Raw genomic sequence first — 144179 nt, 5'->3', positions numbered from 1 at the left:
GATTAACCACATCAACATCCTTCATCGACCTGCCCAAGGCACAAACGTGGTTCATCTAAAACTGTGACACTAAGAGAACCATCTACTGCTTTGTGTTACTTACATGGACCAGTTAGACTAGCCCATGACGATTTTATTTTTTGTCTGATATTTTGAAGACCCAAATGACTGTAAATAGGCCATAATCCTTCTGTTTATAGATTTCCAAACAGAATTCTTTAAAGGTAGTGTACCTGATATGCTGCTGCTCACAGTAGGTCAGAGGCTGGTTTATAAGGGCCGGAGCATTGTACCATCTCACACACACTGTATTACTGTGCCGATAAAGGGAAACTGTGATAACTCAATGTGACGATTTCAGACTGCAAGGTGTAATTGCTGTGCTTTCCGAGCTCAATTAGAAGGTAACGGGTTTCAGGCAGATCCTTAGGTCAATTAGAGCTTCTGCTTTTCCCTGTATCATATTCACTGGAGGAGCTGAACTAAAAGTAGGGGCAGTCGTCAAGCCAACACTCAGGGCAAGTTTGCCCGTAATGGTTTATCTCTTCTCTCACATTTTAGTTTTTCACTCTTTTACTTCCTATTTCTCTGGGAGATGTTTTCAACTGAATTGAGCATCACTGATTAGTCAAAGAACTGAATCGCCAGCAGAACTTTGAAGGACAATGAAAACCTCAAACAGAACCAGAGCATCACTTGGGAAACCAGAAAAATCAAATCCAGTTATGGACGAAAATTTTATATCGACCAGGCAACAAGCAGGAAAGCTTAAAATGTGTAAAATAGCAGGCGGCAGTCATTGAGTTATAAGAAACCCTCTTGTAGGAGTTTGTGAAATAGAAGAGGAAACTAAATAAATAAGTACGTGATGCCCTTGTTTAGTCTAAAGGGTGCAACATCTTTGAGAAATGTGATCAGTTATTCAAACCACATTTGAATCAATCCTTTTAAAAGAGTGATTGCAGTAAGATTGCCTACTTTGTGGGAAGAGACTAGTGAAGAAGTCCAGAGACTGAACAGCAAAGATCCCAGCACAGCGACACACAACACACTGATGTTCTCAGTCATTGCTCTGCACAAAGTAAATGGCGTTGTCTCTTGTGAAACCACAGGGCAGGCGAGCTCCCTCTTCCCTTTCAGCTCAGTGTTCAGACATCATTGGTGTTGAGCGCGTTTGAGCTGAGATAGAAAATTGGTTCAAAATATGAAACAGAGGGTAGCTCAAAATGGGAACTATCATGCTCAAAATCATTTCGGTATGGGTAGCAATGGTATCAGTCTTGTGATCTTTTATTGTAAATGTTACTGGAGGATTTCAAGTGGCAGAGCTCATGGTAAATCAGAGAATCTGCTGTGTTATAATGAAAGGGGTGTTATACCATGAAGTGCCTGGGGTTGAAATTCTGGGGTTCCAGCTCTGCTACCGAATATGGACAGACCGGAACTCCCTGCCGCCTCCAGCCATGAACGCTGACCCCGCCCCAAATCCCGGGGATGGGTTCATTAGCACGTTCAGGCGATTCCATCACACCTGTAAGGTTAATCTTGTTAGATCCGTGTATCTTGATGTTGTGTCCTTCAATAATTAGACAAGAGACTGCAGGGAACAATCAACAGGTGTTGACTGAATGAGGGTTACTCTAAAACTAACTGTACAGATCCCTACTCAGGGTTTATATACAGGTGTGGTCACTGCCGGTACTACAGTATACAGGAGCTGTAAAAAGTAGTTCTCCCCTTAAAGGTACATACACTACAATTCCTCCCCTTTTAGATTATCAGTACCATAACATTCATTTAACAATTAAATATCAACTAATTACAATTAACACTTTTAACATGCAACATTAACTGAAAATAGTCTATTTATAAATTCAGTCTTTGGGGAGGCTTCCTGATCCTTTCTGGATAGCGCCTTCCCTGAGTGTCTTGCTCTTGGTGCGGAGGCGATTCTGGCCCCCTGTCGTCGGTTGGTTCATCAGCTTCCGATGCTACTGTTTCTGGGGTAGATGCTACCTGTATGTTCGGTTCATCACCAGGTATGCGAGACATGGGGTTGACTCGTTCCTGTGACTCTAGGATCTGGTCAACATGGCATCTCACAATGTTCTCCCCAACATCCACTGTGTACATTAATGGCCCCTGCCATGTGCATATCGTTCCTAGTTGCCATTTCTCTGTTCGGTAGTCGCGGGCCAAGACTGGTTGCCCTACATTGAAGCTCCTTGTCGGCTTCTCATTGATGTGCTGGAATTGCTTATTCTCAACATCTCTTCGTACATTTGGTCTGAGCAAATCCAGACGAGATCTCAACCTTCGGTTAAAGAACATCATGGCCGGGGTCTGGTTGGTGACTGCATGTGTCGCATTTCTGTAGGCTAACAGGAAATTGTCCACCTTATGCTGCAGTGGAATGTCGTCATCGCACATGGCCCTTACTGCTTTTTTAAAGGTTTGTACGAACCTCTCAGCCAATCCATTTGTGGCTGGATGATACGGGGCGGATGTGTAATGCCTTACCCCATTCCTTTTCATAAATCTTCGAAACTCTTTGGACACAAACTGTGGTCCGTTATCAGAGCAAATCTGCTCTGGCAAGCCGTTCCTGGCAAATATGGTCTGCAGGACTGCAATAGTTTTCTCCGTGGTGGTGGAGGACATTTTGATCACCTCAGGCCATTTTGAGTGCACATCCACGGCTATTAAAAACATTGAGTCCATGAATGGACCAGCAAAATCAATATGCACCCGTTGCCATGGAGATGAGGGCCACTCCCATGGGTGTAGAGGGGCATGTGGTGGTGCATTTTGGACCTTCTGGCATCCTGAGCAGCTCTTTGTCAGGTCCTCGATTTGCTGATCGATCCCCGACCACCACACATAAGCCCTGGCAAGGCTTTACATTTTCACCCCTCCCAGATGGCCTTCGTGAAGCTCATTTAGCACTCTCTCCCTTAGCTTGGGTGGAATTACCACTTGGGATCCACACATCAAGGTCCCCTGGCATACTGACAGCTGTTCTCTTCTGGATGAGAATGCTGGCAACAGTGAGTCGCCATGTGTTGGCCATCCCTTCACCGTCAAGTCATATACCCGAGACAGTGTCGGGTCATTTCGGGTCTCCTTCTCTATATCAGCGTTAGTTACTGGCAAGCGTTCAATTATAGTCGAATGAAATATTTCGACAGGGTCCACTGCTGGTGCTTCCTCCGCAGTAGGCAGTGGCAGGCATTATAGCCCATCAGCGTTTCCATGCTGTTTCGTGCCCTTATACTCGATTTCATATTGGTTCACCCCTAGAAAAAGGGACCATCTTTGTAGCCGTTGCGCAGTCATCACCGGAACGCCCTTCTTTGGATTAAAGATGGCGACAAGTGGTTGGTGGTCAGTCAGCAAGGTGAACTTCTGCCCGTGCAGATAGTGATTGAACTTTTTCACTCCCCACACTAGGCTGAGGGCCTCCCTGTCAATCTGGGCGTAGTTACGCTCACTGAGGTTAGTGACCGAGACGCAAAGGCTACCGGCCTCTCCGAGCCATCCGGAAATTTGTGCGACAGCACCGCTCCAATGCCGTAGGTTGATGCATCACACGCCAACCGAATTGGTAGTGCTGGGTTGAAATGAGCCAACACCTCTTTTGATGTGATCAATGCTTTGCTCTTCTGGAAAGCTCGTTTACATTCGTCACTCCACTTCCATGGTACCCCCATTTGCAGTAGGGTGTTCAGTGGGTGTAGGACTGTCGACAAATTCAGCAAGAACTTATGGTAGTAGTTCACCAGCCCGAGGAACGACCTCAGTTGTGACACAGTTTCCGGTGCTGGAGCCTTGACTACTGCCTCAATCTTTTCTGGGGACTTATGTAACCCCTCTTCATCAATAACGTGGCGACAATACGAGATCTGCTTCTGGAAAAACTCGCATTTGTGGCGATTAGCTCGGAGCATATATTCCTTCAATCTAGTGAGCACCTGCTCCAGGTTGGCGAGGTGATCACTGTCATTTTCGCCCGTGAACAGGATGTCGTCCAAATAACACTGGGTCCCTGGAATCCCTTGCAGGACTTGATCCATTGCCCTTTGCCAAATAGCCGGAGCTGATGCTACCCCGAACACCAGCCGGTTGTATTGGTAGAGACATTTATGAGTGTTGATCGTGAGGTACTGTTTCGAGGCTTCTTCTCCCTCCACTTGCAGGTACGCCTGGGCCAGATCAATCTTAGTGAAGCGTCTCCCTCCAGATAGCGAGGCGAAAATATCTTCAATCCGCAGAAGCGGATATTGTACCGTGTGAAGGACTGGGTTCACTGTCACCTTAAAATCCCCACAGATGCGAACCTTCTTTTGTTCCCCAGGCGTATTACTCAACGACCTCCTCATTACAGGAATGATGGGTGTAGCCCACTCGCTCCAGTCCACTTTGGACAGTACTCCTGAATGTTCCAAACCTTCCAGCTCTGCTTCAACGGCTGGGTGGATCGCATAAGGCACCGGTCTGGCCTTAAAAAACTTTGGGCTTGCATTTTCCTCTCCTTTGATCGTCGCTGTTATGCCTTTTAGTGTTCCGAGTCCCTCCTGGAACACTTCTTGTGCGTCAGTTACCATTTTTGACAGTCGTCCAGGTGTGACGTCGTCATCCTTTTCGGCATTTACAGGCAGTGCTTGTATGGAATTCCAATCTAGCTGTATCTTCCGGATCCATTCACGTCCTAGTAGTGGTGGTCCTCCATCTGGCAATACATATAGGTCCATTTTTGGTGTTTCCTTGCCGTTATATATAACGTTCACCCTTATTTTTCCTTTGGGGTAGAAATTTTGCCCCATGTACGTCTTCACGACAATCTCTGTATCTCTCAAGGGTATATGTGAGAATAGCCGCTTGTAGTCCCTTCGGTTTATGACTGTTAGGGCTGATCCTGTGTCCAATTCCATTTTCACTTGGACTCCGGCTATCTTGAGCGTGACCCAGATAGTTTGGTGATCCTCCGTTTTGATCACATTATGTAGTTTCAGACAACCCAGCTCCTTGCTTCCGGAGTCTGTATCACTTTTCTGTTCGTCTGAACTACTCTCCGTCACCTTATGTACCTTCTTGTACTTCTCCTGTGGAGATTTCTTGCTGCTGGTTTTCTTTCCCGACCTGCAGACTCTTGCTATGTGTCCTACTTTCCCACACTGTCTGCACACTTTGTCCTTGAACCAGCAATCCTTATGGTTGTGTGTTGTTCTGCCGCAGTGAAAGCACTTCACTGTTCCGTATGACATTTCATTTGTGCCATATCCATGCGGTCTCCGTTGTATCTCTGCAGCGCCCCGTGCTGCTGCTTCGTGTGATACTGCCATGCTGAAAGCCTTGTCCAGCGTAAGATCCTTTTCTGATAGAAGCCGTTTCTGGGTTCCTTCACTTTGAAGCCCACACACAAACTTGTCCCTTAAAGTATCTGCTAGTCCCATTCCAAACTGGCAGTGTTTCGATAGCTTGCGCAGTTCCATTAAAAACTCAGCATTACTTTCATCTTTATGCTGCTTCCTTTTGTGAATCTTAAATCTTTCTGCTATCAGCAGCGGTGTGGGGTTTAAGTGGTCCTGTAGGATCGACACTATGTTTTCAAAATCCTTTTCCACTGGCTTCTCTGGGGTTACTAGGTTTCGCAGTAAGCCATACGTTTTTGCACCCATTGAATTCAACAATACCAGCGCTTTCCTGTCATCTGACACTTCATTCGCCTTGCAGTACACTTCTATGCGTTCGACATATGTCGTCCAATCTTCGACTTCATTATCGAACGCTGTGACTCTGCCACTCTTCGGCATCCCTGGGTGTGGTTAGACTGGCTCAAAATGGCATCTCCCACGCTCTCCCTTCTTCTCTGCTGCGGCTCAAAATGGCAGCTCCCGCGCTTTCCTTTCTTCCCCGCTGACGCTGCTCGGCCCTTGAACACCGGCTGCGCTCTGCGCGTTTTCCTGCGCGCCTCTCTCTCTCGTTGATGCTGCTCGGCCCTTGAACACCGGCTGCGCTCTGCTCTCTCTCGTTGATGCCACTCGGTCCTGAACACCGGCTGCGCCCTGTGCGCTCTACCCTCTCTCTTCTCGCGTTGACGCCGCTCGGTCCTGAACACCGGCTGCGCCCTGTGCGCTCTACCCTCTCTCTTTTCCCGTCGACGCTGCTCGGCCTTTTCCTGTGCCATCGGTCGGCTCTAGCCGCCGCTGTCCGGGAAGGGTCTGCGCAGTACCTGTTGCCAGCCCATTTCGCTGGACCACCGTGACTGGAGAACCAAGCCCGGCTCTCGACAGCATCCCCTGCGATGCTGAAATCTCTTCTGGAAGACTGGGGAGTTTCCCGTGGTCGACGCCCGTGCTTCTGGACTCGGCCTTCTTCTTTCACTGTTCTCCAGGAGCAAATCCCTGGGAGGTGATGCAGAGTTGCAGGTAGGTTTGAATCTTCTCGCCGCCAATGTTAGATCCGTGTATCTTGATGTTGTGTCCTTCAATAATTAGACAAGAAAACTGCAGGTAACAATCAACAGGTGTTTACTGAATGAGGGTTACTCTAAAACTAACTGTACAGATCCCTACTCAGGGTTTATATGCAGGTGTGGTCACTGCCAGTACTACAGTATACAGGAGCTGTAAAAAGTAGTTCTCCCCTTAAAGGTACATACACTACAAATCTGTCGTTACCCCTCAAACCACTCCAGGAGATAAAGATCAGGAGACGACCGCTCCATATAACAGAATATGAGAGAGGGCAAACCAGGAACAATATAACAAAGATTCAGAATTACTTAAATCTTTTAGGCGCAGATCGATAAGACACTGAGTAGAACCATTTCTGCACTACCGTGTACAGCTTTGGTCACCCAATTACAGGAAGGATATTATTGCCTTTGGAAGATTACAGAGAAGAGCAACAAAGATAATTCTGGAGATCAGGATTTTAATTTATCAGGAGAAGTTAAGGAAGCCACACCTGGAGGTTGTCAGGTTTTGATGCTGAGTCAGTTTTTACCAGCCGGTTAGAATAACGCGTACACAGACATGATGATTCAGACCTGAATTTTGGGAAAAAACTCTTATCAGAAGTCGCAAACATTCTCACAGCATTGATGGGAAAGCTTGATTTTACATAAACCCCAGCCTTGAGTGGACCAGAACTTTGAATCTCCCTCATTCCCCTTTGTGACCTGTCTTGTCTTTCTATATTATGCATGTTGTTATGTTTAATGCTTCTCTGAGCTTTTCTCTCTTGTTCCTCCTCAGGTACAAATTTGCCATCTGACTCATTCTACCTCTTACTCACATCCTCAATGTGTTGAAGTCAAGACGTAAATACATTGTAACTGACAAAAAGCTGACCAACAGCTTCAAAAGAAAGTTGTCACCTCATCAGAAAGAGCGACAACTCCAGAAACACCCTGAATGGGAGTTTGCAATGTGTGAACACTTGTAATTTATGCTGAGGGAGATAAAGCAGAAGTTTCTGAAAGTTTTAGGAGAGTTACAACTTTAGAAGGCACAAGGTTTGATTTTTCTGAACCTTTTTTGCTGCATTTTAAAACTATTTAGATATAAGCGTAAAAATGGGCATTGATTTTTTTTTACATTTAAAAATGGAGAAATCTGAGGATCATCTTAGGAACATAGGAACATAGGAACAGGAGTCGGTCATTCCTGTTCCGCCATTCAGTGAGATCACGGCTGATCTGTGACCTAACTCCATATGCCTGCCTTTTCCCCCTATCCCTTAATATCTTTGGTTAACAAAAAGCTATCAATCTCCGATTTAAAATGAACAATTCTTCTAGCATCAATTGGCATTTGCGGAAGAGAGTTCCAAACTTCTACCACCCTTTGTGTGTAGAAGTGTTTCCTAATTTCACTCCTGAAAGGTCTGGCTCCAATTTTTAGCCTTGCCTAAATCTAGAATTGTAGGAGGCGATTTTCCCCACCCCAAGGGGGCGGGTTTGGAGGCGGGACAGTTAGGAAAATTGCAAAAAGTGAGGGCGGGTTCGGAACCCGCCTCCAACCCGCCTCCGCACAATTATGCCAGAGGCGGGTTTCATGGGTATGATTCGGTCCCGCCTCCATTAGCCAGGAGAGGTAGTTAACACCTTTAAATAGTGGTCAAGGGCCTCTATAATCCTATTTTGCCAGGCCTTGGTTATTTTACCACATTTTCAGTGTGTTGCACGGCCCTCCTAAACCACGCCAGCTAATCCTGGCGGGTTGACTAGTGGGTGGCCTCCTCACAGCTGCAGCTCCACCATTAAAATTGAGCTTTCAACAGGGATCAGTTGCAGTTGGCAGAAGTTTTGTTCCACAGGTCTTTCAGCACTTTTAGCAGGCCTACCGGAGTGGGAGGTGCTGCAGCTTCTATCTCTCAACTGTGGGACCTCCTTGGAAAACCCTCTCCCCGCTTCGACTGAGCGCTTCCCCAACAGAGGTATCTGTCAGCAGCATGGGAAACATTTATTTCCTTTCATCATGACCCTCAGATTCGGATCAGGAGCAGCCATGGCAGCAGCAGAACTAGGCAGCTCAGCAGCAACAGCAGCAGGAGTGCCAACCTCCTGCTCCCCCACCTGATGGTGCACAGGACAGAAGGCGCCAGCGCATGGAAGCACGTCGCCGCAGGAGATAACCCCCTCTCAGGGTTTACAGACAGAGGATGAGTTCCATCAACATGAGTGAGCAGCAGTGCCAAAGGAGGCTGAGAGTCTCACGAGAGGTTGTTGGAGAGATCTGCGCACTGCTGCAACCAAACCTGGCGCCCAGAGGAGCGGGTGGACATCCCTTACCGATGGCTGTCAAAGTCACCACCGCACTCAACTTTTTTGCCTCAGGCTCCTTCCAGGGATCATCAGCAACCATCAGCGGCATCTCCCAGTTGGTTGCCCACAGTTGCATCACGCAGGTTACCAATGCCCTTTTCGCAAAGGTGCACAATTACATCCACTTCTCAAGGCATCAAGCAAGTGTAATCGTGTATTCGGTTGGCTTTGCAAATATGGCAGGCTTGCCAATGGTTCAGGGCGTCATAGACTGCACACATGTGGCCCTTAAGGCACCCCATCACAACCCAGCTATCTTTGTCAACCGCAAGGGCTTCCACTCCCTCAACATACAGCTGGTGTGTAACCACAAGGAGGAGATTTTGCATGTTTGTGCCAAGTTCTGTGGTAGTTGCCATGACTTGTTCATCCTGCGGAACTCTAGTGTGCCTCCGCTCTTTAATTAGCCAAACCAACTTAACAGATTGCTCCTTGGTGACGAGGGCTACCCCCTGAAGAAGTGGCTAATGACACCAATCAGGAGGCCAGCGAACAAGGCTGAGGAGCGCTACAACGCCAGCCACATTTTGACAAGGTCCATCATCGAACAAATCATTGACTTGCTGAAGATGCGATTCTGATGCCTTGACAGATCAGGTGGAGCCCTGCAGTACTCAGCAGCCAGGGTCTCTAGAATGGTCGTGGTCTGCTGTGCGCTGCACAACATCGCACAGCGTTGTGGCTTGCAGCTTCCTGATGAGCAAGTGGCTCAGTACATAGCCTCCTCAGATGAGGATGAGGAGGAGGAGGAGGAGGAGCAGGAGGAGGAGAGCCGAGCAGCAGCGCATCTACCAGCAGCAGCGGCTGCATGCGAGCACATTGCTGGCCATAATGCAAGGGATGCACTAATCCTGGCCAGATTTGCATAAGCTGCCCATTGTGGCACATGTGCTTGGCTCCTTCTTAACACACGCTAGACAATGGACATGATGCTCTGGCTTCCTTTCACGCTGATCACCAACTTGATCATGCAAGTGTCGCCGAGCCCGCAATGTGGAGCTGCCTAAGCTGAAATAACAGATGCCAACACGCCAACAGTTTGCTATCACCTCATTATAATAAATTCACACAGGGATGGCATATCATCAATAAACAGAAACAATCACCCAAGTGCCTACCCGTGTGACTAATTGTGTTTATTTTTCTCTTATGCATGCTCCTACGTGATGCTTCCCCTGTGGCTTCAGCAGCAATGGAGGCCCCTTGCTCACATTCATGCTGCTCCTACTTCGACACCATTGGCGGGCGTCCTCTGGGTTTCCGAGCCTGTGAGGGCTCGCCAAATATCTGCTCATCCTGCGGCAGTGTAGGGGCTGAGATGCCCATCTCTGTTGGGTGTGGACTCTGGTGGGGCTCTGACCGAGGGCTATGCAGTGCCATGGAAGTGTGAGCGCTTGGCAAGGAGCCTCCACTTCCTTGTTCTCTGCCACCAACTTCCTTCTCATGGGTCAGGTCCACCTCAGCGCTTGCAAGTGGCTTGACAGCACCTTGCTGTACATCAGGGGGGCCATGGGGACCCGTATCTGCACTGGCAGCCCTACTCAAAAGGGCTTCCATGAAGCTCTGGTTTCTCTGCTCAATAGCTGCCCAGCGCTCATCCAGAGATATCAGTCTATTCTGAACATTCACCATGTTTTCCAGACTCTGGCGACTTAGGTCCTCCATGACCGTAGCCATCCTCTCCTCTACCGTAGTCACTCTTTCCAGCGAGGTAGCCATCGTTACCATGGAGGTAGCCATCCTTTCCATGGAGGTTGCCATCCTATCCATGGTGGTGTGTTCATGCGTCATTGCCTCTACAAAGGCACTGCTCATGTTAGACATGGACTCCTCCATCCTCTCCACACTCGCAGTGACCATGGAGACAAAACCTGCCAGAGACTCCTGAACCTGCTCCTGGAGTTCCAGCACTGCTCCCCTTCTGGATGGACCCGGAGGAACAGAGTCCACATGCAGCAGAGCAGAGCTAGGAGAGCCCTGTGACCTCCGACAAGGAGTCCACCGCTGTCCCTGTCTCGACCACCTGCTGATGCTCACCTGTGAGCTATGATACACACGGTGACAACATTACTCTATCTCCTGAAGGTCCCACCGAGGTGTGCATACCTGCGCTGGTGCTGGGTACGCTTACATCTGCTGACATTGTGTCCTCAGAGGTTGCAGGTTCCTCTGAGGCAGCTTGCGGCTCAGCATCTTCCTCGTCGATAGTGCGGGCGGTGGGGGGGGGCGGGGGCTGCGGGTGGGGAGGGGCGGTCTGTGGATGGAACTGTGGGGGAGTAAAGGCATGGTTTAGACATTTCACGGTAGTGTGGCATGCACTTGCAATAGTGCAGATGATCAAGTGGCTTTCTATTAATGTACAGCCATTTCAGTCACTCAAGCAGTGTAAATGAGAGAGATGCAAAACTATTCTGTCACCAGCTTGGCCTGCATCGCCCATTGCCCGTCTGTCCATCCATCACTTCCACCTCCACCTCTGCACCAGCGATGTCCAAGTCTGTCTCTTCAGCCTGGCTGAGGAGGGCGAGGGGAGATGGCCCACCTCCTGTCTTTGTCTGTTATGTTCATTAATAACTAGTCGTTTTTATTAAGAACAGCTAGCTTTTGCTAGACACTTTATTGAGCACATGTGGACTAGGTACAGTATCTGTAGAGGCCTCCATCTTGACTGCTGCCTTGTGGGTAGCCTAGTGCATCGTGGGTAGCCCACTCTTATATACATACAGCACCACCTAGAGTACCATTCCAGACTGACAGGTTACTGATCATTACATCCCACTTTCTTTGAGGTTAAACAAAATCAGTATCAATCAATATCAATCAATAACAACATAAACATCTTCAAAAGTCAATACATTTTCAATCTAGTTTTCTTTGTACTCAAAGATTAAGTCTATCAGGCTTTTTTACTTCACGTGTGGATCTTCTCAGCACAGGTAAGTCTGATGTGTTTTCATGAGAGCCTGTATGTGCATTTGTGTTAGATTGTTCTGGTGGTGAGTGACAAGATTCAGTTGCGGCATTGTCATCGATTTGCTCTTCGATAGTCTCTTGTGTTTTTAGGAGGGAACGGCGGTTCGTCCTGAGAATCTGTCCTTCCTCAGTTCTAACAGTGTATGACCTTGGTCCTACTTCCTCAAGAACTGTAGCTTTCCTGTTCAATGCATCTGGATCCTCAATCCTGACAACATCATCCCTTGTCAATGGTTTCAGAGTTTTGCATGACTTGTCATAGTATGATTTCTGTTTCAGCTTTAACAGTTGAAGCCTCTGTCTCAGTTCCTTACTCTGCTTTTCTTGTGCACGGCAGGGTAGCGTGGTACGCAACTTGCGACCCATTAGGTGTTCAGCAGGTGAAGAACCATAGTCTAAAGGTGAGGCTCGGTAGCTCAGCAGGGCAAGGTAAGGATCAGACTTGCTTTCTGTCGCTTTCTTCAGTAGCTGCTTGAGAACTTGAACACCTTTCTTTGCCTTACCATTTGACTGAGCATACAAAGGACTGGAGGTGATGTGTTGAAAGTCATAATGTGCTGCAAACTGTTGCCACTCCTTACAGTTGAAGCACGGACCATTGTCGCTAACGGCAACCCTGGGAATTCCATGTCTGGCGAAGATGGATTTCACATGCATTATGACACTGCTTGCTGTGGTGCTTGAGAGCAGCGCCATCTCAGGATAGTTAGAATAGTAGTCAATCACTATTAGATAGTCTTTACCATTTAAATGAAAACGGTCCATACCAACCTTTTGCCATGGTGCTGTTGGTATGTCAGCTACTATCATTGGTTCCTTTGCTTGTTTGTTTTGGTGTTTCTGACATGTCTCACATTTGCCTATCATGTTCTCAATGTCCTTATTTATGCCAGGCCAATAAACAGTGTCTCTTGCTCTCCTTTTGCATTTTTCAATTCCAAGGTGTCCCTCATGAATCCTTTTGAGCATGTCTTGACGTAGAGCCTGTGGAATGACTATTCTGTTCTGTTTTAGTAATAGTCCACTTGTGACACTCAATTCTGACCTTATGTGAAAATATTTTGGACAGGAACCTTTTGGCCAACTATGATGAATGTTCTCTATTACTGTTTGTAATACTGTATCTTTTACTGTTTCTTCTGCTATTTGCTTTGATTTTGTGTCTGACACGGGCAGCGCAGCAGTGACCATAATCACATGTACATCCACGTCTTCTTCAGTAGAGTTCACAATCCTCATTGTGGGTGCTCGGGATAGTGCATCTTCTAACACTATGTATTTGCCTGGTGTGTAGATCAGTTCAAAGTCATATCTTTGCAGCATCATCATGAGTCGTTGAATCCTTGGAGACATCTCATTCAGGTTCTTTTTTACGATGGCAACCAGTGGGCTCAACTGTGAAGATGGGAAGCCCATATATGTAGCCATGAAACTTTTCTAGCCCAACTACCAAGCCTAGACATTCCCTTTCAATCTGGGCGTATCGACACTCAGTATCAGTCATAGACCTGGAGGCATAGGCAACAGGCTTCCAATCTTCACCCTCTGCTTGTAGCAAGACCGCACCTAGGCCATTTTTTGATGCATCCGTTGACACTTTGATTCTTTTTGTTGGGTCAAAGAAGGTGAGTACAGGTGTGGTTGTCAGCACTGTTTTGAGGTTTATCCACTCTTGTTCATTTCTTTCTGTCCATGCGAACTCATTTGTTTTACGTAGCAGGTTTCGCAGACAGGCTGTCTTGGCTGACAAGTTAGGAATGAACTTTCCAATGAAGTTTATCATCCCCATGATGCGTAGCACTCCTTTTTTGTCAGTGGGTCGGGGCATTTTGAGTATGGCATTTACTTTTTCCATATCTGGCTCTATTCCTATACCAGATAGATTATCTCCTAGGAAAGTAACTTCCTGGATGCAAAACTGACACTTGGCTTTGTTGAGCTTCAGTCCATTCCGGCGTATGCTCTGTAGCACTTTAGTCACTCTCTCATTGTGTTCTTTCAGTGTGGAGCCCCAGATGATGATGTCATCAACATAGACCCGAACTCCTTCCAGACCTTCAATTATGTGTTCCATCGCTCTATGAAAGATTTCAGATGCAGATATTATCCCGAAAGGCATTCTGAGGAAACAATACCTGCCAAATGGTGTGTTGAAGGTACAGTATTTGGTGCTCTCTTCATCCAGTTTTAGTTGCCAAAATCCTTGTGAGGCATCGAGCTTTGTAAAGTATCTGGCACCTGACATTTCACTGGTGATTTCTTCTCTCTTTGGAATCTGGTAGTGTTCACGTTTTATGTTTGCATTTAAGTCCTTTGGATCCATGCATATTCTTAGATCATTGTTCTTTTTCTTTACACATACCATGGAGTGAACCCAGTCTGTTGGCTCTTTGACTTTCCTGATGACTCCTAGTGTGGTCATTCTGTCCAGTTCATTCTTGAGCCGGTCACGCAGGGGTGCTGGAACTCTTCGTGGATCATGTACCACTGGCTGAGCATCCTCCTTTAGCTGGATCTTGTAAGTGAATGGTAGAACTCCAAATCCTTTGAACACATCCTGGAAATTATTCACTACAGAATCCACCGAGTCATCTGGTCTGCTTATGGCACAGTTTATACGGTAGACTCTCTTGACCAGTTCTAAGTCCTCACAAGCTGTGTCACCCAGTAGTGATTCAAGTCCTTCAGCCACAACAGAAAAAATGAGATGATGCACTTTGTCTTTGACTGTCACTTTAAGTCTGCATACACCTAAGCTATCTATTTTCTGTCCATTATAGTCCTTCAGTAGTACTGACTTTTTCTGTATTTTGTGCTTTTCTTTCATATTGTTAATGTCACTCATACTGATTAAATTTGCTTTTGCCCCAGTGTCTAGTTTCAATGTAACTAATGCTCCATTTACCTGCAGTGGGATCATCAATTTCTCCTCTTTTACTGCATTAACTTTATGTTTAGCATTGTTAATTCCTGAGGGCTGCACATTTTCTGTATCCTTTTTGATATTGTCACGTGACACCATTCCTACAAAACATGTCTCACTTAAATCAGTGTCCTCAATTACATTAACTCGTTGCCCTTTCATTGTTTTTACTTTTGAAAAGCATTGTTTGACAAAGTGATTCTTTCCATGACATTTTGTGCACATTTTTCCAAACGCTGGACATTGTTTTAACTGGTGTTTGTAACCACAGCGTTTACAATTAAAAATTCCTTCCTCCGATTGCTTTTCACTTCTGTTCTGCCCATGTTTTTTCCCCTTGTAGGACACAACACTGACAGCAGCACTTACTGCAATCGCATCATCATTGATTTCACTGAAAGTCTTGGCATGCTTTTGAGCTAGCTCGCTAGCTTGGCATATTTTCAATGTTAGTTCGGTTTCTCTCAACAGATGTTCCCTGACTTTTTTATCATGAATACCAAACACAATCTGGTCACGAATCATGGATGCTTTCAGCTCAGAGAAATTACATGTCTGTGCTTTCAGTTTCAGATCAGTCAAAAAGCTATCAAAAGTCTCATTTTGCTGCCGTGTCCGAGAATGGAAGATATACCTCTCATAGGCTTCATTCTTTTTGGGAGGACAATGTGTATCAAACTTCTTTAGCACATCGTCTAATTTTTCTCTGTTCTCCTCTGGATTAAACACAAATGTATTAAATACCTCTATCGCCTGTGGGCCTGCAACCGTGAGCAGCAACGCTATTTTCCTTGCGTCTGTCTTCGTACCGTACCCGATGGCAGCAATGTAGAGTTCGAATTGTTGTTTAAAAGTCTGCCAATTGTAGTCGACATTTCCTGTGAGTTTCAAACGCTCTGGTGGCTTCAAATTCTCCATGTCGCATTGCACAATATTCAGCAGATCTTACCAATCCTGGTACCATGTTATGTTCATTAATAACTAGTCATTTTTATTAAGAACAGCTAGCTTTTGCTAAACACTTTATTGAGCACGTGGACTAGGTACAGTATCTGTAGAGGCCCCCATCTTCACTGCTGCCTTGTGGGTAGCCTAGTGCATTGTGGGTAGCCCACTCTTATATACATACACCACCACCTAGTGTACCATTCCAGAATGGCAGGTTACTGATCATTACATTTGTCCTTTCCCTTCTATTGTGGGCTCTCTTTTCCTGCAGTGAGGGAGATAAGTGGAGTTGAACTGAGAATGATAGAGTGAGTGTAGATAGTCCAGAACATAGAGGCTTAGAAGGAGACAAAGCTGGAGTGAGGTTCCATGTCCAAGGGCCCTTCCTGTGCGTTGTTAGTTATTGTCATTGCACAACATTGAAAGGGAGTGTGAGGGCAGCATAGTCGAATAGTGAAGTGATTGGGTTCATAGGGTGAGAGAGATAGTGAAGGGTGCAAGGATTGTAAGGGTAAAGTGGGATGTGTAGGAGGAGGTTGACAATACAGAGTGCTGGTGATGAGAGGAGAAGGGGAGCAGAAGGAGGGTCAAGCTGATGGTATATTCACTTTGCCTGATCATTGAGCCTTTTACGGCACTGCAGCCATGTCCTGCTGCACACAGATCTGGAGGTTATATCCCTTGGCAGCTGGACCCACACAGCCTTGGTTTCTTTGGGAGTCCTCTTCCTCCCAGAAGAGCACCTCCCTGCTAGCTCTCGCCCCCTCAACCAGGATACACAGCGCCTCATCCGAGAACCTCGGGGCGGCCCTTGCCTTGGAGCTGGCCATTCTTCAATGAGATAAAAGTTTGGAGGTGGTGCAGCATCGACCAAAATCCAGTGGAATGAGCCAAGGCAGCAAACAGCCCTTAAATGAAGCTGGATAAGTGACGTCAGCAGAGGTGAGTTTCAATCCCAAAAGACTAATTGGCCCAGGGGATCCCACACCTCTGAAATCAACTGGCCAATTAGGGGCCAATCGCAAATTTTTTTCACCTGACAGTGAAGGTGAGTTTGGAACCCGCCCAAACCGAAACATAGAAGATAGGAGCAGGAGTAGGCCATTCGGCGCATCGAGCCCACTCCGCCATTTAATGAGATCATGGCTGATCATCCAAATTCAGCACCCTGTCCCTGCCTTCTCCCCATATCCCTTGATCCCTTTAGCCTCAAGAAATATATCCAACTCCTTCTTGAATATATTTAATGAATTGACCTCAGTTGCCTTGTGTGGTAGAGAATTCCACAGGTTCACCACCCTCTGGGTGTAGAAATTCCTCCTCATCTCAGTCCTAACTGGCTTACCCCTTATCCTTTAGACTGTGACCGCTGGTTCTGTAGATCAGTGGGGCGATGAACGGCCAAGGCTAGTATATCATTCATCCTATTTAAGGAAGCATTCATAGTGTGCAAGCCATTGGTGAAGGTTTGCATGTACTTGTGTGATTGCCGCATTTGGTGCTCCATAGAGTTAGGCACTCATGGACATCATCCAAAGGCTCGCAACATCATGTCACTCATGCTTGAGACAGGCTCCTCCAATCTCCCTGCAATGGTGCACAGTGCGACTGGAATGCCTGCCAGTACATTGCACATTTTTTGTTGCGGCTGAAGAAGTATCCTGATGGTCGATGGCCCCCGAGGTGCAGCGTCTGTGTCCAGCTGAGCAGAGCTTGGAGCGTCCTGCAGCCTCTGACGTGGACTCTCCACTGCTTTCCGTGACACCACCATCTGCTCTTGCTCACTTGTGATATTTGAGTCACGAGGTGAAAACCCAGCTGTCTGTCTTACTGGTCCCACTGAAGTGTGAGTATGTGAGCTGGTGCATGGTCTACATGAATCCTGTGACGGTGTACCCTCAGAGTGTGTGACCTCCTCTGAGGAGTCGTCATTGTCATCGGTGACCTGGACCACCTCCTGCAGGAAGCGTGAAGGCCCTGTAGGAGATGAAAGACATGAAGGAGTCCTGTCAAATAAGAATATGTGAAGTAATCATCTGTACAGGATCATATTTCACTGGCTGCAGACATCAAGTCAACATGAGTGCCTCTTGTATGCCATGTGTCTGTCTGATCATTAATCCTGTCAGCAGGTAGCTGGGAGGCCCCCATCTCCCCATTTCCGCCGGCCAAGCCGCCCAGACTCCACTTTTGTCCAGCGCCTCCTCCTCTTCAGCTGTTAGTGTTGAGATGGCTGGAGGGCAACGTTCCTGCTAAGCTGTGTGGCCATGTGACTGTGCAGCGGTCTGGATGACCCACACAGGATGCTCACCGGCTTTTCAATGGAAAAATCTGAGCATGTGCAGAAGTTTGAATGGACCGCGCAGCAGGTTAAAGGGACCGTGCACCAAGAAAAAAATTAGAGGGAACATTGCTGGAGGGCCCCCTCTGGGTCTCTCCCTCTCCCTGGTATTCTGTGCTCTCTTCTGCAAGGAGGGAAAGAAGAGACCTACGAGTGAGAGTAATGGCATGTGTTGAATGGAAGGATGGGGAGCATTTGCTGACGGTAACTATGAGGAAGAGGCATCACGTTGCATAAGGATGAGGGTGAGTGTAAGTCGTGGAAGGAGAGATGGGGCTGTGAGGAAGTGCATAGCCAGACAGGGACGGGTTATCTCCAAGGTACGTTAGTGTGAGGAGTGATGTGCTGGAGTAGGCTTGAGAAGGCAGATTAAGGGGATTAGGGTGATACGCACATCAGGATGTAGGTGAATGTCCCATTGCTCTTACCGTTTCTGCTCTGCTTAGGTAATTAAATCACTTCCTGCATTGTATCCAGAAGCATGGCTCCTGCTGCTGACCTCTTGTGTCACCTCCAACCACGCATTCTTGGTGTCCCCAACTGGCTTCTTCCTCCTGTTGCTAGGGAACAGTATATCCCTCCGGGTCTTCACAGCCCCCAGCAGCACATCCAGGGTTGCGCCGCTGAAGTGTGGCGCAGCCTTTGACCTTCTATCTTCCATGGAAACACTTCTTTCTCTCTCCTTCCCACCTCCAAATGCTTCAACTTGCATGTTCGGAGTGTCACTTTAAATAGTGGAGTTGAAATCGCATCATGCAAGCTGTCATCACGCCCACTGATGCTAATTGGTCGGGAAACAATGAAATCATATTTTCATGCAGTGGCTGTGTTAAAAAGTCACCGATGGACACGCTTCACATACTTTCGTGTCTCCCACGCGTTCTCGGGCCGCCCACTGCCAGCATGTCTGAACATTAAAATTCAGGCCATTATGTCAACTCCAGTATAACATGAGGAAATGGCACAGTGACCCGAAAAATCAATGCTGTCAATCATTTTCACCCATGTCTATGAGCCTGACACCAATAGGCAATTTTCCTAGTATTTAAGTATCTGTGTTGATCAGGTTATGCCATTTGCTTCTTCTCAAAAAAATATGTAGTGTTACCAAATATATGCATAACACAGAGCATGCGTGAAGCTGGTTTGTGATTTGGAATGTTTAATGGGGGTGCACTGAAAAATGGCAGCATGAGATGGAACTCACGATGGGGTAACCAAGGGAGAAAAGAAAGGAAAGACTTACATTTATATAGCACCTTTCACAACCTCAGGATGTCCCAAAGCGCTTGATAGCCAACAAAGTACTTTTGAAGTGCAGTCACTGTTGTAATGTAGGAAACGTGGCCACCAATTTGTGCACAGCAAGCTCCTACAAACAGCTATGTGATAATGACCAGATAGTGAATTTCATTAAGGAATAAATATTGTCCAGGATACTGGGGATAACTCCCCTGCTATTCTTAGAAATAGTACCACGGAATCTTTTACATCCATCTGAGAGCCTTGGTTTCAAGTCTCATCTGAATGATGGCATCTCCGACAGTGCAGCACTCCCTCAGTATTGCACTGGAGCGTCAGCCTAGATTTTTGTGCTCAAGTCTCTTGGAGTAGAACTTGAATCTTCAACCTAATGACTTGGAGGTGAGAGTGCTACTAAATGAGCCATGGCTGACAAGTCTGACACAAGGATAACAAGAGCAGTAGGTGCATCACTGGGTGAATTCATTAAATCCTGGTGGCTATTAAGAGATGAATTTACCCACATTGACCCAGTCGGAGATGGAAAAACTCAAGCTTGTACCAGTCGGCGCAGACTCCATGGATTTTTAGATTATGAACATATACCCTTATTAAAACCTGGATAGGCTGTTTGGGGGGGGAAGCTGTGGAAAAACACTCAAGCTGGAGGTGGCTGATGTAATCAGGTTGCATTCGTTTGGTAACGGACTGTCCTTGGGAACAATGGGCCGAGGGCCCACTCCCAAGTTGTGAATAACAAGGCTGGCGACTCATTGTTTCTGAAGAAGATGAGCTCGTTAAGTTAAATCGGCTGGGAGATCGAAACGAGATCTAAACCATCCAAACCTGGGAGGAGGCCTGGAAACTATTTTCCTGAGGCCATGTGTCCATTAAAACCACAGACAGCGGTCTGTGTAATGGGGGGTATATCAGAGAGCCATTTTGGATAGCTCTCTCTCTCTCTCTCTCCTGCCCTCCCCACAACGGAACGTCAAGAGGAGCTGAGCCTTGCTCTTCCAACCAAGATGGACTTCGACTCAGACTGGGACTCACATGCCGCAAAGCCGGTACGGAACCAGGTAGCCGAGACGTACGGGAGGAAGCTGCAAGCAAGATCAAGGGCAATCTAGGTGAGCATTGCCAAGCCTGCACACCCACAAGATCACTTAGCTGTGTGAGGGGGTGCCTGTATGTTCTTACCAAACCAGAGGGGTTTTAGCATTGGAAGGGTCCTGTGATAGTTTAGTTCACAGGAGTGTGTTTTTAGGCCGTGGTAAGTCAGCACGGCAGGGACTTGTTGGACAAGTCAGGGTTTTACTGTTTTAAACTGTACTGTTGTGTTCACACCGCTCGTACTGTATGCGAGTGGAGTGTTTTTGTCAACTTTAATAAAAACTGTACGGGTGAGCCTGAAAATGCTGTCCGTGTTTCAATCTGTCCTCAGTAATCCCTATTGTCCAGAACTTGTAGTAAGGGGGTTTGCATGCTCGCTACGGGCGGGGCGAAACCACTTACAATAATTGGCGATTGCAGCAGGGTCTATAGGAAATTGGCCACCGCAGAAACCGGTTACAGAATTGGCGACCGGGGCAGGACGATAGGTTGTGGATTAGATATGGACAGTTTGGAGGGCATGAGATCCAGAATGGAGGACAGGATTTCCTCCTACGTGTTTACAAAGGTTAACGTATCCCAGCAATGGGTGCTGGAGTTGTTGCGCTCTGAGAGTCCCCAGGAGAGGGCCGCAGAGTGGACAGGGAGCAAGGAGCACAGGAAGTCCGAAGAGAAGGCGATTTGGCTCCTGTGCTTCCAAAAGCAAATTCAACTGCTCCGGGAGCAGGTTGAAAAGCTGAAAATTGAGCTGAAGGAGTCTGAAGACAAGTCAGATGCAAGGAGGAGTTGCGCGAGGAAAGACAAGGAAGACGCGCACAGGAAGAGACCTCCAGTAATATGAGGGAATACCTGCGGTGCCAGGTTACGGAGGCCAGGTTAAATGAGCAGGCCTTACGGGAGGAGAACGCAAGATTAACAAGGAGAGCTGATGGTTTGGAGTGTCAGCTAAGGGACATTAAAATAGCTCATAAAGTAGCTATAAGTAAGGGCTATGAAGACTCTGATCATGGTCCCTGCGAAGAAAGGATTAAAAAATTGACCTAAGCCTTGTCTGGGGCCAGAGGCATGGTCTGTTTAATGGCACCAGGGGAAACCCGGGTGGAGTGGGATGAGGAGGGTCAGGAAGCAGAGGATAAGGTTCAGGACAGGGAACTCCCACCTGCGCCGGAAACACCACCGAGACCAATGTATCCTCTGCGGCAGCAAAAGTACGGTCCACCCACACCAAATGGTGACCAAGGCCCGCTGCAGAGCGATTACATGGTCCCATTCACCACCACGCAGTTGCAAGCCATGGTAGCAGAGTTGTCCAAACTAAAACAGGACGGAGACCCCTCAGTTCACTTTATGAAGGTCGAGCAGGTAGGGGGGATCAACAGGTGTAGCAAGGACAAGACCCACTATTCTGCCCTTGCAGCGCGTTCCTATGCAGAGCTAGACAGGTAGCTAACAACTTGATATCTTCCCATAAAAATCACAAGGCTTGACATTTCTTGTAAACTTTACTGAAAGATTCTTATTGTGAAACTGAAATACAATACAGAAATGGAAGCACACATTTGGACACAAGCACATAACTGATATGCATACACAAATTTAGGTAAGCCTGAGCAACACAGTACATTTGGCATGTAACTTACCAAAACACGTGGAAACACAGCTTACTGTGAATATACATTTAGCAAACTGAAAGGCATTCTCTTACATTCACTTTAAATTAGCCCTGTACATAGTGCATCAAAATACAGCTACAAATTAACCAGCTAGACACAGAGAGCGAGCACTTCATGGCTAGCTGTGCAGGTTTGCTTACAGAGAAAGGTTACAAACTAAACATTTTCTGCAAAATATAGTGTACACTAATCATCTATAACATTCTCAAGTACTTACAGACAAATAGTGTCCAAGGCCGGAGCGTAACAAGAAAATAACTGCAAGACCATGTGTTGTGTCCGTGTATAATAAGACACAGACTGCAGGAGAATGGTATAACAGGTGTTTACTCAACGTGGCTCACACGGGAACTGATCCGTACAGATTACTACTCAGTGCTATATACAGGTGTGGTCACTGCTGGTACTGCAGTATACATGAGCTGTAAAAGATAGTTCCCCCCTTAAAGGTAAAAACATTACAATTCCTCCCCTTTTAGATTAACAGTACCATAACACTCATTCAACAATTAAATATCAAACTAATTACAATTAACACATTTAACATGCAACATTAGCTGAAAATAGTCTATTTATATATTCAGTCTTTGGGGAGGCTTCCTGATCCTTTCTGGATAGCGCCTTTCCCGAGTGTCTTGCTCTTGGTGCGGAGGCGATTCTGGCCCCCTGTCGTCGGTTGGTTCATCAGCTTCCGATACTACTGTTTCTGGGGTAGATGCGACCTGTACGTCGGGTTCATCACCAGGTACGTATGGGCGAGGCATGGGGTTGACTTGTTCCTGTGACTCTAGGATCTGGTCAGCATGGCGTCTCACGATGCTCTCCCCAACGTCCACTGTGTACATTAGTGGGCCCTGCCGTGTGCATATTGTTCCTGGCTGCCATTTTTCTGTTCGGTAGTCGCGGGCCAAGACTGGTTGCCCTACATTGAAGCTCCTTGTTGGCTTCTCATGGATGTGCTGGAATTGCTTACTCTCAACATCTCTTCATACGTTTGGTCTGAGCAAATCCAGGCGAGATCTTAACCTTCGGTTAAAGAACATCATGGCTGGGGCTTGGTTGGTGACTGCATGTGCCGCATTCCAGTAGCGAACAGGAAATTGTCCACCTTGTGCTGCAGCGGAATGTTGTCATTGTACATAGCCTTTATTGCCTTCTTAACGGTTTGTACGAACCTCTCAGCCAATCCATTTGTGGCTGGATGATACGGGGCAGATGTGTAATGTCTTACCCCATTCTTTTTCAAGAACATCCAGAACTCTTTGGACACAAACTGTGGTCCGTTGTCAGAGCAAATCTGTTCTGGCAAGCCATTCCTGGCAAAAATGGTTCGTAGGACTGCAATAGTTTTCTCCGTGGTGGTGGAGAACATTTTGATGACCTCAGGCCATTTCGAGTGCACATCCACGGCTATTAAAAACATTGAGTCCATGAATGGACCAGCAAAATCAATATGCACCCGTTGCCATGGAGATGAGGGCCACTCCCATGGGTGTAAAGGGGCATGTGGTGGTGCATTTTGGACTTTCTGGCATCCTGAGCAACTCTTGGTCAGGTCCTCGATTTGTTTATCGATTCCCGGCCACCACACATAAGCCCTGGCTAGGCTTTTCATTTTTACCCCTCCCAGATGACCCTCATGAAGCTCATTGAGCACTCTATACCTTAACTTGGGTGGAATTACCATTCGGGATCCACACATCAAGGTCCCCCGGCACACTGACAGCTGTTCTCTCCTTGTCGAGAATGCTGGCAACAGTGAGTCGCCATGTGCTGGCCATCCCTTCACCGCCAAATCATATACCCGAGACAGTGTCGGGTCATTTCGGGTTTCCTTTTCGATACAAGCGTTAGTTACCGGTAGGTATTCAACGATAGTCGAATGGAGTATTTCGACAGGATCCACTGCTGGTGCTTCCTCCGCAGTAGGCAGTGGCAGGCGTGATAGCCCATCAGCATTTCCATGCAGTTTCGTGCCTCTATATTCAATCTCACAGAGGTGCGCCCTTCGAAAAAGTGACCATCTTTGTAGTCGTTGTGCAGTCATCACCGGAACGACCTTCTTCGGATTAAAAATGGAGACAAGAGGCTGGTGATCAGTCAGCAAGGTGAATTTCTGCCCGTGCAGATAGTGATTGAACTTTTTCACTCCCCACACTAGGCTGAGGGCCTCCCTGTCAATCTGGGCATAGTTACGCTCAGCTGAGGTTAGTGATCGTGACGCAAAGGCTATTGGCCTCTCTGAGCCGTCCGAGAATTTTAGCGACAGCACCGCTCCAATGCCGTAAGGTGACGCATCACATGCCAACCGAATTGGTAATGCTGGGTTTTAATGGGCCAATACCTCTTTCAATGTGATTAGTGTTTTGCTCTTCTGGAAAGCTCGTCTACATTCGTCACTCCACTTCCATGGCACCCCAGTTTGCAGTAGGGTGTTCAGTGGGTGTAGTATTGTAGACAAATTTGGCAAGAACTTATGGTAGTAGTTTACCAGCCCGAGGAACGACCTCAGTTGTGACACATTTTCCGGTGCTGGAGCATTGACTACTGCCTCAATCTTCTCTGGGGACTTATGTAACCCCTCTTTATCGATAACGTGGCCACAATACGAGATCTGTTTTCTAAAAAACTCGCATTTGGGGCGGTTAGCTCGGAGCCCATATTCCTGCAATCTAGTGAGCACCTGCTCCAGGTTGGCAAGGTGATCACTGTCATTTTTGCCCGTGACCAGGATGTCGTCCAAATAATACTGGGTCCCTGGGATCCCTTGCAGGACTTGTTCCATTGCCCTCTGCCAAATAGCCGGAGCTGATGCTACCCTGAATACCAGCCAGATGTATTGGTAGAGACCTTTATGGGTGTTGATTGTGAGGTATTTTTTGATGCTTCTTCTACCTCCATTTGCAGATACGCCTGGGCCAGATCAATCTTAGTGAAGCGTTTCCCTCCAGATAGTGAGGCGAAAATATCTTCAATCTGCGGAAGTGGATATTGTACGGTGTGAAGGACTGGGTTCACTGTTACTTTAAAGTCCCCACAGGTGTGAACCTTCCTTGGTTCCCCAGGCGTGCTGCTCAACGGCTTTTTCATCACAGGGACGATGGGTGTAGCCCACTCGCTCCAGTCTACCTTGGACAGTAAACCTGAACGTTCCAGACTCTCCAGCTCTGCTTCGACGGCTGGGCGGATCACATAAGGTACCGGTCTGGCCTTAAAAATTTTTGGGCTTGCGTTTTCTTCAATTTTAATCGTCACTGTCATGCCTTTTAGTGTTCCGAGTCCTTGCTGGAACACTTCTTTCGCGTCAGTTAGGATCTTTGACAGCCGCCCAGGTGTGACATCATCATCCTTTTTGTCAGCCACAGTCAGTGCCTGTATGGAATGCCAATCCAGTTGTATTTTCCGGATCCATTCACGTCCCAGTAATGGTGGTCCTCCATCTTGTAATACATACAGGTCTAGTTTTGGTGTTTCCTTACCGTTATATATAACGGTTACCCTTATTTTTCCTTTGGGGTAGACGTTTTGCCCCGTGTACGTCTTCAAAATAATTTTTGTGTCTCTCAAGGGTATGTGTGAGAATAGCCACTCGTAGTCCCGTCGGTTTATGACTGTTAGGGCTGATCCTGTGTCCAATTCCATCTTTTCCTGGACTCCTGCTATCTTGAGAGTGACCCAAATGGTTCGGTGATCCTCCGTTGTGATCACATTATGTAGTTTCAGACAACTCAGTTCCCTGCTTTCGGAGTTGTTATCACTCTTTTGTTTGTCTGAACTATTCTCCGCCATCTTATGTACCTTCTTGTACTTTTCTTTCGTAGGTTTCTTATTGCTGGTTTTCTTTCCCGACCTACAGACTCGTGCTATGTGTCCTATTTTTCCACCCTATCTGCACACTTTGTCTTTGAACCAGCAATCATTCTGGTCGTGTGTTGTTCTGCTGCAGCGATAGCACTTCTCTGTTCTATATGACATTTCGTTTGTGCCATATTCTTGCGGTCTCTGTTGTATCTCTGCAGCGCCCCGTGCTGCTGCTTCATATGATACCACAATGCTGAAAGCCTTTTCCAGCGTAAGGTCCTTTTCAGATAAAAGCCGTTTCTGGGTTGCTTCACTTTGAAGCCCACACACAAACTTGTCCCTTAAGGTATCTGCCAGTCCCGCTCCAAACTGGCAGTGTTTTGATAGTTTGCGCAGTTCTGTTAAATAATCAGCATTGCTTTCATCCTTATGCTGGTTCCGTTTGTGAAACTTGAATCTTTCTGCTATCAGCAGCGGTGTGGGGTTTAAATGTTCCTGTAGTATCGTTACTATGTCTTGAAAACTCTTTTCCATTGGCTTTGTTGGGGTTACTAGATTTCATAATAAACCATACGTCTTTGCACCCATTAAATTTAACAATACCGACGCTTTCTTGTCATCTGACACCTCATTTGCCTTGCAGTATACCTCTATTCGTTCGACATATGAAGTCCAATCTTCGACTTCATTGTCAAATGCGGTGATACTGCCACTCTTCGGCATTTTGGGTGTTGTTTATAATGGCGTCTCCCAATGGCTTAAAATGGCGTCTCCCGCGCTTTCCATCCTCCCCCACTGCTGCCAACGCCGGCGGTTCTCGTGGCAATGGCGGCGTCCTGTAGGTTTCGCGTGCTTCTCCTGCGCTGCTGCCAACGCCGCTCTCGGCGGTCCTCGTTGCAATGGTGGCGCCTCGCCGGTTTCTGCGCGTCTCTCTCTCCCTCTCTTCGACGCTGCTCGGCCCCTGAGCACCGGCTGCGCCCTGTGCGCTCTGCCCTCTCTCTCTCTCTCCCGTCGATGCTGCTCGGCCCTTTGCTGTGCTGCTCGGTCGGGCTCTAGCCCGCCGCTGTCCAGGAAGGGTCTGCGCAGTACCTGTTGCCAGCCCGTTTCGCTGGACCACCTCGACTGGAAAGCCAAGCCTGGCTCTCGACAGCCTCCCCCGCAATTCTCGAGTCTCTGCTGGATGACTGGGCGGTTGCCCGTGGTCGACGCCCGAGTCTCTGGCCTTGACCTCCAATCCACTGATCTCCAGGAACGAATCCCCGGGAGGTGATGCAGAGTTGCAGGCAGGTTCGAACTTGCCTTGTCGCCAATGTTGTGTCTGTGTATAATAAGACACAGACTGCAGGAGAACGGTATAAGAGGTATTTACTCAATGTGGCTCACACGGGAACTGATCTGTACAGATTACTACTCAGTGTTATATACAGGTGTGGTCACTGCCGGTACTGCAGCATACATGAGCTGTAAAAGATAGTTCCCCCCTTAAAGGTATATACATTACACCATGTGTTGAGCTGCAGGTCTTGTGCTATACAGTAGTTTACTTTACTGCACTTTACTGCACTTTACTGCGCTTTACTGCGCTTTACTGCACTTGCTAGGTACCAAATATCCACTAGGTGGCGGCACACAATGGAAATCGACCCAAATTACTCAAACCGTTGAATTAATTTGAAAACTAACATAAATTCCTGAAGGAAGGCAGCACACCCACAGACTGATGCTGCTCTCCCTTGACGGAAAACTGTATCAGAGCCTGTCCGCAGCCAAAAAAGTGGGACGAGGCACCACAGAGGGGTTGAAAGAGCCGCGGGGCATACCCAGGGTAGTCTGTCTCACAAGTGGAATGGTCTCTACAGTTGGCCGGCGAGGCACCAGCTGCATTTGTGGACAGGCTATGGCCGGTGTACGCAAAGCCAACTGGAGGTGCGCCAGACCGCGTGCAACTGATAGGGGTCCCCAGAAATCACTGGCTCAGGACCCTGGGAGCAAACAGCCTGCCACAGATTAAAGCCAAGGCAGAAGCATGGTTTGACTCTGAGGACCTCGCAAACACAGAGGCAGGCGTGCTCCGGAAATTGGGCCTAGCCTTTAAGGCCGACTCCGGGGAGGAGTTCAAACACAAGGGGAGGGTACATGAGATGAAGGCCAGTAAGGGGGCTAGGAAGGAATGGAGTCAGGAAGGGGGAAACACCGACGAGTCTAAGACTTGTTTCAAGTGTGGGAAGACAGGACACTGGAGGAGGGATTGTCCTGCCCAAAAGGGGAGGGTCAGGCCGAGGTGGTCCTCCTATGTGAAAACCACAGATCACCAAGGCAAAGGAGGCGACCAATGAACCGTTTGATGTTCTGGTGGCTGCCCTTCGCACGGTGTTGGGGAAGGACAAAGGAAGGCTAGACGCTGCCATGAGCAGCATAACGCCGAGCGCACCCGCATGTCCCCCTTCACCCTGATCAGAACGCGCCCAGCCTGGGTACCTGTGTCCACTCACTTATGATCAGTGGGACAGGCCCTGTGTTAAGATGGGGGTGGAGATGGTGCAGGGGAGGTATTTGGTGGACACCGGAGCTTCCAGCACGGTGGTCCATTCGAAGGACACGACCACTTCACCCTGGTCTTACAAGGTCCCATTTAGCCGAATGGGATTCACAGGGAACGAACAGGCAGGGGCAATATCCAAACCCCTGAGAATAGAGCTAGGGTCCCTCCGCACCACGTGGAAGTGCGTGCTAATGAAATGGGAGCAACCAGGGTGGGGAGTCCTCGGGGCTGATTTCATGTTAGCCAACCGGGTCATTGTGGACCTGAGGAATCACTGCCTGTGGGGGGCAGTGGTCTCGGACAGGACAGAGGAGGTGATAGTGATCCCCAGAGATAAGGGAGGAGGGGTTAGTGTATGCACCATGAAACCCAAAGGGAGTTACGACCTGGAACAGTTGGTTAGTAACGCCCCAGCCCAGTACCAGGCGAATGTACGGGACAACCTCACCACATTCGCCACCCATAAACACGATTGTGGCAGGGTGACCGGGGTAGAGGTCCGGGTGCAAGGGGGCCCATGTCATGGCCACAAAAGCAGTGTAGTTTCCCCCGGGAGGCAGAAGCCGACTTGGAGACTAAACTGGGATCCCTGGTAAAACAGGGGGTGTTGAGACTAATAGCCACCCACGTGAACTCACCACTCTGGCTGGTGAAGAAACCCGGCCAGTCGTGGAGAGCCACCGTGGACTACCGGGTCCTCAATAAGAACATCCCAGCTTGTGCGCCCGCAGTCGCAGCTGTCGCCGATCTGATAGGGAGCATTCCAGCAACCGCAACCACATTCACGGTGCTGGATATCTCCAACGGGTTTTGGTCAATTCCCCTCAGGTGGGAAGGGAGTTGCAGGAGGCGGGGTTCAAGGTCAACCCCAAGAAAGCCCAGATCAGCCAGGAGGAAGTCAAATTCCTCGGGCTGACCGTAAGGGCTTGTGAAAGTGCCATAGATGAGGCTAGGAGGGAGGCAGTGCAGGAGCTACCAGCCCCCAAGAATGTGGGTAAGGTCTTTTCTGGGACTCACAGGGTACTGCCAGGACTTCATAGAGGGTTACGCAGCCACAGCAGCCCTTCTGCTTTGGTTCCTCCGCAAGGGAGTCGAGTGGGAGTGGGAACAGAACTGCCAGGAAGCGTTCACTCGCCTCAAAGGGGATTTGCAGAAGGCATCTGCATTGGAAGCCATTAACGGTGGGAAAGAATTCTTCTTAGAGGTAGCAGCCAGCAGGGATAACTTGAGTGCGCTGTTGCTCCAGGAGTGACATGGCAAGCTACAGCCCATGGTATACTCATCTAGGGTTCTCAACGAGGTAGAACGGGGATATTCCAACTGCGAGAGGCACCTCCTAGCCACACATTGGACCGTAATACACTCCCAGCTTTTTACGGGTTCATCCCCAATAGTTCTCTTGACCCACCACACACCCACTCAGATGCTGTTGGACAGGAGAACCAAAGATGGGACAGTGAGCAGTGCCCGCATTGCTCGCTGGACATTACTGCAGGGGTTGACTGAGCCAAAGCTAGCAGCCAACATGATTTACCTAGGGACGGCTCACACGTGTACGGTAGAAGGGGTGTGGGATGTAGATGAAGGATTCTGGGCCGGGATACACCCGATGGGCCGGGACATCTATAGACGGGTCCAGTTCGGTCGTGAAGGGGGAGTGTCTCACCGAGTGCGGAACCTATGATCCTACAGCTAAAATAGCGAAGGCCATTAAACTCCCAAACACCCTGAGCGCTCAGCGTGCCGAACTGGCAGCAGTGGCCTACGTGGTCACCCACCGCGAAGAATTCACCACCCGCTACACCGTTTGCTCAGACTCTATGTGCACGTGCAACTCATGCATGGAATACTTGGCAATCTGGGCCAGGCGCGGATTCAAGTCCGCAGATGGGAAGCCCCTTGCAACAGCACCGCTGCTAGGTAAAATTTTGGAGGCCACAGGCACCCGGGGAGATCACTATATTCACAAAGTTAAAGCCCATTCAAAGACAGAGCCCAAGTGGGAGGGCAACCAAAAGGCAGATGAGCTGGCCAAACAGGGGACCAGGGAAGGAGTATTCTGGGGTCCGTACAAAGCAGGTCCGGTAGCAGCAATCTGGGACAAGGGAGGCACACAGCGGGTAGTTTTGGCCCTGGACTTAAAGCAGGTCCAAGCCCAGGATCCCGTCCTTAAGGCTGTCCTGGTAAAGAGAGTGAATGGGGAGTCCATAGAAGGTCCATTCGGGGCAGCGGACATTAGTATCAAAGAGGGGATGCTTTTCAAAGGGGATCGGTGGGTAGTCCCAGCGCAGCACCGAGAGGAGTTCCTCCAGTTGGCCCATGGGGGCCCGGGAGCGGGACATCCAGGGCCGGAAACTACCTGGCAAAGGGTAGAGGAGGCAGGGTGGTGGCCCCAGATCAGGGAGGATGTCTGAGTTTTCTGTGCGCACTGTTTGGTGTGTGCAGCCAATAACCCCGATCTGCAGCATAGGAAAACTCCCATAGGACACACCAGGAGGGTAGAGGGGCTGTGCCGGTCCCTGCAGGTCGATTTCATTGGACCACTGCCCACCACTAAAGCAGGCAACAATTACTGTTTAGTCCTGGTGGACATATTTTCCAAGTGGGTGGAAGCCTTCCCCTGCTGAGCAGCCACAGCACTAGCAACAGCTAGAATCCTGATGAGGGGAGTGTTCTCCCAGTGGGGGCTGCCACAGGTCGTGGAGTCCGACCAAGGGAGCCATTTCACGGGGCAGGTGATGCAGGCCACCTTAAAACTCTTGGGAATACAAGGGAAGTGGCATATGGCTCACAGCCCCCAGTCACTGGGGATTGTGGAGCGCATGAACCGGACACCGAAAGAAAGACTGAGGAAGGAGATAAGCCCGATCCTGCAGAGATGGGACGAAGTCTTGCCTCTAGTCTTAATGGGTGTCCGGGCCAGCCCCTCCAGAAGCACAGGGTACACCCCACACGAGCTTATGACTGGGAGGATTATACACACCCCAACCCATGTGTTGGCGCCGGTCCTCATCGAAGCATAGGTCAGGGATGTAAACCTGGACAGGTTTGCCCAGAATCTGTACGAGACATTGAAATGGATTCACTGGCAGGCAGCCAGTAACCTGGGGAGCCAGCACCAGAAAAATTGGCTGCTGTTAGCACCCCAGAGAATCCATGAGTGGGAGACCAGGTAACGGTCCGTAATTACACCTGAGTAGGGGCGTTCGAGCCGCTGTACATGGGGCCTTATAATATCATGGATAAAGTGAGCACCATGGTATATGCAGAAAAACTCCTGAAACGCATTAAATGTTTTCATGGAAACCAGCGCAAGTTGTTTAACCCCGAGGGGGGGAAACAAAGGCCAAGAAGCACCAGGGCACAGTCATGAGCCTGGTGGACGCAGGTCTTTGTCCCATGGTGTGGGACGATGATGACCCGGAGGATGGGGCGGTAAGGAGGAGCAGTCGGGCCCCACGGCCTAGGGTGCCGTGGACGCCTCCCTACTCGCCGACCGCAAGCCGCAAGAGGCCCCGACGGGAGAGGTCTTAAATGCAGCATTAACACTGTAAATACTTTGTAAATAACCAAAGCCAGATCCGTGGCGGAAAACCCTCTCACAGAACGGAACTGTTTTGCTTTTGTTTTGGCAGGGAACCAAAGGAGATCGGAGGAACAAGGGGATATGGCCAACAAATTTATTGTACTTCACTTCACTTCTACTCCTAATGATGATCGGGACTGGCAGCATGGAAAGAGGAGACACCGAGGTGTCCTTCCTCTACGGCTGCACAGGAGGGAACGTGCCTACCGTGACACAGTGGGGTAGTACAGGGGACACGGATGGAATGGCCACTTACTTCCACGAGGGAAGGTGACCAGGGTGGCTGGGATCGAACTCGACTCAGTACTCCGGCAGCGAGGGTTTCACGTATGGAGAAGTTTCCATACCGTGTCCCAAACTGCAGGTCACAGCCACACGGGTTAGGGTGACTGAGGGGAAACGCGTCTGTCTAAGATGTGAGGGACACATTCCCTTGGGACAGTGCTGGTGGTTAAGGAAGTTGGGCCAGGCCAGGGGTAACAGATCCACGGACTGGGAGAAACTGGGGAGGATACGTACTGACAGATTACGGGGGTGGGGAGGGGAGTAAAACTGTGCTGGAACAAATGGTGGAAAGAGGAACAGGGAATTTTCGTGTGTATGTGGGGGTCGGAATGGGTCTGCCCGGTGGGTGTGTCGATCGCCTTCTTGTGGCAATGGCAAGAATCCGGGGCCGGGATCGGATGGGATCAGAGTGGGGACTCCTGCATCATCCCAGACCCACCCAACACAGTAAATTCCACGGAACTGGTAGCACATGAGAGGAAGCCCCTGCCCACAGACCCACCGGTACAGGAAACACAGATTAGTTGCCCCACCGCTACACCGGGACCGAGGAATGGGTTAGTGTTAGTCCCGACCGGCAAGATCTTGTACCAAGACGTTCACTACGAAATCACATTGGTCATTCTAAATTTAACCCGGGTACAGCTGCCCCGGTGGTGTCCGGTAGAAAAGGAAAAATTATATGAGGCCCGGTTGAAGGAAATGTTCCGACAATTTTATGAATTAAGTTACGGGGTCGTGAATCGGGAAAGTCTGTACGATTTAACTGTAAACCATCGCGTTGGTTCGGGGAGATAGAGACGGGGGTTACTTAATGATGCAGCTACAGCCTTCAGCATGGGCACGTCTATTATCAACATTATGGACGATGCACAGTTGCAGATGCAGGTCAACACCTTAAGGGACCAGCTGAGAAAGATACTGGGGGAGGGTAACGAGGTCAAGGGGACGGAGTTACGGGAAGATCAGGCTATGACTATACATTTAAAGGAAATCATGGCCGAGCTGGAGGCACACGCTCAGATGATCAATAGTCTGATCAGGGAGGATCAGAATGCCTCGGCGCAGGCAGCGAAAAGCGATGCATGTGTGTTGCACGGTGCGTGGCTGCTGAACGAAGGGTGCAGTAATTTGGAGGACCTACAGTGAGGTCGCAACCCTTCGTGAGTCAGCAACCGGCACCTCACTGCGCTCAGCCCGTACGGAAAGTTAATGAGCCCGTGCCAACTCCGACTGGCCTCAGAGGCATACCCGGTCCCAGTTGACTGTGGCCCGTCCAACCGCACTGTAATGGGGATTGTACTCCGGATGCCGGTAATGGGCAGGTCACCACGGACAGCGCCGGTATACCGAGTAGAGAATACTGGCATCCTAAGGGACGGCGTGCACATGTGACATCATGGGGCCTCACCGTTTGTTGTAAACTGGGAGCACGCCATGACCGGCACTGACCTCAATGGATGCCAGAGCAGGGGCGCGCACGTGGTGTTGTGTCCCCAGCATTTGAATGCGTTTAATCGGCCGGTGTGCGGGTTTGAATCAGAGGGTGCGGAGCCCATTAATTGCACCATGGAGGTGATGGCCCAAAGGCACGTTCCACCCCAGGTAGCATATGCGGGCAGAGGGACATACTGCGTCACGACAAGCGTGGACCAGTACCGGGTACACAACGACACTTGGTGCCCGGTCACCAATAAGACTTTCTGCTTCAAACCCCACACAGAAGTTCAGGTGGCTCAAGAGCGCATCATTCCCATTTCAGAGCCCACCATGGTACACCTCACAGTGAATGATACAATACCAGATCTGCAACAATACCTAACACGGTGCGGGTAGGAAGTTCCTCCTCTGCCCGAAAACCTCACAAAACTAATAAAGGAAGTTGAACTCTCCCAAAAGCATTTCTATACCCTCGAGTAACGGAACAGGGAAACCGGGGATGAGATAAAAGAACTGCTTTCTCCGCCATGGTGGGACATCGGTCTGAATATCAAGATTCCCCCATGGATTCGTGTGATTTCTCGTGATTGTAGTAGTTCAATGTGTGTTAGTGTTTTACCTTCTCCGATTTTCACGCAGAAAGCGAAGTAAAACACTTCAAAACCGGTTGAAGTGGCGCTCCGTAATTTCCAATATGCCGCCACTGAGCTTTGAGGCTTTAGCAACGAGTAGACGCGTGTCGAAATAAAACGTTCCAAACCATAACTTTGTCTTTTAACTGTTTACTGTAACACCTTACAAACAGAATTACAAAGCAAAACACGCTTAAACGCACACGGTCAAAAACTGTATTGCTCCAGCCATCAAAGCTTCTACCTTTCCTAGCCTCGTGGTGCTTGAACTGTAAAAATGGCTGGATATCATGTGACAAGCTTAAGGACTGTACCATTGTAGCAAGAATAAAGGGGGTCTCTCAGCCTATACTATTGTAACAAGAAAAGAGGGGGTTTCTCAATACAATAAGTCAGTCAGATAAATTAACTGTATTATACTAGAATATGCATCAATAATAAACAAATGTACATGCATACTGTACCATAATATTTAACCAATATTTTAAAGTATTTTCTTTCTTCTTTACACTTTCTTAAACTTTCATGACTCTTACATTCCGGCCCCTAATTGACTAGGCACATGAAGCATAGCAATTACTCAAACATTCTTAAGAGTCATAAACTAATGAGTTCAACATATTTACAATATAAATGTCCCCTTCTTTTTTGTTCAGGAACCTTTCACGCTGCTTCTTGTAGCAGGCAGAGCTTTGTGATCGGTCGTGTAACCGTCTGCAAACAATGCATTCAGAGAGTATTTTTCTTATTACAGAATTAGCTCCTGGAATCCAGTATCTTTGTCTTAGCTTCGCAAGCACGTGGTTCCTCCCACTGTGTCCAATACTCTGGTGTATATGCTGAAGAATGAGAGTAGCAACCCGGAGGTCCTTAGAAAGGATAGCAGGATGCTTGGCCTCCTCTGGCATAGCAGATTTGTTTAGTCGCCCTTCCACCCTCAGTACTCCATCTTGGAGTGTAGGGTCCAGCTTGCAGATATGACTACCTTTCTTGATTGGAGTATTTCGCTGTAAAGCTTTGATTTCTTCTGGATATCTTTGTCTTTGACTGAAGCAAACTATCTCCATCTCAGCCTTGGCCAAATCCTCCACGGTCAGTGAATTCTTACCCAATGTGGTCTTGTGCTGATGCATATACTGCTGTAGAAGCATTCTCTGCTTATCAGGGTTACTTTCAGACTGACTGATAGTGGCTCGATACCTTTTTCTCTTACCGCTCAGGTGTAGCAGCAACTCTTTCAACCTTAGAAACCATGCAACTGCTTTCCCAACTGGTGCCATCCTGAGAAATGGTTAACAAGCTTGTTCACTGTGGCAAAGTTCTCTTTCGTAGTTATGAGATTTGCTGTGACTGATCTCTTGACTTCGATGTCGTCTTCAGCAATCTGACTTGGCATATCTGGTCTTTCTGGCCATGATCTCTCTGTTTCCAGCAGATAACTTGGGCCTTGTATCCAAGTTTCACTCCTCATGAAGTTTTCAGCCTTCAATCCCCGTGAGGCTTGATCTGCTGGGTTTAATGAGGTGTTTACATACCTCCATTGAGATGGTTGTGTAGCTTCTCTAATGGATGAGATTCTGTTTGCTATGAAGGTCTTGAAGCGTATCTTCTCATTCTCTATATACTTCAGCACCACCGTGCTATCCGCCCAGAAGACAGATTCTTCTAGTGGGAACTGTAACTCTTTCCGCATCACCTTGTCAACTTTAACTGCAACAACCGCTGCCGTCAACTCCAGTCTTGGGGTGGTGACCTGCTTCAGCGGAGCCACCCTGGATTTCCCCATGAGGAAGGAACAATGTTTCTGGCCCTTTTGATTTGTCAGCAAGAGGTAATTAGCCGTGCCATAGCCGTCCTCACTGGCGTCCGAGAAATGATGTAGTTGAGCCGTCTTTGTAACTCCAAAACTTACAGGCTTTATGCATCTGCTGACATTGAAGCTAGAAAGTTGTTGCAAATCTGTCAACCATCTGAGCCATCTCTGAGCTTGACCTTCTGGGATATCTTCATCCCAGCCTCTCTTGTCTCTACACAGCTCTCATAGGATCAGCTTCACCGGCAGAATGCGTGGTGCCAGGAATCCAAGAGGGTCGTAGATGGAACTGACCACGGAGAGAATCCCTCGTCTTGTGGGTGGTCTTTCGTTCACCATTATTCTGAAGTTGAATGTGTCTGACTCAATGCACCATTATACACCAAGAGCTCTCTCGATAGGAAGGACATCGTGGCTCAGGTCCAGATCTTTGACTTCAGTGGCTCTTTCCTTTTCTGGGATAGAAGCTAGAACTGCTCTGCTGTTGCTTATCCACTTAGTCAGATGGAATCCTCCATTCAAACACAGAGTTCTAAGGTCTCTTGACAGTGCAATGGCATCGTCTTCTGTTGACACGGACTTCAGACAGTCATCGACGTAAAAGTTTCTGAAGATTGTCTCCACAGCCTCTGATGGTGCCTTGCCTTTGCCATCTTCTGCAGTTTTTCTGAGAGCGTAGCTTGTACAGCTGGGAGATGATGTGGCTCTGAACAAGTGTACAGCCATTCTACATTCCACCATAGCTTGACTAACGTCGCCGTCTGGCCACCAAAGGAAACACAGAAGATCAGCATCTTCATCAGGGACTCTGACTTGGTAGAACATTGATTCTATATCTGCCATCATGGCAACGAGCTCTTGTCTAAACCTCGTCAAGACGCCAATGAGGATATTAATAAGATCAGGACCTTGAAGCAGCTGGTCATTCAGTGAAGTTCCTCTGAACGAGACGGTGCAGTCAAACACTACACGGATCTTTTTCTTCTTTGGGTGATACACACTGTGATGAGGAATGTACCAGACCCTTCCATCTTATCTGTTCAACTGTTCCTCAGGCACTTTTACAGCATAGCCTTTCGCTATGATGTTTCTCATGAAGCCTTTGAAGTCTTCGTGAAAGTCGGGGTCCTTGTTCAGCTTTCTCTTTATACTGATGGCGCGCTGCTCTGCTAGGCAGCGATTGTTCGGCATCTTCGCGGTCTGTCTTCTCAGTGGCAAACCAATGTGATAGTGGCCATCAATGAATTGTGCAGACCTTGTCATCAAATCCATGAACTGATGGTCTTCTTGTGACATCTCTGTCTTTTCCTCACAGCTGCGTTCTGAGAAGTCTGCGTTGAACTGTTGTATCAACAGCCCTTCAATGCTTGCGATAGAGATACAATTAACTGTGACATTTTGTCATTGCTCCTTGTTCGACTTGTTGCCATCATCTCTCCTTACCGGTCCATTGACTACCCATCCAAGGGCTGTCCTGACGGCGTAGGGTCCGTCATCCTTGCTGTTTATCACCTGCCATGGCTCCATAGTTTTGTAGGCATTGGTTCCAATTAATAGGCCAATTTCTGCTTCAATGTATGGGAGACGCACCTTTTCCAGGTAAGGCCATCTCTCCACATCCTTCTGCAGGGCAATGTTCCCTATTTTAACAGGAATCTCCCTCTGTGTGAAAACATTAGGCAGGTCTATGAAGTCCTTCTCTTCAAGTCCACACACTTCTAAGTCTGACAGGATATAACTTTGCATTGACTTCTCATGACCCATGGTGCGTAATAGGATTTCTGTTCTTCTGCCTCTAACGTTCAGCTGTCGCATGAGTGATTCTGTGCAGAACGTTGCTGAACTACCTGGATCCATGAAGGAGTAAGTCTCCACAAACTTCTCGCTCCTCTTAGACTTGATCGTTACAGGTACGATGGCAAGAATACAATCACTGTCACCAGCCCCAGTGAATCCACAAGTCTCTGGTTCTAGCGACACCAGAGCACTTGAAACAACCTTCTCGTCAGTATTGTTTTCTTCACTCTTCTTAGAGACTTGTTCTTCTTTCTGGATATGCAGCAGACTGGGATGTTTCCGAGTGCACTCTCTGCATGTTGTTCTTTGCTTACAGTTTCTACTCAGGTGCCCCTGAGAGAGACATCCAAAACATAGGCCATTGTACTTCAGAAATTCAATTCTGTCTTTATGTGGCTTGCTTTGATGTCACTGCAGAAATCCAATGTATGATTCTTCTGGCAGAATAAACATGGCTTCTGAAAGGCATTAGCAGGCGTCGCTGTGCTGCTCCTTTTGGGAGATGAGTTCTGAGACTTTTCTTCCCCAGCCTGAGTGACAATAGTTGCAAAGCTGCTTCCCTTGGTGTAGTGTATGTACCTTTAAGAGGAACTATGTTTTTGAAGCCCTTGTATACTGTAGTACCAGTAGTGACCACTCGGGTATATAAGCCTGTGTAGCGTCTTGTGTTGTTAGTTCACCTCCAGACTTTGTTCAGTAAACACTTGTTAAATCAACTCCTGCATTCCATGTCTCCATTAACACACGGATCTAACAGTGGCGACGAGTTAGAAACGAACTTACCTGCAATTCGGCAGCACCTCAAGGGGATCGATTCCTCAGACGTAGGTCGAAGCCAGAAGCAAGAAAAAAAAAATAACTCGAAGAAAGTCGAAAACGAGGGCCAGGCTTGGTCTCCAGTCTGTGGTTTCCCCAGCTAAATGGGCTGGTGGCAGGTAGTGCACTGATCCTTCCTGGGCTGCGGCGGGCTAGAGCTCGATCGGGTGGCTCTGCAATGGGGCCGGGCAGCGAGTCGGGAAGCAGAAGCAAAGAGAGAGAGAGGGTGGAGCACTCAGGGCACGGCCGGTGCTGCAAAGCAGGTCGGCGTTCGGACTGAGCAGAGGGAGGGGAAAGTCCCAGAGGGTCCGCTCCATGACGGGAACAGTTCTCCAAGTAACGGAGAAACTATTGAAGCGATATATTAAAAAAATAGAAATACCACGAAAAGCTGCAGGTCGCAACGGGAACCGCAGAGAACAGCGTTGGCAGCAGCAGCGGGAAAGCGCGGGAGGCGCCATCTTAACTCGGCGGGGAAGAAAGAAAAGCGCGGGAAGCGCCATTTTAGATTTTCAAGATGCCGAAGACTGGCAATATTACTGGTTTCGATAGTAATATAGAAGATTGGACCACGTATGTGGGAAGAGTGGAGGTATATTGCAAGGCGAATGAAGTAGCGGATGATAAAAAGGCATCAGTACTTCTAAATCTGATGGGCGTAAGGACATGCGGGCTGTTATGAAATTTGATCACTCCAGCCAAACTGATGGACAAGAATTTTAAGGAGATTGTTGATACCTTACAGGAGCACTTAAACCCAACACCGCTGCTGATAGCGGAACGATTCAAATTCTTCAGGAGGAATCAGCACAAGAACGAAAGTAACGCTGATTACCTCACCGAATTACGAAAGCTGTCAAAGCACTGCCAATTCGGGGCAGGACTGGCAGATTCTCTACGAGACAAATTCGTCTGCGGTCTCCTAAGTGAAGGAACACAGAAAAGATTACTTTCTGAGAAAGATTTGACACTGGACAGGGCTTTCAATGTGGCTGTATCATACGATGCAGCAGCAAGAGGAGCTGCAGAGATACAGCAAAAGCCACAGGACTTCGGCACCCATGGAATGACACGGGGTTTCGAGAGATGTTATCGCTGCGGCAGATCCACCCATGACCAGAAGGACTGCTGGTTCAAGGACAAAACATGCAGGCAATGCGGAAAGATGGGACACATTGCACGTGTATGCAGATCTGGAAAGAAATCCGCTGACAGTAAAAAGGTCAATAAGGAAAAGTACAGAAAGGTACAAATGATGACGGACAGTAGCTCCGAAGACCAGAAGAGTGATAGCGACTCCGGAAACAAGAGACTAAGCTGTCTCAAATTACATAATGTAATTGCCAAAGAAGATTACCAGACCATTTGGGTTACCCTCACGATAGCGGGGTCCCCAGTCAAAATGGAGCTAGATGCAGGATCAGCTCTGACCGTCATGAGTCGACGGGATTCACAGAAATCCCACAGTGCAGATAGAGGCAATTTCGGCCCATTGAGCCTGCACCGACACATATCCCACCTGATCCCCATAACCCCTACACCAACACATATCCCACCCTATCCCCGTAACCCCACGTATTTAATCCCCCTAACACTAAGGGTCAATTTATCATAGCCAATCAACCTAACCCGCACATCTTTGGACTGTGGGAGGAAACCGGAGCAAACCCATGCAAACACGGGGAGAATGTGCAAACTCCACACAGACAGTCACCCGAGGCCGGATTCGAACCCGGGTCCCTGTCGCTGTGAGGCAACAGTGCTAACCACTATGCCACCATGCGGCTATTTCCGCATATACCTTTGAAAGACACATCCATTGCCTTGAAGACATATACGGGGCAGAAAGTATACCCCAGAGGGAAAATAAGGGTGCCTGTTGTATACAGCGGCAAGGAAATACAGAAGTTGTATTTACACGCGCTGCAAGATGGTGGTCCACCGTTGTTGGGACGTGAATGGATCAGAAAGATACGTTTAGACTGGCACTCCATTCAGGCACTGACGGTGACCAGTAAGAAAAAAAACGATGATGATGTCATACCTGGACGATTAAAAGAAATCTTGGCTAACGCCAAAGAAGTGTTTCAACAGGAACTAGGAACCCTGAAAGGCGCCACCGCCTCAATAAAAGTGGAAGATGCGGCAATTCCCAAGTTTTTTAAGGCAAGGCCGGTGCCATACGCAATTCGTCCAGCCGTCGAGGCAGAGCTGGAGAATTTGAAAAAAGCAGGCGTGTTATCCAAGGTAGATTGGAGCGAGTGGGCAACACCCATCGTCCCGGTCATGAAGAAAATGTTGAATAATGATAAATCTGAAGAACAGAGAAAAGTTCGCATCTGTGGGGACTTCAAGGTGACTGTAAACCCGGTTCTTCACACGGTACAGTATCCTCTTCCGAGGATAGAAGATATTTTTGCCTCACTATCCGGAGGGAAACGTTTCACCAAAATTGACTTAGCACAGGCATATCTGCAGATGGAGGTTGAGGAGGCCTCTAAAAAGTATCTCACGATAGACACACACAAAGGCCTGTACCAGTACAATCGACTGGTTTTTGGAGTGGCATCAGCTCCGGCTATCTGGCAAAGAGCTATGGAGCAAGTCCTGCAAGGGATTCCGGGGACTCAATGCTACCTAGACGACATCCTTTTAACAGGAGAAAACGACAACGAGCACCTTGTCAACTTGGAGCAGGTGCTCACGAGGCTGAGAGAACGGGGCCTACGAGCAAATCGCCCCAAATGCGAATTTTTCCAGAAACAAATATCATATTGTGGCCATGTCATTAACGAAGAAGGGTTGCATAAGTCACCTGAAAAAATTGAAACGGTCGTAAAGCCCCAGCACCTGAAAATGTCTCACAATTAAGGTTGTTCCTGGGATTAGTAAATTACTATCATAAATTTTTACCAAACTTGTCGACGATTCTGCACCCGCTTAACGCACTGCTACAAACGGGAGTAGTTTGGAAATGGAGCGAAGACTGTAAACGTGCCTTCCATAAATGCAAAGGCTTGATCACGTCCAGGGAAAGGTTGGCTCATTACAACCCATCACTGCCAATCAGACTGGCGTGCGATGCATCCCCTTACGGCGTGGGAGCGGTATTATCGCATAGATTCCCTGATGGCTTAGAGCGGCCGATAGCTTTTGTGTCACGCTCATTAAACTCAGCTGAGCGTAACTATGCCCAGATCGACAGGGAGGCACTCAGCCTGGTGTGGGGGGTGAAGAAATTCAACCATTACCTACACGGACAAAAGTTTACCTTGTTGACTGACCATCAACCCCTCGTCTCCATATTCAACCCTAAAAAGGGCGTTCCCATTATGACAGCGCAAAGGCTACAGAGGTGGTCCCTTTTCCTAGGGGCACACCAATATGACATAGAGTACAAAGGAACAAAACAGCATGGGAATGCTGACGGGTTATCGCCCCTACCGTTGCCAACGGTGGAAGAGGCGCCTACAGTGGACCCAGTGGAGATATTCCACTCGACCATAGTGGAATGTCTACCGGTGACAAATTCTACCATTGAAAAGGAAACGCGAAATGATCCGACTCTCTCACGAGTTTACGATTTAACGGTGAAGGGATGGCCAGCACATGGCGAACCACTGTTGCCAGCATTCTCGCAAAGAAGAGAACTGCTGTCAGTGTGCCGAGGAACCTTGATGTGTGGATCCAGAGTGGTGATTCCACCCAAACTCAAGGATAAAGTGCTAAAGGAGCTTCACGAGGGGCATCTGGGTGGAGTGAAAATGAAGAACTTAGCCAGAGCATTTGTGTGGTGGCCAGGTATCGATGGAGACATCGAAGAAATGACCAAGAGCTGTCTAGGATGCCAGAAGGTCCAAAACGCCCCACCACAAGCCCCTCTACATCCATGGGAGTGGCCCTCATCTCCATGGCAAAGGGTACATATCGACTTTGCTGGTCCATTTATGGACTCAATGTTCTTAATCGCGGTGGATGCACACTCCAAGTGGCCGGAGGTAATAAAGATGTCCTCCACCACCACGGATAAAACCATCACAGTATTAAGGACCATATTCGCCAGGAATGGGCTGCCTGAACAGATCTGTTCTGATAATGGACCGCAATTTGTATCCGAAGAATTCAGGAAGTTCTTAAAAAACAATGGGGTTAAGCACTACACGTCCGCCCCATACCATCCCGCCACCAATGGATTGGCTGAAAGGTTTGTCCAGACCTTCAAGAAGGCCATAAAGGCCATGGGTAATGAAGACATAAATCTACAACATAAGGTAGATAACTTCTTGTTTGCGTACAGGAATGCAACACATGTGGTTACAAACCAAACCCCCGCCATGATGTTTTTCAATAGAAGACTAAGATGCCGGCTGGATTTGGTCAAGCCAAACGTCAGAAGGGACGTAGAGAACCGGTAATTTCAAAGCATGAATGAAAGGCCAACTAGAACCTTCCAGATAGGTCAACCAGTTTTGGCCCGGGACTACCGTACCGAGAAATGGCAGCCTGGAACTATTTGCACATGACTAGGACCGCTGATGTATACCGTGGACATTGGAGAAAGCATAATAAGGCGCCATGCTGACCAGATCATAGAGTCATCCGAAAAAGGACAACCTACACCACAACTCTATACGCCTAGTGATGAAGCAGAGATACCTATAGTATCTACCACCGATCCGGTGATACTGGAACCAGGTGAACCTGACACTCGCATTGAAGCCGAATCGACCTTGCCAAAAGAACCTACTACACCACCGAGGCGTTATCCGGACCGAGTCAGGAAGCCTCCAGAGAGACTGAATTTGTAATTGATTAACTTCAGCAAATGTGTATATTATTGTTCTTGTAAAAATGTTATTTAATGATTACTTAAAATGTTATGTACTATTTATCTAAAAGGGGAGGAATTGAAGTGTATGTACCTTTAAGAGGAACTATGTTTTTGAAGCCCTTGTATACTGTAGTACCAGTAGTGACCACTCGGGTATATAAGCCTATGTAGCGTCTTGTGTTGTTAGTTCACCTCCAGACTTTGTTCAGTAAACATTTGTTAAATCAACTCCTGCATTCCGTGTCTCCATTAACACATCGATCTAACACTTGGAATCACCTTTCCTGAGAGTCTTTGATTCAGCAGGCTTGGCTTTCACTCTTCCATCAGTAGTTGGGCTGACATCCTGGATATTTCCAAACAATGGGTCCATAGCAATTTTAGCCTGTTTGTCTATGAAATTCACTAAGTCTGCAAACCTGGCTCTACTTTTCCGTCTCTCCATTATCTCAAAGGCTGTTCCTCTCCATCATTCTCTCATCCTGTAAGGAAGCTTAGTGATGATGATTCTCATGGTCGTAGGATTGTCCATCTCTTCCATGAATTCAACATCCTCCATGGTGTTGCGACATCCTATGAGAAAAAGAACATATGTGTTCAGTGCCTCCCCATCCTCCGATCTGATCTGTAGCCACTTGATAGCCTTTTCAATATATGCAGTGGCTATCTTCAGCTCGTTACCATAGTGTTCCTGCAGCAACTTCCTGGCTTCTATGTATCCCCGATCCGGTCTCATGTGTTCACAGTTTCTGACCAGGTCTTGTGGTTTACCACTGGTGTACTGTCCCAGGTAGTACAACTTATCACTGCTGCTCTCTGTTTTGGAGTCAATGGCTTGTTCGAAGGATCTGATGAAGGGCTTATACTTGAGTGGGTCGCCTTGGAACACTGGTATGTCTCTTTGAGGGAGCCGAAACAGATTCTACTGTTTTACAAGCATCTCTGTAATTTCGTTCTGACGTTGCATCACTCAGTATAGGCTTCTCCCTGTGTCTTCAGGCCTCTGGTGGTCATCAGCAGGGTCTAGTCTAGACTGTCTGATGTCTGGGGTAGCATCACATGCTCCTGTTAGTGGAGAGGCCTCTCTTCCATGCTGTAATGCCAGGAGATGGCCTTCAGACTCTCTTTTAACTCTTGAAGGTGCCCTGGATCCAACTCTGTGTGACAACATTGACTGGCAGTATTCCTTCAGGCCACCCTGTGAGCCTTCATAATCTTCAAACACACTCAACTTGGCATTTGAGACTGCAATAGCTGTTTTTAGCTCCAGCTGTTCTTTCTTTGCCTTCAGTTGGGCCTGCAGCTGGGCCTGTTGGGCCTGCAGTTGGGCCTCTTCCCATTCAAGAGCTCACTTCTCCACTAAAGATGCTGCGTGCGCCATCAACGCTGCCCGTTCAATCTCCTCTCATGCGTCGCGACGAGCATGTGGTAGAAGCGACTGACCTGTGTCCAGAAACAGAGCTACCTTCTTTTCGATTTTTGCTCAGTCTGGCTGAAGTCTCTGAAATGCTATCATCTGGTCCGATTTCATCGTCATCTTTATCTTTCTCTGCTGTATCAGCATCTTGACGAATCTTTAACATCCACTGTTCTGTGGCCTTGACATAGTCCTTAATGTCAGATGATTTAAGATCAAACCAGTTGTGCTGATCAGCGTTTCCTTCTTCTTCAGACAAAAGTGCTAATACATCTTCATTGAGTACATTAAATTCTTCATGCAACTTGGAGAAATCACAATGCATTATGTCTTCAACTTTCTTAATATTAGCATTATCTTCCATGAGACAATCAATTATCTTCATTTTTACAGTTATCTGAGCTAATTTAGCCCTCCTTGCACTTATGCTTCTATGTAACTTCTCTTCCATTGCCTTTGGGGTGAGCTTCACTTCCCTCTTTTGGCCAACAATCCTTCTGGCTGGGGGAAGCTCCTCACGGCTCCATAAGGCCTCGGCCATTTTACCCGCAGCTCTTATTTAGCTTCTCAATAGAATGAACAAAGCAAGTAACAGTCACTGTACCTTCGCTTTCTTATATTGTCGTCTGGCTCCGTGACCATTCATGTATATACATTCACCGACAATTCCGTCCTTTCCTTCTTAGGGAGCTGATTTTTGACTAATGAAGTGGCGCTCCGTAATTTCCAATATGCCGCCACTGAGTTTTGAGGCTTTAGCAATGAGTAGACGCGTGTCGAAATAAAACGTTCCAAACCATAACTTTGTCTTTTAACTGTTTACTGTAACACCTTACAAACAGAATTACAAAGCAAAACACGCTTAAATGCACACGGTCAAAAACTGTATTGCTCCAGCCATCAAAGCTTCTACCTTTCCTAGCCTCGTGGTGCTTGAACTGTAAAAATGGCTGGATATCATGTGACAAGCTTAAGGACTGTACTATTGTAGCAAGAATAAAGGGGGTCTCTCAGCCTATACTATTGTAACAAGAAAAGAGGGGGTTTCTCAATACAATAAGTCAGTCAGATAAATTAGCTGTATTATACTAGAATATGCATCAATAATAAACAAATGTACATGCATACTGTACCATAATATTTAACCAATATTTTAAAGTATTTTCTTTCTTCTTTACACTTTCTTAAACTTTCATGATTCTTACACCGGTGGCAAGCTTTGATTAAAGAATAGCCTGGAGTTGACTGTCTGTTTGTATATATACCTATAATAACTGTGATGTGATTTGTTGTATAAAGTGTGAGTTACAGGACCCTGGGGTAAAATTTGATGTACGGTTTGGTTGGGATATACAGTGCGCCTCCCGCAGCGGAAGACAACAGAACTTCTGATGATATTTCTGTTTGGGAAAAGTTGAAATATCAAAGGGGGGCCTATAGCAGTCAGCGCAGACTCCATGGATTTTTAGATTATGAACATATACTCTTATTAAAATCTGGACAGGCTGTTTAGGGGGGGAAGCTGTGGAAAACCACTCAAGCTGGAGGTGGCTGATGTAATTAGGTTGCATTCATTTGGTAACGGACTGTCCTTGGGAACAATGGCCCGAGGGCCCACTCCCAAGTTATGAATAACAAGGCTGGCGACTCATTGTTTCTGAAGAAGATGAGCTCGTTAAGTTAAATCGGCTGGGAGATCGAGACGAGATTTAAACCATCGAAACCTGGGAGGAGGCCTGGAAACCATTTCCCTCAGGTCATGTGTCCATTAAAACCACAGACAGCGGTCTGTGTATTGGGGGGTATATCAGAGAGCCGTTTTGGATAGCTCTCTCTCTCTCGCTCTCTCCTGCCCTCCCCACAATGGAAAGTCAAGAGGAGCTGAGCCTTGCTCTTCCAACCGAGACGGACTTAGACTCAGAGTGGGACTCGCATGCCGCAAAGCCGGTACGGAACCAGGTAGCCGAGACGTACGGGAGGAAGCTGCAAGCAAGATCAAGGGCAATCTAGGTGAGCATTGCCAAGCCTGCACACCCACAAGATCACTTAGCTGTGTGAGGGGGTGCCTGTATGTTCCTACCAAACCAGAGGGGGTTTAGCGTTGGAAGGGTCCTGTGATAGTTTAGTTCACGGGAAGGTGTTTTTAGGCCGTGGTAAGTCAGCACGGCAGGGGCTTGTTGGACAAGTCTGGGTTGTACTGTTTAAACTGTACTGTTGTGTTCACGCCGCTCATACTGTATGCAAGTGGAGTGGTTTTTGTTAACCTTAATAAACACTGTGCAGGTGAGCCCGAAAATGCTGTCCGTGTTCCAATCTGTCCTCAGTAATCCTTATTGTCCAGAACTTGTAATAAGGGGGTTTGCGTGCTCGCTGCGGGCGGGGCAAAACCACTTACAATAATTGGCGATTGCGGCAGGGCCTATAGGAAATTGGCCACCGCAGAAACCGGTTACAAGCTTAAGCGACACATTGCATAGTTGAATCATTATTGTTGGTTATTACAGTTCTGAGATATTAATTGAGTGGGAAACAAAATTACGTGTAATGTCCAATTTATTTTTCATAATGTAGCTGCTTTTTTTTACATAGCATCAGCAGAAGCTGTGAAAGGATTGTTGGAACTATATTAAGAGAACCATTTCTATTGCAAGTTATCATTCATCTGTTATGTTCATGATTGAACAGCGTGATGCAATGATTGTGTTAAATCAGAGCAGATACACAAATGTTATATTCCACATATCGAATTCCAAGCTCTTCCTCTCTGTCCTGTGCAGATCATTTATATTTTGCTTGTGCTATTTGTGCATAGATGACAGATGAATCATCTTCCTTTGAAGGAGCCAGGTACTGCAAGAGAGAAATTAACCATTTATAATAGTGTGATCTATTATTGCATCTCTTTACATCAGATAACAACTTTACAAATTTGTTGCAGATATTAATATTGTAGGTTGTGTGATTTCACCAAAATGAATTGATATACTTACAGTATCTGAAGATTGCTTATTGCACTGTGTACCATGTCTGGACCCTGTGATGATTGCAAACATCACAATTAAAGGATAACATTGACGGATCGGACTGAGAAAAACCTGACAATTGTTATACAAATGTCCGCAATTTACTGCATTTCACTGGTACAGCCAATGGATCAGCAAGACATTGATTGACAGTGAACCCAGTTGGACTCTGTATGACTCAGATCCACACTAAGCCCTGCATTTACACAGTGAGCCACAGCGATGATCATAAATGAACGAAGCTCCTTAAAAAACTCGGCAGAGTTTGAGAGTTTCATTGCTGCTGCAGCGTTAGAAAGCAAAGAAATTACAGCACAGCAAGAGGCCAATTGGCCCATTGTAGCTCGGCTGGTGCTCGCTGGTCAACGGCAGCCCCCTGTTCTAATCCCATTTCCCTGCCTTTTCCCACAAATCTTTTATATTCCCCATTTCCAATTTATGCTAGATTAGATGTTGGGCTTGATAGTCCTGATAGCCCGGGGGCTGCACAGGTGGAGCAGACTCAAAGCGGGTTCTGCCTGTCCAGACTGTAGTGTATGTAACCTGTACCACCTTAAGAGGATACCTTAAGGTGATGAACTACTTTTTGATGGCTCCTGTACATTGTAGTACCGGTGGTGATATAAACCCTGCGGAGCAAAGTGTATCTCAGTTCAGCCCTGACCCTCAATCACTAAAGACCTGTTTACTTTACTTCTGTAGTCTGTGTCCTGTTATTCAGTATAACTGCAATTGAAAACACAGACTCAACAGTGGCGACGAGTCTGATCTTACCTTGCGGCAGTTTTGCATCAAAGGAAGCCTCGTCCTCAGAAACGGGCGTCGAAAAAGGGCATCCGCCCTCAACATCCTGCATCACACGGCAGGCCATCGGAAACCCGGGTTGGTTTGCTGGCCACGAAGTCAAGCATCAGTGAGCAGCCCTTCTACGACAGCGGCGGGTAAGCCCGATCGAGCGGCACGGGGGGGAAGTCGGCCGAGTTGTCAGTGGGAGAAGGGGAGGGAAAACGACGAAAAGGGCAGAGAACATGACCGCAGCTGGTGTCAGGGGCCGGACTGCAATCGGGCAGAGACGCGCAGCAGCCAGAAAAGCGTTTATGGCCACAAGGACCGCGGGAGCGGCGGGGGAACAAGAGCAGCAACACAGGGGAAAATAAAGGACCGCTGGGAGGCATGGACAGCAACAGCGCGGGAATCGCCATTTTGAGTCGGCGGGGGAAGAAGACAAGCGCGGGAAAACCGCCAAGCACGGGAAAAGCCGCCATCTTGAAAAAAAAAATAATATCCAAAGGGGAAGGAGAAACTCAGCAAGGATGCCAAAAATGGGTAACATCACTGCTTTTGATAACGATGTGGAAGATTGGGCCACTTATGTGGAACGCATCAAAGTTTACTGTACAACGAATGAGGTACCGGATGATAAAAAAGCACTAACCCTATTAAACTCAATGGGTGCAAAGACGTACGGGTTATTAAGGAACCTTGTAACACCAGACAAACCGGTAGGGAAGAGTTTCGCGGATATTGTTACTATCCTGCAGGAGCATTTAAACCCCACGCCGCTGCTGATAGTGGAACGATTTAAATTCTACAAAAGGATTCAACTTAAAGAAGAAAGCAACGCTGAATTCCTAACAGAACTGCGCAAGTTATCAAAGTACTGCCAGTTCGGAACAGGACTAGCAGACGCACTGAGAGATAAGTTTGTGTGTGGGCTCCTAAGGGAAGGAACCCAAAAGCGACTGCTAGAGGAAAATGACCTTATGCTGGACAAAGCTTTCAGCATTGCAGCATCCCACGAGGCAGCAGCACAGGGCGCTGCAGAGATACAGCAAAGGCCATTGGAATTCAGCACCAATGAAATGGCATTGGGCACAGTAAAATGCTATCGTTGTGGAAGGACAACGCATGACCAGAACCAGTGCTGGTTCAAAGATAAAGAATGCAGGCAATGTGGCAAACTTGGTCACATAGCGAGAGTATGCCGGTCCGGAAAGAAGACCAGCAGCAAAAAGTCACCGCAGGAGAAGTACCAAAAAGTACACAAGGTGACAGAGAACAGTTCGGATGAACAGAAGACGGATTCAGACTCCAGCAGTAAGCAACTGGGTTGTCTGAAAATACATAATGTGGGTAACACAGCAGACCACCAAACTATCTGGGTCATGCTTCGGATAGCAGGAGTCCAAGTGAAGATGGAATTGGACACTGGGTCGGCATTAACGGTCATGAATAAGCAAGATTACAAAAGGTTATTCTCGCACATTCCCCTGAGGGATATGGAGATTATATTGAAAACATACATGGGGCAAATAGTATACCCCAAAGGAAAGATAAAAGTAAACGTGGTCTACAATGGTAAAGAAAGTCAGAAAATTGACTTGTATGTGTTACCTGATGGAGGTCCGCCACTACTGGGACAGGAATGGATCCGAAGAATAAATGTGGACTGGCATTCCATACAAGCACTGACTGTAGATGCCTGTAAGGAGGACATCGTCAAACCTAAACGACTGTCCAAAATCTTAGACGATGCTAAGGAGGTGTTCCAACAGGGACTTGGAACACTGAAAGGAATTACGGCAACCACCAAGGTTGAAGAACATGCAAACCCAAAATTTTTCAAAGCCAGACTAGTGCCTTATGCGATACGACCTGCTGTGGAAGCAGAGCTGGAAGGGCTAGAACATTCAGGGGTACTGTCCAAGGTGGACTGGAGTGAATGGGCTACATCCATTGTTCCTGTCATGAAGCGTTCATTGAGCAACAAGCCGGGGGAACCTGGGAAGGTTCGCATCTGTGGCGATTTCAAGATCACTGTTAATCCGGTTCTTCACACGGTGCAATATCCACTTCCGTGGGTTGAAGATATCTTCGCTTCGCTGTCTGGCGGGAAACACTTCACTAAGATAGACCTGGCGCAGGCGTACCTACAGATGGAAGTTGATGAAGCGTCACGTCAGTATCTCACGATCAACACGCATAAGGGCTTATATCAGAATAATAGACTGGTTTTTGGAGTGGCATCGGCTCCAGCGATTTGGCAAAGGGCCATGGAGCAGGTATTGCAGGGAATTCCAGGCACACAATGCTACCTGGATGACATCCTGATTACAGGAGATAACGATAAGGATCACCTCACGAATTTGGAGCAGGTGCTCATCAGATTGAAAGAATATGGGCTCAGAGTTAATCACCAGAAATGTGAGTTCTTTCAAAAGCGAATCTCGTACTGCGGCCACGTCATTGACCGGGAGGGGCTCCATAAGTCACCTGACAAGATCGAAGCTGTTGTAAAAGCTCCTGCACCGGAAAATGTTTCCCAGTTGAGGTCGTTCCTCGGGTTGGTTAACTATTACCTCAAGTTTCTTCCAAATTTAACCACGTGTTACACCCGCTAAACACTCTTTTGCAAATGGGAATACCATGGAAGTGGAGCGATGATTGTAAGCGGGCTTTTCAAAAGAGCAAGGCACTGATCACCTCTAAGGAAGTGTTGACTCACTTTAACCCAACGCTGCCTATTCGCTTAGCTTGTGATGCTTCTCCATATGGTATCGGGGCAGTGCTCTCACATAAGTTTCCAGATGGCTCGGAAAGGCCAGTCACTTTCGCATCCAGACCATTGACCTCCGCTGAGAGCAACTATGCTCAGATAGATAGGGAGGCTCTCAGCCTCGTGTGGGGAGTTAAGAAATTTAACCATTACCTGCAAGGCCAAAAGTTTACGCTGCTGACAGATCACCAGCCGTTGGTTTCCATTTTCAACCCTAAGAAGGGTGTTCCGGTAATGACGGCGCAGAGGCTTCAGAGATGGTCCCTTTTCCTAGGGGCACATCAATATGATATTGAATTCAAAGGTACAAAGCAACATGGTAATGCTGATGGGCTGTCGCGCCTGCCACTACCTACAGCGGAAGAGGCACCGGCAGTTGACCCTGTCGAGATATTTCACTCGACCATCATCGAATGCTTACCAGTCACCAATGCGGGTATTGAGAGAGAGACCCGAAATGACCCGACACTGTCTCGGGTCTACGACTTGACAGTGAAGGGATGGCCAGCACATGGCGAACCACTGTTACCAGCATTCTCAGCCAGACGAGAACAGCTGTCCGTATGTCAAGGAACATTGATGTATGGAACAAGGGTGATTATTCCTCCGAAATTAAGAGAGAGAGTTCTGAAAGAATTGCACGAAGGTCATCTGGGGGGAGTCAAGATGAAAAGCCTTGCTAGCGCTTATGTGTGGTGGCCAGGTATCGACAAACAAATAGAGGATCTGACTAAAAGCTGCTCAGGGTGCCAAAAAGTTCAAAATGCACCTCCAATTGCACCGCTGCATCTGTGGGAATGGCCTTCAGCCCCATGGCAACATGTGCATATCGACTTTGCAGGTCCATTCATGGATTCCATGTTTTTGATAGCAGTAGACGCACATTCTAAATGGCCAGAAGTGATTAAGATGTCGACCACTACCTCTGAGAAGATGATCGCAGTTCTAAGAACCATATTTGCAAGGAATGGGTTGCCGGAGCAAATATGTTCAGACAACGGACCACAGTTCGTGTCAGAGGAATTCCAGAAATTCATGAAAAAGAATGGGGTGAAACACTATACATCTGCCCCATATCATCCGGCTACAAATGGGTTGGCCGAGAGATTTGTACAAATGTTCAAAAAGGCGATAAAGGCCATGAGTGAAGACCATATTCCACTACAACACAAGGTGGACAATTTCCTGATGGCGTATCGAAACGCCACGCATGCAGTGACAAATCAAAGCCCTGCCATAATGTTCTATAACAGAAGGTTGCGGTCCCGGTTGGATTTGTTAAAACCCAATGTGCGAAGGAAAGTCGAAAACAAGCAATTCCAGCATGTAAATAACAAGGCCACTCGTAGTTTTGAAATAGGACAACCAGTGTTGGCCAGGGACTATAGGGATGATAAATGGCAACCTGGAACAATTCATGCACGACAAGGACCCTTGATGTACATGGTAGACGTTGGAGAGAACGTAATACGACGTCATGCTGACCAACTTGTGGAATCGAGAACAAGGGTCGACCCCATGTCTACGGCAGAGACACCAGTTGAAGAATTTATTGAGCCGGTAGCATCTACCTCAGACTCGAACATACAGGATGATGTTCAATCCATAGGAGATCAAGTGGATGAGTCACCCCAGCAACGAGAACCAGAGACCCCTGAAAGGCGTTATCCAGCCCGGATCAGGAGGCCTCCTCAGAGACTGAATCTTTGAACAGTTTTGTGTGTAAATTGTATATATGTTATCCATGTAATGTTTAAATTGGGGTGTACACTGTTAAGCTAAAAGGGGAGGAATTGTAGTGTATGTAACCTGTACCACCTTAAGAGGATACCTTAAGGTGATGGACTACTTTTTGATGGCTCCTGTACATTGTAGTACCGGTGGTGACCACACTGGTATATAAACCCTGCGGAGCTAAGTGTATCTCAGTTCAGCCCTGACCCTCAATCACTAAAGACCTGTTTACTTTACTTCTGTAGTCTGTGTCCTGTTATTCAGTATAACTGCAATTGAAAACACAGACTCAACACAGACCTCAGAGTGCCTTAATAAGAACACAAGAACATAAGAAATAGGAGCAGGAGGAGGTCATTGGGCCCTTTGAGCCTGCTCCACTTCTTCTTGAAGCAATTTTATACTTCAGAGAGCAGTAAGTGTTAACTACATAGTGTGGATTAGAGACCCATTTAATCTACAAGGCAGGTCCCTTTCCCTGAAGGACATTATTAAACCCAATTATCTAGAGTTCCCTGGTGCTAGCCTACAAATGATAAGATTTATTGGATTCAGTTTATTGGATTCACTTTCACAACATGGTAGGTTTGGAACTCCTGACTTTCCGGTTTTTAGTCCAGTACCGTAGACACCACAATACTGTGTCTTACTGTTGAGGTACGTTAATATTTGTTATTTCTAGTTCTACAGTCTCAGAGCAGTTCCTACTAGGAACAGGCCTGCCGCACAATACTTTCTCTAAACCAAATTTTTTTGCAATTTCACTCAGAGAGGGCACAAGATGTATTTGTGTGGCAAATGGTAAAATGGCCCAATGGTGCCCTTCTGAGGTTGGCGACGGGACACTTTGACGGGGCAGAGTATGAGGAGATTTACCCAAGGAGTGCCTGATGCTGACATGAGGTGCCTAAATGTAATGAGTTTTATTACTCAGCACTAACATTCCTCACCTTGATGAACACAAAAATGAAAAAATAAATAATAAAAATGTAAGTTTTCACTACCTGGTGCTTTTTTCTGAAAAGTGATAGATCCATAATGAATATCTTCTCTTTCTGTGTCTGCAGAGAATAAGATGGAAATAAAGTATTTGCATCTATATATATAATAATAATAATAATAATAATCAACTTTATTGTCATTGTTAGTGCACAAGTGCAGTACAACGAAATGTAGGCTTGCGGCTCCCGAGAGTGTACATTTATATTAAGGCATTTAAACATTCAACATACATTTGGCTTGTAATACATTAACCTAAACATAACCATAATAAAGTGCATTGGCAGATGTGCAGGCTTTAGAGTTTATTTGTGGAGTTCAGTAGGATGACAGCCCTGGGAAAGAAGCTGTTCCTAAATCTGGTCGTACGGGTGTGAATGCATCTGTAGCGTCTCCCAGATGGCAGGAGGGCGAACAGACTGTGGCTGGGGTGGGTAGGGTCTTTGATGATGGACCGTGACCTCCGTAAACAGCGTTTCTGGTGTATGTGCTCTATGGTCGGTAGCCGGGTGCCGGTAATGCGTTGGGCAGTTTTGACTACCCGCTGCAGGGCTTTCCGGTCATAGTAGCTACAGCTACCATACCATACTGTGATACAGTTCGTCAGGATGCTCTCTATTGTGCAGCGGTAAAAGTTAGAGAGGATCAGGGGTGACAGATTACATCCCTTCAGCCTCCTTAGGAAATATAGGCGCTGCTGGGCCTTCTTCACCAGAGAGGAGGTATTGAGGGACCAGGAGAGGTCCTCCGTGATGTGGACTCCAAGGAACTTAAAGCTATATATATGTATCTATCTCTATCTATCTCTATCTATAGAGAGAGACTGAACATATCCCAAAGCAAGTAATGAATTACTTTTCAAGTGGAATATTGTTGTCAGGTAAACAAACACTATTCAAGGTCCCAAAGCAGGAAATGAGGAAACAACCAGTTAATCTCTGGTGGGCTGTTGGTTGAGGGAAGAATTTTTGTCAGGACAACTTCCTGCTCTCCTTCAAATAATACGATGGAATCTTTAACATTCACCGAAACAGTTTGCAACTGAACGTCAACACTTGCAAAACTGCAGTCCTCCCCCTGAAGTGTCGGTCTAGAGTACATGTTCAAAGTCTGTAATGGGGCTTGAACCCAGAACTTTCTGTCTCTGAAGTGACGGTGCTGCCAAGTTGTCTCATAAATTGGAGCATCAACACCGTAGATCTATTGGTGCAGATTTACTAAACAATGTAAATTAAAAACATAGCTCGCTGATCATAATATCTTTTCCAAATTTAATCTCTTTATTCTCTTTTCTCCCACCTCTCCTGACTCTCACTGGGTTCTGGTTCCACAAGTAATGACAGTCCTCCAGTAAATAACTCAAATATTGATTCTTCATCTGTGAGTCTGGATATGAAGTGTTGAGAAGCTATATGATCATGTGGAGTCTCAAAGCCAAGCGTGATCCTGACATCCGCACTTGTTGCTACTTGTTTACTTTGTTTTAGTTATTCATATTATTTCTAAACAGCCATTCCTATTGCAAACTTGTAATCGACACAATTACTAAAATAACTGAATAAATAGGCTGCTGTATTTTGCTTGAAGTCTTTTATCGTGCACCAACGTCACAAAGATCTATTTTACTAACGATTGTTAAAATACCTCAGAATTTATCATTGCCTCTCTGAAGAGCTTCCGAGCCAAAGTATTAAACCAGAACCAACATTTTAACTCAATGAATTCTGACAGTTTCTATGTTAACAATACCTCCACTGATAGAGCCACATAAAATTATTCATCTACTTACCGTCTTCTTTTGCCCTTCTACTGACAGTTGCATATTCAACAAATCTACTTGTCTCAGGCACCGGCGTCTCTTTATCGCCTGGGAAAAAATATTTTTTCTTATTAATACATTAACATGGCCTGATTTTCAAAAAGCTGTATCATGTATTTATACAAAAACTGCTCCATTGCTAATGAGATATATTTGAAAGAGCAGGAAAGTGGGATCAGTCCTTCAGAGGAAACATTAATGGCTAAAAAAGATATTCATGGCGTACTGAATCTTTGGCACTAGTTGTCTCGAGTGGTTTTAGAAACACTAGAATATTTGTGACGTGTGTTGGAGGCATCTAATGGTTGTAGGGTGGTATCTGAGGAAATGTATGAGCTCTCTTTTAGAGGGGAAATGTTAAGGACTCAAAATGCAACTATTAATCAGACTGTGAATTGGGATACACAGCAACATAGAACACGATAAGCGAGATTTAAACTAGCATAGGCTTTTGTTGTGTGATGTGTTTTATTAATGTTAATGGTTTGAAAGTCTCCAAATGAAGATCAGAATATGTTAAAGTGGGCTAAATTGGCTCCTGGTGAAGTAATGCCTTGATTTTACAATTCTCCTCCTTGTTTTCAATCCCTCCATGGCCTCACCCCTCCCTATCTCTGTAATCCCCTCCAGCCCTACGATCCTCCGGGATTGCTGCACTCCTCCAATTCTGGACTCTTGAGCATTACAAAGTCAACATGGATTTACAAAAGGTAAATCGTGCTTGACTAATCTACTGGATTTTATTGAGGATGTAACTGGTAGAATAGATAAGGGAGAACCAGTGGATGTGGTGTATTTAGACTTTCAGAAGGCTTTTGATAAGGTCCCGCATAAGAGATTAGCGTGTAAAGTTAAAGCACATGGGATTGGGGGCAAGGTACTGACTTGGATAGAGAACTGGTTGGCAGACAGGAAGCAAGAGTTGGAATAAACGGGTCTTTTTCCGAGTGGCAGGCAGTGACTAGTGGGGTACCGCAGGGATTGGTCCTAGGACCCCAGCTATTCACAATATATATTAATGTTCTAGACGAGGGAACTAGACGTAATATCTCCAAGTTTGCAGACGACACAAAGCTGGGTGGGCGTGTGTGCTGTGAGGAGGATGCCGAGAAAATCCAATATCATTGGGACAGGTTGGGTGATTAAGCAGATGCATGGCAGATGCAGTATAATGTGGATAAATGCGAGGTTATCCACTTTGTTGGGAAAAACAGGAAGGCAGATTATTATATGAATGGCAATAGATTGGGAGATGGGGAAGTGCAATGAGACCTGGGTGTCCTTGTGCACCAGTCACTGAAGGTAAGCATGCAGGTGGAGGAAGCGGTTAAAAAGACAAATGGTATGTTGGCCTTCGTAGTGAGAGGGTTCGAGTACAGGAGCAATGATGTCTTGCTGCAGTTGTACAAGGCCTTGGTGAGACCACACCTTGAGGATTGTGTGCAGTTTTGATCACCTTATCTGAGGAAGGATGTTCTTGCCATGGTGGGAGTGCAGCGAAGATTCACCAGACTGATACCTGGGATGGCAGGAATGACATATGAGGAGAGATTCGGTCAATCGGGCTTATACTCGCTGGAGTTTAGAAGAATGAGAGGGGATCTCATTGAAACTTATAAAATTCTAACAGGACTAGACAGATTAGATGCAGGAAGGATGTTCCCGATGGCGGGGGAGTCCAGAACCAGGGGTCACAGTCTAAGGATAAGGATAGGAATGAGGAGGAATTTCTTCACCCAGAGTGGTGAACCTATGGAATTCTCTACCACAGAAGGCAGTTGAGGCCAATTCATTAAATATATTCATGAAGGAGTTAGATATATTTCTTAAGGCTAAAGTGATCAAGCGATATGGGGAGAAGGCAGGGACAGGGTGCTGAATTTGGATGATCAACCATGATCTCATTGAATGGCGGAGCAGGCTCGAGGGGCCAAATGGCCTACTCCTGCTCCTATCTTCTATGTTTCTATCCCCAATTATAATCGCTCCACCATTGGCGGCCGTGTCTTCAGCTGCCAAGGCCCGAAGCTCTACAATTCCCTCTCTAATCCTCTCCGCCTCTCTGCCTCTCTTTCCTCCTTCAAGACGCTCCTTAAAACCTACCTCTTTTCTGCCCTATATCTCCTTATGTGGCTCGGTGTCAAATTTTGTTTGCTAACACTCCTGTGAAGTACCTTGGGACGTTTTACTACATTAAACGCGCTTTATAAATACAAGTTGTTGTTGTTGTAAAATGCCATGCTTATCGAATCGTAGAATCATAGAATGGTTACAGGATGGAAGAAGGCCATTTGGCCCATCGAGTCCCTGCTAGCTCTCTGCAAGAGCACTTCAGCCAATCACAAACCCCGGCCTTTCCCCGTAACCCTGCAAAATTGTATGAAATATGACAAATAATTGAAATCAGATCATGACATAAAATAATATTGAACTACATTGTAGAAGGTTCCAGATTAATTCCCAGCCTTGAGTTCCAAATACTTTCAATGAATGAGCTTCAACAGGTTTTTGGATGGGTAACTGCGACCAGTCTCACCAGCAGTAATTTTACGCCTGGGTGTTGTTTCGGAAGAGCTGATAATTATGATCTTTGAGTAGTTTATGTCCCACGGCATTCTAGGATCTAAGCTTAAGAAAGTACTCAAATAACAAGAGTCTGTAATGAAGACCTAACAGTAAAAATGGGAAGTGGTTATGAAGGATAAGAACATGCACTTGCATTCTAAAGTATATTTGGATGTGACAGAATAAAAACACATTTCTGTGATTGAGTGTCTTTTAAGTGTAACTGAAAATTACAAAGGGGATTCATAATAGCCATGAACAAATGGAGCGGAGCACTTGTAAAACTCCTCCTCTGTTATTAGTGTTTAAATATTACCTTGGATTTGCTGCATTTCATTAGCAGTTGAGGAAAGCGGAGATGCATCTTCTATATTTTCTCCTGGTTGCAGAGGTTTCTGTCTTTGATTTCCCAAACCTGTTCATACAGAGCTCACCTATTAAAATGCATTCAGCTTTCCTCATAAATTTCAGGCATTGTAATAAACAAACTCAGTATTAAAATGGACCATTAGCACAGATAGTTTGTTTTAAGTATGAAAGACATTGTGACAAGATATCATTGATATCTCTGTTAGCGCTGGATATAGACTTGGTGATACATTGCAGTCCAACTTATTCACTTGTTGTTGAAGGTTGTTGGGTTCAAGCCCCACTCCAGGACACCAGCACATAATCTCGGCTGAAACGTCAGTGCAATACTGAGGGAGTGCTGCATTGTCAGAGGTGAATAGAATATTAAACCAAGACTCTGTCTGCTGTTCAGTTGGATGTCAAAGATCAAAGCTCACAGAGTTCTTCCAGTGTCCAGGCCAAAATTTCTCCATCAACCAACAGCACCAACAAATAGACGAGGTGATTATTCACCTCATTTGCTGTTGCAGGATCTTCATTAGTTCAATCTGATTGTTATGTTTGCCTAGATAACAACCGTAACTACACTTCAAAAGCAATGTATTGGATTTGAAGTGCTATAGGACATCGTGAGGACCTGATAGTGTCTTGCTGGTATGTTGGCCTTTATTACAAAAGGTTTCGAGTATAAGAGTAAAGACATCTTTTGCAATTATATAGGGCCTTGGTGAGGTCATGCCTGAAGTATTGTGTATAGTTTTGCTCTCCTTAACTAAGGAAGGACATACTTGCCATAGAGGGAGTACAACAAAGGTTCACCAGACTGATTCCTGGGATGGGGGGATTGTCCTATGAGGAGAGATTGAGTAGAGTAGGCCTATATTCTCTGGAGTTTAGAAGAAGGGGAGGTGATCTCATTGAAACATGGAAAATTCTTCCAGGGAGGATGTTTCCCCTGGCTGGGGATTCTAGAACCAGAGGTCACAGAATAAGGGGTCGGCCATTTAGGACTGAGATGAGGAGAAATGTCTTCACTCAGAGGGTAGTGAATCTTTGGAATGCTCTATCCCAGAGGGCTGTGGATGCTCAGTCATTGAGTATAATCAAGCAGTGAGTGCTGGGGGTGTGGTGCATTGAGCAGTGTGTGAAGCTTGTGGTACAGATGGTGGTATGTGTTGTGTATGTACCTTTAAGAGAATAACTGGTCTCAGACTGCAGTACCGGCAGTGACCACCCCTGTATAAAAGGTGCTAGTGAGCCTCTGTGTTTTCAGTTTTCCCTATTGACTTCAATCAGTAAAGACTTGTTTTGTTATAACTCCGGCTGTCCGTGTCTCAATCATTCACGGACATAATACTGGCGACGAGCAGATACGAACTTACCTACAGTCTGCACCACCTCCTGGGATCCATTCCTGAAGTGAAGTGAGCAGAGGTCGAGTCCAGAAGGAAGAAAGAAGCAGTAGAAACGGGCGTCGACCATGGGCATCCGCCCCTGTGTTAGCGGAGTTGAAGATTGCTGGAGAAGCTGTCGGAAGCGGGGCCTGGTTCCTGTCGACAGTGCTTCAGCTAATCGTGCTGGTGGCAGGTAGTACACTGATCCTTCCTGGGCTGCGGCGGTCGCGAACTCGAGCGGGTGGCTTGCAACGGGGCCGAGCAGCGTTGTCGTGAAGAGGAGAGAGAGAGGGTGGAGCACACAGGGCGCAGCCGGTGCTACGAAGCCGGGCTGCGTATAGACCCGAGAAGAGGGAGGCAAGAGTCCCACAGGGTTGTTCCACGACGGGAAAATAATAAAAAAAAAAAAAAAGAAATATTAAACTCGCAGGAAACCGCGAGGAGCTGCAGGTTACAACAGAAACCGCGGAAAGCAGCGCTAGCAACAGAGGGGAAGAAGGCAAAGCGCGGGAGGCACCATTTTAGATTTGCAAGATGCCAAAGGCTGGCTGTATCACTGCCTTTGATAATACAATAGAGGACTGGACCACGTATGTGGAAAGAGTCGAGGTATATTGCGAGGCAAACGAAATAGCCGATGAGAAAAAGGCATCGGTATTGCTAAACTTAATGGGCGCTAGAACATACGGCCTATTGCGGGACCTGATTACTCCAGCCAAACGGAAGGCGAAGAGTTTTAACGAAATTGTTGCTGTCCTACAGGAACACCTAAACCCTGCACCACTGTTGATAGCAGAAAGATTTAAATTCCACAGGAGAACTCAGCATAAAGATGAGAGCAATGCTGAGTACCTTACGGAACTACGCAAGCTATCAAAGCACTGCCAGTTCGGAGCAGGACTGGCAGATACCCTACGGGACAAATTTGTCTGCGGACTCCTGAGTGAAGGAACACAGAAGAAGTTATTCTCAGAGAAAGAGCTGACGCTAGATAAGGCTTTCAGCGTGGCAGTATCATACGAAGCAGCAGCCAGGGGAGCTGCAGAAATTCAACAAAAGCCACAGGAATACGGCACCCACGAAAGGACACGGGGATTTGCAAAATGTTATCGCTGCGGCAGAACTAACCATGACCAGAAGGACTGCTGGTCCAAAGACAAAATATGCAGGCAATGCGGAAAGATGGGACACATTGCACGAGTTTGCAGGTCTGGGAAGAAGACCAGCGACAACAAAAAGGCTACTAAGGAACCGTACAAGAAAGTACAAAAGATGACGGACAGTAGTTCCGAAGATCAGATGAGCGATAGTGAATCCGGGAACAGGAGACTAAGCTGTCTAAAACTTCACAATGTAATCGCAAAAGAGGATCACCGAACCATTTGGGTCACCCTCACAATAGCAGGGTCCCAAGTTAAAATGGAATTGGATACAGGATCGGCGCTAACCGTCATGAATCGATGAGACTACGAGCGGCTATTCTCACACATACCCTTGAGAGAGACATCCATCATCTTGACGACGTATACGGGGCAAAAAGTATACCCCAGAGGAAAAATAAGGGTGCCTGTCGAATACAACGGCAAGAAAATACAGAAATTGTATCTCTACATACTGCAAAATGGTGGACCACCGTTATTGGGACGTGAATGGATCAGGAAGATAAGCTTAGATTGGCACTCCATTCATGCAATGACGGTGGATGGTAAAAAAGATGACGACGTCACTCCTGGACGATTGTCAACAATCTTAGCTAACGCCAAAGAGGTATTTCAACAAGAACTGGGCACGCTTAAAGGCGTAACCGCCTCGATAAAAATAGAAGAGAATGCAATTCCCAAGTTTTTCAAAGCAAGACCGGTACCATATGCAATTCGCCCAGCCGTCGAGGCAGAGCTGGAGAATCTGGAGAAGGCAGGCGTGTTGTCTAAGGTCGACTGGAGCGAGTGGGCGACACCCATCGTTCCTGTCATGAAGGAAACGTTAAGCAATAAGTCTGAGGAGCCAAGGAAGGTTCGCATCTGTGGGGATTTCAATGTGACGGTGAACCCAATCCTTCACACAGTACAATATCCTCTTCCAAGGATAGAAGACATCTTCGCCTCACTGTCTGGAGGGAAGCGTTTTACAAAAATTGACCTTGCACAAGCATATTTGCAGATGGAGGTTGAAGAATCCTCTAGGAAGTATCTCACGATAAACACTCACAAAGGTCTTTACCAGTATCATCGATTGGTATTCGGAATAGCATCGGCTCCGGGGATATGGCAAAGAGCGATGGAACAAGTCCTGCAAGGGATTCCGGGGACTCAGTGTTACTTGGACGACATCCTTGTGACAGGTGAAGATGACAGTGAACACCTTAACAACCTAGATCAGGTGCTCACTAGACTACGGGAACATGGGCTACGAGCCAACCGCCCCAAGTGCGAGTTTTTTAAGAAACAGATATCGTATTGTGGCCACGTGATTGATGAAGAGGGGTTACATAAGTCCCCTGACAAAATTGAAGCAGTTGTTAAGGCCCTAGCGCCTGAAAATGTGTCGCAACTGAGGTCATTCCTCGGATTGGTGAATTACTACCATAAGTTTTTGTCGACAATTCTGCACCCACTGAACGCCCTGCTACGAACGGGAGTAGCATGGAAATGGAGCAATGATTGTAAGCGGGCCTTTCAGAAGAGTAAGGACTTAATCACTTCAAGAGAAGTATTGGCTCACTACAACCCAGCACTGCCGATCAGACTGGCGTGTGATGCGTCTCCCTACGGCATTGGGGCGGTACTGTCACATAAATTCCTTGATGGGTTAGAGAGGCCGATAGCTTTTTGCGTCACGCTCATTAACTTCTGCCGAGCGTAACTACGCCCAGATTGACAGAGAGGCCCTCAGCCTAGTGTGGGGGGTGAAGAAGTTCAATCACTACCTGCACAGTCAAAAATTTACTCTACTAACCGATCATCATCCTCTTGTCTCCATTTTCAACCCTCAGAAGGGCGTACCGATAATGACAGCACAACGGCTGCAGAGGTGGTCCCTTTTCCTAGGGGCACACCAATATGACATCGAGTACAAAGGAACTAGACAGCATGGGAATGCTGATGGATTGTCACGCCTACCGTTGCCGACGGTGGAAGAAGAAGACCTTGCAGTGGATCCAATGGAGTTATTCCACTCGACCATCGTCGAATGTCTCCCTGCGACGAATGCAAACATAGAAAAGGAAACACGGAATGACCCGACACTATCAAGGTTCTATGATTTAACGGTGAAGGGATGGCCAGCACATGGCGAACCACTGCTGCCAGCATTCTCGCCGAGAAGAGAACAGCTGTCAGTGTGCAGAGGAACCTTGATGTGTGGATCCAGAGTAGTAATTCCAACTAAGTTGATGGATAGGGTGCTCAATGAGCTTCATGAGGGTCATCTGGGTGGGGTAAAAATGAAGAACTTAGCCAGAGCGTTTTTGTGGTGGCCAGGAATCGATAGAGAAATTGAAGAGATGACCAAGAGCTGTGCCGAATGCCAGAAGGTCCAAAACGCCCCACCACAAGCTCCTCTGCATCCATGGGAGTGGCCCTCATCTCCACGGCAAAGGGTGCACATTGATTTTGCTGGTCCCTTCATGGACTTGATGTTTTTAATTGCGGTGGATGCACATTCAAAGTGGCCAGAGGTAATAAAAATGTCCTCAACCACCACGGAAAAAACTATCACAGTTTTACGAACCATATTCGCCAGGAATGGGCTGCCTGAACAGATTTGCTCTGACAATGGACCACAGTTTGTGTCTGAAGAGTTCCGGAGGTTCTTAAAGAACAATGGTGTTAAGCATTACACATCTGCCCCATATCATCCAGCCACTAATGGATTGGCCGAGAGGTTTGTTCAAACATTCAAGAAGGCTATCAAGGCAATGTGTAATGAAGATATACCCCTACAACACAAGGTGGATAACTTCTTGTTTGCCTACCGGAATGCGACACATGCGGTTACCAACCAAACCCCAGCAATGATGTTCTTCAATCGAAGACTACGATGCCGCTTGGGTTTGGTTAAGCCAAACGTCTGAAGAGATGTGGAGAACAGGCAGTTTCAGAATATGAATGAAAGGCCGACCAGGAGTTTTAAGATAGGTCAACCAGTTTTGGCCCGGGACTACCACACTGAGAAATGGCAGCCAGGAACGATTTGTACACGGCAAGGACCTCTCATGTATACCATGGACGTTGGAGAGAGCATTGTAAGACGCCATGCTGACCAGATTCTAGAGTCACTGGAAAACGTCAACTCCACACCACGATCTGATACCCCTGGCAATGAAATCGACGTACCAATTGCAGCTACCGCAGAATCGGTGATATTGGAAGCAGATGAACCAAACAACGACATTGATCCCAACTCAACCTTGCCAGAAGAACCTGATACCCCAAAGAGGCGTTATCCAGACAGAATCAGGAAGCCTCCTCAAAGACTGAACTTATAATTGCTTAAACTTAACCAATGTATCTAGCAACCGTAATTGTGATTGTAATTAGTTATCATTTAGTTGTTAAATGAATGTTATGTACTGTTTATCTAAAAGGGGAGGAATTGTTGTGTATGTACCTTTAAGAGAATAACTGGTCTCAGACTGCAGTACCGGCAGTGACCACCCCTGTATAAAAGGCGCTAGTGAGCCTCTGTGTTTTCAGTTTTCCCTATTGACTTCAATCAGTAAAGACTTGTTTTGTTCAACTCCGGCTGTCCGTGTCTCAATCATTCACAGACATAATAGTATGTAGCATTTGTTGAAGCAATCATGCCCTTACCACCCGTGTGAGCTCGTTAAACTTCCTCCTGCACTGTGTGGAGGTCCTGGGGAGTACAGTGCTGCCTGTGATGTGGTGTGCCACCTCCCTCCACTTAACCTGGCAGACTAGTGGCGAGGGCCTCCTGCCAGTTGAGGGGTACAGGACCACCCGCCTTCTCTTTGTGGGCAGCTGTTTGAGGTGAACGGCGAGCACCATTCCTTCACTGCTGACCGCACAATCCGGGCCAATATTATTGTATCTACCCAATGATTCCGTGTGTTCATAGTGTGGTCTGTGGTGTACAGAAAGAAAGACTTGTATTTATATGGCACCTTTCATGGCCTAAGCATGTCTCAAAGCTAATGAAGTACATTTTAAATTATAGTCACTGTTGTAATGTAGGAAATGTGGCAGCTGCCCACAAAGATTTTGTGGTCTTTAGAGCACAGACTTCCTCATTTCCAGCATCAGTTTGAACAAGGCGCCCTCTACAGGGGATCTGTGGCATCTGTGAACAGGGAAAGCAGCAGGGAGGCTGATCAACCAATCGGATTGAAGAATCCTCATAGATGGCAAAGCAGGAAGTAAAAAATAGGAAATATAAATTACATTTAAATCATTGTACAGAAAGCTAAATAAAGATTGGGCCATACACATGGGATTAAAGGAGAAACTTGAATAGAAAGCACAAACTTTTAAAAAAAATCTGCAATATTAATTTTCTTCTGAGGGAAAGAGACTCTAGAGTTCTAAAATTAATTTTTCCGGGCCAGACAAGTTTATCAAGCAGTAAATATGACTTACTACACTGTTAAAACTCAGTTACTCCTGATTGAACAAGGCTTATATTTTTCCTCAGTCGTTAGTGCAATAACAATGGGTGATTAGCTTAAGTTCACGCCATGACAGTGATCTTTGTACAAATTCCATTGGCGAAGACTGCAACAGCGCTCCCTGTGGAGGAGCAGGGTATCACTGACAGCAACTTCCGGATTTCCGCCTTGAACTGCGCATGTGGACGCCAGAGTTTGATGCCAAGTTTAACCAGTAATAACGGTGAGCACTGACAGCCTCACCTTTATTAGTGCAGCAAAATCCAGGCCATTAACTTTTATGCATAAAGATTTTAAAAAGTACACAGGAAGTGGTCATTCAGAGAATCAGGTTTCCTCCATTCAGTGCACCATGTACAGGTTGTACTCCCGGGAACATTCTCAAATTTATTTTGTCTCCCTCTCTCTATCTCAAGATGAATAACCAGAGGTAACATTTCCAAGAAAAGGAAACTGAAATTCCTTCAAGACAATCTGGTGAAAAATTCTAGGATAAATCAATATTATTCAACTCAATTACAATTCACAGATAAAATTCCTACAGTCAGAAAATGAATGAAGCTCTATAGAATATCATAATATATTGGCTTACCCTGTGCCTTTCAAATCTTTTCATTACCAGATATAACCAACAAAATGCAAAAAGTATGGAATATGAAGATCATTCAGCCCATTGAACCCATTCTTCCTGTAGACCATGTATAGATGGCTCTGTTGTGTAATCCACTTAGTTATTACATGTCTTAAATTGTGTTTCCCCTGGTTTTAAATATAACTGAGAAAATATCCAGAACACTTGTAACCTATATTATGCCCAGTCCGGCAATGCCTCAATTTTAAAATTCTCATTGTTGCTTTCAAATCTCTTCATGGCCTTGCCCCTCTCCATCTCTGTAACCTTCTCCAGCCCTGTAACCCACCGAGATCTCTGCGCTCCTCCAATTTGGGCCTCTTGCGCATCCCAGATTTTCATCGCTCCATCACTGAAGGCCGTGCCTTCAGCTGGCTAGGCCCTAAGCTCTGGAAGTCTTTCCCCAAACCTCTCTGCCTCTCTACCTGTCTCTCCACATTAAGAGGCTCCTTGAAACCTCCCTCTTTGACCAAGCTTTTGGTCGCCAGTCCTAATATCTCCTTATGTGACTCATTGTCAAATTTTGTTTGATAACGCTCCTGTTATGTGCCATGGGACATTTTACTACTTTAAAGGTGCTACACCAATGCAGGTTGTTGCTATTTATCTGTGACCAGTTGCAGAGCCTAGTATAGGACTCCCATCATTCAGCAATTCAGGAACTATTGCCTGCCTAGAATATTTGACACATAGAAACACAAACACATCCATTTATCTAATCCTAATGGATTATATTGTTTAATATTAAACAAGGATATAATAATTATTCCTAATTTTTGGAATCAGGTGCCACATTCACATTATATTACATGTCTGAAACCTGGAATTGGTTGCAGCAATGTGCTTATCTTACCTACAACCTTGCTCCTTAGACACAGCACCACTGTCAGGGTAATGATGAGGAGAAGAGCCAGACTCCCGAAAATAACAACAATGGTGTAATCACCTGTCAGACGAATAAGCATAGATTTCACATTTAGTTTATAGATTAACTTTTTTTAAATTAAGCTTCCCTAATAACCCAGTAGATAACCCTACTGATCTACCATTAAGTCATACAGGCCAGAAGGTCCTCGGTTTAATTCCTAATCCAAGTTAACTGACCTCACTCAGGAATACTGGATGCTGCAACTGTCCCTTCAATTAGGTACAGGGAGAAAAAAAATAACACAGCGTTCTACTTCCTGGTTCCAATCCGATGATTCCTTCTGGAGAGATTTGTGCAGATGACTGGTAAGTAAAGGATCCGATTCAGCTGTGATGCTTCTCGCTGCACAATAGGCAAATGATCATCATTGTCTAGGCCTGTACTTGAATACTTGAATAATGGCTATTTGAATGAGAACTGCACTCAACGAGGTAGTGTGCGATAGTGTAAAACGGATGGAAATAAAAATGGAGAAAGATGTAAACCGGGCTGTCGACTCACTGTTACACGTTTTACACTATCGCACAAAGTCAAGATCAGCACCAACATGGGAGGGGAAGAGGAAAGAGGAGAAAACTGGCACAATATTAGGAAAGAAAATTTGTATATTGGCCCAGTAATTCGGGTCCCAACGCGTGAGTACGCACGGGGTACCCACACGTGGACCCGATGGAAGTGCCGGTTTCTTGCATGCACAGCGCATACGCGGGAAAACGGCACTTCCGGTCCCCTGAAAGCAGGCGTTAAGAGGTGAAACGCGTGCGACGTATGAGGCAGCGCGTGTGCGTTTAACTTCCTTTTTTTTGACAGGTTTGCCCGTGCGTGAAGGCCTCCACTTTTTACACATTAAAAAAGCAGACGTAAGGACTTCATTTTAAAAGGTAAGTGGTCAATTAATTAAAATTAGAACATTTTTTCCACAGGTTTATTATTTTTAAATACTTTACAGTAAGGTAAGTGTATTTTTAGCTCCGATTTTTTATAAAATTATTTTTTTCAAAAATTTAAATTATTGTTTAAAATGGTTATTTAATGTTATTTATAGTTGGTTTAAACTCATGAATGGACTTTTCCCTCCTCCAATTGGTTGCCCAGTGCTCACGTGATCCCAGCCGATGCATCGCACTAAGTACGCCACTGGATCACGCAAGCACAGCGCGCCGGGAGCTGGACCGGGCCACAGACAGGAAATGCACGCAGGCCCAGGCCTCAACTGTCGGCGCGCAATGTAAGTGTAGGTCGGGGGCTTGCACCCGCGGGAAGACCCCGACACGAATTTCTGGGCCAATATCTTCCTGGCCATGTAGGGGTTCGCAAAATCCCCCAAATCCCTGAAGATTGTAAAATATTGGTCCACATTGTGGACGAAGAATTATGTGATTTTGAATTGCCTCTGGGTTGGACAATTGTGTGATGTTTTAAAATGTGCCCAGAACCGCAAAAGGGTTACGTTGCAGCACGTGGACAATACCGGAATTGAGGAACTTTGTGGAAAAATTCGCACACTTTAAGCCAGTACATTTTAATAAAATTGTTCCCTGGAGTTTGGTAATTGTAAAGGGGTTTAAAAAATGGCCATCAGAAAGCATGGCCAAAAGACAAAAGCAGCTCGCAGCTCGTGGATGTCTGTAAGAGGGAGGATCAAGCAGTGGCAGTCAGACCTGCCAATCAAAGGGAGTTTCCCTTCTCAGAAGCAATCGATGTTTGTTTATTGACTTAAGGGATTATCCACTTGAGCAGTAACTGCAGAACAATTGGTTTCTGTTTACACAGTAATCCAGCCCTATTCAAAGCCCTTACACACATTGAGACACAATGAAACTTCGGAAAAGGACTTTTGAAAGAGAACAGTTTGGATTGAATGGGTTTTTGAATCACCCACAACTGAACAGTAGGGCAGTTGGATTCCCTTTTGTTTTAGCCCAGGTGAACTCCGGTTGTGGGTGGGTACACTTCTGCCCCAGAAGGTAGACACATCCAAACCACTCCAACCACTTTGAATCAGCCAATCACAGCCTTTCTCTTGTGTATTCGGACTTTTGGGCGTGAATTTTGCACACAGACCTTTTCAGCGCCAAACAGCAGGAGTTGGCAGGATATAAAGGTAGCTCCTGAGAAGCTCTCTCTCTCTTACTTCCTTGGACCCCAGGTGAGCAGGTTTCTGACTCCTCAGCAAGGCAACCTAGTAAGGAGTTAGGGGGTGGTAATTTAGGGGAAATTGCTAAGATTGTTTAATTAACATTGTAGACATTTATCCCTCATTGTTGCCATCTGCCTTCCCCCATTTAAGCAATTTTACTGTAATTACTGTGTTCGTGTGGTATCGTTTCAAATTTGATTATAGTTTCTTTAGTTTAATAAAAGTTGACTTTCTCACATCCAGATCAGTTGTCAGTTTTTAATATATCATTAATTATAAGTTCCTCCAGTCAGAACTGGAAGGTGGGGTAATGATTCAAAACCGCTGTTTAAATTGGTTTACAGTGTAGCAGCAAAAGGCGGCCTGACCAGGTGAATTACCGTAAACCAGGTAAAATATTGGAATTGGTCAGAGTGCAGGCAAAGGCTGTTGACCAGGTAAATTACCATAAACCCCGGAAAAGATGCCCCCCTACAGCCATAATATTTAGCAAGAATTAATCCATGGCAATGCTTCTTCAGGATTGTCACCACAATGCATATTACAGCAGCAAGACACTACCATGGAATGAGTCTCAGTCCAGGTTTCAGAAGGAGGTAGGAAAAGTGTGGATGGGCATTCCCCTGGGAGGATGAAAAGATAAAGCGGCCACAACTCACCTCATGCACCTCCCTGTGGCAGGTTGGAGGGTACCTTTGACAGAGACCTGGAAAGAGGCTGTCTGTCCACACTGTCTTGGGTAGGACATGGTGCAAAAGATGGGATAACAAAAGAAAAATGTTCCCATACATTTAAGGGGTGATTCGACTGGAATTATCAACAAAATAGCACCTGAAATTTAGGCAGGGTGCACAGAAACAATGGATGCAAATTCTGTGCTATTGTTTTGCACCTGATTAGCACTGTATCTGGAATTTCCTGTATGGATTTTCAGATAGTTGACCCTGAAGTTAGTTGCCCAATATAAATTGCATGCAACTGAGTGTCAGAGTCCTGTGCACTCAGAATCCCCAGTCTGTTGCTGGGTGCAATTCAGAGGCAAATTTACTCCAAAACAAGAAACCTGGAGCAGTAGCTTCCAGAGCAATAAAGTTAAAATTATCATCGTGAATAGCGAGCTATTTCTGCTCCCTTCACCATCCCATTTCACATGGATCTAGGGCAGTAAATTGGCTAGACAGCCTGCACAGTGCACCTGGGCGGTCTGCACAGAGCGGGATTAAACGGAGTGGACTTGAACAGAGTGCTTTGGTTGGGAATTTGGAAAGAGTGGGAATTCGGAGAAGAGAGGGACGGAGTTGTTGCTTTTCGCCTACACTACTTGTGGTACTTTGTGTTGCAGGTAGATATTTAATTTCAGTACCCTTAACTTAATCCAGATCAAGTAAGTAGTCAGGAAACTACACTGTAAACTAAGTTACCTAATTACAAATTTAATTAAATTTAATTAAATAAATCAAGGTCATATAGGCATGGCAGAGCAGGCGATGTGCCGCAACTGCAGCATGTGGGAGTTTGTGGAGAGCATTGTGATCCCGACAACCACGTTTGCAGTAAGTGCCTGAATCTTGAGGAACCTCAGCTCAGAGTTTTTGAGCTGGAGACTGAGGTATGGACATTGGGGAGAGTTACCTGGATGCTTTGATCCAGGAGGCTGTCACACCCTTTAGGTTAGGTAGTGGTACAGGTCTGGCTAGTGGTCAGGGATAGGAGGGTGTGACTGTAACTCAGGCAGTTAAGGGGACCCAAGGTGCAGTGCTGGAGGAGCCTCAGCCTTTGCCCTTGTCCAACAGTTATGAGGTTCTTGCTGCCAGTGTGGATGAGGGAAAAGCCTGTAGGATGGATAAGCAGGCTGACCACGGCACCATGGTGCAGGAGGCCATTCAAGTTGGGGGAGTGAAAGGGAATGTAGTTGTGGTAATGGACAGTATGGTCAGGGGGATAGATACTGCTCCCTGCAGCCGCGACCGAGAGTTACGAAGGTTGTGTTGCCTGCCCGGTGCCAGGGTTTTAGACATCTCCTCATGGCTGGAGAAGAACTTGCATTGGTAGGGGGAGGATCCAGCTGTCGTGATCCATGTAGGAACCAATGACATAGGTAGAACTAGGAATGAGGTTCTGCTGAGGGACTGTGAGGAGCTAGGATCCAAATTAAAAAGCAAAACCTCAAAGGTAATAACATCTGCATTGTTACCTGAGCCACGTGCAAATTGGCACAGGGACATGCAGATTAGCGGGGGGTAAAATTGGATCGTGCCCCATTTGGGACACTAACTTTGCCGGGGCGCTACTTTTAGGACCATAAAAAAGTTAACGCCCCTGGGCCCGAAATTCACTAGTAGCACCCCAAGAGGGAGGCGGGACACTATTGGAAGTGCCCTGTCTACCTCTTGGGGTGCTGAGAGTGAATATCGTGGCACTACTTGCCGCAGCCACACCGCGGTACTGCAGGCCATCCTCCCCTTATTAAAGAGGAGGGGCCTAGCACAGCGCGACCCGGGGCCCAGCTGGGCCACCAGGGATCGGAATGCCAGCAAAAGAGCTCAGCACTCAAGAGGAGTGCCGGGCTCATGGAGCGCAGCCGGCACCCCGCAGCAGGGGGCTTCACAGGAGGCCAGGCACAGCAACGGGAGCAGGTCTGGCAGGAGGCCAGTAACAGAAATGGCTGCCCGGCACCTCTCCTATAATTTTCGCCACCCCGGCCGCACGTATGCACCCCTGACCTTGTCGGACATTATGTCCGGTGGTAAGTCAGGGGGCGCTACCGAAGGTAGTGACTGGGGTGCGAGCGGGGCGCAGCGCACGGCGATGATATCATCGCTGGAGGTGGAGTGTCGCGGGACGCTAACGGTTACAGCCGCTGCTAACCTCCCGCTGAATTTTGCAGGAAACATTAGTGGTGCCGCGGGGCGCTAATGGTTACCACCACTGTTAACCTCCCGTTGAATTTCGCGGGAAGCATTAGAGGTGCCACGCCTGGGCGCTAGTTGCTTTGTGCCCCATTAGCGCCCTCTGTAGGGTGCTAACAGGAAGCGCAAATCAACTGAATTTTTCCACCTAGAGGTTTAAATGCGTGGCTCAAAGAGTGGTGAGGTAGGAAGAGGCTTCAGTTCATGGGGCACTGGCACCAATACTGGGGAAAGAGGGAGCTGTTCCGTTGGGACAGGCTCCACTTGAACCGGGCTAGGACCAGTGTCCTGGCGAACCGAATAACTATGGCAGTAGGCAAGGCTTCAAACTAATGAAGGGGAGGGGGGCGGCGGGAGGATTCAGGAAAGAGTAAATTTTAAAGCAGCGAGAGAAATATCAAGGTGCTAGAGCAGAGTAGAGTTTTAGGTAAAAATAAGCAGAGTGGGTCAGGAAGGGACAGAGAGAGTAACAAAGGTAATAAAGCATCAGTGACTAAGGTGACATCAGGGAAGAAGAGAAATAAGTCAAAGCTAAAGGCATTGTAACTGAATACGAGAAGCATTCACAACAAAACAGATGAATTCATAGGACAGATAGAAATGAACAGGTTTGAGCTAATAGCTATAACGGAGACGTGGTTGCAAAGTGGCCAAGGTTGGGAACTAAATATTCCAGGATACATAACCTTTAGAAGGGATAGGCAAAATGGAAAAGGAGGAGGGGTAGTCCTGATAATAAAGGATGGGACAAAGACAGTATAGAGAAAGGATCTTTGCTCTGAAAATCAAGAAGCAGAATCAGTTTGGGTAGAGCTAAGAAACAGCAAGGGGCAGAAAATATTGATGGGAGTTGTATATAGGCCCCCAAACAGTAGTTGTAATGTAGAGCAGACTATATATCAGGAAATTAGAGGCGCAAATAACAAGGGTAATACAGTAATCATGGGGGTCTTTAATCTACATATAGACTGGGCAAACCAAATTTGCAGGAATAGTGTGGAGGACGAATTCATGGAATATATGCAAGACAGTTTTCTAGATCAGTATGTTGAGGAACCAACTAGGGAACAGACTATTTTGGATCTAGTATTGTGCAATGAGAAAGGGTTAATTAATAACCTTGTAGTAAAGAGGCCATTAGGGAAGAGTGACCATAATATGATAGAATTTTATACAGGTAGACTATCTTTTATCTGAAAACCTCGGGACCAGCTGTGTTTCGGTTTTCGGAAAATTTCGGATTTCGGAAGGTATTTTATAAGACTGGGAAATTTGTCGGGGGTGGGGGTCGGCGGGGGGTCGGGGTCGGCGGGGGGGTCGGGGGTGGGGGTCGGCGGGGGGTGGGGGTCGGCGGGGGGGTCGGGGGTGGGGGTCGGCGGGGGGTGGGGGTCGGTGGGGGGGTCGGGGGTGGGGGTCGGCGGGGGGTCGGGGTCGGCGGGGGGTCGGGGGTGGGGGTCGGCGGAGGGTCGGGGTCGGCGGGGGGGTCGGGGGTGGGGGTCGGCAGGGGGTCGGGGTCGGCGGGGGGGTCGGGGTCGTGCGCACGACTTACGCTGAACGAAAACACTTTCGGTTTTCAGAGGATTTCGGTTTTCGGAAGTGCGGATAAAGGATACACTATCCCTTATCCGAAAGGGTGGGGGTCGGCGGGGGAGAAAAGACTATCGGACAGGCCGCTGCAGCTATCGGACGGGCTGCTGTATTGTTGGGTTCACTCTCCCGGTATACCTCCTTCACAACTGCCCGGCTCGGCCTGCAATCTCCTACCCAGGAGGGAACTCAGTGACCCTCTGCCCTGCTCAGCGTAAGTCGTGCGCCACTCTGGTCATGTCGTGCGCACGACTTACGCTGAACGAAAAAACCTTCGGTTTTTAGAGGGCTTCGGTTTTCGGAAGTTCGGATAAAGGGTAGTCTACCTGTATTGAGTTTGAAAGTGACTTAGTTATATCCGAAACTAGGGTCTTAAATCTAAACAAAGCAAATTATGTAGATATGAGGGGTGAGTTGGCTAAGGTAGATTGGGAAACTCCATTAAAAGGTATGACAGTGGATGAGCAATGGCTAGCATTTAATGAATTAATACATCATTTACAACAAATATACATTCCTTTAAGGCACAAATACCCCACAGGACAAGTGGTCCAACCGTGGCTAACAAGATAAGTTAAAGATAGTATTAGATCAAAGGAAGAGGCTTATAATGCTGCCAAAAAGTGTAGTAAGCCTGAGGATTGGGAGTATTTTAGATTTCAGCAAAGGAGGACCAATAACTTGATATAGAAAGGGAATATAGAATATTAGAGTAAACTAGCAAGAGACATAAAAACAGATTGTAAAAGCTTCTATAGGTATACAAAAAAGGAAAAGGTTAGCAAAAGTAAATGTGGGTCCCTTATAGGCTGAGACAGGAGAAATTATAATGGGAAATAAGGAAAAGGCCGACTAGCATGGATTGAGGATTGGTTAATGGACAGAAAACAGAGAGTAGGAATAAAGGGGTCATTTTCGGTTTGGCAGGCTGTAATTAGTCGGGTACCGCAAGGATCAGTGCTTGGGCCTCAGCTATTCACAATCTGCATCAATGATTTGGATGAGGGGACCAAATGTAATATATCCAAGTTTTCTGCTGATACAAACCTGGGTGGGAATGTAAGTTGTGAGGAGGATGCAAGGAGGCTTCAAGGGGATATAGACAGGTTAAGTGAATGGGCAACAACATGGCAAATGGAATATAATGTGGAGAAATGTGAAGTTATCCACTTTGGTAGGAAAAATAGAAAAGCAGATTATTTTTTAAATGGTGAGAGTGTAAAGGAAAAGCCATATTTCAGAAAAATACACCATCCTATGAACAAATTTCTGATCTTATTAAAACATGACATGCTGGGTTTAAAAATCTAAAAAGCCTCAACGACACAAGCTGTCAATACAGGCTTCTGAGATAAGATGAAGTGTTAACACAAAAGTTGTAAACACCACACAAGCTTTTGAAATGGGAATTGATGGTTAATACTGAGACAAAGTCCCTATTGAAGAAGCAATGGCTTGCTTCCAAGGAGTCTGCAGTTTGGAACCAACACAATAGCAATGCCCAAGTAAAGTGTTAAAAACTTACATTTCAAACAGAAACACAGAACATTAAAAACCACGTGCCTTTGATAAAAGTAACATCAAATGAGAAACAGGAAACACAATTATATATACAACCAATTGAAATAGCTAAGAAATGCAACAAACACCCTAGTTGAAGTGTTTTTGATTTACATATTGTAAAAGGTACAAAACAGAAGACTTTGAAAATGTGACTTCAATAGATGACACCAAGCAATCACATGGTTTTTGTATTGGAAATGAAACAGTTAGGAGACACAACATCTGATTATAACCAGTTAAGTCAATATTAAGAATTGAATTGAAGTCGTTCGTAAGAATGGCATCAAAGAGATAAATCTGTAATAACCATTTTTTATGATAAGTTTTTGAAATACCTATAAAGCAGACAGGATTCTGAAAGTTAACAGCTGAAATGACAATAAGATTAGAGAGAATTCAACAGAAGTATGACTAGAGATAATTAGCTTACATCAGCAGAAAACTTCAAAGGATAAACCACTAAAAAACGTATAAAAATAGAGCTTTCAAATAGAAAGTCAGAAGTTGCTGGAAGGGGCAAGCGATTCTCAACTTCAGAGGCAGGCTCTCTAGGTTTTCAACTCTTTGAGCTCGGGGATCAAGAGGTACTCTTATTTGATTTTGGTGGATATTCTGGATTAGAAATAAGAAGAAATGTATAAATGTACCAAGTTAAGAATTGAGAATAAGGATCTCTGAGAATAAGAAATGTAAGATATTTGTATTTTGAACTGTTAAAGTCACGATTGACTCACCGACTGTTAACTGTATGTCGGCTCTTAAATAAATATATATATTTTTAGAATTGTCTCAAATAGAATTTCTGTATCAAACTCGCAAACTCAATTTCTGTACACTCTTTTTGTGAGAAGTTGCAGAATTCTGGGGGGGGTTTCTGGCCCCTCATAATATCCAGAAGGTGACAGTCTAGTTAAACTTATTAAAAGTGCTATCTGGGAGATGGTAACATCTTCAAGTCGTTCCTTTCCTTTAGAGAGAGGGATAGCCTGTACCTTTAGACCCAATTAAGTGTCTTAGAGAATTCGGGTATCTCTAACTTTCGTTGAAGGTGAACGTCTGGGGAATACGCCTGATCTGGGGTAGGCCGAAAAGCGCTAGGAATAGTAATTATCCCTTCAAGAGATTGGGAAATGTTGATGTTCAGAGGGACCTGGGTGTCCTTGTACACGAATCACTGAAAATTAACATGCAGGTACAGCAAACAATTAGGAATGCAAATGGTACGTTGGCCTTTATGACAAGAAGATTTGAGTATAAGCGCAAAGACGTCTTACTGCAATTAAATAGGGCCCTGGTGAGACCACACCTGGAGTATTGTGTACAGTTTTGGTCTCCTTACCTAAGAAGGATATACTTGCCATAGAGGGAGTCCAATAAAGGTTCACCAGACTGATTCCTTGGATGGGGGGATTGTCCTATGAGGAGAGATTGAATAGACTAGGCCTATATTCTCTAGAGTTTAGAAGAATGAGAGGTGATCTCATTGCAACATACAGGGCAAAATTCTTACAGGGCTTGACAGGTTAGATGCAAGGAGGATGTTTCCCCTGGCTGGGGTGTCTAGAACCAGGGGTCACAGTCTCAGAATAAGGGGTTGGCCATTTAGGACTGAGATGAGGAGACATTTCTTCACTCAGAGGGTGGTGAATCTTTGGAATTCTCTACCCCAGAGGGCTGTGGAGACTCAGTCATTGAGTATATTCAAGACAGAGATCGATCGATTTTTTAATATTAAGGGAATCAAGGGATATGGGGATAGTTCAGGAAAGTGGAGATGCGGTAGAATATCAGCCATGATCTTATTGAATGGTGGAACAGGCTTGAAGGGCCAAATGGCCTTCTCCTGCTCCTATTTCTTATGTTCTTACGTTCTATTCTATCATTCCCCGACCAATCATTCCCATCCAATCATTCCCTGCCCAATCAATCCCCGTCAAATCATTTCCCAGCCAATCATTCCCCGGCCAATCAATCTCCGGCCAATCGCCACCACTTCCATGATTTCAATCCAGAAGTGCCATTGGTCAATTATTGGTCATATTCAAATGAGTGGCAGAGACAGAGTGACATCATGAGTCACATTTTCCATCATTACCCACCACAGCAACACTGGATGCAAGACAAACCATTCTGTTACTGGCATCTAGTCTTATTACAGTGGGCAGGAGGGGATTTAACATTTAAAAGGCTCCTTACAGGAGTGTAATGGACCCCAAAGATATAAAAACTGTTCTCCTCTTCAGCTCCTCTCTGTTGCTTCGATTGTATAGTTTGATATTTGATGTTAAATTGTTTATATGTGAACACTTATGAATGAACTCTGAGTAGTGTGGAGTGCAATAGAATCTGAAAAGTAAGAGGTTATCATAATAAAAGAGCAGTGAGTGACAAGAACTTTCTATGGAGGTTAAAAGTGCAAAACCTGAGACACTTACTGTTAACCTTCAGATAATATGGAATTAAAACACTGGGCATGTTTTGATGAAACAAAACACATGTCCAGTTCCTTCTGTCTCTATTGGCTTTCCGAATAATCAGCCGTAACAAATCCTCTTCCTGCTTCTGGTCCTTAAAAGTTTTCTCTTCAACAGTTTTGCCATCACTACTGATCCAAACAAGTCTCATTGATTCAGTGACATCAGAGACAGAGCAGGTCAGGGTAACGGTGTCTCCCTCAGTCACTGCATCAGATGGTTCAGCTGTGACTGTGTAAACAAGAAAATTATTTAGATTTTAAACAATGCCCTGGAGTTTCCTCCCCATTGCGTTGTTTTTTTCGGTACAATTCGCCCAATATCGGCGTAACCAACGCAAATGATAGCGGAATTTTAAGCGCAAATTGCGTTCAGTGCAATTCATAGAAACATAAAAACATAGAAGATAGGAGCAGGAGTAGGCCATTCAGCCCCTCGAGCCTGCTCTGCCATTCAATGCGATCATGGCTGATCATCCACATTCAGTACCCGGTCCCTGCTTTCTCCCCATACCCCTTGATCCCCTTAGCCTTAAGAAATATATCCAACTCCCTCTTGAATACATGTAAAGTATTGGCCTCTACTCCCTTCTGTGGCAGAGAATTCCACAGGTTCACCACTCTCTGGGTGAAGAAGTTCCTCCTAATTTCTGTCCTAATGGCCTATCACTTATCCTTAGACTGTGACCCCTGGTTCTGGACTCCCCAACCATCGGGAACATCCTTGCTGCATCTAGTCTGTCCAGTCCTGTCAGAATTTTATAAGTTTCAATGAGATCCCCTCTCATTCTTCTATACTCCAGCGAGTACAAGCCCAATCGACCCAATCTCTCCTCATACGTCATTCCTGCCATCCCAGGTATCAGCCTGGTGAATCCTCGCTGAACTCCTTCCATGGCAAGAACATCCTTCCTCAGATAAGGCGGCCAAAACTGCACACAATACTCAAGATGTGGTCTCACCAAGGCCCTGTATAACTGCAGCAAGACATCCTTGATCCTGTTCTCAAACCTTCTCGCTACAAAGGCCAACATGCCATTTGCCTTCTTAACTGCCTGCTGCACCTGCATGCTTACCTTCAGCGATTAGTGCACAAGGACACCCAGGTCTAGTTGCACTTCCCCTTCTCCCAATCTATTGCCTTTCTGATAATAATCTGCCTTCCTGTTTTTGCCACCAAAGTGGATAACCTCACATTTATCCACATTATATTGCATCTGCCATGCTTTTGCCCAATCACCCAACCTGTCCAAATCATCCTGGAGTTTCTCGGCATCCTCCTCACAGCATACAAGCCCACCCAGCTTTGTGTCGCCTGCAAATTTGGAGATGTTACATCTAGTTCCCTTGTCTAGGTCATTAATATATATTGTGAATAGCTGGGGTCCAAGGACCGATCCCTGCGGTACCCCACTAGTCACTGCCTGCCACTCGGAAAAAGACCCGTTTATTCCAACTCTTTGCTTTCTGTCTTTTTTTAAATTAATTGATGGGATGTGGGCGTCGCTGGTTAGGCCTGCATTTAGTGCCCATCCCTAATTGCCCTTGCGAAGATGGTGGTGAGCCGTCTTCTTGAACCGCTGCAGTCCATATGGTGTAGGTACACCCACAATGCTGTTAGGAAGGGAGTTCCAGGATTTTGGCCCAGCGACAGTGAAGGAACGGTGATACAGGTCCAAGTGAGGATGGTGTGTGGCTTGGAGGGGAACTTATAGGTGGTGATGTTCCCATGCATCTGCTGCCCTTGTCCTTCTAAGTGGTAGAGGTCGCGGGTTTGGAAGGTGCTGTTGAAGGAGCTTTAGCAAGTTGCTGCAGTGCCAACCAGATCTCTATCCAAGTCAATACCTTGCCCCCAATCCCATGTGCCTTAACTTTACATGCTAATCTCTTATGCGGGACCTCATTGAAAGCCTTCTGAAATTCAATTTTCCTTGATCTTTTGCATTAGTTTTAAAGACATCTCGCTAGAAGCAGGCCCTGCCTACAAAACTGACCCCACCCACAAAACTAGACACGCCCACAAGGTGAACGAATCACCATCGGGAGTTTCCACTAATTGCGCCCGTTTGCAGGCCGACAAGGAGGCTCCAAAAATTAAGCTGGATCTTTTGGTCGCAAGGACACGAATACGTACGTTTTGAAAGGTTTCGATTTTTTTTTTAATTTACTAAGGAACTGACTACTGTGCTCCAATCTAACTAGAAAACAGTTCTGTATATTTTTTAAGGTCATTTTCAGTCATTTATAATCGGTTACTCACAGGTGGCGGATCGATACTGTGATTTAAAATGTTTATTTTTTGTGATAAACCCACTTTCAGCTGTATTAAGCAAACTGCTCCAAGTTACCATTTTTAAATGCAGCCTAGAATATTTTTAAAGCAAAATTAGCAAAAAGAAATTATGTTTTAAATCACTGACCAATTGCGCTGGTTCAGGGCAGATTTTGTGTTTGGTGATATGTAAATGAGTTAGAGTGGAACCTCGGGGGGGGGTGGCGGGGAATCACTTCAAAACGGGCGCAGTTTTGGCGCAATTTGTGCCGGAATCGCCGATTGTGCCCAAAGCGCAAACTCTACCCGACTTTATCAATGAAAACACCTGCAGCATTCTGTCTCCTACCTTTAACTGTGATTAGTTTAATGGTCACATAATTCAATAACCCCAGAGAACAAGTGTAAACTCCTGCATCTTCAAACAGTACGGGGACAATCCTCACACTGAAGTTCTTGTCATTAAAATTTCCCACTGTGGGCACCAGTCGACTCCCAAAGTAGGTCCTGTTTACTTCGATAGGCTTAGATCTGAAAGTAGAAGCTATTTCTTTCTCTTGATTCTGAAAATGTCGTGACCCCCAAGTCCATTTAGTTTTAATGATCTCAGATTCAGCTTCACAAATCAGGAAGAGTTCACTGTGATCTGTGCCTGACCGATAAAATGTGTAACTCTTATTGCGTATATCTGAAATAGAGAGACAGGAAACAAGGTGTTAGATTTATATAGCTGCTGAAATATAGATGTTCTGAATTCCCACAGGGCCATTCAGCGCCCTCCTGGCATAATCCAGCTGGGAGTGCAGCATTGGGACAGGGGAATCGGCTGGGACCCGGATACACTGGCTGCCGGCCCAGGTTGCCTATTGTTTAAACGCCGAGTTCTGCTACAAAGTCCATCTGCCCCAAACATGGCCCCCGTCAAAGTGATGTTGTTTCCCCATGGACTGTAGATAATAACCAATTTGTTAAACTGTCTCAGCAATTGATTGTCAATAAACGCCTCATACCCATTGTGTTGGGCACATCTGGTCCCCTCAGGTTGTTAACAGAAGGAGATAAAACAAAGAGAGAGACAGAAGCAAACAGGCAGGTCCATCAAAGGGAGCATCGTCAGTCTGGCTTGATACAGAAAGTTGCAAGGGCAAGCCTGGGCCAGGCTCAGAAGTTTAGCATGTAGGAGGGTAGTTAGGAGTTAATGGGTGAAAAATTCGGGGGATTTATGCCACCCGTTACCAGCAAAAAATGGCGAAAGAGCGGCGGCCACTGCTCTTTCACCAACTGGTGGTGGGTCTTGCAGCATCCTTCATTTTCGATGTTTGCTTTGCATTGTCGGTAACAGGCAGCGCCCTGGAGAAAAAAATGCAACGCCAACTTAACACCATCACTCCGAACTTCGACCCTAGTGCTGAATTCAGTGCTGGGTCCTAAACACGCCATGGAAACCTGGCTTGCAAGCAGGCTGACAGTGGCAATGTTAGCACCTCTTAAAGGGAAACACACATCAGTCAGGTAAATTTGGATTTAAGCTTTTGGAACTGGATTTTTTTGATTCTATTGCAGTAGTGGCTTGCTTCAGTAGATGTTAAAAGCTTGTTAAGTGTGTAGGGAGTGCTGCTGGATGCTTGCAAGCCCTCAGATGGTAAAGGAAGGCCTCTGAAAAGACATGAAATGCTGCAAATACACAGCAGGTCAGGCAACATCCGTGGAGAGAGAAACAGAGTTCACGTCACAGGTCGAGATGCTGCTTGACCAGCTGAGAATTTCCTGCATTTCAGGTTTACAGCATCCGAAGGAAGGATACAACCCAGACAGTACCATTGTTTAAAAAGGGAGAAATGGATAGACCGAGCAATTACAGACCAACCAGCCTAACCTCGGTGGTGGGAAAATTATTGGGAAAAATTCTGAGGAACAGGATAAATCTTCATTTAGAAAGACACGGATTAATCAGGGACAGTGAGCATGGATTTGTTACGGGAAGGTCCGTCTGACTAATTTGATTGAAATTTTTGAGGAGGTAACAAGGAGGGTCGATGACAGTAGAACATTTGATGTAGTCTATATGGAATTTAGCAAGGCATTTGATAAGGTCCCACATGGCAGACTAGTCACGAAAGTAAAAGCCCGTGGGATCCAAAGCAAAGTGGCAAGTTGGATCCAAAATTGGCTCAGAGGCAGGAAACAAAGGGGATTGGTCGAAGTGTGTTTTTGTGACTGGAAGGCTGATTCCAATGGGGTTCCGCAGGGCTCAGTACTCGGTCCTTTGTTTTTTCTTGGTAAATGGCAATGATTTGGACTAGAATGTAGGAAGTATGATTAAGAAGTTTGCAGATGAACAAAAATTGGCTGTGTGGTTGATAATGAAGAAGAAAGCTGCAGACTGCAGGAAGATATCAATGGACTGGTCAGGTGGGCAGAACAGTGGCAAATGGAAAGCGATCTGGGGATGTGTGAGGTAATGCATTTGGGGAGGGCTAAAAAGGCAAGGGACTACATTGTAAATGGAAGGACACTGAGAAGAGCAGAAGATCAGAGGGGCCTTGGAGTGCATGTCCACAGATCCCTGAAGGTAGCAGGACAGGTGGATAAGGTGCTAAGAAGGCATCCGGGATACTTGCCTTTATTAGCCGAGGCATAGAATATCAGAGCAGGGAGGTTATGCTTGAACTGTATAAAACACTAGTTAAATCGCAGCTAGAATACTGCGTGCAGTTCTGGTCACCACATTACAGGAAGGATGTGATTGGACTAGAGGGGGTGCAGAGGAGATTTACGAGGATGTTGCCTGGGCTGGGGAATTTTAGCTGTGAGGAAAGATTGGATAGGCTGGGGTTGGTTTCTTATGACAGAGGAGGCTGAGGGGAGAATTAATTGAGGTGTATAAAATTCTGAGAGGCCTAGATAGAGTGGATAGGAAGGACCTATTCCCCTTAGCAGCAGGGTCAATAACCAGGGGGCATGGATTTAAAGTAATTGGTCGGAGGTTTGGAGGGGATTTGTGGAGAATTTTTTCACCCAGAGGGCGGTGGGTGTCTGGAAATCACTGCCTGAAAGGGTGGTAGAGGCAGAGACCCTCACCACATTTAAAAAGTACTTGGATATGCACTTGAAGTGCCGGAACCTCCAAGGCTACGGACCAAGTGCTGGAAAGTGGGATTAGGGTAGATAGCTCTTTGTCGGCCGGCACGGACAAGATGGGCCGAATGGCCTCATTCTGTGCTGTAAATTTCTATGATTCTATGAATAACTTTCCCACCCGACCCGCTACCACCCTGGAAAGCTCCGGCCATATGTGTGTGTATTGGACGAGCACGGAATAGATATTCAGGGATGGACTTTAATGCTGTGCCCTTGCAGTGAGTAAAGTGAACCATATTTAGAAAAGAATTGTCTCTGTGTTTTGGTAACTGATGAGCTGTGTGAGAATGTTGCTGTCCACCTTCAACTCTTTAGCTGTTTATTGTCAGATCCATCAAGACCCGGTTGTTGATATTTGCCCACTGTATTGCAATGTTATATTTACACCAATGTTCCAAAGAGAAAATAAGGTCCCAGTCTGTAGTAAAAGCATATGCTGTCTCTGTGCTCCCTGTACTTTGTGTGTAACAGTGTTATTTCAGTAAATATTTAATATCTACTGTAAGGTAGTTCTGGCCTTACCCTGATCCACATCAATAATTTTGATGCTATTTTAATAACAGAGTCTTTTTCCTACACTTCACACAAATGCAAATTCTTATCTTCTACTCCAAAGTTCCACTCTCAGCTTTTCCCCTCTTCCTCCCCCAAAGCCCCACTCCCAGCCTCTGTCATTTCCCTCTGCCCACCATCTCTCCTCTACATTGCCATCATTTCCATCCTTCCCTCTCCGTTCATGGCCATTGATTCCCTGCCCTTCCCTCAGTCCTGCTCCCAGCTGAATGCTTATTTGAAGCCGAGAGTATGCAGCAGCTGGAATCACTTCAAATAGCAGCAGAGCTCGGTTAGAAGTGGCATTGAGGGGCGAGAGGCCAGTTTTTTGTTCAATGCTGATATGTGCACCAGGCCCCCACATGCTGACTGTAAGCATGAAGTGCTGATGGTTAACATGTATGACTCCACTTTATATGTAACAGTTTTATATTAGTAACTCTTTAATACCTACTGTGAGGTAACTGCACCTACCCTGGGCCACAGAAAAATCTGCTTTTCCTGTGAGAATAATGGATCCACCTTCCTGCACTTCACACACGTACAACTCCTTATCCTCTACTGCAATATGCTTGACTATCAGATAGACTGTGTTATTTAGTCGGATCTGATCAGTGTTCCTCCTGTTCTGCTGAGATGAGTCTCTCTGTTTCCATTGAAGACTGGCTGTATCTGAGAGTTTGGAGATGGTACAGCTGAGTGTAACGTCACTGCCCACCACAGCACTCTGTGGACTTGACTCAACTGTGAAAAACAGATCAATAAGATTTAGTGTAAGTAGTGACATGTACAATCCAACGATTAGGTTCTAACTGACCGTAGGGTGTGCCCATCATCAGCACTTGTACCTTGCTGCATTAAAGGCTCAGGCCAGATTACACACAAGTGCATCTTATCAGTAGAATAACACAGTGGGCCTGAAAATTCTCAGTCCTGCTCTGCCAGCGTAAGTGAGCCAGAGTGCGGCCGATAACCTTTACCCCTGACCCTGCTGGAGCATCCGGGGTCAGGTTAAGGTTACACGGTTTGGATGACATTTGGGGAAGTCGACACGACAATGGACAGGTGATGGAATCTCACCAGAGGAGGGTGTGATGGAAATGTAGCGCCCATATTATCGGACATGGAGAAGGCTCCAGTCCCACCATGTTCTCAATGTGCCTCGCACACTTCAGTAAGACCACCCAACACACGCACTGGGAGCCTGTGCACAAAATCCACATCAAATGTCATTACGTTATTTAAATGAGTGGGCTCCCAAAATGCTCCTGAGCAGGGCTCCAATCATTGAGCGTCCATGAGGAATGGCACTTCAGGAGAGGCTTGTTCTAAAAATGCCCTCCCTGACTCTCAGTCCCACCTACAACATGACAAGTAAGAATCAAATCTTCAACAGGGACTTTATTTCCAATGCCAAGCCAAAATAATGGTGACATCCATTAGCTGCTGGCGCCCAACACTCTGGTGCCCGACACATGTGGCATTCCCCGTGTACCACGCACTATGTCCCATGAGTGCCACTTAGAAATGTAAATGAGTTGACTTTCTATTATGGTCAACCCATTCTGGTGCAGTTTGGGCCAACACCTCAGGAGCAATGGTCCAGGCCCAGTACAGTCACCATCATATTTTGGCCACTACGACATTTCAGGATTGGATTATATTTTGTACCAAGTACATTTGACAGTGACCTCCGCCTCATTTAGATGTTATACACATCAACCAACCAGAAAGTGCAGCTGTTGAGCAAAGTCCTCAGTTGGCAGCAACTAAGATTTTGATTTTTTATACTAAAGTTTTAAAATATTTTTGAGTAGATACAATGGCCGGAATTTTAATTTTTTTTATTCGCTTATGGGACCTGGGCGTCATTGGCAAGGCCAGCATTTATTGTCCATCCCTAGTTGCCCTTGAGAAGGTGGTGGTGAGCCGCCGCCTTGAGCCACTGCAGTCCGTGTGGTGAAGGTACTCCCACAGTGCTGTTAGGGAGGGAGTTCCAGGATTTTGACCCAGTGACGATGAAGGATCAGCGATATACTTCTAAATCAGCATGGTGTGTGACTTGGAGGGGAACTTGGAGGTGGTGGTGTTCCCATGCGCCTGCTGCCCTTGTCCTTCTAGGTGGAAGAGGTCGCAGGTTTGGGAGGTGCTGCCGAAGAAGCCTTGGCGAGTTGCTGCAGTGCATCTTGTAGATGGTACACACTGCAACCACAGTAGGCCGGTGGTGGAGGGAGTGAATGTTTAAGGTGGTGGATGGGGTGTCAATCTAACGGGCTGCTTTGTCCTGGGTGGTGTCGAGCTTCTTGAGTGTTGTTGGAGCTGCACTCATCCAGGCAAGTGGAGAGTATTCCATCACAGTCCTTACTTGTACCTTGTAGATGGTGGAAAGGCTTTGGAGGCAGATAAGGAGTGGTGGGACCGAATTTAGCGACAGGGCTTGATCAACATTTAAAATCTCTGTTTCCCGCCCGCAGCCAGCCAGAAGGAAAGGCTCGAATGTAAAGGCCTGGGGCACCAGGCCACAGAAAGGAGGGATTGAGGGACTGGTGGGGTTGTCGGAAGGCCGGAGTGGGGAATTGGTGGTCTGAGTGGGGAGGTCAGAAGGCCGGAGCAGAGTGATCGGACGGCCAGAGTTGGGAGGTCCGAAAGCTAGAGGGAGAATCTGAGATCGGAGGAGGGATGGAAAGCTGCAAGGGGGAGGTCGGAAGGCCAGAGGGAGTATCGGAGATCAGAGAGAGGTCGGAAGCCTGGAGGGGGGAGGTTGGAAGGCCGGAGGGCAGGTCAGAAGGCTGGAGGTATGATCGGAGGTCTTGTGGGGAGGTGTCGGAGGCCCCAGGGTGAGTTTTGGGGGTGATCGGAAGGGTAGGGTGGGGTGTCCGATAGCAGGCGGGTGGCGAGGCAGAAACCCTGGATCCAGCACTCCTCGTCACCCTTTAGCTGGCAGGTTCCCCGAGCCCACAGTTAAATTTAAAATGGTGGCTCTCTATGAGGAACCCAACCCCATTATAATATTTAAAGTGAAAACCCACCTCCTGCGAGCAGGTTAGCTGCCCCCCGCCCCCCCATCCCCGTCCCACCTCTGTTAAAATCAGAAGTGGGCGGGTTGGAGGTGAGTTGGGGACAGGATTCAGATTTTTAACTCTAACCTCCCACCCAACCCCAAGCCAACCATTATTTGGGGTTAAAATTCCCCCCAATGTATCTCTTTTTCTCTGCCATTTTCTTCTAGCTTTCCTGAAGGCGTTAACTCCTTGTCATAGTACGAGTTCCAGGGACACTTGACATCCTCTGGGACCTCAACCAAGTGACACATCTAACAGGCTCACTGGACAGCAATCAGGAGCAGTGATTCTGGCCAATCTAATTCCTGTCCCATCGCGCTGAGGCCCATTACTACAAGGGATCTATTGGTTTGGTAACAGAATTCAGTACATCTGACAGAGAGTGTGCCATTGTACAGACCATAATACTCTCTGTGGGGTAGATTCCTCGGTTTGCTATTTCTGGTGAAATTTTTGAAATGTTTTTACTCATGTTGACCATTCCAGGAGAAACAATGAACACAATCTTTCCCCTGGTTGTTTTACTGAGAGATGCTCTCTGCACTGGGTGATATAAACCTCACGTGATCCGGGCAATCTCTCATCATTACACATGAAATTATTCACCAAGAATCATTTTATTGAACCTTTTCTAGACTTTGTTCCACTCACCTTTGACCCCAAATATTTCGTACTGTTTCAGGATTTTATTGCTCGGCTGTGTTTGAGTCAAGATGAACAATCCCGCAAATTTAAATGTGGTATTTCTAATTCTCAGATTAATGGTCCAGGGACTCCATTCTACCATCCGGTACAAGTCGCTGTTTCTAAAGTGATCGTTCCATTGTACGTCCCACCAGCTCGAACTCCCTTTGTGAAAAGTAACCAGTCGCTGGATTTCTTGCCCTGAGTGTGGTTTCCATTCCCAGGTAACAGGGCCATTCCCAGGATTGTCTGGTCCTTTTAATGGAATGTCATCTCCCTCATCCAAAAAATAAATATGATTTGGGTTTCCTGTTAGAAAGAGGAACAATGTTAGTATTTAAATATTTAAATCCAACTCCTTAATCGCATGTTTGTAATGATTAATATTGGACTTCATTTATTTACAGTCATTTTTTTTATATACAACGGATTCAGCAATGACACATACACACCCCAGTGAAGAGCTGACTGTCTGGAATAATCTGGCCTAATCCAGTGATACTTTAGGACATTGGGGGGTGAATTTCTGCCATTGCACTCTGACCTCGTGGGCCCGCAGTGTCCAATTTCAAAATATGTATTTCTAGCATTTACTGGGAGTGTGGAAGGGGAATCTTTACTCCGACATTGTTAAGAAATCTGTTCTCCTAAAACTGAATACAGTACTGGTGCAGTCATATCACTTCAGGCTCAAAAATCAGGTCAGCGATCTCTACAAGTGATCTCCCCTCCTCTTGTGCAATGCCCAGTACGTTGTTGGTTCTCCTGGACCACCAGTGACCAGGCTACCTACAGGATTACCGATAACAAAGGGAGGCAGGATTTTCCACTTGGCCATTATCTGTCGGTAGGTCAGTGTGACAGACTCCGTGCCCGCCTGTCTTCCCAAACCGTGATCCCTGGGGAATTTCCTGAGGTGAGCATCATTTCCATAATTATTGTGGGCTCCCAGCAGGACTCGTGCTTTGTTCCGAGGGACCCACCTGGGAGAGGGAGGGATCAAATTGCTTTGATCTTGATCAATTGCTATGCTTCAGATAGATGTTTGAAATTGAAATCCCCTCCCACAAGCCAACACAATGCTAGATTCCGCGAACATGCTGCTGTCCCTTGTGTTCCAGCATTGTTATGGCAGTAATGGCGGTGAATGTAACATCTGATAACACTTGGCCTCTCCACGTAATTTGAATAACTCTCTCCATATTTGGGTCCATGTATTCAGTGAAGTGGCGACAATCTGCAGGGAGCAGCCCGCCGGATCCCCATCCCCACTTTCTGCCCCTGCCGACCACAATCTATCCAAAATTGGGCAAGAAGGGGGAGTGAAACCCTCTCCCATTACAATCCCAAGAAGCTGGCAAAGCTCCTTCATTGAGGAGTTCAGTCCAGAGGAGGTTACAATGAAGCACTAATACATGAGGAGAAAGCACTGTATCATGTCACCGTCACTGCAGGCACTGTTACAGGGAAAAACAGAACACTTCCAGTAGATATTCTGTGTATCTATTACTAGAGCTTTCTGAACATAGATAGGCACATGAGGGAGATGTTTCTGTGCTGTAAAATACTTTGTAATTCTATGTAACATACTTTATTATTACAAAAAGTAATCAAAATAAAAAGAGAGGTCATGGCTAAATTTCTTGTTACGGAAAATAAAGATTCCAAATCTTCTCGCGACTCCTGGTCTACAGGGGACATTATCAAGGTGGACAGGAGCTCGGGGAGAGAAATTGGTGCAGGTTACGCTTACGTCGGGTCTCCACCCTGTTTGTCCTGTGACGGGATTTCCTGAGGTGGGCAGCGATCAGGCAGTTCCTGCATCCTCCCTCCTTGTCTGATAAGACACCATGACAGAGATAAACCAGCTCTTGGAACCTGACTTGCAGCCTCTTTCCACCAGGTGCGTTGCCTTATCTGTGAAAGGTGACAACTGTGGCTGTGATGGTGACATTTAACGTTAATACATTTGGATAATTCCAGATGGCCTCTGGTGACAGTGGTCACATCATTCAGTGAATAATTAATCGTTACCATTCCCTGGACTACATTTCCACCTTAGAATCATTATCTTCCTTCATTTCAAGGGCAACAGTAAACTAATCCTCATTGTAACCATTATTTTATCTATATTGTCATAAGGGAAGTGATATAAAGCAGTAAATCGCATGTGTCTGTAAGACTTGATTAAATACCAGCTCACATCACAATTACCAAAACCACAATGGCTCTGTGCACACTGTATTCACGGTGATGTTTAAACAACTTTGGACACTAAACCAAGATGTGACCCGAAGTGAGGATCAGCGACAAACCATCAAACCTTTTCAAATGATGTTTTACCCAACTGTAACTTTTATGTTGCACAGCCTCAAACACAAAACATGATTCTCAATAATTCCTAATTTTAACATTTATTAACATTTTAATATTGTTATTACTTTTGACCCATTCTATACCACATGCAATCTGTTAAGCTGTTGATTGATCAAATATAACATATCATAGAATACAGAAAATGCTCTAATGGACCTTTGCTACATGCAAGAGTAGACGTATAGACAGATAGAGAGATTAATAGATAGATCGGGAAAAGGCATTGAAGAGCAATGAGAAATCTGCCTACATTTTTCATTTTATTAAGTTGTTCCACTGTTGGACTCTGAAAAGTGAACTTACACAGCGGCCTGGCGTTGCCGCTCGATCACGCTGTTTTTTCAGCACGATTTCCTTGATATCGGCGTAAACGGTGCAAATGATCGCGGAAGTTTAAGCGGAAATTGCGTTCAACAGAACTAGAGTTTCCACCATCTTTTGCGCTACTTTTAAAACCTCGTGCTGGAAACTGGCCACGCCCCAGGATGAATTAATCACCATTGGGAGTTTCCACTAATTGCACTCATTTGCAGGCCTTCGAGGAGGCTCCAAAAAAAAAGCTGGAACTTTTGTGCATAAGGACACTAATAGATATGTTTTTGAATGATTATTTTTTATAATTTAGTAATGAACTCACATCTAACAAGAGAACAGCTTTGTATATTTTTTTGAATTAATTTTCAATAATTTAAAATCACTTACTCACAGGTGGTGGATTGACACTGATTTAAAATGCTTATTTTTTGATAAACCTATTTCCAGTTGTATTAAATATATCAAGGAATATTTTTTAAAGCAACTTTAAAAAAAAAAAAAGATGTTTTAAAACGTTGTCCAATTGCGCTGCTTCAGGGCAGAGTTTGCTTTTAACGATATGCAAATGAGCTTGAGCGGAAACTCGAAAAAAAAAATTTCAAAACAGGTGCAATTTTGTGCGCAATTTGTGGCGGAATCGGCGATTGTGCCCAAAGCGGAAACTCTACCCCCTGTTTAAAGGAGCAGGGACGAGAAAATAAATACCTTACTTGCTTGCTGAATACTAGCTGGGTGAATTCATTAAACACTATGATAAAGTAAAACAATATGAATGTGATTGGTGGAAATAAGGCACTTACTTTGTGTGAAAACAGATGGAAGTAGAAATACAAAGAAACTGAACATCAAACCAGCTGGCATTTTGCTGCAGAACAATCGTAGCCTCATTTCACAGATTCCGTCTCTTTCCCTGTAAGAAATATACATATAGATATAGATATATATATAGCACCAGAAAACCACCAGAAGGAAAACCGAGGCACATTTCCTGAATATTTAAACACTTCAGACTGTGAAGAAAATAAATGAGGTAAAACAGCTTTCCAAATTATTTCCCAATTCTAACTTGGAACTGTAAAATATACGTGAATAGCACGTTTACGGAGTTGGACACGCCGCAGGTAGAGGTTGGACAGGAAGAAAGGGAACGGGTGACCAACAGGCAGAGTACTAGGCGCAGGCAGGTAGTGCAGGGGTCCCCTGTGGCCATCCCCCTCTCCAACAGATATACCACTTTGAGTACTGTTGGGGGGGATGGCTTAGCAGAGGAAGGCAGCAGCAGCCAACTTCCTGGCACCAGGGGTGGCTCTGCTGCACAGAATGGAAGGAAAAAGTGTGGTAGAGCTATAGTAATAGGGGATTCAATTGTAAGTGGAAGAGATAGGCGTTTCTGCGGCCGCAAACAAGACTCCAGGATGGTGTGTTGCCTCCCTGGTGCAAAGGTCAAGGATGTCTCCGAGCGGCTGCAGAACATCTTGGAAGGGGAGGGTGAACAGCCAGTTGTCGTGGTGCATATAGGCACCAACGATATAGGTAAAAAGCGGGATGAGGTCCTAAAAGCGGAATATAGGGAGTTAGGAGGTAAATTAAAAAACAGGAACTCAAAGGTAGTAATCTCAGGATTGCTACCAGTGCCACGTGCTAGTCAGAGTAGAAATAGAAGGATACTGCAGATGAATACGTGGCTAGAGTAATGGTGCCAGGGGGAGGGATTCAAGTTCCTGGGACATTGGAACCGGTTCTGGGGGAGGTGGGACCTGTTCAAACCGGACGGTCTGCACCTGGGATGGGCTGGAACCGATGTCCTAGGGGGAGTGTTTGCTCGTGCTGTGGGGGAGGGTTTAAACTCAAATGGAAGGGGGTTGGGAACCTGAGCAGGGAGACAGAGGAAAGGAAAACAAGGATAAAAGCAAAAGATAGGAAGGAGAAAAACAAAAGTGGCAGTCAGAGAAATCAACGGTTTAAATCAAACATGGCCACAGTAAATAATAATTCTAATAGGTCTAAGAGCGTTAAAAAAACAAGCCTGAAGGCTTTGTGTCTTAATGCGAGGAGCATTTGTAATAAGGTGGATGAATTGGCTACGCAAATAGAGGTAAACAAATATGATTTGGTTGGGATTACGGAAACGTGGCTCAAGGACGGCCAAGACTAGGAACTCAACATCAAGGGGTATTCGAGATTCAGGAAAGATAGGCAAAAAGGAAAGGGAGGAGGGGTAGCATTACTGGTTAAAGAAGGGATTAACACAATTGTAATGAAGGATATTAGCTCTGATGATGTGGAATCTGTATGGGTAGAATTGAGAAATACTAAAGGGAAAAAAACATTAGTGGGTGTGGTATATAGACCTCCAAACAGTAAGGCGGAGGTTGGGGATGGCATTAAAAGGGAAATTAAAGAAGCGTGCAATAAGGGCACAGAAGTCATCATGGGTGACTTTAATCTACATATAGATTGGGCTAACTAAATTAGTAACAATACTGTGGAGGAGGAATTCCTGGAGTGTTTACGGGATGGTTTCCTGGACCAATATGTCGAGGAACCAACCAGAGATCAGGCCATCTTAGACTGGGTATTATGTAACGAGAAAGGATTAATTAGCAATCTTGTTGTACGAGGCCCCTTGGGTCGGAGTGATCATAATATGATAGAATTCTTCATTAAGATGGAGAATGAAGTAGTTGACTCAGAAACTAGGGTCCTGAATTTAAATAAAGGAAACTACGATGGTCTGAGGAGCGAGTTGGGTAGGATTGATTGGGGAATGGCACTCAAAGGGTTGACGGTGGATAGGCAATGACAAACATTCAAAGACCGAATGGATGAACTACAGAAGTTCATCCCAGTTTGGCATAAAAATAAAACAAAAAAGGTGACTCTGTGGGGGACTATGGTCTCCCGCGTAAAGAAATAGGCAACACAGCGAGCTACAAGAAATAGGTCTTTACTCCAACTCTCACAATACAGTACTGAATTCGTGAAGCCCGCGAACCTGTGATGACTCACGGATTGGTCACCTGCTGGAACCTGATTGGTTTTCCTTCTCTCAGCAGCAGGCAAGTCTGAACGTGCCTTATTTCTCTCAGCTTGCAACTGTCTTACAGGGGGAGGGGAATACAGCAGTTAAAAGGGGATTATACAGGTTTATCTACATACACACAGTGTTTCCCCAATGTGGCAACGCCATATACGCCCCCCCAGAATCCTCGTTAACTGTAAAAGTCAGTCTCTGTGGAGGTTTGACCAAGCGGCCGTAGCGGCTGTAGTAGCCATCTGGCGTGTGAGGAGGGCTGTCTGGGAGGTCGGCCGGTTGGTTCGTCGGCTGGTCTGGCGGCTGGTCTGCCGATGGGCTGGCTGGACGGGCTGCCGGAGAAGGTGGGGCGGCGGCCGGGAAGTAAGGTTCTGGCGTGTCTTGGTCCTCTTGTGGGGCCGCCGCCAACGCGGGAGGCCTGCCCCGCCGCGGGGGAAGAGCCGGCCGAAATGGGAAGCTGAGGTCCAGGTGCACCGGTTTGAGGCGGTCTACTGAAATAAGGTCCGGCTTCCCGCCGACCTCGATAAGAAAAGCTTTGTCCCCCGTCTCCAATACTGGGAAGGGGCCGGTGTATGGTGCCTGCAGCGGGCCTCTGTGCGCGTCCCGGCGCACGAAGGCGAACTCCGCATGTCGTAAGTCTCGAGGCACGTAGGACGGATGCGGGCCGTGTTGCGAAGTGGGCACTGGACAGAATTGCTGGGCCGCGTCCTCGTGCAGGGAAAGCTGTCTGGCGGCCGACCACGCCTCCGTTGTCAGGGGGAGGAAGTCGCCTGGTACTCTGAGCGGTTGGCCGTAGACCATCTCGGCCGTGGAGGCGCGGAGGTCCTCTTAGGGCGCGGTGCGCAATCCCAGGAGAACCCAGGGTAGTTTGTTGATCCAGCTGGTGTCGGCCAGGCTGGCGTGGAGGGAGGCTTTCAAAGAACGATGAAAGCGCTCGCAGAGCCCGTTGGCCTGCGGGCGGTAGGCTGTTGTCCTGTGCAACTTGGTGCCGAGGCCAGCGATGATGGCATTCCACAAGTGGGAGGTGAACTGGGGGCCTCTGTCCGAGGATATGTCGGTCGGCACGCCGAACCGGGCCACCCATGTCGAGACGAATGCTCGCGCGATGTCGGTCGTGGTGGTGGAGGTGAGGGGAACCACCTCGGGCCATCTGGTGGTGCGGTCGACGATCGTGAGCAGGTGTGTAAAACCGTGCGACGGCGGCAAGGGGCCTACCAGATCGACGTGGTCGAAACGCCTCTCGGGCACCGGGAAACACTCCAATGGCGCCTTGGTGTGCTGCTGGACCTTAGCGCACTGACACGCCACGCATGTGTTGGTCCAGTCTCTCACATCCTTGTGGAGTCCAGGCCAGATGAACTTGGCGGACATAAGTTTCTGAGACGCACGCATCCCTGGATGTGAGAGGCCGTGGATGATGTCGAAAACTCACTTGCGCCAGGCGGATGGGACGACCGGCCTAGGCGAGGGGACTGAGATGTCACACAGGAGGGTTGTGCCGGCTGCGTGGAAGTGGATGTCGGCCAGGGTGAGGCTGGTAGTTGATGTCCTGAGGGCCTGGATCTCCGCGTCGGCGGCCTGGTCTCTCGCCATGCTGGCGTAGTCGACGCCCAGGTGCACTGCGTGGAGCGAGGGTCTTGAGAGGCAGTCGGCCACCAAATTGGCCTTGCCGGCGACGTGGTGGATGTCTGTGGTGAAATCCGAGATGAAGTTGAGTTGGCGCTGTTGGCGTGTGGACCAGGGTTCGGTTACTTTGGCCATGGTGAAAGTGAGCGGCTTGTGGTCCACGAATGCGGTGAATGGCCGGCCTTCCAGGAGGAAACGGAAGTGCCGGATTGCCAGGAACAGGGCCAGGAGCTCTCTGTCGAACGTGCTGTAGGCCTGCTCGTTCTTGCGCAGCTGTCGGCTGAAAAATGCCAGTGGCTGCCACGCGCCTTCGACCCACTGTTGCTGGACGGCGCCGGCGGCATAATCCGAGGCGTCCGTGGTGAGGGCGGTCTTGGTGCCCGGGATGGGGTGGGCCAGTAGTGTGGCGTTGGCCAAGGCGCTTTTGGTCTGGTGGAAGGCTGTCGCCATCTCGCTGGACCAGGTGAGTTGCTCTTTGCCCGTTTTGCCCCTGGTGGCTTCGTAGAGGGGGCACATGAGTGCGGCGGCCTTGGGCACGAACCGGTGATAGAAATTGACCATCCCCAAAAATTCCTGCAGCGCCTTGACTGAGGTGGGCTGGGGAAAGTCCGCCACTGCCTGCACCTTGGAAGGTAGGGGAATGGCTCCCCTTGGCGAGATTCTGTGGCCGAGAAAGTCAATTTGGGCTGCTCCGAACTGGCATTTGGCCGGGTTGACGATTAGCCCGTGTTGGCTGAGGCGCTGGAAAAGGGAGCGCAAATGCGCGATGTGCTCGGCCTTGCTGGTGCTGGCCACGAGGATATCGTCCAGATAGAGAAACAGGAAGCTCAGGTCCCATAGGACAGAGTCCATGAGCCGTTGGAAGGCCTGTGCGGCGTTCTTAAGCCCGAAGGGCATGCGCAGGAACTCGAACAGTCCGAAGGGGCTGATGACCGCCGTCTTCTGGACGTCTGCGTGGTGGACGGGGACCTGATGGTAGCCGCGAATCAGGTCGACCTTGGAAAAGACAGACTTTCCTGCTAGGTGCGCCGAGAAGTCTTGGATGTGCGGAATGGGGTATATATCAGGTGTGGTGGCGTCGTTGAGCCGTCTGTAGTCGCTGCAGGGGCGCCAGCCACCGCCCGGCTTGGGCACAATGTGGAGGGGGGACAACCAAGGGCTGTTCGAGCGGCGGATGATGCCCAGTTTTTCCATCATGGTGAATTCTTCCTTGGCCACCGCCATCTTGGCTGGGTCCAGGCGTCTGGCTCGAGCGAACACTGGTGATCCCGTAGTGGCGATGTGGTGCTCGACCCCATGCTTGGCTGCCGCAGCTGAGAAGGTCGGTTGTGTGAGCCTCGGGAAATCTGCGACTAGGCGGGCATAGTCGTTATGCGCCGGGGCGGAGCAGGACCTGACGAGGGCCGGGCTGTTGCTCTGCTGGCAGGCCAGTGAAGCGAAAGTTGCTGCGTCGATCAGGCGCCTGTCGCGGACGTTGACCAGGAGTCCGTGGGCGCAAAGAAAATCGGCGCCCAGCAAGGGATGTGCCACCGAGGCCGTCACGAAATCCCACGTAAATCGCTGGCCGTTGAAACAAACCTCGGCCCGTCGCTTTCCGAAAGTAGCGATGGCTGCGCCATTTGCCGCCACGAGGGGTGGGCCGCTGCGGCCTGCCTGGATGTCGAGCTGGGAGGCAGGAAATATGCTGCATTGGGCTCCGGTGTCGCAAAGGAATCTGCGCCCTGAAAGAAAGTCGGTTATGTACAGCAGTTTACCTGCGGTGCCGATGGCCATCGTGGCGGCGGGGGTGCGGTCGAGCGGGCCTAAGGCGGTGGCGCGGGTCTGGTGTGTTGGGCCGGGCGGCCATCTTGGTTTGATCGAAAGAGCAGAGTGCTCTGCAGCGTTGGGCCTTGTGACTGAAACGCGCGTGGTAGTAGCATAGTTCTGCGGCCTGGCGTGGCGGCGTGTGCTCGGTGGTGTCAGGGAGCCTCGCGGCTGCACAGCCGAGTTCGGCGACAGCGAAGACTTTGTCCGCGGCGGCTGCCAGTTGTACGCAGTCCGTGATCGGGGACCCCGCGAGGGCAGTCTGTACCTGCTGAGGAAGCAGGCTCAGGAAAAGGGCCCGAAACAAGAAGCACTGCGGTTCAGAGACCAGGAGCGCAAGCATCTGGCTCATCAACTGGGTCGGGGTAGAATCGCCGAGGCCTGGTAGTGAGAGAAGCCTGCGGGCCCTCTCCTCCCTGGACAGGCCATAAGCCTGCAGCAAGCGGCCCTTAATGGTTGAGTACTTGCCGGTCTGTGGTGGATTCCCCAGCAGGTCGAGAACTTCGGCGGCGGTAGAGCTTGCTAGTGCTGAGACTACGTGGAGGTACCTTTCTTCATCGTCTTGAACCCTGCAAAGGGTGAATTGGGCCTCCGAGTGCGCGAACCAAGCTGGTGCTTGGTGTTCCCAGAAGGTGGGGAGCTTCAAGGATGTGGCGCCGGCCGACATCAGGCTGCTGCTGGTTGCCATCGGGTCGTTGCTGGCCTCCATAGGGCTGCGTGAGTCGGGGGCTTCGGCCGCTGACATTCGGGGTCACCAATGTGGGGGACTACGGTCTCCCATGTAAACAAATAGACAACACAGCGAGCTACAAGAAATAGGTCTTTACTCCAACTCTCACAATACAGTACTGAATTCGTGAAGCCCGCGAACCTGTGATGACTCACGGATTGGTCACCTGCTGGAACCTGATTGGTTTTCCTTCTCTCAGCAGCAGGCAAGTCTGAACGTGCCTTATTCCTCTCAGCTTGCAACTGTCTTACGTGGGGAGGGGAATACAGCAGTTAAAAGGGGATTATACAGGTTTATCTACATACACACAGCGTTTCCCCAATGTGGCAATGCCACAACTCAACCGTGGCTAACAAGGGAAATTAGGGATAGCATAAGATCCAAGGAGAGAACATACAAATTGGCCAGAAAAAGCAATAATCCTGAGGATTGGGAGCAGTTTAGGATTCAACAAAGGAGGACAAAGGGGTTAATTAAGAAAGGGAAAATAGAATATGAGAGTACGCTTTCAGGGAACATAAAAACTGACTTTAAAAGCTTTTATAGATATGTAAAGAGGAAAAGATTGGTGAAGTCAAGCATAGGTCCCTTGCAGTCAGAATCGGGGGAATTTATAATGGGGAGCAAAGAAATGGCAGACCAACTAAATACATATTTTGGTTCTGTCTTCACAAAGGAGGACATAAGTAACCTCCCAGAAATACCGCGGAACATAGGGTCTGATGAAAGGGTGGAACTGAAAGATATCAGTATTTGTAGGGAAATGGTGTTAGGAAAATTGATGGGACTGAAGGCCGATAAATCCCCAGGGCCTGATAATCTACATCTCAGGGTACTTATGGAAGTGGCCCTAGAAATAGTAGATGCATTGCTGGTCATCTTCCAGAACTCGATAGCCTCTGTATAAGTACCCATGGATTGGAGGGTAGCTAATGTTACCCCACTATTCAAAAAAGGTGGCAGAGAAAAAGTGGGGAATTATAGACCGGTAAGCCTGACATCGGTAGTGGGGAAAATGCTAGAGTCCATTATAAAAGATGTAATAGCAGAGCACTTGGAAAGCAATGACAGGATCGGACAAAGTCAACATGGATTTACAAAAGGTAAATCATGCTTGACTAATCTACTGGAATATTTTGAAGATGTAACTGGTAAAATAGATAAGGGAGGACCAGTGGATGTGGTGTATTTGGACTTTCAGAAGGCTTTCGATAAGGTCCCGCATTAGAGATTAGCGTGCAAAATTAAGGCACATGGGATTGGGGGCAAGGTATTGACTTGGATAGAGAACTGGTTGGCGGACAGAAAGCATAGAGTTGGAATAAACGGGTCGTTTTCCGAGTGGCAGGCAGTGACTAGTGGGGTACTGCAAGGATCGGTCCTAGGACCCCAGCTGTTCACAATATATATTAATGACCTGGACGAGGGAATTGGATGTAATATCTCCAAATTTGCAGACGACACAAAGCTGGGTGGCAGGGTATGCTGTGAGGAGGATGTCATGAAACTCCAGTACGATTTGGACAGGTTGGGTGATTGGGCAGAAACATGGCAAATGCACTATAATGTGGATAAATGTGATGTTATCCACTTTGGTGGCAAAAACAGGAAGGCAGATTATTATTTGAATGGCAATAGATTGGGAGAAGGGGAAGTGCAAAGAGACCTGGGTGTTCTTGTGCACCAGTCGCTGAAGGTAAGCATGCAGGTGCAGCAGGCGGTTAAGAAGGCAAATGGTATGTTGGCCTTCATAGCAAGAGGGTTCGAGTACAAGAACAAGGATGTCTTCCAGTTGTACAGGGCCTTGGTGAGACCGCACCTTGAGTATTGTGTGCAGTTTTGGTCACCTTACCTGAGGAAGGACGTTCTTTCCATGGAGGGAGTGCAGCGAAGATTCACCAGGCTGATACCTGGGATGGCAGGAATGACGTACGAGGAGAAATTGTGTCAATTGGGCTTATACTCACTGGAGTTTAGAAGATTGAGAGGGGATCTCATCGAAACCTATAAAATTCTGTCAGGTCTGGACAGACTAGATGCAGAAAGGATGCTTCTGATGGCCGGGGAGTCCAGAACCAGGGGTCATAGTCTAATGATAAGGGGTAAGCCATTTAGGACTGAAATGAGGAGGAATTTCTTCACCCAGAGAGTGGTGAACCTGTGGAATTCTCTGCCACAGAGGGCGGTGGAGGCCAGTTCATTAAATATATTCAAGAAAGAGTTGGATATATTTCTTGAGGCTAAAGGGATCAAGGGATATGGGGAGAAGGCAGGGACAGGGTGCTGAATTTGGATGATCAGCCATGATCTCATTGAATGGCGGAGCAGGCTCGAAGGGCCGAATGGCCTACTACTGCTCCTATCTTCTATGTTTCTATGTTTCTATACAATAAACTTCTTCAGTAAATTTCTTCACAAACTTCTTCTCCAGCTCTTCCTGTGAGAAATGTAATAAAAGTTACTCATCATCCTAATAAACGGTGGACCGTGCAAAATCCACCTCTTATCCACCAGCCACATAGACTTTCCAACTGAAAATAAAGTCATTGAAGTAGAAATAAAAATTAAATGAAACCTATTCTAGGAAGAATGGACAAAATGTACACTTGCAAAGATTTTCACAATGTAATTTTCACTTCCACATAGGTTATCTGATCAGTTTTATTTAACTATGCATTTTATGTAACCGAGGATATGAATTAACAGCAATTAGCATTTTCTTATTCACTGCTGCTCAATTTATTGACAATGTCTATATAATAATATGCTTTCAATGGCATTATTATCGGCAAATCCACCACCAGCAACTTCCATGGGGTCACCATTGAACAGAAACTCAACTGTACCAGCCATATAAATGCCTTGGCTACTAGCGCAGGTCAGATGCTGGGTTTGCTGAATCAAGTGACTCCCCAAAACCTCTCCACCACCTACAAGGCACAAGTCAAGAATGTGATGGAATACTCTCCACTTACAAGAAGCTCGACACTATCCAGGACAAGCGGTCCGCTTGATTGTCAACATATCCACTACCATAAACATTCCCGCCTTCCACCATTTGCGCACAATGGCTGCAGTGTGTCCTATCTACAGGACGCACTGCACAACTCGCCAAGGCATTTTCGGCAGCACCTCCAAAACCTGTGAACTTCACCACCTAGAAGGACAAGGCCAGCAGGTGCATGGGAACACCATCACCTCCAAGTTCACCTCCAAGTCACACACCATCCTAACTGGACATATATTGCCGTTCCTTCATTCTCGCTGTGTCAAAATCCTGGAACTCCCTACCTCCTTAAGAACTTAAGGATTAGTAGCAGGAATAGACCATACGGGCACTCGAGTCTGTTCCGCCATTCAGTAAGATAATGGCTGATCTTTGACCTCAACTGCACTTTAACACCCAATCCCCATATCACTTGATTCCCCTAGAGTCCAAAAATCTATCTATCTCAACCTTGCATGTAATCAACAACTCAGCATCCACAGCCCTTTGGGGTAGAGAATTCCAAAGATTCACAACACTCCGAGTGAAGAAATTGCTCCTCATCTGTCTTATAAAGCTGACCCCTTATCCTGAGACCATGCCCCCTAGTTCTAGTCTCTCCAGCCAGGGGAATCAATCTCTCAGCATCTACCCTGTCAAACCCCCTCAGAATCTTATATGTTTCAATGAGATCACCTCTCATTCTTCTGAACTCCAGAGAGTATAGGACCAATCTACTCAATCGCTCCTCATAGGACAACCCCCTCATCCCAGGAATCAATCCAGTGAACCTTCGTTGCACTGCCTCTAAGACAAGTACATCCTTCCTTAGATAAGGAGACAAAACTGTGCCCAGTACTCCAGGTGTGGTCTCACCAAAGCCCTGTACAATTGTAGCAAGACTTCCTTACTCTTGTACGCCAACCTCCTTGCAATAGCGGCCAACATGCAACCTAAAAGGATTGTGGGAGAGCTTTCACCACATGGACTGCAGAGGTTCAAGAAGAAGGCCCACCGACACCTTCTCAAAGACAATTGATGATGGGCAAAAAATGCTAGCATTACCAGCGATGCCAATATCTCGAGAATAATTTATTTAAAAAAATCTTTGTTGTGCATTTTTAAAAAACCTTTACAAGGCTGTTTTGCATCTCAGTGAAAGGATATTACAGGACACCACCTTCACAAGGGCATTTAGGGCTGGGCAATAAATGCTGGCCTTGCCAGCGATGCCCACATCCTGTAAATGAATACATTTTTTAATTAAAAAAAACCTGATATAAAATAATATAAAAGGCTGGTCAAGATTAGGGTTAAAAGAAGTAGTTACCAAAAGGAAAGTCTTGGTGTGTTCATCACTAACACTGAGCCCAATCAGAGTCAACTTAGTTCCATCACACCTGTGCACCAATAGATTTTGCTTGTCAGTTGTGTGACAACTCATCCTTGTTTTCAAATCCCTCCATGGCCTCACCCCTCCCTATCTCTGTAATCCCCTTCAGCTCCACAACCCCCCGAGATATCTGCGCTCCTCTAATTCTGCCCTCTTGAGCATCCCTGATTATAATCGCTCAACCTTTGGTGGCCATGCCTTCTGTTGCCTAGTCCCTAAGCTCTGGAATTCCCTGCCTAAACCTCTCCGCCTCGCTACCTCTCTTTCCTCCTTTAAGACACTCCTAAAAACTACCTCTTTGACCAAGCTATTGGTCACCTACCCTAATTTATCCTTATGTGGCTCAGTGTCAAATTTTTTTCTTAAAATACCCCTGTGCAGCACCTTGGGACATTTGCTACATTAAAGGCACGATATAAATACAAGTTGTTGTTGTTGCTGTTATTGTGAGCTGTTTGATAATCTTCCCTCAGGTTGGTGCACTCTGTATTAAGCAAAGACATTCCTTGTATTGGGATTGCCTATGATTCAAATCAGCATCCTAGAGATGGCAGCAGTCTATGTAAGGGGTTTTAGATCGCAGAGGTTTCTCTCTCTAGAGGCCTCTCTCTCTTGCACAGTAAAACCTTGAGTGGTTCGACCCACTCGCCCCTTAGATTCTGTACTCTGGTCTTCGGGGCAGGAACTACAATGTAGAGAAAACTCTTGTAGACCAAGTTTGATGAAACGAAATGAAATTTTATTGCATATGGTAAAATAAATCAAATGCAAGCAGATAAGAGAGTACATGGGAGGGAAAAACACAAACAAATCATAACGGCACAATGCTAGCTAAGGCAAATACAGGGATCTTATACTCTACAAAAATCATCATGAAATAAGGAAACACACGGAACATCGAGGGACAACAACTCATGTTAATTGTACCCTTAAATCCACCCCCTTAAACCTACCTAGATCTGATTGTGAAGGGCCAGAAACATGCTCATCAATCCAACTAGGAAGTGCAAGGTTTTGAACCAGTCTGCGTTTGATCCTTTCAGGCGTTCCGCCTCCACGTGGATCGTGGAGCCCCAGCGAGCTGCGCCACACCTCTCTCCTGAGGTGGGGGTCGGGGCGGCTGGACACCGGCTGGTTTGGATGTCGGCGGGGTTGGGGATCGTCGGCTCGACCCCGGTCAGAGGAGCCTTGGGCTGGCTCCAATTGTCTCTTTTGTTTATTTTTGTCTCTTCCGAGTTGGGAGAAGGCCTTTTGTTTTCGTCAACAGCCCGGGGTTGGTCGATGATCTCCCGATGTTTGACCCTGGGGCGGGACGCCGGCTCGAGTGGTCTTCTTGATGGCGGCTTAGTCTTCTTCGCCTTCCTCCATGGTGGAGAGGAGTTCGCTGATCTTCTCCCAAACCAGCTCCTCTTTACCCAGCTACTCTCCAACGAATAATAAGGGGGAAAAAACACTAGTGGGCGTAGTCTATAGGCCTCCGAACAGTTGCAACTCTGTTAAACGGAGTATCAATCAGGAAATAGTTGAGGCTTGTAATAAGGGAACATCTATAATTATGGGGGATTTTAACTATCATATTAATTGGACAAATCAAATTGGGCAGGGCTACCTTGAGGATGAGTTCATTGAGTGTATTAGGGATGGGTTTCTTGAGCAGTATGTAACTGAACCGACCAGGGGGCAAGCAACCTTAGATCTGGTCCTGTGTAACGAGACAGGATTAATTAAAAATGTCCTAGTAAAGGATCCCCTTGGAATGAGTGACCATAACATGGTTGAATTCCATATTCAATTAGAGGGTGAGAAGGTTGGATCTCAAACAAGCATGCTAAGCTTGAATAAAGGAGACTATGAAGGTATGAGAGCGGAATTGAGTAGAGTGGATTGGGAAAATAGATTAAAGGGTAAGACGATACATGATCAGTGGTGTACATTTAAGGAGTTATTTTACAACTTCCAAAAAAAATATATTCCACTGAGAAGAAAAGGGTGTAAAAGAAAAGACAGCCATCCATGGCTAAGTAAAGAAATTAAGGATAGTATTCGAATAAAAACAAGGGCATATAAGGTAGCCAAATCTAGTGGGAGGATAGAGGATTGGGAAAACTTTAAAAGACAGCAAAAAATAACAAAAAGATTGATTAAGAAAGGGAAGATAGATTATGAAAGTAAATTAGCATAAAATATAAAAACAGATAGTAAGAGTTTTTATAGTTATATAAAAAGAAAAAGGGTGGCTAAAGTAAATGTTGGTCCCTTAGAGGATGAGACCGGGAAATTAATGGTGGGAAATATGGAGATGGCAAAAACACTGAATGAATATTTTGTATCAGTCTTTACAGTAGAAGACACTAAGAATATCCCAACACTGGACAAACAGGGGGCTATAGAGGGGGAGGAGCTAAATACGATCAAAATCACTAAGGAAGTGGTACTCGGTAAAATAATGGGACTCAAGGCGGATAAATCACCTGGACCTGATGGCTTACATCCTAGGGTCTTGAGGGAAGTGGCGGTAGGGATTGTGGATGCATTGGTAATAATTTTCCAAAACTCCCTGGACTCAGCAAAGGTCCCGGCAGACTGGAAAACTGCTAATGCAACATCCTTATTTAAAAAGGGCAGCAGACAGAAGGCTGGAAACTATAGACCGGTTAGCCTAACATCTGTGGTCGGTAAAATTTTGGAGTCCGTTATTAAGGAGACAGTAACAGGACATTTGGATAATCATAATTTAATAGGACAAAGTCAGCATGGTTTTTTGAAGGGGAAGTCATGTTTGACAAATTTGCTGGAGTTCTTTGAGGAAGTAACATATAGGGTGGATAAAGGGGAACCAGTGGATGTAGTGTATTTAGACTTCCAAAAGGCATTTGACAAGGTGCCACACAAAAGATTATTGCTTAAGATAAAAAATCACGAGATTGGGGGTAATATTCTGGCATGGATAGAGGATTGGCTATCCTGCAGAAGGCAGAGAGTTGGGATAAATGGTTCATTCTCAGACTGGCAATCAGTAACTAGCGGTTTTCCGCAAGGGTCAGTGCTGGGTCCCCAACTCTTTACAATCTATATTAACGATTTGGAGGAGGGGACCGAGTGTAACATATCAAAGTTTGCAGATGATACTAAGATGGGAGGGAAAGTAGTGAGTGAGGAGGACATAGAAAACCTGCAAGGGGACATAGACAGGCTAAGTAAGTGGGCAGAGATTTGGCAGATGGAATACAATACCGGAAAGTGTGAGGTTATGCACTTTGGCAGGAAAAATCGTAGAGCAAGTTATTATCTTAATGGCAAGAAACTGGAAAATACTGAAGTACAAAGGGATCTGGGGGTCCTGGTGCACGAAACTCAAAAGGTTAGTATGCAGGTGCAGCAAGTGATTAAGAAGGCCAATGGAATGTTGGCTTTCATTGCTAGGGGGATAGAATATAAAAATAGGGAGGTATTGCTTCAGTTGTACAAGGTATTGGTGAGACCGCACCTGGAATACTGCGTACAGTTTTGGTGTCCATGCTTAAGAAAGGACATACTTGCTCTCGAGTCAGTACAAAGAAGGTTCACTCGGTTAATCCCGGGGATGAGGGGATGGACATATGAGGAGAGGTTGAGTAGATTGGGACTCTACTCATTGGAGTTCAGAAGAATGAGAGGCGATCTTATTGAAACATATAAGATTGTGAAGGGGTTGGATCGGGTGGATGCAGGGAGGATGTTCCCGATGATGGGTGAAACTAGAACTAGGGGGCATAGTCTTAGAATAAGGGGCTGCTCTTTCAAAACTGAGATGAGGAGGAACTACTTCACTCAGAGGGTGGTAGGTCCATGGAATGTGCTGCCCCAAAAAGCTGTAGAAGCTACATCATTACATAAATTTAAAACAGAAATAGACAGTTTCCTAGAAGTAAAGGGAATTAAGGGTTACGGGGAGCGGGCAGGAATTTGGACATGATTCTAGGTTCGGATCGGTCATGGCCCTGTGGGTAGCGGAGCGGGCCCAGGGGCCGTGTAGCCTGATCCTGCTCCTATTTCTTGTGTCTAATTCAGTTAGATTCAGGAGATGGTTCTGTGATAGTGGATTGGCGGTTAGGATCAGATCAGCCATGATCTTATTGAATGGCGGAGCAGGCTCGAGGGGACGATTGGCCTACTCCTGCTCCTATTTCTTATGTTCTTATAACTCGCCTGTCCGACCACTGCAACTGTGGCTCCTAGCTGTAACTGTCTCCGCAACTGTGACTGTATCTCTCCGAATTCCACTTCAACTCCTCCAATTATACTTTTCCTCCAGAAGCTTCCACTTCCCGCCCAAAATCAGGTTAGTCTTTGTTTAACTTTTGGCGGGTTGGGAGCACAGCGGGGTAGTTATTGTATTTTAAAATATTTTAGATGGCCGGTAAAGGCCCATCTCTGGTCTGGAATGACCTTCATTGTTTTTAATGTCCTGCTGATCTCGTTATCTAGTCCTTGGTGCTGTTCTCATGAATATGAAATTGTCCCCTTTTTTCTGGGTCAACATTTAGATGGCATCTGTCTCCAGGCCGATCTTGACTGGATCTGCATCTAATCCATATGTATATGTGTGGGTCTGGTTTCGTTCTCTCAGAAACGGCTTCCAGAACTTACTGTGGGTTGAATCCACAAAGCTGTCTGAGGATTCGCAAGAAGCATTTTAAAATGTCCCAATAAGCCGGTCACGTGGTATGGTGGCCATTTTGTATGCCCCTTTTTCTGGGCTTCTTTTTAAAACAGTCTTTAAAAATCATGGCCTCTTCTGCCATTTGACCCTTTATAATATAAAGTCCAATTTTGCGACTCCTACATCTATCTTGAGGCTGGGACTGAAAGTCCAAAAAATTCCAACACGCAGCCCCCATTTTTAGGACACAATGGCCTAGAAATTGAGTTTGCGCTGCGCCAGGGCTTTAGCGCCGGAAGTTAGCGCCGGCGCTAAGTCCCTTTGCGCGCGCCAAAAATTCAGTAGCGCCGCGCCCAAACGGCTGCCGGCGCTACTGAAGGGTTTTAGCGCCTGAAAACTGGTGCAACGCGCCGCATTGCGGCGCTATTCCGGCGCTGCGGCGCCCGCTGCGGTGCGGCAGGCTCGGGAAGTGCAGGCCTCCTCCTTCCGTTAAGGAGGAGCTGCCTGCACCCGGCCGCGGCCCGTGCAAATCTCTTCAAAAATGAGCCCGGCACCTCGGACAAGTGCCGGGCTTGCATCTGTTCCGGGGGGGGGCGGGGAGAAGTCCGGGGAGGGAGCTGCGGGCAGGCGGCCGGCGGGAAAGCGGCCGGCCGCCACGGGGCCTTTAATGCGCCAGCGCAAACACATGTTGGACTCTGTTGCCAGAGTCTTAGTTGCGGCTGCCACGGGCGAGGCGGCCGCAACTGAATTTCGGCGCTGGGGCCCGTCGGCATGGCAACCGGGACGCTGCGCACACCGATGACGTCATCGGTGCCGGCGCAGCGCTACCGGTCTACCGCCGCGGAAGGGCCCCAGGCAATTTAGGAACCGGCGCCAATTGCAGCGCTAGGCCCTCTAGCGCCGCAAAATCGGCGCTAAGGGCACTGAATTTCTAGGCCAATATACCTTCCTGAGCTACCAAAATATGGGCAGTGATGGTCTCATCTTGGGATGATTGGACTCCAATGACCACAATCTTCTTCCTTTGTGCCAGGTTTGACTCCAACACTGGAGAGTATTCCCCCTGATCCCCATTGACTTCAGTTTTACTCAGGCTCCTTGGGGCCACGCATGGTTAAATGCTGCCTCGATGTCAAGCGCAGTCTATAAATGCATGTTTTTTCTCTCTATGTGCACGCACATACATGTGTACATTCTCAGGCAGAACCTTAACAAGTAAATGACTACCTCCAGGATAAGGTTCTTTCTGATGGATACAAAGGTAATTGCTCAATATAATCTTCAATGCCATCCCTCCTTTCTATAGAGACATTGAAGATTACGTCAGAGTAGAATTTGTCCCATTGTGTCTGTGCCAGCACTTTGCTAGAACAATCCAAAACTAATCCCACTGCCCCACTCTCTCTCATAGCCCTAAATCTTACCCTGCTTCAAATATTTATCCAATTTTTCCTTAAAGATGCAATTGTCGCTGCCTCAACGATACCTGTAGCATGTAGTTATAGTGCCTTTCACAACCTCAGGACATCCCAAAGCTCTTTACAATCAATAAAGTACATTTTTAATGTAGTAAACGCAGCAGTCAATTTGCACACAGCAAGTTCCACAAATAGTAATTAAATATATGACCAGAACATCTGTTTTAGATTTTGGGTAAGAAACAAATGTTGACACTAAGGGAACCAGCTACTGCTTTGAGTTACTCACATGACCTGAGTCAGGACCAGTTGCACAAGCTCATGGCTATTTCATTATGGTCAGACTTTTTAAAAACCCAAATGACCGTAAATAGGCCGTAATCCTTCTGTTTATAGATTTGCAAACAGAATTCTTTAAAGGTAGTGTATCTGCTATGCTGCTGCTCACAGTAGGTCAGAGACTGGTTTATAAGGGCAGGAGCATTGCACCACCTCACACACACTGTATTACTGTGCCAATAAAGGGAAACTGTGATAACTCAATGTGATGATTTCAGACTGCAAGGTGTAATTGCTGTGCTTTCCGAGCTCAATTAGAAGGTAACGGGTTTCAGGCAGATCCTTAGGTCAATTAGAGCTTCTGCTTTTCCCTGTATCATATTCACTGGAGGAGTTGATCTAAAAGTAGGGGCAGTCGTCAAGCCCACACTAAGGGCTGCCAATCAAGTTTGCCCATAATGGTTCATCACTTCTCTTACATTTTAGTTTTAGACTCTTTTACTTCCTATTTCTCTGGGAGATGTTTTCAACTAAATTGGGCATCACTGATTAGTCAAAGAACTGAATCATCAGCAGAACTTTGAAGGACAATGAAAAGCTCAAACAGAACCAGAGCATCACTTGGGAAAGCTCAAAATCAAATCCAGTTAAAGACGAAAATTTTATATCGACCAGGCAACAAGCAGGGAAGCTTAAAATGTGTAAAATAGCAGATGGCAGTCATTGATTTGTAAGAAACCCTCTTATTGGAGTTTTATGAAAAAGGAGATGAAACCTATAAATAAACACCTGATGCCCTTGTTTAGTCTAAATGGTGCAAAACCTTTGCGAAATGTGAACAGTTATTCAAACCACATTTAAATCAATTCTGTAAAAAGTATGATTGCAGTAAGATTGCCTACCTTGTGGGAAGAGACTAGTGAAGAAGTCCAGAGACTGAGCAGCAAAGCTCCCAGCACAGCAACACACAACACACTGAGGTTCTCAGTCGTTGCTCTGCACAAAGTAAATGACATTGTCTCTTGTGAAACCACAGGGTAGCGAGCTTTAAATTTGGCGATATGCAAATGAGTTTGATGGGAAAAAAGCTCTTCTGATAATGAGCACAATTTTGGGTGCAATTTGCGCTGGGATTGCCAATTGCACCCGAAGCAGAAACACCAGGCCACCACGTTTAAAAAGATCCACTTTTCTCTTGCATTCCCATTGTACTTCAATCCTGATGTTACAGAATGCACCAAGACTTTCACAATCTTTGAAAAGAACTGATGTGGTCTTCTATTTATGGCCATGCTGAGTTCTCAACCACATATCTCCCGGCTTTTCTCTGAAATCTGTCTGGAGCGCTTCCTCTACTGAAAAAGCGTTATTTACAAAACATATTTAACTGCAGTCGAGCGCTTTTTCACGTAGTGGAAATCTCTGTTTCACTGTTCCCGCACCCCCTTTTAAAATGGTATCATTTTGTTTATATTGCCTCTCCTCATTCCTCCTACCAAAATGTATCATTTCACAGTTCTCTGCATTAAATTTTATCTGCCATGCATCTGCCCATTTCAACAGTCTGTCTATGCTAATCTGAAGTCTGTTACTGCCTTCCTCATTGTTCACTACAGTTCTGAGTTTAGTGTCATCTGCAAAGTTTGGTATTATGCCCAGTATACCCAAGTCCAGGTCATTAATATATATCAAAAAGAGCAGCGGTCCCAACACTGGCCCCTGGGGAACACCACTGACCCTCCAGTCTGTACGGAGTTCGCCGCCAACCTACGAAAAGATAAAAAACTTACCTTGTGTGAGGCCCTTAATGGAGACTTGCTGTTCACCGCTGCAGCTCTGCACAGCATATGACATCAGGGAGGCGGCGCGCAGCGTACAGCCTATGTGTAAGGGAAGACACGCCCACAAAATCTGTCAAAACTAAGCCACGCCCACAGAAACTTATTTCAGTCTCTTCCATTGAAATTACATTTCAAAAAGTTTGAAAAACTTTTAAAAACTTCTAAAAACTTCAAAAACATGAACTTTATTGTAACCAATTCTTTCAGACACACTCAAATGGGTTCCAATGTTTTCCTGAAAGGGCGACTAACACATTCGACCATTTAATGAGTAGGTTTAAAGAGGACACTGAATGATCTTAAAGAGGTTTACGTGTCACACCAAAGTTCAATTTGAATTAAAGCTTGTGGCTACATCAAAAGGGCAGGGATTTGTCAGCACGTCATTTTCGCAATCATCCTCACTGTACAACTTCTATTAGATTTTGGAAATAACCAACAGACATGATTTTCCTTACTTTTTTCATCCAAAATCACAATTTATTTGTCCCTATGTATACAACATTCTGTTTTGATACTCAGTAAAGGCCTAACACTCCGACAAGTAATGTTGTTCAACTTCAGAAAGAGTTTCCCAGCCATATATTCAATGTTAATTTTCAGGAATAAATATATTATTGAGATCTCATTTAGACTAGTAACAGATAAATCTATTGTCCTTGTTATAGATGCATTATATTATTTGTTACATTGTTCATTTTTGAGTTGAAAGGACAGAATTGGTCACTAAATTTGATAGAAACATAGAAGATAGGAGCAGGAGTAGGCCATTCGGCCCCTCGAGACTGTTCCACCATTTAATGAGATCATGGCTGATCATCCAAATTCAGCACCCTGTCCCTGCTTTCTCCCCATATCCCTTGATCCCTTTATCCTTAAGAAATATATCTAACTCCTTCTTGAATATATTTAATGAATTGGCCTCAACTGCCTTCTGTGGTAGATAATTCCACAGGTTCAACACTCTCTTGGTGAAGAAATTCCTCCTCATCTCTGTCCTAAATGGCTTACCCCTTATCTTTAGACTGTGACCCCTGGTTCTGGACTCCCCCGCCATCGGGAACATCCTTCCTGTATCTAGTCTGTCTAGTCCTGTTAGAATTTTATAAGATTCAGTGAGAGCCCCTCTCATTCTTCTAAACTCCAGTGAATATAAGCCCAATCGACCCAATCTCTCCGCATACGTCATTCCTGCCATCCCAGGTATCAGTCTGGTGAATCTTTACTGCACTCCCTCCATGGCAAGAACATCCTTCTTCAGATAAGGCGACCAAAACTGCACACAATACTCAAGGTGTGGTCTCACCAAGGCCCAGTACAACTGCAGCAAGACATCCTAGCTCCTGTACTCGAATCCTCTCGCTATGAAGGCCATCATAACATTTGCCTTCTTAACCGCCTGCTGCACCTGCATGCTTACCTTCAGTGACTGGTGCAAAAGGACACCCAGGTCTCGGTGCACTTCCCCTTCTCCCAATCTATTGACGTTCCGATAATAATCTGCCTTCCTGTTTTTGCCACCAAAGTGGATAACCTGGCATTTACCCACATTATACTGCATCTGCCCAATCACCCAACCTGTCCAAATCATAGTGGAGTTTCTCGGCATCCTCCTCACAGCATACATGCCCACCCAGCTTTGTGTCACCTGCAAACTTGGAGATATTACATTTAGTTCCCTCGTCTAGGTCATTAATATATATTGTGAATATCTGGGGTTCTAGCACCGATCCCTGTGGTACCCCACTAGTGACTGTCTGCCACTCAGAGAAAGACCCGTTTATTCCAAATCTTTGCTTCCTGTCTGCCAACCAGTGCTCTATGCAAGTCAGTACCTTACCCCCAATCCCTTGTGCCTAACTTTACACGCTACTCTCTTATGCGGGACCTTATCGAAAGCCTTCTGAATGTCCAAATACACCACATTCACTGGTTCTCCCTTATCTATTCTACCAGTTACAGCCTCAAAAAATTCCAGTAGGTTAGTCAAGCACGATTTACCTTTTGTAAATCCAAGTTGACTTTGTCCGATCCTGTCACAGTTTTCCAAGTGCTCTGCTATTATATCTTTTATAATGGACTCTAGCATTTTCCCCACTACCGATGGCAGGCTTACTGGTCTATAATTCCCCATTTTCTCTGTACCACCTTTTTTGTATAGTGGGATTACATTAGCTACCCTCCAATCCATGGGAACTGTTCCAGAGTCTATAGAATTTTGGAAGATGACCAGCAATGCATCTACTATTTCTAGGGCCACTTACTTAAGTACGCTAGGATGTAGATTATCAGGCCCTAGGGATTTATCAGCCTTCAATCTGATCAATTTCCCTAACACCATTTCCCTAGACATACTGATTTCATTCAGTTCCTCCCTCTCATTAGACCCTATTTTCCCCGACATCTCTGGGAGGTTATTTTTGTCCTCCTTTGTGAAGACAGAACCAAAGTATGTATTTAATTGGTTGGCCATTTCTTTGTTCCCCATTATAAAATCCCCTGATTCTGACTGCAAGGGACCTACGCTTGACTTCACCAATCTTTTTCTCTTCACATATATATCAAAACGTTTACAGTCAGTTTTTATGTTCCCTGCAAGCTTACTCTCATACTCTATTTTCCCCCTCTTAATTAATCCCTTTGTCCTCCTTTGCTGAATCCTAAACTGCTCCCAATCCTCAGGTTTGTTGCTTTTTCTGGCCAATTTATATGTCCTCTCCTTGGATCTTATGCTCTCCCTAATTTCCCTTGTTAGCAAGATGTTCACTTTATTTAACGTGCTTATTCAACTTCCCAAGTAATTAAAATGAAACACGACCGACAAAAAAAGTTACTTCCACCAAAACATACACAATAGACATACATAGATCTTCTTTTAAGATGTGAAACAGGCTCCTGCGCCTGCTTTCACTAACTGTACAAAAAAGTTCTGTAATTGCTGGGCAGTTGGTGGGCAAATAGCCCAACTCTGCGCCAGCAATTGGGATTTCCAAGGCGGTGCGGATCATCTGTGTAGGCGTACCTTGACAGATCGCAAGTTCGGGATTTAGTGCAATGCGGGAATCCCAAACTTCCTGCATATTTCAAAGGCGGTATGACGGTGTACTCTCAGAGTACGCTGTCATACCCACCACAAAATCCGAGCCAATATGTTGCAAGAAACCCGATATAGTAGGGATTTTGAGAAATGGCTACAGAAAAATCTGGACTAGGAATTAAACATTGCAGGGTATAACATATTTAGGAAATATAACGAGGGAAAAGGGGGAGGTGGAGCAGCTGTACTTATCAGAGATAACTTAATGGCAGTAGAAAAAAGTGATGCAGCCATCAGTAAGACAGAAATATAATCCATGTGGATAGAGATAAAAGATAATAAAGGATCAATCACACTAGATTTAAGAACCAAGGCCTAGAAATTCAGTATAGCCACTTTTGGGGCGGTAAAGTCGGGCGGCCGCTAAAGTTTGCGCCCGGCGCAAAGTGGAGGCCACTTCGCCGATATTCAGTAGCTTTGGCCAAGGAGTTTGCTCGAGCGCTAAAACTGGCGATGCACGGCTATCTTTAGGCGCTAAGCCGGCGGTGCAGACTGATACCGCCGAGGCCGGGCGCAGCGCAGGTGCAGTCATTTCTTGATTGACAGCAGACACCCTGGCACTGGCCAGCTCTTAAAGGGGGAAGGGTCGACTTGGTCTGCTGCCACGCCCTGGATACTGCAGCCCTCCAGCTAGGCCTAAACACTGCTGCTGGAGAGAAATAGCGCCAGGAAGGATGCAGAGGGCCCGTGAGCGAGTGCAGCGCTTCTCTGCCCATGATTTAAAGGTGCTGGTTAGGGCTTTGGAGAGGAGACGCCATATCTTGTTCCTGGACAGTGGCAAGAAGCCTGCCACCAGGGTGTACAGGAGAGCCTGGAGGGATATCGCCCAGAGGGTCACAGCCACCTGCGATGTCCCCAGGACTGGTGTCCAATGCCGGAAAAAGTTTAACGACCTCACTCGGATTGTCAGGGTGAGTACCCTTTCCAGTGTCCTCCTCATCCTTGCATGTGCACCTCACATTATGGGCAAAGGGACCTCAAAGCCCTAATGGCCAGCACTCATCCAGCAGCTATGGCACTGGCATGAACATCAATTGCACTTTCTGCACTTTACACACTGGCCAAGCTATTCCACCATGGGAGGCAGTGCATACAGCAACAGGGCACCACACTGGCCAAGCTATTCGACCATGGGAGGCAGTGCATACAGCAACAGGGCACCACACTGGCCAAGCTATTCGACCATGGGAGGCAGTGCATACAACAACAGGGCACCACACTGTACTTAGAGGCCGTCCTTTCTCTTGCAGGCCAAGCTGGCCCAGAATCTGAGGAGCCGGACTGACACCGGGGGAGGCCGTCTCCAGTTCCAGCAGCTCAGTGACCTGGAGGAGCGCGTGGGTCGACTCATGGGTGGCCGGCTGATTGGCCCCGTTGCATGTGGAGATGCCGACCCTGTGCTGGGCCCCAATGGTAAGGACATGACCTTTTGGACCTCTCTCATTCCCCTTGCGCTTCAGATCTACATCCTTTGCCACTGTCTGACCAATGCGCTGAATGCCACCACTCATGCCTCCCTCGCTGACGCCCTGTCCTCACTCTAAAGCTACTCATGTGTCTTCCTGCTTTCAGCTGGTGAGGAGGAGGTCCCTGAAGCTGCCAGTGACAGTCCCTCGGAAGAGGAGGACGAGGAGGAGCAAGAGGAAGGCGGCCCATCGGGGGAACCCTCATCCGCGCCAGGGGATGGCAATGGAGGGGACACGTCTTCCCTGGAGGAGAGCCAGGGGGAAGTGTTGCAGGGGGGTGTAGCTCCTGTGCCCAGTGGCGTCCAGCCACGCGGGAAGGGTCAGGCAGCTCGGCGGCCTTCTCCCCAGAGGGGGGAAGTGTTGCAGGGGAGTGTAGCTCCTGTGCCCAGTGGCGTCCAGCCACGCGGGAAGGGTCAGGCAGCTCGGCGGCCTTCTCCCCAGAGGGGGGAAGTGTTGCAGGGGAGTGTAGCTCCTGTGCCCAGTGGCGTCCAGCCACGCGGGAAGGGTCGGGCAGCTCGGCGGCCTTCTCCCCAGAGGGGGGAAGTGTTGCAGGGGAGTGTAGCTCCTGTGCCCAGTGGCGTCCAGCCACGCGGGAAGGGTCGGCCAGCTTGGCGGCCTTCTCCCCAGAGGGGGGAAGTGTTGCAGGGGAGTGTAGTTGCTGGGCCCAGTGGCGTCCAGCCACGCGGGAAGGGTCGGCCAGCTCGGCGGCCGTCTCCCCAGAGGGAGAGTCCGGCCTCCAGTCCGGAGACGGTCCTCGCCCAGGAGGTGCGCCTCCTCGATCAAATGTCCGCGGACTCGGATCGCCGGCACACCGAGTTCATGGGGGTTGTGGCACGGTTGCCTGAGGCCATCGAGTCCCTGGCTCATAGTGTGTCCGATTTCGGGGCCTCACAGGCCAGGGGTTTCGAACAACTCGGGGCAGCACAGGCCAGGGGTCTCGAACAATTCGGGGCAGCAGAGGACGCGAGTCGGGCCGAATTCAGGGCAGCACAGGACGCGAGTCGGGACGACTTCAGGGCAGCACAGGCAGCGAGTGGCCAGTTGATCAGTGGTGCCGTGCAGTCACTGGCTGGTCTGATGCGGGCACAGACCAGGGCAGTACGGGCACTCACTGCTGCCACACTCGCTGTGTCAGGCAGGCATCGCCAGGGCACCCGCCGCGCTGCAGCAGCACAGCGGTCTGGCCTTCAGCAGATTGCTGCGCTTGCTGCAGTGCCAGCCCGGCCGAGTGCCAGTGTCTCAGGTGAGCAGCGAGCGCCTGGCATCAGCCAGCTTGCCCCCATTGCTGCAGCCGCCACTGCCACTCCCCCAGCGAAGCTGCCACGAGCTGCTGGAGAGACTGATGCTGCCCAGCCACAGCTGCAGCAGTCAGCAGCCGGCCCCTCGAGGGCCAGAGCTCGTCTAGGCCGACCCCCAAGGGCATCTGCCATCACGCCATGTGCCCCTCAGGAGCCTTCCCCCAGCCTTGCAGCACCCACAGGGCCCAGGTTGAGGCGGAGCAGCAGGTCGGCCAGGGGCCGGAAAAGGCTGGACAAGGACTCGCCCTCTCGGCACACAAAGTAGAGTGTGTTGCCAAATGTTTTTTTATATGGGGGTGGTTGTGTTGTCTATGGGGGGGGTTGTTTTGGTAAGGCCGAGGATGAAGGCCATTTGGATGGAAAAGTTTTGTTATTCCTCCCCAGATTGTGGGAGTGAGTCATGTGTTTGACTGCTTTTTGGGGGTGTTGTCTGTTTTTGGGTTTCATGTGGGAAGGGCCCTGAGTTTGTTCAATAAAGCTTTTTCTTTATTCAGCTTGTCCATGTTTGATGTTTGAAGTGGTTGTTGCGTTAACCGGCTGAGGGCTTGCGGAGCGGCTGCATTCATGTCCCTTCATTGCCACAAGCCATTCCCTGACAGGGGGCCTAGAAGTGTCGTTCAATAAGCCGCCGACGGACGGCCCTTGGACCTTGTGGCTCCCTCCTGGGCTGGTACTCCTCCTCCTCATGGTCCTCCTGCTCCTCCTCCTGAGGTGGTGGTCCAACATGAGGTGGCAGTGCCTGAGTCCTGCAGATAGCCAGGTTGTGCAGCATGCAGCAAACGACGACGAACTGGGAGACTCTATCCGACGAATACTGCAGAGATCCGCCGGAGCGATCCAGGCAGCGGAACCGTTGCTTGAGGAGGCCAATCGTTTGCTCTATGATGTTCCTTGTGGCTTGATGGCTTTCGTTGTATGTCTCCTCAGCAGGGGTCCTGGGCGCGCGGAGCGGGGTCATGAGCCATGTACACAAAGGATAGCCTTTGTCCCCGATAAGCCATCCTCTTGGGGGAGGCTGTGCCTGGAACATGTCAGCCACAGTAGTCTGGCGCAGGATAAATGCATCGTGGCTGCTGCCTGGATAGCGGGCATTGACAGCTAGGATGCGCTGCCTGTTGTCACACACCAGCTGTACATTGAGGGAATGGTAGCCCTTCCGGTTGCGGTAATCCTCGGCATTGTCGATAGGTGCCCGCAAAGCCACATGCGTGCAGTCAATGGCGCCCTGCACCATGGGGAAGTCCGCGATCCTCGCAAATCCGACTACACGCTGCTCCTGCCTCTCCAGGGTCATGGGGAAGGAGATGAATTGGTGTCTCCTTGTGAAAAGGGCATCGGTGACCTGCCGGATGCAGCGATGCACGGCGAACTGGGATATGTTAGCTATGTCCCCAGCAACGGCTTGGAAGGAGCCGCTTGCATAAAAGTTCAGAGCCACCGTGACCTTCACTTCCACCGACAGAGACATCCTGCACATCAGCTGTGGACGCAGATCTCTGTGAAGCAGCTGGCAGATCTCTGCAACCGCCTCCCTTCTGAAGCGCAGCCTCTTAACACACTGCGCGGCAGTCATGGTGAGATAGGACACCTGCTGACGGTATTCCCTGAGTGGGTAAGGCCTACATTGCCGACGCCTGATGCCCCCTCTGCGTCTAGGCATGGCTGCCCCTCTCACACAGCGTCTGCGAGCCCTTCGCACATAATGCTGGAACTGAGGGTTGGCACCCCATGCAGCCCCCATAATATACTTGCAAACAATGAAATCACAATGAGGCAAATTCCCAAGCTGTGGCCAGAAGCCAAAAATACCTCTCCTATGTTGGGCCAAATCAGTAAGGTCTCTTCCTTGGTCTCTGTCCAGAAATCCGTTGCACAAAAGTCATTGCAGCAAAATGGCTGGCCTTTATAGTTCAGTGTAAGTGCCCTTTAATTAGCGCTCCCCGAGGCCCGCAGGGCCTCTGCTGCGTTCCACTTCACAGTTCTTAGCACCGCCACGCCAACATTGGGCGGGCGTGACTGAAGTTCCGGTTTGGGGCGCACAAAGGGCGTTGCACGACGAAATGACGTCATAAGCTGCGCGCGCAGCTGAGCGCGCGCAAACACTTTGCGCCGGTGCTAAATGTCTACTGAAGTTGGGCGTAGGCGCAGATCGCGCTGCGCCCGGCCGCTAAGTGCCTAGCGCTCGAAGTCTACTCCTCTTAATGCGCTAACGGCTGGCGCACGCAACTGAATTTCTAGGCCCAAGTTTCAGACTTAACTTAATCACTCTCAAACCCAATATAAAATTCTATCATATTATGTTCACTCTTCCCCAGATGCCCCTTTACTACAAGGTTATTAATTAATCCTTTCTCGTTGCACAACACTAGATCTAAAATAGTTTGTTCCCTAGTTTGTTCCTCGACATACTGATCCAGAAAACTATCTTGAATACATTCCATGAACTCATCCTCCACACTATTACCACAAATTTGGTTCGCCCAGTCTATATGAAGATTAAAGTTCCCCATGATTACTGTATTATCCTTGTTATATGCAACTCTAATTTCCTGACTTATACTCTGCCCAACACTACAATTACTGTTAGGAGGCCTATAAACTACTCCCACCAATGTTTTCTGCCACATCTTGATTTTCTGAGCTAAGATCCTTTCTCTCTACTGTCTTTACCCCATCCTTTATTATCAGGACTACACCATGACCCTCCCACTGCCCCTTTTTGCATTTTGTCTATCTCTTCTAAAAGTCAAGTATTCTGGTATATTTAGTTCCCAACTTTGGTCACTCTGCAACCACATCTCCATAATGGCTATTAGATCAAACCCATTTATTTAAAATGTCACTATTAATTCATCTATTTTGTTGTGAATGCTTCATGCATTCAGATATAGTGCCTTTAGCTTTAACTTTTTTTTCTTTTTCCCTGACGTCGCCTTAGTCTCTAATGCCCTATAAACTCTCTGCCCTTTCCTGACCCACTATGCTTATTTTAGCCAAATCGCTACTCTGCTCTACAGCCTTGACATTTCTCTTACTGCTTTTGAATTGACCCTTTCCTGAACCCTCCCTCCCCCACTTCATTAGTTTAAAGTCCTATCGAACACTCTAGTTATTTGATTCATCGAGAAACTGGTCCCAGCCCAATTTAAGTGGAGTCCATCCCAACGGAACAGCTCCCCATTTCCCCAGTACTGGTGTCAGTGCCCCATGAAGCGAAACCCCTGCCTCCCACACCAATCTTTCAGCCACGCATTTAGGGGAAAAATTCGGTATTGCCCCATATGGGGTGCCATTACTGGCGGTGCACAAAGTTTAGCGCCTGGCGATAATTATCGCCTCCGACAGGATTAAGGAGCAGGACCTCAAAGGTTGTAATCTCTGGATTACTCCCGGTGCCACGTGCTAGTAAGTATAGGAATAGGAAGATAGAACAGATGAATGCGTGGCTAAAGGGATGGTGCAGGGGGGAGGGCTTTAGTTTCCTGGATCACTGGGTCTGCTTCTGGGAAAGGTGGGACTTGTACAAGTCGGACGGTTTACACCTGAACCAGGGGGGAACTAATATCCTTGCGGGGAGGTTTGCTAGCACTGCTGGGGAGGGTTTAAACTAACTTGGCAGGGGGTTGGGGTACAGAGTGGAGCTATAGTAGGGGGTGATTTACGGCCAAATACAGAGGGAAAAACAAGTCAGCTGGGAAGGCAGAGCAAATATGTGAAGGCAAAAGAGAATATGGCAGGGCTGGAAGGCATTTATTTTAATGCAAGGAGTCTTGCAAATAAGGTGGATGAACTGAAGTTGTTGTTGAACACATGGGAGTACGATATTGTTGCTATCACGGAGACATGGTTGAGGGAGGGTCAGGACTGGCAGCTCAATATTCCGGGGTATAGAATCTTCAGGCGAGACAGAGGGGGGTGTAAAAGGGGAGGGGGTGTTGCAATATTAATTAAGGAGTCAATTACTGCTGTAAGGAGGGATGATATATTAGCGGGTTCCTCTAATGAGGCCATATGGGTAGAACTTAAAAACAAAAAGGGGGCAAGCACTTTGCTGGGAGTGTACTATAGGCCCCCAAACAGTCAGGGGGAGATAGAGGAACAGATATGTAGGCAAATCTCAGAGAAGTGCGAAAATAATAGGGTAATAATAGTGGGGGATTTCAACTTCCCCAATATAAATTGGGACAGTCAGAGTGTGAAAGGCTTAGAGGGTGCAGAATTCTTAAAGTGCATCCAGGAGAGCTTTTTGAGCCAACATGTCGAAAGTCCGACAAGAGAGGGGGCGGTACTGGACCTAATTCTGGGGAATGTAGCCGGGCAAGTGGTGGAAGTGTCAGTAGGAGAGCATTTTGGCGACAGTGACCATAATTCGGTGAGATTTAAGGTGGTCATGGAAAAAGACAAAGACGGCCCGGAAATAAGGCTTCTAAATTGGGGGAAGGCCGATTTTAATATGATAAGGCAGGATCTGGCCAAAGTGGACTGGGAGCAGCTGCTTATAGGAAAATCCACATCAAAACAGTGGGAGACTTTCAGAAGGGAAATAGAGAGAGTACAACGCCAACATGTTCCTGTAAAGGTCAAGGGTGGGACCAACAAGCAAAGGGAACCTTGGATGACAAGGGATATACAAAAATGCATTAGAAATAAAAGGGGGGCTTTTGGCAGTTACAAAAGACTAAAGACAGAAGAAGCCCTAGAGGAGTATAAAAAGTGCAGGGGCATACTTAAAAAAGAAATTAGGAGGGTGAGGAGGGGCCATGAAATAACACTGGCGAGCAAAATAAAGGAAAATCCTAAGATGTTTTATAAGTATATTAAGGGCAAGAGGATAACCAGGGAAAGGGTAGGGCCCATTAGGGACCAAAGTGGCAATCTGTGTGTAGAGCCAGAGGATGTAGGCGGGGTTTTAAATGAATTTTTTGCATCTGTGTTCACTATGGAGAAAGACGATGCAGACATAGAAATCGGGCAAGGGGACTGTGACATACTTGAACATATTAGCATCGAGAGGGAGGAGGTGCTAGCGGTTTTAGCGGGCCAAAAAGTGGATAAATCCCCAGGCCCGGACGAGATGTATCCCAGGCTGCTGTGGGAGGCAAGGGAGGAGATTGCAGGGGCTCTGACACTAATTTTCAGAACCTCTCTGGCCACAGGGGATGTACCAGAGGACTGGAGAACAGCTAACGTAGTACCATTATTCAAGAAGGGTAGCAGGGATAAACCAGGGAATTACAGGCCAGTGAGTCTAACATCTGTGGTGGGGAAATTATTGGAAAAAATTCTGAGGGACAAAATTAATCTCCACTTGGAGAGGCAAGGATTAATCGGGGATAGTCAGCATGGCTTTGTCAAGGGTAAATCATGTCTAACAAATCTGATCGAATTTTTCGAGGGGGTGACTAGTGGGGTGGATGAGGGAAATGCTGTGGATGTGGTTTACATGGACTTCAGTAAAGCTTTTGACAAAGTCCCGCATAGGAGACTGGTCAAGAAGGTAAGAGCCCATGGGATCCAGGGTGCCTTGGCGCGTTGGATCCTAAACTGGCTGAGTGGCAGGAGGCAGAGGGTGATGGTCGAAGGTTGCTTTTGTGACTGGAAGCCTGTGTCCAGTGGGGTACCTCAGGGATCGGTGCTGGGTCCCTTATTGTTTGTGATCTACATAAATGATTTGGATGAAAATGTAAAAGGTATGATCAGTAAGTTCGCAGATGACACGAAAATTGGTGGGGTGGTAAATTGCGAGGAGGAAAGCCTCAGGCTACAGGACGATATAAACGGGTTGGTCAGATGGGCGGAAAAGTGGCAAATGGAATTTAACCCTGAAAAGTGCGAGGTGATGCATTTTGGACGGACAAATAAGGCAAGGGAATACACAATGAGTGGTAGGACCCTAGGAAGTACAGAGGGTCAGAGGGACCTTGGTGTACATGTACATAGATCCCTGAAGGCAGCGGAGCAGGTAGATAAGGTGGTTAAAAAGGCATATGGGATACTTGCCTTCATTAGCCGAGGCATAGAATATAAGAGCAGGGAGGTTATGATGGAGCTGTACAAAACGCTGGTGAGGCCACAGCTGGAGTACTGTGTGCAGTTCTGGTCGCCTCACTATAGGAAGGATGTGATTGCTTTGGAGAGGGTGCAGAGAAGATTCACCAGGATGTTACCTGGGATGGAGCGCCTCAGCTATGAAGAGAGGCTGGACAGGCTGGAGTTGTTTTCCTTGGAGCAGAGAAGGCTGAGGGGGGACCTGATTGAGGTGTACAAAATAATGAGGGGCATAGATAGGGTAGATAAAGAGGAACTTTTCCCCTTAGTGGGGGGGTCAATAACAAGGGGGCATAGATTCAGGGTAAGGGGCAGGAGATTTAGAGGGGATTTGAGGAGGAACTTTTTCACCCAGAGGGTGGTTGGAATGTGGAACTCAATGCCTGAAAGGGTGGTAGAGGCAGGAACCCTCACAACATTCAAGAAGCATTTGGATGAGCACTTGAAATGCCATTGCATACAAGGCTATGGACCAAATGCTGGAAAATGGGATTAGACTGGACAGGGATGGATGGGCGGCGCAGACACGATGGGCCGAAGGGCCTCTTTCTGTGCTGTAAAAATCTATGACTCTATGACTCTATGACAGCAAACTTGGCTTTTATCGCCCCTGGAGGTGATTGGAATACTAAATCAGGCGCTACATACCTCTGTTAAGGCGCTAAGGCCGAGGAGCGAGACGCTACCTCAGAGGGCGGGCACAGCGCAGGTGCTGTCAGTTTGCGATTGAACACAGACACACTGGCGCCGGTCAGTTCTTAAAGGGGAGGGACGATCTTGCTCTGCAGCCACACCCTGCTCACTGGAGCCTTGAATCTCTGCCTGGGCAGACCTGTGGCTAAATCTAGCAGCCAGACACTATGGAAAGGGCCAGGGAGCGAGCACAGCGCTTCTGCGAACGGGCTTTGGAGGCTCTGGTTCATGGGGTGGAGCACAGAAGATCCATTCTGTACCCAGAGAGTGGCAGGAGGCCTTTGTCACGTGAGTACAGAAGAGTGTGGAGGGAGGTGGCTCAGAGAGTGTCCTCAAGCAGCATGGTGCCTAGGACCCATCTCCAATGTAGGAAAAAGTTCAATGACCTCACTCGGGTCATCAGGGTGAGTGCCTTTTTTTCAAAACCTCTTCATCTCTCCATCTCAAACTCACTTTAAGGCCAGAGGGTCTTGAAAGCCCCAATTCCCAACACTCATCCAACACCTATGGCCCTTTCATCAAACACACATGCACATTCCACACTTTGCATACAGTAAGGGCTATTCAACCATGGGAGGCATTTCAGTCAAGATCATGGCTGCATATTTACTCAGACACCATCATTTTTCTTGCAGGCCAAGCTGTCTCATTATAGGAGACAGCAGCAACAGACCAGTGGAGGGCGGCCTCAGCTTCAACCCCTCAGCGATCTTGAGGAGTGCATCCACAGGATTGTAGCAAGCCGGGTGATTGGTCCCGTCGCCACTGGAGACGCCGACCCCGTTCTGGACAGCAATGGTAAGGTCATTAGCTTTTTGTCCTCTCTCCTTCCACTTGTTCCTCACAACAGCAGCCTTTGACACATCCAAATCACTAAATTGCTGCACTCATGCCTCCCTTGCTGCCACCCTGTCCTCACGCTAAAGCCACTCATGTACCTCCCTGCTTTCAGATGGTGATTCACCAGGTGAGAAGATGGGCTCTCAAGCTGCCACTGAGAGTGAAGCTGAAGGCGAGGAGGAAGAGGAAGCCGGACCATCAGCGCCACCCTCTACCGAGGCAGCCCATGCCCATAATGGGGACACGCCTTCCCTGGAGGGGAGCAGGGGGGAATGGTCTGATGAGGGTGAAGCTCCAGGACCCAGCGGGCTGCAGCAACGCGAGGTGGGTAGGGAAGCTCGGGGGCCTTCTCCCCGGAGGAAGAGTATGGCCTCGAGTCCTACTGCACTGGACGCAGACGAGGAGCGGGTCCTCGCTGAAATGAGTGCCCAGGCGGAGCAAAGGCACACTGAGCTCATGGCTGCAGTGGCAAGGTTGCTTGAAACCATTGAATCACCGGCAAGGAGTGTGGAGCACTTCGCTGTAGCACAGGCGGCTGCCACGCAAATGCTAAGTGCTGCAATGCAGTCAGTGGCTGGTCTCATGCAGATGCAGATTGAAGCCATGCGAGCACTGACTGCTGCCACCCTTGTTGGATCGGGCAGATTTCCCCGGGGCTCTCACCGCGCCGCAGCCGGCCAGCAATCTGTGCTCCATCAGATTGCTCAGGATGCTGAAGTGCTGCCCCGTGGGAGTGCCAGTGTGTCGGTCGAGCAGGGAGTTGCTGTCCTCTCTCAAGATGACAGCATTTCTGCTGCCGCCACTGGCACTTCTCCACTGCAGTTGCTACCACCTGTAGGGCAGACTGCTGCCGCCCATGCAGAGTTGGTGCAGTCAGCAGCCGGGCCCTCCAGGCCCAGAGCTGGTCCAGGCCGTCCCTCAAGGGCATCTGCAATCTCAGTTTCTGACACTCAGCAGCCTTCCCCTAGCCTTGCTCCAGCCACTGGGGTCCCATTACGGAGGAGCTGCAGGGTGGGAAGGGGGGAATTTCACAAGGGAAGCAGATCACCCTCGAAGGGCAGAAAGTAAGAGGTGTGGCAAAATGTTTTTCTTTGTTTTATTGAAGGCCGAGGTTTGTGGTCAAATTTTTTTTACTGTTTTTGGACATTGCCTCCAGGTTGTGAGAGCCAGTTATGTGAATGACTGCTTTTTTTGTGTTTCTTTCTATTACTTTGTCATGTGGAAATGAGACACACAGAGTTTCTGAAAAAAAGAAGTGTTTGTATTCAAAATGTACATGTTTGGTCTTTGCACTTGTAAGAATTTACAATAATATACAGTTCTGAAGATTCATTTTTTTGATTAAAGAATCCCTGGGCGATGTGCTTTTAAATTTCCAGGGATAAAAATGGCTGTCACCACATGGCCGAAGACAAAGGACAATGCTTTGCTTACAAAGCAATTGAATGCTATTAGCATTTGTTTGTATATCGAGTGGATACATCTAAACTGCAGAAGAGACTTTTGTACCTTGAATGGGAAACGTTTAATATTTGAATGGGTTTCAAATCACCCAGCACTGGACAATAGAGCAGTTGTATCTCCCTTTTGTTTCAGCCCAGGGAGCTCCGGAAGACACATTAACCCAGTCCAACCACTTTGAGTCAGCCAATCACAGCTTTCTCTTGTGTATTGGACCCTTTTGGGTGGGGAATTTTGCACACAGCCCTTGCAAGGCAGAACGGCAGGACCTCACCAGGTATAAAGATAGCGGCTGAGAAGCTATCTCGCTCTCTCTCTTACTTCGCTGGACCACAGGTGAGCAGGGTGTTCTGACTCCTCAGCAAAGCAACCTAGTTAAGGAGTTTGGGGGATGGTGATTTAAGGGAATTGCTAAGATTGTTTAAATAACATTGTAGCCATTGTATCCCTCGTTTTTGCCGTCTGCAACCCCCGTTATATAGTTTTACTGTAATTACTGTGTTCGTGTGGGATAGTTTGATATTTTGATTATAGTTTCTTTTAGTTAATAAAACTTGATTTTTTTCTCTCATCCAAACTACGTGTCTGTTTTAACATCAATAATTATAAGCCCTGCAGTCAGAACTGGAAGGTGGGATAGCGATTCGAAGCCGCTGTTTTAAAATTGGTTTTATTTGTAAATTGGTCTGAGTGCAGGCAAAGGCTGCAAGACCAGGAAAATTACTTTAAACCAGTTTAAAGAAGCCCCAAACCCTTACAATGGCGACCGCGGGCAGGACTGCAGGCCGTTTTTGATATGATAAGTGGTCTGGATCTAGAGAAAGCATCAGTTATTGTCTTTCTTGCTTTCAGTCTGTGGGCAGCCCTGCGGAAGGTAGTGGCAGTGTGTAAGCTGACCTATCGGGGTATAGGTGGCTGGGCTAGGAAGGGTGAGATGGGAGAGCAGGAGGAGTTTAAAGAGGCCAAGAATCGGGAGTCCCAGCTTGAAAAATGCCAGGCGGAGGTGGAATGCCTCAGAGAGGTGTATGAGGCCAGAGCTAGTGGTATGAGGGTGCGGGAAGAGAATGCACACCTCACACTAGAGGTCACGAAATGCCAGGCATTTATAGAGCGCCTTGTGCAGGAAGTCACAGAGGCGAGGGACAGAGAGATGAGGCTACAAGAGGAGAATGCACACCTCACCCAAGAAGCTAGCGAGGGAGAGAGCCATGCGAGAAATGAGATAGAATTCCTAAAGTACCAAATCACTGAGGCCAGGGAAAATGAGATGAGACTGCAGGAAGAGAGTGCCAGGTTTGGTGAAGCAGATCATGGCCCCTGTAGGGCAGAGATAGAAAGCCTTAACATGGCTTTAAAGATAGCAAGGGGAATGATTTGCGTGATCAGCCTGAAGACAGGTCAGCTGGATTTTACTGGCAGCCCAAGTAGAACCATCCCACAGGCAGCACCCAGAACGCTGCTGGATTGGGAATTAGAGACCCCAAGACCGCAGCCCACAGCTCCGAGTCTTGAGGAGCTCTGGCAGCGAGGAGGGGTGGACAATGGGGTGGTAGAAGAACACCAGCAGGTCCCGCTAGGCAGGCGGGGACCAGGACCAGTGTACCCTCTCCAACAACGGAGGTACGGTCCGCCCGTGAGGAGTGAGCCTGAGAATAGGAATCCTCAGCCCACAGCATGTTCGAGTTCACAGGCAAGCACTGTGGCTTGTGTGGGGGGAGGAGCCATTCATATTCAGAGTAAGCTGTTTAAGCACGGTGGCATAGTGGTTAGCACTGTTGCCTCACAGCGCCAGGGACCCAGGTTCAAATCTGGCCTCGGGCGACTGTCTGTGTGGAGTTTGCACATTCTCCCCGTGTTTGCGTGGGTTTCCTCCGGGTGCTCCGTTTTCCTCCTACATTCCAAAGATGTGCGGGTTAGGTTGATTGGCTATGATAAATTGACCCTTAGTGTTAGGGGGGATTAAATACGTGGGGTTATGGGGATCGGGTGGGATATGTGTCGGTGCAGGCTCGATGGGCCGAAATGGTCTCTATCTGCACTGTGGGGTTTCTGTGAACAGGAAAGGAAAGTTCTGGGACCCCTGTAGAGCAGGTCCAGTAGCAGAAATCCAGGACAAGGGCGGCACACAGGGGATAGTTTTGGCCCCAGGAAAAAGGCAGGTCCAAAATTCCCCAGTTAAAGCCACCTGGGTGAGGGAACATGAGTTTGCTGTCCATGCAAGTTCAAGTTCCCAGCCTACAAAAACAGGAACTGTGACTTGTTTCCAGGGAAAAGCAGACAAACCCAGAGAGAGATTTACACCGGCAGGCTGCCAGGTACATTATACAGTGCGGGCTATTTGGACATGTGGGGAGAAGGTTCCCAGCCAGCTGGGGCTGTGACCCAAGCTCAGGGTCCGCCAGCCAAAGTTTCCCCATTAGAGACACCCCTCAGAAGGTCTCAGCGGGTGCCCCAGCCTAAGAAAGCATGGTCATCCACTTTACAGTGGAGTAGGGCGGTCTCCCGAGCCAGGGAGAAGCCAGAGAACAGGGGTCCCCACTCAACAGCCATAAGCTGCGAGGGACCAGAGACAGGAGGCATTCCAGCTTTGCTGCAGCCAGCAGCAATCTGCGACAGTGCCAGAGATTAGACTGGCCGCCCGGAGACGGGCGGCATTTGTATTAAAGCTATGTGTGTGAATATAGCGTGTACCAAAGGTGTATTTTAAGTTTTGTTGATTTAACTAGTTTCAAGTTAAAGTGCAAAGAGTTTAAGTTTACATGTGTGCCGAATGTTTGTATTTTGGTCCGAGGTCAAGGGACCCGACCATGTCTCCACCTAAGGCAGCAGGTCAGTGAGACCTGGCTGCATGTCCTTTTAAGTTTTTGCAGGAGATTGGAAAATGAAGCAGACATGTTCGCCCAGCCCGAGCTGGACATCGAATGAAGATACGGAATGTTGGGGATCACCTCGCCACTGGACGAATCCAGGATACCCCGCAGCGGTCTTCGGGAAAAACCGGACAGAGTCCGGAGGAACTTGCCTACTCCTCCTACGGGGAGCAGATGGCCCCAGCTGGGTGGGGCACGGCCCCCAACCCAGCACTATCCTGACCGAAGTTCACTTGCGGGAGACCTCGCTGTCGAGGAGTCACGATGGGGAAGCGCGGGCGCCTTGTGATAGGGACGCATTCCCCAGGGGTGGGTGGTGATGGCCCGGGAAGATTGTATAGAGGAGGGGGAGACCCAAGAGTCGCGTGGGTGCGGTCGGGGGAGGGAGGTACTCACCCGGGGGCCCACGGGCAAAGAGGATAAGTGTGGCTGGGAAGGATGAGTGGGTGGCCGGATCAGTGTGGGGACAGGGAGAGCCGCCACACAGGCACCCATCATTTTCTGCAGCCAGTCGAGGGAAGACGGGAGGGGGAGGGACTGGGAGTCATGAGATCCCATACTCCCCGGTCTCGGTCTGTGCCAAGGTAATTTAAACGCGAGGGGTACCCCGCCTCCACAAAGGGACAAGGGAACGGTTCGGGGCTGGCGGAGCAGGCTGGTTGGTAAATCCATTCTGCCTGTTTTAAAGTTTAAGACGATCAAAGGGGGGTGGAAGGTACTTTTACTGCCCGAGTGGGAGGAGCAATGCCCACTCGAATTTCACGACCCATCATCGGCACATGATGATCAGGGTTCATTTAAGCATGTTGTTTAATGATTTTTTGTATTTTGTGTTGCAGCCCCAAGTTGAGCAGAGGCGTAAGGTCCTCTCCGTGCTTGGGACCAATTTGTGACAACTCCAAGTTGAGCAGAGGCGTAGGACTCTCTCCGTGCCTGGGATCATTTTGATTACATTGTGTAATTAAGATTGCAACATTTTTGTAATAACTTATGATGTAAAAAAAAAGTGATTGTAAATTTGGTTTACACTGTATAATTTTACAAGCGTGTAGGGGTATGAGACCCCTTATTGAAAACTGAAGTATCTGTAAGATGCCTACCGTACCATGGTTTTTTTCTTGAATTTAAGGGGAATAGACGGGACGGGGATCAGTCGCAGATAGCTATTAGGTAAATACAGGGGATGGTTGTTTGTGGGGGGTCAGAAATCATTGCTCATTTCTTCAAGAGGATACTACAAACAAGCTGGAAGTATCCAAGGGCGGACTGTAAGAATTCGCAATAATTTACAGTTCTGAAGATTCATTTTTTTGATTAAAGAATCCCTGGGCGATGTGCTTTTAAATTTCCAGGGATAAAAATGGCTGTCACCACATGGCCGAAGACAAAGGACAATGCTTTGTTTACAAAGCAATTGAATGCTATTAGCATTTGTTTGTATATCGAGTTGATACATCTAAACTGCAGAAGAGACTTTTGTACCTTGAATGGGAAATGTTTAATATTTGAATGGGTTTTAAATCACCCAGCACTGGACAATAGAGCAGTTGTATCTCCCTTTTGTTTCAGCCCAGGGAGCTCCGGAAGACACATTAACCCAGTCTAACCACTTTGAGTTAGCCAATCACAGCTTTCTCTTGTGTATTGGACCCTTTTGGGTGGGGAATTTTGCACACAGCCCTTGCAAGGCAGAACGGCAGGACCTCACCAGGTATAAAGCTAGCAGCTGAGAAGCTATCTCGCTCTCTCTCTTACTTCGCTGGACCAAAGGTGAGCAGGGTGCTCTGACTCCTCAGCAAAGCAACCTAGCAGGAGTTTGGGGGATGGTGATTTAAGGGAATTGCTAAGATTGTTTAAATAACATTGTAGCCATTGTATCCCTCGTTTTTGCCGTCTGCAACCCCCGTTATATAGTTTTACTGTAATTACTGTGTTCGTGTGGGATAGTTTGATATTTTGATTATAGTTTCTTTTAGTTAAGAAAACTTGATTTTTTTCTCTCATCCAAACTACGTGTCTGTTTTAATATCAATAATTATAAGCCCTGCAGTCAGAACTGGAAGGTGGGATAGCGATTCGAAACCGCTGTTTTAAAATTGGTTTTATTTGTAAATTGGTCTGAGTGCAGGCAAAGGCTGCAAGACCAGGAAAATTACTTTAAACCAGTTTAAAGAAGCCCCAAACCCTTACACACTCATTGTTGCCTTGACCGGCTTAGGGGTTGTGGGATGCTTTCATTCAGGTTGTTTGAATGGCAGAAGCCATTTCCTCAGAGGGGGCCTAGAAGCGACTTGCTATGAGCCTTTGATGGATGGCCCTTCCACTTTGTGCCTCCCTCCCGCCTTGGTGCTGCTGATGATCATCCTCCTCATCTTCCTCCTCCTCCTCCTCCTCCTCCTCTGCTGGTGCTCCAATGCCTGGTGGCATTGGCTGGGTCCTGAGGATTGCAAGGTTATGCAGCATGCAGCACACAACAACGAAGTGGGAGACTCACTCAGGCGAGTACTGCAGGGCTCCTCCAGAATGATCCAGACAGCGGAACCATTGCTTGAGCACGCTGATTGTGTGCTCAACGATGTTCCTCGTAGCTTGATGGCTCTCGTTGTATCGTAGCTCAGCAGGGGTGCTGGGCAAACGGAGCGGTGCCTTCAGCCAGGTGCACAGAGGATACCCCTTGTCCCCGAGAAGCCAACCTCTTGGGTGATGCAGTGCCTGGAAAAGGTCTGCCACAGAAGTCTGGCGCAGGATGAAGGCATCATGGCTGCTGCTTGGAAAGTGGGCATTGACAGCGAGTATCAGCTGTCTGTGGTCACAGACCAACTGGACGTTTAAGGAATGGAAGCCCTTTCGGTTGCAGAAATCCTCGGCATTCTCTTGCGGCGCCCTGCACCATGGGGAAGCCCGCTATCATCACAAAGCCCATTGCGCGTTCTTGCTGCTTGTCCGGGGAAAAGAGGTGTACTCTTGTCTCCTTTTAAAGAGGGCATTTGTTACCTGACAGATGCAGCAATCCACCGCGAACTGGGAGATATTTGCGATGTCCCCAGTAGCTGATTGAAATGAGCCGGTGGCATAAAAGTTGAGAGCCACTGTTATCTTCACTGCCACTGACAGAGATGTCCTGCTCCTCAGTTGAGGCTGCAGATCTGGCTGAAGCAGATGGCAGAGTTCAGTGACCACCTCCTTGCTGAAGCGCAGCCTTCGCAAACACTGCTCTTCAGACATATTAATGTAGAAGAACTGTTGGCGAAAAACCCTGGGAGGGTAAGGTCTCCTGTACCGAGGCCTGTTGGCCCTCCTCCATCTGGCCATGATTCCCACTCACTCTCTGCGTATCTGTGCCCTCCGAATGTGATGGAGAAGGACGACGTTCCCATCCATTGCAGCCCCCATGGTATCTGGGCAATCAAAGTTATGAAGCTCAAAAAGTAAATACCTGCAAAGTTATGGTCAGAAGCCAAAACTATCTCAGACAGCATTGACTCAATGCAGAAGTCTCTCTTTTTCTCTTTGTCTCTCTCCAAATCTCTCTCTCTCTCTCTCTCAGAATGAGTGGTGCAAAAATGGCTACCACACAAAAGCCAGGAAGAGGCCCCCTTTAAATAGCATCCCCCCTCCAGCCCCACAGTGACTGGGAAGTGTTCCAGTCAACCTGTCGTTGGTAGCGCCAGGCGGAAAGGAGGGGGGCGCCACTGAATTTCCGGTCCGGGGCACCCCAAGGGCGTTGCACTCTCGAATGATGTCAAGATCTGCGTGCGCAGGAGATCGGGCGGTATTGTTTAGCGCCGCCACAAAATGTCCGGTCAATTTCGCGAGAGGCGCGGATATCGCCGCGCCCAGGCACTAGTTGGTCTTCGCCCCACTTAGCGCCCTCTTAAGGCGCTACCAACTGAATTTTTCCCCCTTAATGTTGTCATCTGTTTGTCTTTATGCCAATTTGCACGTGGCTCAGTTAACAATCTAGAGATTATTACATTTGAGGTTCTGTATTTTAATTTCGACCCTAGCTCCTTAAACTCTCTCAGCGGAAACTCATTCCTAGTTCTACCTATCTCGTTGGTTCCTATGTGGACCACAACAACTGGATTCTCACATTCACACTCCCAGTTCTTCTCCAGCTGTGAGGAGATGTCCTTAACCCTTAAGGCAGGCAACCTTCAGAACTCCCAGTCACAGCTGCAGAGAACAGTATCTATCCCCCTGGTTATATGGTCCCCTATCACCATTGTTCCCTGTAAGCTGCACGGTCGCATAGCGCTCTGGTCCTCCTGCGCAGCCGGCTCACCGACTTATCAATAGGAAAAACCGCGCATGCACTGCATTTTGAATGGGCCGTGCAGTTCCTTTTCACTCCCCCCACTTGAATGGCCTCCTGTACCACGGTGCCAGGGTCAGTTTGCTCATCTGCCTTGCAGACCTTGCCCTCATCCATACAGACAGCAAGAACCTCATACCTGTTGGGTATAGGCAAAGGCCGAGACTCCGCCAGCACTGCACCTGGGATCCCTTTGCCTGCCTGAGCCACAGTCACAACCTCCTGTCCCTGACCATTAACCAATCTTGTACAACTACCTAACCTAGGGGGTGTGACTGCCTTCTGGATCAAAGTGTCCAGGTAACTTTCCCATTCCCTGATGCCCCGCACCTTGAACTCCAGCTCAACAACTCTGAGCTGAAGTTCCTCGAGTTGCAGACACTTACTGCAGATGTGGTTGTCTGGGATTGCGATGCTCTCCACAAGCTGCAGTGCTCTGTGTCTGAACAAAGATTCACTAGACTGATCCTTGAAATGAGGGTATTGTTTCATGATGAGAGATTGTGTCGAATGGGCCTATATTCCCTAGAGTTTAGAAGAATGAGAGGTGATCTGATTGAAAATATGACATTTTTTATGGGCTTGACAGGGTGGATGCTGGGAGGATGATGACCCTGGCTGGGGAGTCTAGAACTAGGGTCACAGTCTCAGAATAAGGGGTCGACCATTTAGGAATGAGATGAGGAGAAATTTCTTCACTTAAAGGGTTGTGAATCTTTGGAATTCTCTACCTCAGAGGGCTGTAGATGCACAGTTATTGAGTACATTCAAGACAGAGAGTGATACATTTTTGGATATTAACGGAATCGAGAGATATGGTAATATGGCGGGAAAGTGGAGATGAGGTAGAAGATCAGCCATGATTTTATTGATTGGCATAGCAGGCTCGAAGGGCCGAATGTCCTACTCCTGTTCCTATTTCTTATGTTCTTATGAAATCACACTGCCAATTGTGTTAGTTGAACCCTCAGTTTATGGACTATGTATGGAAGCTTGCAGTCTCTGTCTCACTTCCTCGCTTCACTGATCCATGCTGTGTTGGGGATCAGTTTCTGTGCCCGCAGATTCGGGAAGGGGAAAATCAGGCACAGTTCGTACCTCTGATTGTTGTCCTTATAACTATCTTTTATTTTTTTAAGATTACCTATCAGGTCTTTCCTATCAGAGCGGTAAAGCCCAATTTTCTTCACTCTTTCCTAATAAAATAAAATAATAAAATAAAAATAAAATAAACTCTAAAGCCTGCACATCTGCCAATGCACTTTATTATGGTTATGTTTATGTTAATGTATTACAAACCAAATGTATGTTGAATGTTTAAATGTCTTAATCTAAATGTAAACTCTCGGGAGCCGCAAGCCTACATTTTGTTGTACTGCACTAACAATGACAATAAAAGTTGATTTGATTTGATTTGATAACTCAAGCCTCTGACACAAGAAACCAGCCTCGTGACTCTTTGCTGCAACGCTCTCAATGTCTGAACATGTGCTTTGTTTTTTGGTGACTGGAGCACTCATCAGTTTGACTCTCACTTCCTCTAACTTGTACCTTACCGTTTTGACTCTGTAGTTCAACCAACTCTTGGCCTTGCTGATCGCTGCTTTGCGTTGGTTTAAATATGTTGAGGGTTGAGTCCACTAAGACTCTCTTAACCTCTTCCTTAGCTATTTCATGGCATACGTGTGCCACCCATTTCTCTAACTATCAGCAACACTTTACACTTGTCAGCATTAAGTTTCATCAGTCACTGTTCTGCCCACTTATATATTTTGTCCAACTCACTCTATAGTGTCTGGTCTGTGTCCTCCAAGTCCACTGCTGATTTTAGTTTATTATCTTCTGCAAATTTAACTAATCTGGAATATTAAATATTAAAGCTGGCTTGGGACTTCAAGATGTATTAGAATTAAAATTGTCCTATGAGGAGAGATAGAGGAGACTCGGCCTATATTAGTGTGACCATACGTTCTTGTTTTTCCAGGGACATTCCCCGGATGAGGGACTGTATCCCGGGGCACACAATGTCCCTGGGAGAGTCCCCGGTTCAGGAAACTCGTCCCCGAGCTGCCCTGCGGTCGATTAATAAAGTGGGCGGGGCTGTGCGGCGGGGTGGATTCCGATTGGTGGGAGGGATGTCAATCTCCTGTTTTCAACCAATAGAAGGGGAGGACTCACTGGGGGACTTTAATTTTTGTAGAGATTGCAGAGTGGCTGCAGTATGCATGCTCCGTCTACCCCCCCAGCCCCGCCCCCTACCCCCCGGCCCCACCCCCTACCCAATCCCCGATGGCCCTGTGGCTGCAGTGCGCATGCTCCGTCTCCACCAGCCCCCCGGCCCCGCCCCCTACCCAGTCCCTGGATCGCGCTCTGTGACTGCAGTGCGCATGCTCCGCCACCCCACCACCAGCCTCACCCCCTCTCCCCCCGGCCCCGCCCCAACCCAATCCCCGGATGGTCCTGTCAAATTCGGTTGAAGTGATATCGGGCCCCAGGGCCAAAATGTCCGAGTAACGGGGGCGCTGGTCACAGGGTTACTGAGCGGGGGCCAGAGCTGGGCCTTGTGGATATCCCGAGAGCTGGATCGGGGCGCTCTGCGGCCCCAGATGGTGAGGGTCAGTGGGGCTCTGAGGAGGGGAGGAGCCGGTGATTGCAGCCTCAGATGGTGAGGGTCAGTGGGGCCACAGGAGGGGAGGAGCCAGTGATTGCAGCCTCAGATAGTGAGGGTGAGTGTCAGGCTCTGAGGAGGGGGAGGAGCCGGTGATTGCGGCCTCAGATGGTGAGGGTCAGTGGGGCTCTGAGGAGGGGGAGGAGCCGGTGATTGCGGCCTCAGATGGTGAGGGTCAGTGGGGCTCTGAGGAGGGGAGGAGCCAGTGATTGCGGCCTCAGATGGTGAGGGTCAGTGGGGCTCTGAGGAGGGGGAGCAGCCGGTGATTGCGGCCTCAGATGGTGAGGGTCAGTGGGGCTCTGAGGAGGGGGAGGAGCCGGTGATTGCAGCCTCAGATGGTGAGGGTCAGTGGGGCTCTGAGGAGGGGAGGAGCCGGTGATTGCGGCCTCAGATGGTGAGGGTCAGTGGGGCTCTGAGGAGGGGAGGAGCCGGTGATTGCGGCCTCCGATGGTGAGGGTCAGTGGGGCTCTGAGGAGGGGGAGGAGCCGGTGATTGCGGCCTCAGATGGTGAGAGTCAGTGGGGCTCTGAGGAGGGGGAGGAGCCGGTGATTGCGGCCTCAGATGGTGAGGGTCAGTGGGGCTCTGAGGAGGGGGAGGAGCCGGTGATTGCGGCCTCAGATGGTGAGGGTCAGTGGGGCTCTGAGGAGGGGGAGGAGCCGGTGATTGCGGCCTCAGATGGTGAGGGTCAGTGGGGCTCTGAGGAGGGGGAGGAGCCGGTGATTGCGGCCTCAGATGGTGAGGGTCAGTGGGGCTCTGAGGAGGGGAGGAGCCGGTGACTGCGGCCTCAGATGCTGTGAACAGCGGCTGTGCTATTCAGGTGGAAAGTTCTGGAGCTGCTTTTTGCAGATTCAGCTTGCATGAAAATAACAAAATGTTTTGCCTCGCAATGCTGCGCAACCTACAATTTCCATCCTGGCTACTTTGCTGTGTTGTCCCTAGATTCGGTTTCGAAAATATGGTCACCTATTCTATATTCCCTGGAGTTTAGAAGAAGGAGTGGTGATCTTATTGAAACATATAACATTTTTGAAGGGTTTGATGGGGTGGATGCTAGGAGGATGTTTCCCCTGGCTGGGGTGTGTAGAACTAGGGGTCACAGTCTCAGAATAAGGGGTCGACCATTTAGGACTGAGATGAGGAGAAATTTCTTCACTCAAAGGGTGGTGAATCTTTGGAATTCTCTACCCCAGAGGGCTGTGGATGCTCAGTCATTGAACATATTCAAGATTGAGATCAATAGATTTTTGGAAACGAAGGGAATCAAGGGATATGGGGACAGGACGTGAAGGTGGATTTGAGGTAAAAGATCAGCCATGATCTTATTAAATGGCGGACCAGGCTCGAAGGGCCAAATAGTCTACTCCAGCTCCTATTTCTTATGATTTTATGTTCTTATACGATAGTCACAATTAAATCTAACAATGAATTCAGGAGAAACTTCTTTACTCAGAGAGTGGTGAGAATGTGGAACACTCACCACATGGAGTGGTTGAGGCAGATAGCAGACATACATTTAACGGGAAGCTAGATTTGTACATGAGGGAGAAAGGAATAGAAGGATATGTGGATAGGCCAAGATGAAGAAAATAAAGTGGGAGGAGGCTCGTGTGGAACACAAACACTGGCATTGGAGAGTGTTGCGTATGTACCTTTAAGGGAATAACTGGTCTCAGACTGCAGTACCGGCAGTGACCACCCCTGTATAAAAGGCCCTACTAGGCTTCTGTAGTTTCAGTTTCCAGGTTGTCTCCATTCAGTAAAGACTTGTTATAATCAACTCCTGCAGTCCGTGTCTCAATTATACATGGACATAATAGGGAGCGGCCTGTTTCTGTGCTGTAAATTCTATGGAAATCTATGGAAACATTCTGAACAATACAGATGACCTCACACCCAATGTTCCCGTTAAGCTGCGTGGCCGATTGCCAGCTTCTCAATGGAAAAACCGCGCCTGCGCGGGAATTCGAATGGGCCGCCCTGCCCCTTAAAGGGACCATGCACCCCAAAAGAAATTTAGAGGGAACATTGCTCAGACCATTCATGTAAGTTCAAACTTTCCACTAGTTAGCACATTTCTGTTCCTCTCACCCCAATAGGTCCCATTCTACACCTGACTTCACCCAAAAGCACACAGCTTTGAAACACTCCTTCCTCCAACACAAACCCGACTGGGCTCTCCGAAACAGAAACTTTGCTTTTGAATCGACTGAGATTTGACTACGAGTAAACCAGGTGAACCAAACCTGCCACAGAGGAAGTGGTTTACAGAGCGACAAATTCATTTCTAGGCCCTAACACTACTGCAGCTCTCTAGAACCACCAGGCCACAGCAACAAGAATAACAGCACACTTTAAAAAGCTTCTCTTGTCTCAAAAGAATTTACTTGCATAAAGAAAGATTTGCGCCTTTCATGACCTTAGGATATCCCAAAGTGCTTTACAGCCAATGAAGTACTTTTGAGGTGAATTCATTGTTCTAATGTAGGATACGTGGCTGCCAATTTGTGCACAGCAAGCTCCCACAAACAGTAATGCAATAATGACCAGATAATCAGGTTTTTATAAAATTTCTGCACTCCCCCCTATTGTGTCCGTGTATAATTGAGACACGGACTGCAGGAGTTGATTATAACAAGTCTTTACTGAATGGAGACAACCTGGAAACTGAAACTACAGAAGCCTGCTAGGGCCTTTTACACAGGGGTGGTCACTGCCGGTACTGCAGCCTGAGACCAGTTATTCCCTTAAAGGTACATACACAGCAATTCCTCCCCTTTTAGATAAACAGTACATAACATTCATTTAACAACTAAATAATAACTAATTACAATTACAATTACGGTTGCTAGATAGATACATTGGTTGAAGTTAAGCAATTATAAATTCAGTCTTTGAGGAGGCTTCCTGATTCTGTCTGGATAACGCCTCTTTGGGATATCAGGTTCTTCTGGCAAGGTTGAGTCGGGATCAATGTTGTTGTTTGGTTCGTCTGCTTCCAATATCACCGATTCTGCGGTAGATGCAATTGGTACTTCGGTTTCATCGCCAGGTGTATCAGATCGTGGTGTGGAGTTGACGTTTTCCAGTGACTCTAGAATCTGGTCAGCATGGTGTCTTACAATGCTCTCTCCAACATCCACGGTATATATTAGAGGTCCTTGCCATGTACAGATTGTTCCTGGCTGCCATTTCTCTGTGCGGTAGTCCCGGGCCAAAACTGGTTGACCTATCTTAAAACTCCTGGTCGGCCTTTCATTCCTATTCTGAAACTGCCTGTTCTCCACATCTCTTCGGACATTTGGCTTAACCAAATCCAAGCGGCATCGTAGTCTTCGATTGAAGAACATCATGGCTGGAGTTTGGTTGGTAACCGCATGTGTCGCATTCCGGTAGGCAAACAAGAAGTTATCCACCTTGTGTTGTAGGGGTATATCTTCATTACACATTGCCTTGATAGCCTTCTTGAATGTTTGAACAAACCTCTCGGCCAATCCATTAGTGGCTGGATGATATGGGGCGGATGTGTAATGCTTAACACCATTGTTCTTTAAGAACCTCCGGAACTCTTCAGACACAAACTGTGGTCCATTGTCAGAGCAAATCTGTTCAGGCAGCCCATTCCTGGTGAATATGGTTCGTAAGACTGTGATAGTTTTTTCTGTGGTGGTTGAGGACATTTTTATTACCTCTGGCCACTTTGAATGTGCATCCACCACAAATAAAAACATCGAGTCCATAAAGTGACCAGCAAAATCAACGTGCACCCTTTGCCATGGAGATGAGGGCCACTCCCATGGAAGTAGAGGGGCTTGTGGTGGGGCGTTTTGGACCTTCTGGCATCCTGTACAGCTCTTGGTCATCTCTTCGATTTCTCTATCGATTCCCGGCCACCACACAAACGCTCTGGCTAAGTTCTTCATTTTTACCCCTCCCAGATGACCCTCATGAAGCTCATTGAGCACTCTATCCTTCAATTTGGGTGGAATTACTACTCTGGATTCACACATCAAGGTTCCTCTGCACACTGACAGCTATTCTCTTCTCGGCGAGAATGCTGGCAGCAGTGGTTCGCCATGTGCTGGCCATCCCTTCACCGTTAAATCATAAACCCAGGAGAGTGTCGGGTCATTTCGTGTTTCCTTTTCTATGTTTGCATTCGTCACAGGGAGACATTCGACTATAGTCGAGTGGAATAACTCCACTGCCAGTTCTTCTTCCACCGTCGGCAACGGTAGGCGCGACAATCCATCAGCATTCCCATGCTGTTTAGTTCCTTTGTACTCGATGTCATATTGGTGTGCCCCTAGGAAAAGGGACCACCTCTGTAGCCGTTGTGCCATCATTATCGGTACGCCCTTCTGAGGGTTGAAAATGGAGACGAGCGGTTGATGATCAGTTAGTAGATTAAATTTCTGACCGTGCAGGTAGTGATTGAACTTCTTCACCCCCCACACCAGGCTGAGGGCCTCTCTGTCAATCTGGGCGTAGTTACGCTCGGCTGAAGTTAACGAGCGTGACGCAAAAGCTATCGGCCTCTCTGAACCATCAAGGAATTTATGTGACAGTACCGCCCCAATGCCGTAGGGAGACGCATCACACGCCAGTCTTATCGGTAGTGATGGGTTGTAGTGAGCCAATACTTCTCTTGAAGTGATTAGGTCCTTACTCTTCGGAAAGGCCCGCTTACATTCATCGCTCCATTTCCATGCTACTCCCGTTCGTAGTAGGGCATTCAGTGGATGCAGAATTGTGGACAAATTCGGCAAAAACTTATGGTAGTAATTCACCAATCCGAGGAATGACCTCAGTTGCGACACATTTTCAGGCGCTGGATCCTTAACTACCGCTTCAATTTTGTCAGGGGACTTATGCAACCCCTCTTCATCAATCACTTGGCCACAATACGATATCTGTTTCTTAAAAAACTCACACATGGGGCAATTGGCTCGTAGCCCATGTTCACGTAGTCTAGTGAGCACCTGCTCTAGGCTGGCAAGGTGTTCACTGTCATCTTCACCTGTCACTAGGATGTCGTCCAAGTAACACTGAGTCCCCGGAATCCCTTGCAGAACTTGTTCCATCGCTCTTTGCCATATCGCCGGAGCTGATGCTACTCCGAATACCAGTCGATTATACTGGTAAAAACCTTTGTGAGTGTTTATCGTGAGATACTTCCTAGAGGATTCTGCAACCTCCATCTGCAAATATGCTTGTGCTAGGTCAATTTTTGTAAAATGCTTCCCTCCAGATAGTGAGGCGAAGATATCTTCTATCCTTGGAAGAGGATATTGTACTGTGTGAAGGACTGGGTTCACCGTCACCTTGAAGTCCCCACAGATGCGAACATTCCTTGGCTCCTCAGACTTATTGCTTAACGTTTTCTTCATGACAGGAACGATGGATGTCGCCCACTCGCTCCAGTCTACCTTAGATAACACGCCTGCATTCTCCAGATTCTCCAGCTCTGCCTCGACGGCTGGGCGAATTGCATATGGTACCGGTCTTGCTTTGAATAACTTCGGAATTGCATTCTCCTCTATTTTTATCGAGGCAGTTACGCCTTTAAGAGTGCCCAGTTCTTGTTGGAATACCTCTTTGGCGTCAGCTAAGATTGTTGACAATCGTCCAGGAGTGACGTCGTCACCCTTTTTACCAGCCACCGTCAGTGCCTGAATGGAGTGCCAGTCTAAACTTATCTTTCTGATCCATTCACGTCCCAATAACGGTGGTCCATCATCTTGCAGAATGTAGAGATACAATTTCCGTATTTTCTTGCCGTTGTACTCGACAGGCACCCTTATTTTTCCTCTGGGGTATACTTTTTGCCCCGTATACGTCCTCAAGACAATGGATGTCTCTCTCAGGGGTATGTGTGAGAATACCCGCTCGTAGTCTCGTCGATTCATGACGGTTAGAGCTGATCTTTTATCGAATTCCATTTTGACTTGGGACCCTGCTATCGTGAGGGTGACCCAAATGGTTCGGTGATCCTCTTTTGCGATTACGTTGTGAAGTTTGAGACAGCTTAGTCTCTTGTTCTTGGATTCACTATCGCTCATCTGGCCTTCGGAACTACTCTCCGTCATCTTTTGTACTTTCCTGTACGGTTCCTTAGTAGCCTTTTTGTTGTCGTTGGTCTTCTTCCCAGACCTGCAAACTCGTGCAATGTGTCCTATCTTTCCGCATTGCCTGCATATTTTGTCCTTGGACCAGCAGTCCTTCTGGTCATGGTTTGTTCTGCCGCAGCGATAACATTTTGCAAATCCCCGTGTCATTTCATGGGTGCCGTATTCCTGTGGCTTTTGTTGTATTTCCGCAGCTCCCCTTGCTGCTGCTTCGTATGATACTGCCACGCTGAAAGCCTTATCTAGCGTCAGCTCTTTCTCTGAGAGTAACCTCTTCTGGGTTCCTTCACTCAGGGGTCCACAGACAAATTTGTCCCGTAAGGTATCTGCCAGTCCTGCTCCGAACTGGCAGTGCTTTGATAGCTTGCATAGTTCCGTAAGGTAATCAGCATTGCTCTCATTTTTATGCTGATTTCTCCTGTGGAATTTAAATCTTTCTGCTATCAGCAGCGGTGTACGATTTAGGTGTTCCTGTAGGATAGCAACAATTTCGTTAAAACTCTTCGCCTTCGGTTTGGCTGGAGTAATCAGGCTCCGCAATAGGCCATACGTTCTTGCGCCCATTAAATTTAGCAATACCGATGCCTTTTTCTCATCGGCTATTTCGTTTGCCTCGCAATATACCTCGACTCTTTCCACATATGTGTTCCAGTCTTCTATTGCATTATCGAAGGCAGTGATATCGCCAGTCTTTGGCATCTTGAAAATCTAAGATGGCACCTCCCACGCTTTGCCTTCGTCCCCGATGGATCAAAATGGCGCCTCCCGCGCTTTTCCTTCTTCCCCGCCGAGTTAAGATGGCGCCTCCCGCGCTTTCCCGGCGCTGCCGCTGCTGCCAACGCTGTTGCTGGCGATTATATTTATTTTACTATCCTGTAATGGCGATGCCCTATGGTCTTCGTGCCTCCCCGATCGCTGCTGACAACGCTGCTCTCCGCGGTATTTTTATTTTTCTATCGCGCTTCAATATTTGCTCCGTTAATTGAAGAACCGTTCCCGTCGTGGAGCGGATCCTCTGGGACACTTCCCTCCCTCTTTTTAGGTCTGAACGCTGCCCGGCTTCGAAGCACCGGCCACGCCCTGTGTGCTCCACCCTCTCTCTCTCTTTGCTTCCCGACTCGCTGCCCGGCCCCGTTGCAGAGCCAACCAATCGAGCTCTAGCCCACCGCAGCCCAGGAAGGATCAGTGCACTACCTGCCACCAGCCCGATTAGCTGGGAAACCACAGACTGGAGAACCAAGCCTGGCTCACGACAGTCTCTCCTGCACTTTTCAATCCGATGATTTGGAGGGCGGTTGCCCACGGTCGACGCCCGTTTCTCGAGTTTCTTTGGATTATTTATTTATTTATTTTTTCTTCTGGCTTCGACCTTCAATAACGTCATCTGAGGTGCTGCCGAGTTGCAGGTAAGTTTGTTTCTTACTCGTCACCAGTATTATGTCCGTGTATAATTGAGACACGGACTGCAGGAGTTGATTATAACAAGTCTTTACTGAATGGAGACAACCTGGAAACTGAAACTACAGAAGCCTGCTAGGGCCTTTTATACAGGGGTGGTCACTGCCGGTACTGCAGTCTGAGACCAGTTATTCCCTTAAAGTTCCATACACAACACCCCCAAATCCATCTCCCAATGTTCGGGGGTTCAGGCCCTGGTTCTGGCCCGACTCCATCAGTTTTTATGAGGTATGCTTGCTGAGTATCTGCGCCAATAGTACGTTGAATCCAAATTGAGGGCCAAGGACCGGAAACCCCCGGCACGGAGTCCTCACATCCTGACCCCTCCCCTCTGTGTCAGTAGCCTTGTTTGGAGTAGGCGGAGATTCTACCCTCTAAACTTGCTTACAGGCATCTCCCTCGCAAGACCAGAACCTGAGGAAATTGCTCAGAATTATAGCGGGAGTTCACTAGAACGGCCAACCAATTTCATGACTCTTTGTACGAATTCACCCTTAATGAATATATTCAAGTTTTAGCTCAGTGTGAGTAAGGTATTGTTTTTGTACTTAGGCTCTGGCCTCTACTCTAGTCTATGTACCTTGTGGGGAGATCATAGAAAAATGTCAAACATAACAGAGGAGAGATGAGGGAAAATTCATTCCATAAATACATAAGGGATGATTTTGCCTTTGGGAAAAAGTGATATCGGATCAGCCGCCCATTATATATCTTTCCCAATACCATTTCCACAATGGTGAGATGTACAATGGTCGTCTAATCCGATATCGCCCGATTTACATTGTTGGCCAAAGTCAAAATCACCCCCAAAGTGTTTTACTCTTTGGTTGGGCTGTGTGAAGAATGCTGAAGATTGGTTATGTTGTTTAATCTGCTGAAATGGCTTGTAAGTCTCCATAACATGATTCTTGTGTAATGTGGTGAACCGCTGACACCATGGGCCGGGAATTTCCTCAGCGTTACTCCCGCTCCATCGCCATAATTTCGGCGGAAGTCTGGCGGAAACCCCGTTTACGCCTGTGATGAAATAATGGCGGCGGGGCGGGAGCAACTCTGAGGAAAGTCGCTCCCCCATTACACCGTGGAACGAGGCTCTCTGACTGAATTGTTTCACAGGTGCTTTGCACTGTACATCTGTATCTTTCGGTGCTAGCTTCAACATATTTGATTCGCCATTAGTTTATGGGCTAATCTTTGTACTAGGCTTGTACGTTTGTTGACGCCTCCACCTTTTTCAAGTGGTTTCAGACTTCCGTTTTTGCTGAACTGTTGCTCTAAGCTTTCTATCAGGGGTTGTCCCCCACCCTATTATTTCTTCTCGTGGTAAACAGTGCTTTTGACATTGCACTCCATGAAGTGAGCAATCTGTGGTGAGTAAGAGGCAG

At 47.3% G+C, this 144179-nt stretch overlaps 1 protein-coding gene and 1 long non-coding RNA gene across 5 annotated transcripts; one reads left to right on the top strand and one right to left on the bottom strand.

Moving 5' to 3' along the window:
• Positions 1-45812: 45812 nt before the first annotated feature.
• LOC147114201 (uncharacterized) lies at positions 45813-110453 on the bottom strand. 3 transcript variants are annotated; one of them, XM_085995865.1, is made up of 13 exons: positions 110405-110451; positions 109517-109610; positions 91504-91613; positions 87980-88321; positions 84741-85010; positions 80923-81261; positions 78264-78533; positions 67555-67647; positions 59016-59114; positions 56105-56182; positions 54321-54377; positions 47994-48037; positions 45813-47853 (listed from the first exon to the last, which is right to left on the bottom strand). In XM_085995865.1, the coding sequence occupies exons 3-13, from the start codon at positions 91589-91591 to the stop codon at positions 47782-47784; spliced, it is 1752 nt and encodes a 583-aa protein (XP_085851991.1). In that variant the 5' UTR covers positions 91592-91613; positions 109517-109610; positions 110405-110451; the 3' UTR covers positions 45813-47781. The 3 variants fall into 3 exon arrangements, with proteins under 3 accessions (XP_085851991.1, XP_085851992.1, XP_085851993.1); XM_085995866.1 differs by lacking the exon at positions 109517-109610 and having other exon boundaries at positions 110405-110453; XM_085995867.1 differs by lacking the exon at positions 80923-81261.
• On the top strand, positions 80313-89656 carry LOC147114202 (uncharacterized). 2 transcript variants are annotated; one of them, XR_015079372.1, is made up of 3 exons: positions 80313-80445; positions 88086-88236; positions 88420-89656. It is a non-coding gene; the product is annotated as an uncharacterized LOC147114202 (long non-coding RNA). The 2 variants fall into 2 exon arrangements; XR_015079371.1 differs by having other exon boundaries at positions 80314-80431; positions 88420-89655.
• Positions 110454-144179: the final 33726 nt, after the last annotated feature.

This window comes from Somniosus microcephalus, chromosome 8 (assembly GCF_052327205.1).
Source record: "Somniosus microcephalus isolate GS21.2 chromosome 8, FLI_Smic_1.0, whole genome shotgun sequence".
Taxonomy (NCBI): domain Eukaryota; kingdom Metazoa; phylum Chordata; class Chondrichthyes; order Squaliformes; family Somniosidae; genus Somniosus; species Somniosus microcephalus.
Note: the sequence above shows the minus strand (reverse complement) of the source record. Positions and strands in the feature narration are given on the sequence as shown.

What these genes read in the sequence shown, in the direction of transcription:
- LOC147114201 (XM_085995866.1), bottom strand. Translation starts at nt 91,591, where the DNA reads ATGAGGCTACGATTGTTCTGCAGCAAAATGCCAGCTGGTTTGATGTTC. An exon ending in TAAACTAATCACAGTTAAAG is followed by an intron (nt 78,534 to 80,922) that starts GTAGGAGACAGA and finishes TTGTTTACACAG; the next exon opens with TCACAGCTGAACCATCTGAT. An exon ending in ATAAGCAATCTTCAGATACT is followed by an intron (nt 47,854 to 47,993) that starts GTAAGTATATCA and finishes TCTCTCTTGCAG; the next exon opens with TACCTGGCTCCTTCAAAGGA.